Consider the following 144,179-nt stretch of genomic DNA (forward strand, 5'->3'; position numbering starts at 1 on the left):
GACTTCCTGCAGGGCTAATTATGGATACACATTTGTCTGGTTTGCATCAGCCCGCTCTGTGATCTCTGATTATTCAGCCGATTGTTAACGGAAAGGCTCACTGGGATACGCACGGCTGTTTATGGATGCTGCTCAGCTTCTAAATTATGGATTTCCTTTGCCCTGCATTTTCCTTTGCCCCTATTCACTTTGTTATTTTTGCTTTGCTTATTTTATTTTTAACCAACAGGAAGATGAAAAGAAGATGGTGGAGGGCAGCATTTGGCGTTCACCTATAATGCACTCACGTACATGAGAAATATAATGTCACTTTCTTTAGCAAAATTGATTAATAATACTGTAACGAGGAAGGCGGGATGAGAGCCGTGAGGGAACGGTGCGAGGCCGGTGACGCGAGTGATAATGAGTGTCAGCTGCGCTGCACCGGTCTCGCATCTCTCACGGAGGAGCGGAAGCATAAAAGGACGAGCGACAGTAGTGAAGGACGAGAGAGGACCAGGCCTGGACATTGTGTTAAGTTTTATGTATGTTTGTGTGGCCGGCAGTTGACCGTGAAGTAGCTGTCGGCCCTTTACTTTCGTTTGTTGTTTGTTTATTTTATTAAAAGTTTGTTTAATCTTCACCGGTTCCCGCCTCCTTCCTTCCTATTCTTGGAATGTATTACAAATACTATTCTGAGACAATCCACATGGATGCTATAGGACACATTGCCATGGCAACAGTTCACCTCCATTTGACCGTTTTTGGGCGGGGCTTATAATAAAGGTCACTCGTGTTAGACAATCATCATACCTGCTGGAGTTTAAGGAATACTGTTTTCTGGACACAGATTTGATACAGTTGTTGACTAATGCACATTTTCACAGTAGAATAATTATTGGCTGTGGAATTTAATCCATGACTGGGTTTGGAGACTGCGTCCAGGAAATCGGCCATATGGTTTGACAAAACGAGGATTCCCCTAAGTGATTGTGTGGGGACGTTCTGCAGAAACGTCTCTGATAGGTTGTGACAATACATGTCTCCAGATACTGCTGCAAAATACAAATGGAGCGATAACTCCAGACGCATGGGAAAGAGTGCATAAGGTTGGCCTTATCCAGTCACTCAGTCACTAATGGACAAGTTGTGTCAGTATGACTAAAAAGATATGAGTCTGAACTCTGAGTTAGCTATGTGTTGTGTCAGGAGAAATTGACGAAATGCTAAGTCTGCTTGAAGGAAAAGTAGTTTGTAGTGAATGCAGGATCCTTTGTTGATGAGGGCGTCCCAAATCCATATATTATCCACACTGTAGAAAACTTTACTGTAGTAAGTTCTTCAATTTTCTGTTTTTCCACTTTTTTATGTACAGTAATTACTGACTCTTTATACCAAGGAAAGTGTGATAATTTAATGGTGTTGACTTGACCCAAGATGCCGTATGCTAATTCTGACGTTAGCCTAGCTTTTGATTGAAGTCCTCATGGTTCGCAAATCCTCACACATAAATGTTTATACATATGGTTGTTATTCTATAAATGCTATGATTGTACTGTATATCATTAGGATTGGCACTAAATTACAACAGGTATTTTTACTGCAAAAAAGCTATTATCATTTGTCTTTCAATAAAACGACATTACACAAACAAATTGTACACTGTGTTCTTATCCTTTTAAATCAGGACATTGGTCAGGAGACAGTGTTTCAACGTTTGAAGGATATCCAAAAATAACTATTATGATTTGCAGTAGCCTACTAACTGAGGTAACTATTTTATGTTGGTGAAAAGTGCGGTCACTATGGTAATATTTGGAAAGGGAATTAACTGAGATTTTCAACCCATGCTTTCATCCACCCCGCAAAGCCATCAAAATAACGTTATGATAATAAATATGCCAGATGAAATCATTTGTAATGCAAGGTGATTGAAAACTCACAGTGCGCATCAAAAACCCAGAGAAGAGCAGTGTCCTTGTAAAGTGAGACAAACCTTTGCTTATTTTATATGTGTCATCCCTGTTGAAAAAAACAGCATGTGCTGGGTTAGGTATGTTTTGATGCTGGTTTGACCAGCTTAAACCAGCTAAGGACCAGCACATGACCATCTTAAACCAGCACAAACCAGCATCAAAACATACCAAACCAGCATATGCTGTTTTTTTCAACATGGATTGCTATACTTTTTAATATAGGTCTATTTATATAAATAGTAAATGTCTGGAATTGGATCGTGATCAAATGCATAGTTTATTGAAAAAAATTTGCTTAGGTTCAAATTCAGGGGTGTCATGGACCTGCTTGTTTTTTTAGGGGTTGTTTTTTTGTAGTCGTAGTCCTGGCTAACTATAGACCAATTTGCAAGACGTAAAAACACAGAAGCACTTCCTGTGTTTGTTTAATTTTCTAAAATTCCACATAATAAAGTCTTGCAAATGTTGGTTTAGGTTCAGTTATGAATGTTCTGTTGGTTGTATTTTGTTCTAACATTTTTTGTACTGTATTGTCAAAAAAACTGAAAATGAAATGCTTCTGGATAAGTTTTGTTTACATTTTGTAAAATGGTCTAAAAGGTGCCTTATGTGTAGTGATCGGTGTATTAGTCCCATGCAACAGTTTTTGTTTAGCATGAGAGAGGGTTTAAATCCTATATTATGTCTTAATGTGTGATTTTACTTTAATGAAGCAAATAAAGCTGCAGCAGAACTTGCTAGCCGGTGATTAGCGTGCATTTTTATTGTATGGAAAACAGCAGCTTTGAATAATAAGCCTAATCCTTTTGTGTTTCAGGGGAAATAAGTCATGCAAGTTTTCAGGCGATATGAGAGCAGAAGATCATCGCAGGATTTTCAGTTTAAAGGAATCGTTTATTCATCCCTCATAATTTACTCACCCTCATGCCATCTAAGATATGACTTCATTTCTTCAGCCTTAAAGTAATCCAAATGACTCCAGTGGGTTAATATAAACGTCTTCTGATGTGAAAAGATGGGTGTGTGTGACAAAAATATTCTTTTGGGCTTATTTTGCTAAATAAAAATATCCGCTTGTTCAGTTGTGACAAAAGGAATCCCGTTTCCGGGTCCAAGCATCGTTTTAAGTAGTCACTATCCATTCAAATCACATATTTAAAAGGATCCCTGGGTATAGAGCGATGTATGGCTTAATATATGAACAATGGCATTGACTTTATAATTGTGAAATAAAAAAACAGTGTAACTGTCACAGTATTCATAAACTTTGAAAAAATATTTTTACTTGGAGGCCGCCATTTTTTTACGTCAGAATCCATGATGTCAAATGGTTGCGACCTAAACCTGTTCTCTTTAGCAACAGCGAAGCACACACGTTTTCCATATATAACAGTAAAATATGACACGTAAAACATAAGATCAGATATACAAACACACAGGGACAGTAGGTGGCGGTATGTCCTCTTGACACAAGCCAGCCTGCCAGCCATAAAAGAAGAACACGTTCAGTATTAGACGTCTGTTCAAGGTTAAATCATAGCTTTGAACTACCGCCTTTGAGACATTTAAGACTATTTAAGACATCAGCATCCACCATAATCATATACTTTATACATTATGAGAATATACTGATAAACACAATAATAATGCTTGCGGTTTGGTTATTTATTCTGTATTAGAGCACACGTGAATATTAGCCCCTGTCAGCTAATGACCGAGGGAGAGAAGACAATAACGTTAGGCTGATAAATCAACATCAAAAAGTCAAAATCTGGATAAAATGCATTGTATAATGGCTAAAACATCGTGTATATGATACATTCGAAATGATTTTGGTTATTAATATGCATGTTTGTGTTATTTCTGACAAACAATATTAAAATGTAGGAAAACACACCAAATAGCGTCTTTATTTTCTTTCTTTCTTCTTTTAGCATTATATAAAAGGAGTGACAAAAGTAAAGGACGAGAGAGAACCAGTACGTTATGTTTTATTATGTGTATGCATTTTACTTTCGTTTTGTTGTTTGTTAATTTTATTTAAGTTTTGTTGTTCAACGTTCGCCGGTTCCCTCCTCCTTCTTCCTTGCTGTGAATATTGTTACACACACACACACACACACACACACACACACACACACACACACACACACACACACACACACACACACACACACACACACACACACACACACACACACACACACACACACACACATATATATATATTATCCTACAGAACCTTATATTTACTAAATTTGCCTAGCTGTGCGTGCAACCAGTTTACGTCATCGAAAAAGAACATGGCGGCCTCCTTAGGTTAAAATGAGTATTACATTTAGGGTTTTTTTAAGAGCTGAAAATATTTGATGTGTTTCTAACGACAAATGCTAGTAGTGTAAGGCTATTACAACGCATTAAGCCATACATCTCTCTACACACCGGGTTCCCTTTAAGATAAACTTTCATAAACCCATGGTGTCCAGGTTCACAGAATCTCAGACATCAATATTTTAATAATTCATAAATATGAATCGCTGGTTATTTAAAATTTCGTAATGAAGGTTTTTTGGTAGTTTTCCATCACACCATGAGTGCATATTAGCATTTTTTGTTGTTTTCCTATGGCATCTGATAGAGCGCTAAATTCAAATATGGTAACACATAGATTACTAAAAATCTCATTGCGTTCCTGCAGTTATGCAAGTAATGCAAATTGGATTAGACTAGATCATGTGACTATGTGATTTCTGCATTTTAGCATTTTTTTACTACTATAATTAATCATTTAATAGTAAATTATTTTGAAACTTGCACTGCTATTGTGGCCTGTGCTCTAATGTATCACACAAAAGCATGGCGGTCAACCCGAGTCTTGGTTTGAGGTAATTTCCTGGTCCTGTTTCATCTTCTTCTCCTGTTGTTTCCTATCCCTATTACTGTCCATTAAAGATAAACTGCCCACCTCAGGTATATGTCATACTTAATTCTACAAGAGGAAAGCTGAGGAGGTGAGGCACAGATGTTCAGTCTGTATAATGTGTTACACTGTTTATGGAGTCATAAATGAAGAGAAAAATACCTGCTAGGAGTATAAATTAAAGATGCAACGAAACTAAATTTCTCCCCAATATTGGCAGATTCAGAGTGAAATCTGCCAATACCGATTCTGAAGATTATATTAATATTTCTTAACTTTCTGAATGTTATTAATTCATATAATGATTACTAATAGCCTATTGAACATTAAACTGGTGATGTTTCTTAACATTTTCTATATACAGTGCACAAATTCATTGCATTTTCCTGTCCTCTTTTGATTGACAGGATATATCGGCCCTGTTCGACCGATATATCGACCGATAGTGTAAAAAAGGCCGATATATAGGTGCATCTCTAGTATAAATGCTTAATTGTTAAAGACCCTTGGAAGCCCCCAGTATTACATACAAAATATAAACTCGTGCTGGGATAAAACACAAAGATTTGAGCCGGTTAGAATTCATCCTTTTATTTTATAAAAAAATCACACACCATAAAAATTACATGTACAAAACTATAAGATTTTAAATTGATTTATGTACAGTTACAAAAGAAAATGGCAAAATAAAAAGTGACCAATAAACTTAACGTAACAGCTATAATTGTGCTCGCAGGCTGTTCGCCACCATTGTTCTGTTGGTTCGAGTCCAGTTTCAGTGCAGTTCTCACTGGGTGGATGAGTTGCGACTGATGCTCTAAAGCCGGAGGAGGAGGGCGTGTTGATGACAGTGCAGTAGAACAGATATGCCGTTTAGACCCATCTGAATTCTCTCTCACTGGTGCGGTTTGCATGATTGAATGGGTGGAGGGTAATGCATATCTAGAGGAAGCAGAGAAACGTGATCAGAGCCTTTGGCAAAAGGTGTAGAGCTTGTGAAAAGACAAGGAGAAATGGCAGTTCAGTTAATCCACAATGCAAAGGCTGAAGCCTTAAAAAACCAGAGACATTTGAAATGGTCTTTCACGCATTTTGATTGTGACATTCAATTGTTCTAATAATATGAATAAAAAGGAATCAACAGCAATGGCGTTCACTCATATCCAGGATGGTGGTCTCTTCTTTTGGTGTAAATGGTAATTTATCGGCACGGGCAGTGGATCACTCCACCAAAGCTGGATTGGCGACAGCTGGAATCCCTACGACTTGACTTTTTTCAAACAGTAGACATTTTCAAAATTGCTAAATAAATAATTGACAGAAAGTTTAAGAAACGTTACTTTAACAGCAAGCCGAATCAAATACAGATTAGTTTAATTCCACATGATTCCCATTCCTAACATCTAACAGTATATCAAAACCAATCCGTCAAATATGTTTCTTTTTGTTGTATTCTGACAAAAGAAAATTCACGGCCGTAAATTTGGCCTCTAGAGCGGCCATATGTTCCATCAAATCATGCTCGTTTCAGACCGCATGTGGGCTTGAAAACGGATCTGTCTGAAGCCCTGCGGCGCTCAACGACACAGTAGACACGACGGAAGACACACAACCAAGATCATACAAAAGCCGCTAAGATCAACAGCTTCAGGCGTTTGCATATTAAGTGATGTTTACATTCTTGTTTGTTTTTAATCTCAGCCGTTTTTCCTTATCACAGACCAAAACGCAGAGGGGTTCCGGTATTTAATCTTGTTAGGTGAAAAATTGATGTTTTCCGTTTCGACTGTGAAGGCGTAAACAGACTTTTAAGATATATGAGAATTCACACAAAGACAGAAGATACGCTTGTTGTTCCGGTGAAGGGGCTATTCCGGTTAAAGAAACAAGACAAATAAACTTCAAATTACAATCCCATTGTGTCATGAAAGCCTGATCCCTCAGCTATATAAACTCTTGCCCAAAATCTATTTATAATTCACAACAATTAAGCATGTGTTTGCGGAGATAACTCCTTCATCCGCTCCAGTCGACTCTGAAGCCTCTCCTACTTTTTAGTTTTTTTCTTAACCAAAGTTAAAAAAAAATTCGCTCATAATTTATCAACCCTCGTGTCATTCAAAACACGAAAGAAGACATTTTCAAAGTAATGATTTATCTTTGACATGCAATTACAGTGAATAGGATTGTAGCCTCTAAAAATATACCAAAGCGCTTTTGAAATGTAAAAGTAGTCCATGTGATTTCAGTGCCTAGAATCTTCAGAAGCCTCTGATCTGGTTTTAAAGGGACAGTTCACCCAAAAATTCTGTCATCATTTACCCTCAAGTTTTTTCAGACCTATTTAATTGTTCCACTGAACATAAAAGAAGATATTTGAAAGAATGTCTGTAATCGAACAGATCTGGGGCACCATTGACCATTGATAGTAGGAAATGAAACTACCATGGTAGTCAATGGTGCCCTAGAACGGATTGGTTTCCTACGTTATTCTAAATATCTTCTTTTGGGTTCAACAGAACAAAGAAATGTTTAAAGATCTGAAACAACATGAGGGTGAGTAAATAAAGACTGAATTTAAATTTTTGGGTGAACTATCTCTTTAATGGTTAACAGCTCAATGGAAGATGATGATGACCAGTGAATACATTTAATTGAATACATTTCATTTCAGTGCCATCATGTAACCTCAGAAGAGAGCATTTAGAATGTGGAACCACTTTCATTTTACTTTTTGAGCTTCAAAAGCTTCAGTCCCCTTTTGGAATTGGAATTGCATTGGAGGAGCTACCAGTAATCTCTCATGGGACCATTAGACGGGCCATGCAGTAAAGGATGTCATTATTCACTACGTCATGTCAATTCATATTATTTCCGAGTCTTCATAGTTAAAAAAAGCTTTGGTCTAAATATATCCAATGCTAATCTCTTATACAGTATATGAATCCAAGTATGGCATCGAGGACCCTGAGAATCTTATTAGTCGGTTTGGCTGCCCTTATATCTTTCATTATGAGTTATATCACCACACCCTGTTTCTCGTCAGAACTATTGATTATGCAATTAAATCCAGCCTGGCTGTTAGATATCAAATGAAAGAGTCGTTCAATGGATTTTGTGGAAGCCCATGGGGTAAACAGTGAATGACAGTCGGGCATACATCACAGAAGCTCTTTAATAAAACAGCAGTTTGTCATGCAAATGGTGCACTGGGATTGCACGCCCAACCAAGAGAGAGAGGTAAACCATTTTATGACCTCTTATCTCTTTCTTATATCTTCTTATAAGAAGACATTATATCTTCTTATATCTCTAATTTTAATAAGTAGTTATTTACTTCAAAGGTTTTCTAGCTAGGTTGTCTGTTCTCAGTCCCTTCCATTTATGTGCATGTGAATTCATAAAATGTTCTACTAATGCTAAAATTAAAAATGCTAAAATGTAATGAACTCTGACCCGCAAATTTGTATTGCAAAAACACGCTTCATCGGTACAGATTTAAATGTCACAGATTGACATGTTGACGCGCCTGGAAATAAACTATGGTGGAGCTTTTTTATGTGTTTTTGAATCTGCCTCAAATCTTCAAAATCTGTTGGGGCAGTTCCCCCAAAAATGAAAATTCTTTCATCATTTTTACTCACCCTGTCATTCCAAATGTGCATGACTTTCTTTCTTCTGCAGAACACAAAAGAAGATATTTTGAAGAATGTGGGTAGCCAAACAACACTGGCCCCCATTGACTTCCACTGCAAGAACACAAAACCACTGAAACATTTCTAAAAATCTTGAAACACAAATAACATAAAATCTTCTTTTGTGTTCCACAAAAGAAAAATGTATTAATCATGTTTGAACAACACGAGTGTGAATAAATGATGACCACATATATATATATATATTTCACTTTAAGAACAAAAACAGCAGTGTTGCAGGAAACTTAGTTATATTTTAATATATTGAATTGTAAATTATTAATTGTTAATTCGACCACTCATTGATCAGAAAGGCCAGAAAGCAGCATTCCTTAATCTAATGTGGCCACCCCCTTCCCCCCAACATCAATGTTGCTGTCTCAGCATGCGTCACGGCAAGAATAAATCATGCAAATTACTTCTGCATCTCATTGTTTATCACTTCGTTTGCTGCAGTATTTGCACTGGCGTTGTTGTTTTTGTTACAATTCTTCTCTTGATAATGTGGAGAATTTTCTCTCTAATGCACAGTTTAATGTGTGAAATGTGTGGAAAATCAAAAACATCGGATGCATGACACAATGGATATCTAGTTTACTTGGGCTACACTTTACAGCCAGTAGGTCGCACATTTATCAGGCCTTTATCCTTATCTTGCATTCTCTCACACATTCTTTTACTCTATGAAGGCGTTTTGTCTTATAAAAAAGCACAACACAAACACAACAAACAAAACCTGCACTGAGCCAGTAATACATTTCGAGGAGCGTGGCTGTACTATGCGATTAACAATGTTCTGGTAATTAGTAATTAGGGAGTTCTTATCTCAAAGAGGTGAAGGTGGAACAAAGAATTAAAGTATCAACAAACATCCCCTCTGGGTTAGAAGACAGAGGCCAGATAACGTTGCCATCGACCCCTTTAACTCATTATTTACAGACAAAACAACAAAACTACATGACGCTCTAATTAAACGTGCAGCAGAAGATTTTCGTGTGTGTTGAAACAGTTGTGCAGTGGGCTGTGTACAGCTGTTTTCTCACACGGACTGAGGTATGTGACCGTAAAATGTGTTTTCCCAAAGTGCATTGCCCATTACATCTATAGTTCGTATGAAGAATATTGCAGGGCTTTCTTCATCTACAACAGCATGAATAAAGGACATTATAAAGTCCTTTCCTTCTTTCCTTGCCTTATATTGTGTATAAAATGATAACGTATATACTGTAGTTCAATTCCGTCTTGTTGGTTCTATTTCTGTATGAAATGACAAATACGCAATCCAAACGGACAACCTGCATGAGCATGTGGCAGCAGAATGCACTCACGGAGCTTATCGCTGTGTCATCAGCATGAAGAAGTGATTAGTCATGTAATGACTTTTTTTAATTGGTTAAGAAATGAGGCTTGACAAGTCCAAACGTGTGGTAAAGGGCTGCCAGCATCTAAAATGCTGGGTAATGGGAGTTCTGTTGGACTGACGACCAACGTTTGAGCACCACGGGGAAAGTGGGGAGGAGTGTTGAAAGGTCAAAGCTCAGTCATTTTTGACAGAATATGGCCTGTTGATGACGGAAAATAGAAGTATTGATATACTTTCTGGTCTTGTGAGACGTCTGGCATTATATGCATTACTGTATATCCAATAATACTTCCATTTTGAGAAAGTGATTTCTGTAAACTTATTCCATCAAACAGTGAATGTTTGAAGGTTAATAGATTTATAGCTACAACAGCTGGGGTAAGATTAACTGATCATTAGTTCTTTAGAGTCAAAAATATGTTTTTTTATAGAAATAGTTGAGAAAAATTTGACAAAAACTGATCAAATAGAAAAGAAATGTGAATGTAAAATGAAAGAAAACCTTTGCTCTTCAAAATGCAAGTAATGTAACTTTCTTCATTATGTAATGTAAAACATAGTTACATAATGTTACATTAATTAAAACTCACTGACAATTTATTTAGCTATAATTAAAATTCATGTTTAATATAACACAAGAAACGTGTGATTTTTTTGTTTGGCTGTTTATTTTTTATATAAATTCTTTAAATATACATTTAATATCTACACTGTAAAAAACAACTATAGGATTTACTTTTGTGTAAATTGTGTACATTTGTGCAAGTTTTGCACACAGTTTTTTTCAAGTAAAATTTACTTTTGAAAAACTGGGTGCAAATTTACACAAAAATGTAAGTAAATCTTTCTAGTAGTTTTTTACCGTCTACACTGACTTACTTGAGTAACAAATTACTTAAGGGAATAGTTCACCCCAAAATTTAAATTCTTTCACCCTCATTCCATTCCAAACCTGTTTGACTTTCTTTCTTTTGCAGAACACAAAAGAAGATATTCTGAAGAATGTTGGTAACCAAACAACATTGGCCCCCATTGACTCCCGTTATATGGACACAAAACCACTAAGACATTTCACAAAATATCTTATATTGTGTTTGGCAGGAAAAAAGAATCATATACATGTTGTGAATGATGGGATGGTAAATAAAACATGACTTGGGCCCAAATCACATTTCGCGTCTTTTCCGCGCGCATATTTGTTATTTTAAATGTAGACGCGCGGCAGCCACGCGGAAATAGGGGGCGACGCGGTCACGACGCGCTCTTTTTGTCAGGAGCGTCGGCGCCACATCGAGATGAAAAATCTCAACTTTTCAGAAAGGCGCAAGCGCACCGCGGGTCATGTGACAAGAACCAACCAGCCAATATAGACAAGATCAATGAAAATGGAGACACAGATGATCACAGCATAACTAAATCTAGTAGCAGAGTTATTGCAAGGTATTTTCAGTGCATATAATACATATATCCTTTGTATATACCTCCTCGTCTCAAAGGCTATCGTGGCTCATGGTTGATTAGCGACGACAGACGCCAGGAGAGCGCAAAGTCAAGGCGCTTTGGAAAAAAAGGAGAACGCAGTGCAGCTCGCGCTTTCCGCACGGTTTTAGACGCGAAATGTGAATCGGGCCTTGGAATGCTTACCATTAATGTTGAATTTAATGTATATAAAAGTTTAGTTCACCCATGTTATTCCAAAATGACATTCATTCCAATGTATGACATTCTTTCCTCAAAAGGAAAAATATCTCTTTTTGCATTTCACAGGAGGAGTCATGTACAGGTTTTGAAAGACACAAGGGTGAATAAACAATGACAGAATTGTTATTTTTGGTGAACTCTCCCTTTAAGCTTGCAAAACAGCCAACAGCAGATTTATCATGGACACAAATGATATTGCATTTACAAAACAACTCATTTGTGTCACAGTTAGAAACTAGTCACCACTGATTCATATGTGTTGAGAGATGGCTGAAGATTTATATGCTGATATGCTGTAGTTTGTGTCCTGCTCGTAGAATGTGATTACAGAGGCGAGGCTCACGGGACATCACATGATGTGTGATTCTCAGCTTCATGCTCTAAAAAGATGAAATAAACAACTCAATACATCTTAATTTTGTCTTTCGAGTTGCCCTGTCAGACTTTTAACTGCTCTCATTTCTCAAAGTCATGGACGACAGAGCCTTTGATTTTCTGATCGATAGACAGGTGAAACCCCAATCGTTGGCTTGTCGATTTTCCTCGTTTGCTCCTTTAACTGAACAGAGCTTCGATGACTGCATATGACATCAGCAAACATCTTTATTGAGGTCAGACGCACCCCTGCCACACACGTCTTTAACCTCAATCAATATTTCATCTGGCGACTCACAACCTAATTGACCGATGAAGTTTCTGAGTGCTGTGTGTTCACTAGTGTTGGGCACATTACTTTTAAAAAGTAATTAGTTATAGTTACTAGTTACTTCTCACAAATAGTCATTGAGGTAGTGACTGAGTTACATCACCATAAAAGTAACTAATTACCAGGGAATGTAAATATTGCGTTACCTTCTTCAGTCCCACTCCCGCAAGATTCTGTCCCGCGACCGCCAAAAATAGATATAATCTTGTCCCGCTCCCGCCCGCAACGTTTACCATTAATCCCGCTCCCGCCTGCAAAATCCCGCTGGTAAAGTATATGCCGGATTTTGTCGCAACTCACAAAAGGAACGTGCTTTCCTTCGCTGTCGCATACAACCGAAAAAGATTTCCAAATGTCAGATTTTCCTTTACTTGGCTTTGTAGTTTTGTATGTCCCTTTTTTAATAAAGAATTAACATCTGTAGAATTTTGAGATTCACCTGCTGCGTTGTGCTCAGCCATTGTGTACCTCAGCTTACCTCTAGTGAGAATAACTTAATCACCGACTGACGGCAGAAATAAATTTACCAATGCACCTCAGAAACATCTGTATCGTTGAGTGTTATTCTTGCGCGCTGTACCCTGTTTATGTGTGTGACGTTCCCTGGTGGATTCCATTTGCGTGCAGCGTTCTCTTCATTTCCTCTGACATGCTCTGGTAACCCTCAGTTCTGACAGCATTATGCTTGTGGGGGAATTTTTAGTAACATTTACGACTCTAGTGATAAATACCATAAGGTCAATCGCGCTGTTTCGGAGCGTATATACGATCCACACGTGTATGCTTTAGTCCCCTCGTAGAGTAATTGGGAATTTTCTTCATTATAACCTGATAATAATGATATCTAGCCGTGATTGGGTAAACTTTTACAAACCTGACATTTACTATGGCCTTATGTTGGCATTTGTTTGCAATCTGAGCCAATACCTGGGGATGAAAAGCAGGTGGTGATTTTGGATCACGGTAATTATTTTTCCACATGAATGAGCATGAATTTGGATAGGAGGTCTGATACATATGGTTGATGTGCAGTCAGATATTAGCCTGTAACCTCAGGACAGATATGCCAATGTCAACAAAAGAGCTAATGCGCTTCCTAATGACACATTCTGTTGTCATTTACAAGGTGTGCAAATGCTGTGTTACTCAAAAAAGAAGGGCATTCGATCAATATTTCATATGAAACATCAAAGAAAACCACCTAACATGCTTTTGTATCTGTTTGGATGAGGTTTACATTAGAAGTTCTGTTGAAATGGTTTAATCACATAAAGCTAATGGCCTTGTAAATGAAATGGCCTTGTAATGGCCAGCTTGTAAAATTGACAACATTGACACACGTGTAGCTGGGAATCCTAGCGTTTTTATATATATAACAATATCCATAGTGGACTAAAGGTAGTGGACTAAAAGTATGCTGTAGATCACAAAAGTATGGCACACAAAACTCAAACATGACAACTCATTATTTGCCTTTTGGATGAATGTCATTGTTTGCCATGTACACTACCATTAACAAGTTTAGGATCACTTATTTATTCCTTATTAATATTAGTTCTAGATTATATAATAATAAAAAACTAAATAATGTGATGATGAGAATTATTTTAGTGTAGATTGTTTTAGATAAAAAGCATCTTTCAAATGGTGAATATCATAATGTTTTTAAACTATATCAACGGAGAATATTAAATTATATAATGTTTAAACAGGCCATTAGCTAAGGCCCATTAAAATAAATTGAAATGTCATAAAACCTTGATTCATAGTTTCATAGTAATGAATTACTGATGTGTTAAGCATATGATTGTTGTATAACAAAAAAGTTCTATTAAGTTTCCAAATAAAATTGCATTTGAAAGAAACTAAAATGTGTGTACATGAGATAAGGCCTTATTTAAAGGCGCAGTTTGTAAAACACATTCAAAACAGATATGTTCAAAATGACAACAACGGCGTAGCTTGATGACGCTGTGAAGGAGCGTGGAATAAAGGGAACTGTCGTCTTCAACTGAAATAAGTCAGTAAATTTGAGTCAATCAGAGGCTTCACTTATCCCGTGCGAATGAGTCACATGAATACAGATGTGGGGAGGTAATTTATAAATCACAGGAGGTCTCCAGATAATACTACTACCGTGCGAAAACGGCGAATGGTGCTAATGTGTAATCTAAGGTTACATCTCTAACCAAATTCACAGAAGGCCTCAACTAAGTTTACTACACAAACTGCTATCCAATCATAGCAGTGGGCGTTTACTTCCAAGTCTTCATGGCGGAACGCCCATTCAAACCGATCGTTTGTCGAGCTGGCCTCAAAACCCGGGTAGAAAATAGCCTATTACTTATTGATTTTGATGTTTTTGAATATAAAAACCACGCGAACGTCATAAGTAGACCTCATACAACAGTATAAAACAATAAACAAGCCCAGTTCTTTAAATGAACCAGTGTGACCAGAATGACTTTATTCTGTGTTCTGAAACCTCAAATCTGAACTTTTCTCTTTCTCTGATAAGTATGCACGGAGACACCAAGGTACATGTGAAGTTTCAAGCATACTCACCTTTCTATAGTAGCGTCTTTCCTGAACGCAGATCGTCCAGTAAACAACGCATACTGTAGTCAGCAGCAATCACACAGACAGTCTCGGCCACAGGGATGTAAAAGGCAATACGTCCCAAAAGCCAGCAATGAAGAACAAATATGTGCTCCGTTCCCTTTGTTGCAGAAGTGGATTGAGTCCTTAAATATGTCCCGGTAGGAAACGGTTGGACAGTCCTTGGAATACGCTGAGAGGAGTGAATACTCAGGAGAGAGAGTCCAGCGGGGGTTCGGACACATTATTCCATATTCCTCCCTATTATAAGATGACCTGGTGTGCTCTGGAGGGGTTTAAAAAAGAGAAATAGAGACCAAGGGTAAATAAAACGCTCCCAAAACCCAAATGAAGTGCAGATGTCCCAGCTGGTGCTACAGATTTTTGGAAACATAAAGCAGAATGGTGAGAAAGTGCATCTGTCACATTACACAGCACTGAGATGAAATAGACCGGCAATATGTACCAGGCAAGACTGTAGCATGTACGCCTGTGACCTCATAAAAAAATTATTTTCTATGCACCGGATAACATACGATTTCATTTCAACCTGCACCTGCGCTTTTTAAGTCTCGTGCACTCTCGTTTTTCACATTACACATAGTAGAACAGAAGAGAAATAGGGAAGGAAATGTGCCATTACTTTTCATGGTTGATGGCTGCCTCTTGCGGGACAGCAGGAGGAGTCATCAAATTTTAAAGTCGCTCCAATCTCGATTGACCTTCTTCTCGTCGCTGACCTGAGGGCTCGCCATGTCTGTGGTGGAAAGAGAAATGGCCGTGAGGGATGGGATAGGCTGTGTTAGTGACAGGAGAGAGCTGTCCCCCGGCTCTCTCGTATAACCGCTCAAGGACGAAGGACTGCTGCTAGGGTGAAAGATGACATGCAAAACCTAGTTGCAGAAATGAAATCAACATTGTTTTCAGTATTGTAGGAAACTAGAATGCAAGCATCTTTTAATGCTCTGTGCATAGATATAAATTACTAGATGCCTCATTTTAAGCGATCCAGACACGTAAGCGTGTCCGCCATCATGTAACTGTTCACTGATGGCACTCGCAGTTTACTAGAATGCCACAATACTGCGCAGCCATGGCTGTGAAAACCACGTGGATTTAAATTTCTGAAAAATGGGATACCCTTTAGTCGTTGTCATGTGTTAGGTTACCAAATATAATGTTTGCGTTAACATATCCGTAAATAAGTTTTCATAATCATGCACGTGTATGGTTGCAAACGCACAGTCAGCTTTCTCTTGAGTGTTTCCAAATCTAGGAAACAAAATCATTTATCATGAGCCTAATGTCCCTAGGCCAAATAATATTTTAAGATTGACAGCTAAATAACATAATCCCTCCACTCCTAACCTGTGGAAAAAACAACCCACAGCAAAAGTTAAAAAGTAACCCAATTCCACCCAAAACCGCAGACTTTGCAACACAGCCCGGCTTGAACCTTTCCAATATGGCGGACTACATAGGCCTATAGAAACAGCTGCTAATGCGGCATCTAGTTATTTATATCTATGCTACTGTGTGTACAGTTTGAGAGGCACAAAAATGTCTCTGAATACTTCAATGTTCACATAATATTCAACTTAAAGGTTGAATAATAAAAAATATACATTTTTACATTTTCTGTAAATCTTTAATCTTTCCTGATTTTGCCAAGAAATGTTCTTGTGTCAACATCATTGTCAATGGCGATATTTCATTCATTCATTTACACTTCATAGTTTAATCTTACAACCAAGGTTACATGTTTCCTCATCATTATATTCACACATAATTTTCCTCAGATTTTAGCGATAAATTATAGCTAGGGTTTGGGGTAAGTACAGGCTTTTTCTCCAAAAATGTTGCCCCAGGGTCAAGAAAGTCTGTTACGCCAAGAACATATTTCACATGGCAAAATCAGTTTAAGCATCTTTAATCTTTCCTCATTTTTCCAAGTAAGAGATGTTCTTGTGTCAACATCATTGTCAATGGCAACATTTCATGCATTTACATACTGTAATTTGACATTATTTTAATCATTTTTATAACACTTTACAAAATTTACAAATGACTTCATCAGGAGTTTATTTATATTTAAAAAGGTCTCATTGACAATGTTTTTTTTGTAATTACTCGCATATAACCCTTAGTGACACCCTTACAAATGGTTCATCAACTCCTGTTCTGATTTGTATGTCTCCAAAGTTGTACATGGTTGTACATTTGCATATGGTTTGTTTTAGCATCTATCCAAACATATACTGTAAAGTATGTGTACACTGAATGCATGATAGTAATGAGATTAGACCCTTGCAAATAAATAAATAGATGAACATGAATTATAAAAAAAGTGACTGGAAATTATTGCCGAATGCCGCTGATTGACCAATGAGAATCAAGTATGGCAGAATGCAAAGCAAGCTTTGAAAGCATGAGACATACAGATGGCATCCTGACACATATGTACTACCAGGGGAAAACAAACTGTCTGCCGGTACAAAGTCTTTAGATTTACAATGAGCTAGTGCTTTTCTGATGTGAGGATCTGATGCTAGCTGTTCACAACTAATAAGACTGTTTGTTGTGCATGTTGAAAGAAAACACAACACTTCTATTTATTTTTCTTTCATGCCAAAAATCATTGGGATATTTAGTAAAGATCATGTTCCAAGAAGATATTTTGTACATTTCTGACCGTAAATATATCAAAACTTTATTTTTCTGAGTGGACGCAGCAAAATCGCTAACAAAAATGGCCGGAAACACAGCTATTTCACTCGCTGCTGCACGCTCTTTGGGATTTACCCACCCAACACAAGTTTGGTATCTATGTAAAGCTTAGAATTGTTTGCTTTCGGGTTCATCTACTCTGCACAACGTCATCACAGCGGTAAACTACTAGAGAGCGTTAAAACAAACCTGTTTATTCTTAGCAACAGTCTGCTACAGCGCCTCTCATGGACAACTTTAAATGCGATTTTCTCAATATTTAGATTTTTTTTTCGCACCCTCAGATTCTAGATATTCAAATAGTTGTATCTCGGTCAAATCTTGTCCTATTCTAACCCTTATCAATGGAAAGCTTATTTATTCAGCTTTCAGATGATGTATGAATTAGGACTGTGAAGCGATTACAATTTTAACCTAATTAATTACACGATGTTGCAATTAATTAATCTAACGAATCGCAATTTAATCACAAATCACATTTGGGGCCAAAATATCATTTAATGCCATAAAAAGACAATACAAAGAGTAGCTTCAGATGTTCAGAAGCAAGTTTGAAAACGTTAAGTAAATAAGCAGATTTATTTTGGGGCAAAGTATCACCAATTTATTAGTATTGTTATTATTTAACTTGTCAACATGACATGTGCACTCATAGTTTTCTGGACAAAAATAGCACTGCTATGGTATTGTGCTTGTGTGATTGCATAATTAAAATAAATATGAGACAAAAGCTCATTCAGGGAAATTTTTGCACAGATATCTTTGATTTTAGGTTCTTTCTGACAGTATTCTGTATGTTATATATCACGCAGAACGTTGTTGCCAGCATCATATTTGTCACCAGTCAACTGTATGAAATGTAAGATGACCTATTTATGTCTGGGGCGGGTGCGTTGAATGCGTTTAAAAAAGATGTATTGCGTTAATTTTCCATAACACATTAATTATAATTAGCACGTTAAATGCACAGCCCTAGTATAAATCTCAATTTACAAAAAATTTACCATTGTGACTGGCTTTGTTGTCCAGGGTCACAAATAACACAAATACTTCGTAGTTTATGATTCCAGTCATAAAATAATTTTGTGGTACTGGTAGGAAACAGTCAAATTTCAAGCCTTTAGTTATAAACTTTTTCATACGATGCTGCTGTAGTTCTGTGTCAATTAGAGCGACCTTAAATTTAGCCGTTGCCATGACAACTAGCAGACAGTGTACAAGAATCAACATGCAACAGATAGATAGAGCTGATACTGTACATCATGCATTCCTACGCAAAAACACATCCAGTTATTTTCTGCAAAGGTCCTGCTTATTTTAGATATAAATCGATATGCAAGTAATTTTCAAGTAATGAAATTATGTATAATTAACTAAGTTCGGGAGGAGCGCGGGCAGAAAACTAACACGGTTGGTTCGCCATGACCAATCTCACTAATCAGATAATCAACTCGGCTGGCTTTCCATGACTAATCACACAATCAGACACCTAACCCGATTGGTTTCCCATAACCAATCTTACCAATTACCCTATCAGCCCGTGAGCGAACCTTTACAAATAGACAAGCCGCCTTATCTTCACCATCTCTAGTGTTTTCAGCACCCCACCTCCACCCCGTCTCTTCACCCAGAGCTCAGCACCTTACAGCCCAAAGTGGGAACTACCCGAGTCCGGGCACACTCTGGGCCGGGGGCCCTCTCCCCGGACAAGGGGCAGGAGCTCCGAGTTCGGAGGAACCACCGAGCTCGGAGCCCTCTCCCCGGGACAGCACGCCAAGTACGCATTATATCCGTCCCCTATCACTAGTAACTCGTGAAACTGTTCATGTCGAAACCCCTGCTGCCATGTCAGTAAAAACAACCTATAATGTAAAGTAAATTTGGAGATGCAGACCTATAATAACCTTGTTTAAATTCCTGTTTAGCTTAGTTGGACTGATGGCTGCTTTTAATTCCTGCCCATTAGCTGCTTGATGACTGACAGGATCAGGAGAAATACTGGAAGTTCAACCTTTTGCATCACTGGCTCTTGACTGAATGGACTTGATCGATTTAACGATTTAAGGTTTAGGTCCTCTCGAATCCCATGACCATTCATCTAGAAACTGCAATTACCTGATTGGACCCATAAATCTAAATTCCACAAAGGAAAAGCTCTTTAAGAAATACTTGGATGTGGCTCATTGAATCAGGTGAATGGCTCTATTCCTAGCAATTACACGAGTCTATATAGATGCTCTCCGAACAGCAATAAAGTGCCCGGCCATTGTTAAGAGCCCGCTGTCAAGGGGTTATGTGAATGCTCAATTGCCTGCAAGCAACTTTAAGCATTTAAAATCACAAAAGTAATTTGCATTCGGTTTAAATCACACATTTTTTCTTGTGCTTCCTTAACGTTTCCTTCTGATCTCTATTAGTAATCTTTTACCCACCTCCCGATGCTTCAAAGCTCGTTCCTTCTTTGGAGGACAACGAAGGCCGTCTTCTTAACTCTATAGAAGTCCTGCGTTGATGGCTTTGCGTGGGAGAAACCACCTCCTCTGAGGTCATTTCCGATATCTGCACGGTCATATCGGGCTCCTTTAAACTGGCAGCGGCCCCGGCCGAACCCGCTCCCGTGCCATCCTGGCCCTCCACGATTTTTGAACTGGAGCATGGGACCTGCCCCGATGCTTGCCCCCCGTTCGTCTGTGATCGCACATTGGTCATAGTGGTTCCCTTCCCGGGATCACCTCCGTGATGGCTGTAGACTTTATATCGGATCATGAGTATGATGATGAACACGAGGACGGAGGCCACGATGATACCTCCGATGATGATGATCATGGTTCCTCCCAGGAAGTGACTTCGGAGCGACTGGCACTGGCTGTATTCCGTCTCTGTGACAAACGTGACACAGCCCACCTGCCGAGTGGTTGTAAGCGAGGTCACGCCGTCGTCGTAGACCGCTAACACGCACAGGTCATACTCCCGCCCTGAAACCAGATCTCGCACCATGAAGTCGTAACTCGTGGAGGGAATCATTCTGCAAGACAAGCAGAATTAACGTTATCGTGTATTCCTCAGATACCTGAATTCCTGAATATAATTAAGATAAAACCCGTCCACTGTGTGCATGCATTATCTACGACCAGCGGAAACTGTACTTATATAATTATACCATAATTATTTTACGCTAATTCTGCGGTGTAATCTTTCTTGTAAGGGTGACGGAGAAGTATTTCCCATCATGAGATATGCACAACAGGCAAATCTGTGCTGTTTATTAAAAGGTTCCATCAACATAACCGATGTCAAAATCGATACCCAAGACATTACATTGATTTATGTTGAAATGTACAACATGGAATAAGTGCACAGCAGTGGAATGAGAGTCGGTAGGTGGAGTACTAATAGAAAAAGTATAAAATATAAATATGTCAGAGAAACACTAATTTGTTCAGCTGACGTCACCTCATCAGTCACTTCACTTTAACTCAAGCATTCTGGGTATGAAGGGCGAGTCTGTATTTGGAACAAGTCTTTCGTCTTTTGCATACATAAATGTAGTACCTATCTCAAACATTACTTAGATGACCACGTGTGTGGACACCCCGTTGTAAAATACTGGTTTTCTATTTCAGCTACAGCTGTTACTAACAGGCCGGGCTGTAGTTAGAGAGGTGGAAGGTGGGAATGATTCTAGGGGGGTGCACGGCAATTTCATTTTATTTTAACAGCTGATGTACCCACAGTAATATACAGACACATGGTCCAGAATTCCCAGCTATGGCCCTGCTAACAGGTGCATAAAATCAAGCATACATCCATGCAATCTCCCCAGACAAATGTTTTAATAGAACGAGACTCATGACAATGGCCCTTTGCAAACACATCAAGGTCTATAAAGAAAGGCTTTAGAGTCCAGGCCGTGTTGCACAACATCACCTCACTAATGGGAGCAAATCTTCTCAGAAAGTTTTTGTAGCAGTCAATATAGGATGAACTATCTATGCATTTCTATTTTCGAATGCCTTCAAATTCACATAGAAGTTGGCCAAAGATGCAGTGTATAGTGAAAATACACACACACTAAAAAATGCTGGGGTTTTTTCAACCCGTTGTTGGGAAAATATGGACAGAACCAATGGTTATTAATTAGCTTATGAAGGGCTGTTGTTACCAAACCGTGGTTTAAAACAGCACAGTAATGTGGGCTGAAACAACTCAGCATGGGTTTATTTTAACCCAGTGGATGGTTCTGTCCATATTTTACCCAACCCGTAAATCATTTTAGACATTTGGTCCGTTCGCGATTGGTCTGTTACCGGTGCATCCACAAAGGTCACCTTCCCCTTCTTATGGCACCCCTGATCATTAGTATATTAAGCCTTTCTAAAATGTTTGCTTTCTTTTATAACTTCACTATATGTTGTAAATATAGGCGTATATTTGGCGTTCTTTCTTTAAATACAAATATAAGACTTTCTCCGTTAAGAACAACCAAAAGATTACAATTGGTATGGTCTGGTGCTCTATCCTGGGGGCAAAATGGTGTCAATGAGAAATAAATGCTTTTCCTTTAGATGTGTAGTTTAATATAATGTGTAGTTGAAAACAGTCCATTTGTCAAAACAAGTACTTTTGTGACAATTTACTGTTGTGACAAAACAAGTATTCTCTCAACTACAACATTCAGAGAGATTTTCAAAAAGGATTAGATCCATTATACAGACCTTAACAGTCACATGAGCTTCAGTTCAGAAAGACTAAATTAATGTAATCTACACCTTTTCAAAGCATTTGCTGATTATAATACGATACACATCATAAAGTGCAGAGTATCAATCACTTAAAGAGGTTAACAGTGTTAATGTAAATGTATTGATATTAGCAGCAAACATCTAAAACATTAGGCATAATAGCAAGACTCAAAGGAACAGTTCACCCAAAAAGGAAAATTCTGTCATCATTTACTCACCCTCAGTTGTTCCAAATCGTTGTTTTGATGAACACAGAGAAAGATAGTTGGAAGAATGCTTGTTCTCAAACAGTTCTTGGCCACCATTGACTACCACAGTAGTGAAAAAATAATGGAAGTCAAATGTGCCCCAGAACTCTTTGCTGTCCTACATTCTTCAAAATACCTTCTTTTGTGTTCAGCAGAACAAGTAAATTTGTACAGCATTTTTTCTACTATGGTAGTCAATGGTGGCCAAGAACCAAGAACTTTCTCTTTAAGATATATTTTCGTGGCACTTTATTTTGCAGTACGTGTACGTATAGTGTACTTACAGTCTACTTGCCTAAGAAAGTACTTGGTAGTATAAGGTAACTACATGGTACAAGTTTAGGTTTTGGCGTAGGTTCAGGGTTAGTACGTAGTTATTACTGCAGTTAATTATATTTACTATAATAAATACACAGTATGTACATAGGAGACAGGACTGTACCGATATTTTACAAAAAAATATTTCAAACTAAGATGATATATAAAATCACAAAAAAGTATATAGAATGTGAGTCTTGTACACAACATGGGGGTGTTGATTATGTAACATTACCAGTGGGAATCATAAACATTATTAGTGATGTCCCACACATTGCGCCTGTTGTGTTGTGATGAACCAAACCCACTGTTCTGAACTCGCCTGACACAGAGCACAGATCTGACACACGTGGTTGAGAAAGAAAAACAATATAAAACGGCAATTTCGTTTCAAATCTGGCCCAATCTTAATTCAGCACTTACAAATTGTTTCACAAGAAAGCGAATATAAATAATTATAAAGTGCAACACGTATAAATCAACAGCTAATAACAAAAACGAACACACACAATACAAGTGTGTAGGCAAAAATTGTAGAAGTGAATGTCACCTGCTTTCTTTTAAAGTGATTTGAAATCTGTTTGGTGAGGAACAGAAGGAAAGTAATTATTCGGGGAATGGGCTGATGCATCTGTGCACCAGAGGGCAATACTGAAAAATCTGCAGGTAAAAAGAAAATCTTGCATCAGGGATGTGCTGATTGAGTAAGCCTACAAGATCACAACACTATGAACTGTTGAACCAGACAGCAGAAAAAATATCCCTCTCTTAATTCCACAGAGGTCACTGGAAAGTCAGATCGGAAGATGTTGTTTCCTTTTCTTTTTTCAAGTCAAGTCGAGTTTTTAAAACCACATCTCACAGCGTCTACTCTCAGAAGAGAGAAGGAAATTGAGAAATCTCTGCAACATGTTACAATGTGTTAGGAAAAGGGTTGCAACGTCTAGCTATTAATTTTAAAGCCATCTTTGAAGAGTTTCTTTTGAAGAGGTCTTTGCTTCTGTTCCATTGACAATGAATCTACGTGTGTCTTTGTTTTTGCCATTGAAGATGGCACGCGTCAGATCCCTCTACACCTTAATTCATTACTCGTAGGCATGCACTTCACACACGCTGACTTCATTTGTATGCGGTCAAGGGCTTGTCTTTCTGTCTTTTCTTCCTGTATGATATTAGATCCACTGCTAAGAATATTACTGGTACTCCACCAAAGATGCTGAAGAAATTAATTCAAAAGCACAAAACAGCTACTGAAGAAACACAAGGACAATACAATGGAGGACTTTGTGCAGCTGGGGCACAATACAAATTTCACAATAAAGAAAGTTAAAGCAGATGAGTCTCATCACAACATGTTTGCATGTCCCCTGACGGAAGTATGCCACACTCTTAAAAATAAAGGTGCTTCATGATGCCAAGAACCGTTTGGTTCCATAAAGAACCTTGAACATCTGAATAAAAAGGTAAGAAAGAGAAGGTTCTTTAAAGAACATTTGACTGAATGGAACGCTGTGAAGAACCTTTAAAGCCACTTCATTTTAAAGAGTCCATTAGACAGTTATTCTACCTTTTAAAGACTAAATTAAATAAATAAACACATGTACACCAAACCCGCATGCCTCCCTATGTCGTAGTCTATAATCCCATCTGTGCTCTAGGACTGTGTACTACAACATCAGCACCCGTTGGTTGAGGGAGTGACCTAAAAACTCTGTAACACTGCACACAATGCAGATTTTCTGTACACGGGGAGCGTTTTTTCCATACGTTAGCATCTACTAAGCTTATTTATTGGTAAAAATGTCAGGCTTGTACTCTCCTGCGAACCTGATCCGTTTGTTAACTAGACAGAAAACATTGGTGAGCTAAAGCTCTCTGCAGAGAGATGTGATCACCAGCAGCTTACGACAGTCAGCTCTGCTTGGTTTCCTTGACCAAATAATTACCAATTTATCTCTCATCAGGCTTGCGCTGAAAGCACGCCTGCTAACTAACCGTGAAAAAGCTATTTATTAAAGTATATTGCATCTGTAATAGTCTGAATGATCCATACCAGCCAGCTGCTTGGTTAGAATGTGGATTAAGGAATTGTTGGGGAAGTTACTTAGAAGCTGTAGTTACTGTAACTCAAGCTACTCCTTACAGCTGGCACTATGAACTGTATTAAACACTGAAAAGTATTTCCAGACATGACTGAGGATGGCAAAATAGGAAGCCTGTATCACGTCAACGGGTTTGCTAAAGCTCCAAGGAGATGGTCAAACATCAGAGGTGTCTAAACACTTTCTAATTCAATTTATTTTTAACTTATTCAAGCAAAACAAGAACATAATAGCAGGGTATTTCTCACTGTAACATGCATTGTGTGAAAATATGCAGAAAAGATAGAGGCAGTGCATAAAGGCATGCATCTGTGTGAATGGTGGATTGATTAAAGTGTCTGCTTGTCTTTAAAGCCAGACTTCTTTTTCATTCTGACTTGAATGTCACAGGTCGTATTGAATCTGTCTGCCAGATGGTATCTGATTTGAAGAAATCCAGACGCACAGAACATAATCGTCTGCCGAGCCTATATACTGTACTTTGAATTTAATTTCTGAAAGGACTGAAATATATTTCACTTAAAGTCAGCATGAAACTGCTTCTGCAAACAATGTTAATTCTTTTTTGGGGGGGGTTACAAAAGTTCATTTTATTTCGATTTTATTCAGTCTTTGTAATGGAACGACCACGGAAACACAGACGGAGGTGAGTACTAAACAAAAACAGTTTATGATCGTAGTAACCAAAAACAGGAGGGTATAACATTCACCTATACTTTACATTTAAGACACAATGATGAACAAAGGAACAGGCAGAGTATATACAGTGTCGGGGTGATGAGGGGATAGCTGGCAGAGGTTGTGATGAGTGATGACAGATGAGGGACAGGTGATGGAGCGTGGAGGATCGTGGGAGGTGTAGTCCAAGGGGGAAAACAGGCATGGGGACAGACGAGACTGTGACAAGCGTAATTAAATAGATTTATAAAAATCTGCCATGTCATACTTAAATGTAATAGACGGCAAATATAGTATGTATATGGGTAGTTGAAAAATAAATCGTACATGTGTCCTATGGTGTGACATAGCAAAATTTAGAAAACAAACTGTTTAGATTACATTGTTTTGTATTATTAATTTATGTTTATCATATAAAATAGCATAAGAGAGCTTTTCTTTATTGTCCCACTATAAGACACATTTGCATATTAGTCTGTCAACTACTCACATACAGTACATTTATAATATTTAATTTCCAAATATTGCCATATTATCATAAAAATTAATCAGGATTAGATTACTGTCTAATCTATAATGTAAAAAAAGTGTAATCTAATACGAAAAACCACCAAAACTTGAATATCTTTGATAATTTATCAACTTGAATTAAAAGCTGCCAACCTAAATGGAGTTTAATTTCAGAAGCGTCATTTGAACGGTATATGAAGATAATTTTTTCTTTGGACTAACAAGCACCAAAGAATCGCACAAGAATCACAAATTTAAATCTCACTGAAAAACAAAAAAACAGAACAAATAGTAAAAGTTGGTCGTGTGAAAGTTGTGGGAGGAAAAAAGTTCAACCAAACCACAATTTGAAACTTTGTCATATGGAGCTGCACTTCATCAGAGAAATGTATACAGAGATGGTGTTGGGTTGTCAAACAGCTGGCAGGCTGCAGAGTTTGGGGACAAAAGGAAGAGGGTCTGGCCCATTCCTGACTCCCAGAAGAGACTGATGGAGAGCAAGAGCCTCAGGCAACTGGAGGTGTTCTGGTTTTCTCAATTTCTATCTCTGCTCCTCCTTCCATACAACACAGCTCTGTTTCCAGTCTGCATGCTAAAGTCACAACGCATTTGCAGGTCTTGCATGTTTTCAGAAAATCCCTTTAAATGAGTTGAATTTGAAGATGAAGACATTAGACACAGCCACTGGGTAATGAAATCTCCAGGCTTTACTGTTTCATAACACTTCATTACCATTGGTTCCTTCCTTATTTAAATTCTGTGCTATTAATTTGATGTTTCTGCATAACAACTGCCTCATTACAAACACGTTAGGGTAAATCCAGAGCCCTTCGTCCCAAATGTGTAGTTCACAGCAGCAGGACTCAGCATCTATCTTACCTTGTGCATTGCGCCGGGGCTTTCATTATTGATGTGCGGTGAGTTTCTAAAGATCTTTGCCGAGGTTAGCTGGTGGGCGGTAAACACAACCTTTTTCCTCAAGTCTCCAATGATGATCTTCAAGTAACTACTAGAACAACAGGCATGACCGGATGCTGAAAGGTGCACTAAAATATTCATTTATCATTTATTTATAATCTCTCCTCAGTGATCTTCACCACACACATATTCGCGATAATTGAGATTATTATCTTTGGATTGAAAGACTGGGTGATCTAAGTCCTAGAACCATAAGCCGTAAGGATCTCATATAATACAGGACAGTCTGTGATACGGATTGATGTTAACTTAAACGCATAGACTGTTGGCCCACAATATTTGGGCTGCAAACATTTACTTTAAGAGAAAATGGAGGCTGTTGGTGGAAATGTAAATCCTAGTTAATAATTGATGCAATGCATTTCCACTTGGCTCGGACACGCCGCTGCTTGTAAATGGACACCACGGCTAATTCACAGTCTTGTTCCTGTGCACAGCTGAATGGACCGAATTGGCTTCAGCAGGAAATTTAAATGACCACAGGTTGAACCGTGCTGTGTCTGCAGCATGTATGCATGGGTCCACATATAAATACAACGTTACTCATAAATGTGAAGAGTACGGATTTACTGTACAGTAATGTACGAGCTCATTACAGAATCTCTATAATCTCTCAACTCAACCTTACAATTAGCCATACATTTCCTATACCCTGTATATAACGTTGAGCGTTCTTCAATTAGAGTGTTGATGGTTTGCATTTATTGCTTATAAAACATGCATTTATACATGCATATCATCCCACACAGCATTCCCACGCTTTTAATGTCTGCCTGCTTCTACAGTAGTCCACTGTACTTGCTGCATATCAATAAGCCTAATGTTAGCCATGTATTGCAATGCATATGCATTGGTTTGCATTAGGTTTATTTCAGCTTTTGTCATGTTCATTAAGATATTGCTTAAACATAGCTATACAGATCTGGAATAAAATTAAGAGACCACTTGAATATTGCCTTTAATCAGCATTTATTGTGCATGTAATCTGCATGTATTCTGGCCTTTTCAATCCAGTTTTTATTCCAACCTTAGGAGTGATATAAAGTTAAGCAACAATGTGAAAGACTAAATGCGTGCCAAGCTGGGAGTAAACTGTTGAAAAACGCTGTAATTTTAAGGAATTTTACGGTTTTCCTTTTACGACATCTTTTAAAAATGTCAAATTACAGAAATCGATTGCAAACAGTCGGGTGAAACACATGGAGGCCAAATCCACACCAATATTTTTTCCTTTTAATTTCGTAAACACGGTGTCGTCTCAAGAAATAACTGTGTACACATGAAACCCCTGATACCAAATCAGTATGTGGCGCTGTAATTCTGCTACAAAAAGACACTCAAAATGGAGAAGGAGACTTGGAGAATGCACATAAAACCTTGCGCGCTGGGGTGATGACTTCATCAATTAAAAAATATACAGATTGGCTGTAATATTGTTGCACTATTTACGATCCGAAGACATATGCAATACAAAAAACAATATTTACACTCTGAAAAGGGTTGTGTTAAAAACAACACAATTACCAAAAAAACGAAGGTATTTCTGGGATAACACACAAAATGTGTTAAACGCAACCTGTGTTGTCCCTTTTATTTATTTAACACAAAATCAACACAAAATGACACATAATGCGTTAAATAGCATAACGCAAACAATGTGTTAATAATTAACGAATCCTCTTTGAGAGTGTATATTTGGAATGTAAAAAATATAATACATTCAGAAAACTGAAAAACATTTCGGAGTGTCTCTCATTTTATCTGCAGCTGTATGATTGCACATTTGAGAACCGAAAGGTAGACCTGACTTGCAGACAATTCACAAGCTCATATTATGATCAACTGTTACATTTTTCTTCATAAAAACATTTTCAGAGCCACGATTATGCATAAGTCCCTCAGAATTACAGTGAATGCCAACATTATCCTCAACGGCTAAGACTTCAAAGCACTTTGTGTCACTATAAATTGCAATTCTGGCAAGCGGTGCCACCACAGCACCACTCATTACAGTAACTTCCTGTAGAGTTAATTGGAAAAAACAGTCAGATCCAGCCATCCCTCCCGTTAGACATCCTATTTTATTTGCTGCTACCTTTGAAAGTCAAAAGTAAAACAGGCGCTTTATTTGCATAGCAACCAAAGTGATGCACATTGCGCCACAGTAGTTCACCTCACACGTTCCTTTGTTTAGCAGTGAGAGTAATAAACATCCCTATGAGCGCTTGTTTCCTGCAGGCAAACACTGGCTTGTGCGACATCAATCTGACAGTCGCTCAAAGCATTCAAATAATCACAGTAAATGAAGGTGTAACACCAGCCCATACGTGAAAAGATCCTGGTTTGGGTGTGATTGCGTTCAGTCAGAGAGAATATCTTTGACATTGACATGGAGGCGGAGACGGGTTGATGCTGTCCTCTGAAGAATGTTGATTCTGTCCTCACATGGCCGGCGGACCTCAGAGCACCACCCGCGCTGGTGTGAGTTAGTGCCGTCTCTGAGCTAATGTGGTGTAAAGTGAGCTGGACCTAATGAAGCGTGGCTGAACGGGAGCCGACAGACTCAGGATGGCATCAAGGAGTGGGCAGAGAAAATGAGATACAGCTGAATTGTGTTATATTAATCTAGAAGGGCAACGTCTCTGACCTGAACCGTCTCATTTGCATATAAAGGAACAGGTCATCCAAAAATGAAAATGCAGTAGACGGTAAAACACAAAAGGAGATGTTAGGCAGAATGCTTAGGGACTATAGTTGCCATTTACTTTCAGTGTATGGTTAAAATACAAAAACATAAACATTTAATAGTTCAACATTTTTCCATTTGGTGTCCCTAGAAAATGCGTTTTTGTCTACAAAAAGCTGAATAAAGGAGGATGAGCTCACGGTGGCATAATTTTAATTTTGGGTCTTTGCTTGTTTAATAGTCTCTATTAGGGGCGTCACAATTTACCGGTAATGTCAATAACCGTGATATCAAAAACCAGGATTATTAATATCATGTAAATTCTACTGGTATGACAATGTTGTAAATAATTGACTCAAAATAGAATAGCATTATTTGTTCATTCATCAGACGTGTGTGCCTGGACTGCAGGTAACTTCCGTACTGTGTTTGTTTGTCGGTGTTATAATATAACTACTCATACCTTATTTAATTTATGTTATTATTAATTTATTTTCTTATTTTATTGTATAATAATTGTATTAAATAAAGAATTTGTTGAATGCGTCGTGTAACTTTGTCGCATTTAAAGAAACCGTATGGTACATTGACATCTAGCGGTTGAGCTTGGTATCAGAGTCTAAATTCAAAATATTGGAGAGACAAGTTTAGCCATGTAACGGTTCTTCTCGGTTTCTTTTGCTTGTTATCAGAAATAATCTACAGGCACTCTATTGTTTGTGAATGTGTACCGGAAGTTAAGGGCAGTCCACAAATGTGTGCATGCGCAGTAACGTTTGTTTATGTTGTTGCTTTGAAACCGTCAATAATAACAGTATGTTTATCCCTGTATGCAAACCATTCACATAAAATGTGATCAGTCGCGTGATATTTTCAGCTAAAGGGGTTTGCCCAAACAATGCAGAGTGAAGGTTATGCCAAACGGTATTGCTAGCCAAGCAACTGCCATTGAGATGAATGGGAACCAAGTTTTTTTTTTTTTGACTTAAAAAGAGCTTTCAAACCAAGAGTAAATACAGCACTTTATCATCATAGATGCCTTCCTTAACCATATGTGTCCTTACAAACATTTGTCTGTTGGCTGTATCTTCACATTTGTGTTCAGTGTAATATTTATCGCTATTCATGCACAAAAGCAAACAACCACACCACACCGGTGGCCCAAACAACCTGAGGTTTGTTCCTTATTGTGTCATTAAGCATATTTATATCTCACCTCACTCCCTTAATTGAACATTAAACATGCGTATTTACAGGATTCTCCCTCTCGAAGTAAGAATCGAATGGGTTCTTTTTCCTATCAGCCATGGATATTTGAGCTAGTTATAATTGGAAGAAATATACAATTGGAAAAGACACCGAACAGGGGGGTAGAGAACAGAGGCAGTCACACCGCTGTGTCTCATCTTTCTGTGTAAACGCCGTGGGCGATCAGGCAGCTCTGGGAAGAATCCCCACAATTAAATCGGTACATGCTTAAAAAGTCCTGCTGAGTGCTTGCTGCATTTCTGAATGCTATCTCCTTCTCAGGGAGCTCAGGGGATGAAACGGTTTCGCTGTAACTGCCTGACAGACCAGAGCAGGGGAGTGTTGAACGGTGCTTCGCAACAGCATCTAAAATCGCTTTCTCTCAATGCCAGTGTTATGTATAGATAGAGGTTTTGTAGCAAAGCCGGATTCTGACAATCGCAGACCTTGAGAGGCGACGCTATACCATTTTTATAAATCTGTCATGGCGATAGCTATAATTTCATAGAGATAGTGAAAATGGCCTATCGGATCTGGGTCAAGATCAAACGTTTGACAAACCGGCCTCTTTCACAAGACACTCTGATAATCCATCAGTTCAGGAGGGAGAGAAGATTCAGAGTCACCTTGAACGTTTCCATCTCCAAGTTGTCCAAAAAATGCTTTGTCCACTTCAAAACATCCACTGGCTATACTTTTACTGCAGCTTCAGAAATGAAGTGTGAATGAGAGAGAGAGAGAGAGAGAGAGAGAGAGAGAGAGAGAGAGAGAGAGAGAGAGCAAAAGGCTTAGAACAGATAGCATAGCACAGTCTCATAAATCTCTCCTTCGAAGGATCGACTGATTTGATAAACGGGGAAAAATATGGTAGCGCTAGTCACTTCTTCAAATCTGCCTGGTTTCACTGTAAGCGCAGGGTCTTTAAGTAGCTCTAGATGGAGATGGTCTGGCTTAGAAAATGCTTTTTATTGCATTAAAGTGAAACCTCAGTCACATAGCAAAAGGGTTTGCTGGGTGGCTTAAGGGAATGTGTGTATACATTACAACGGATACATTTTTGGCCTGCATGGCCTGTTCTTTTGATCACTGAACTGTGGTATGGATTTGCGCATTGGTATCAAAACCTCTGTGAGGCAGAGAAGAGTGATTCTAAAATGGACCACACTGTCGAAAATCCATTAAAGTTGTAGCTGTGTTTTGGAACATGATAACCGAGTTGGTCAAACTGATCATTAATGCAAGATGGTCAGTAGAAGTTGACCGTGTTCTGAAAACCATATTTTTCTGATCTAATCTATACAAGTTTGAACCAGCTAAGACCAGCAGGAAACCAGCTACTATGTTCTAAAACCCAACCATCTTCAAGGGATAGTTCACCCCAAAATGAAAATTCTGTCATCATTTAGTTACTTGTCATTTCAAACCTGTATGACTTTATTTCTTCTGCAAAACACAGAAGAAGATATTTTGAAGGATGTTGGTAATCGAACAATGGCTGTACCTATTCACTTCTATTGTATGGACACAAAACCAATGCAAGTCAATGGGTCCCGCTGCTGTTCGTTATCAACATTCTTCAAAATATGTTCTTTTGTGCTCTCCAAAAGAAAGAAAGCCATACAGGTTTGAAATGACAAGAGGATGAGTTAGTAAATAATGACAAAAAATTCATTTTTGAACTATCCATTTAAGGTGGATTTTCATGCATGACGTGAATTAGTTCAAAATACATCCTCTAGTAAGACCCAATATCCTGATAGAAATCCCCAGTGTCGCACCCAACTAATCCATGCTAATTACACCCCCACAAGGAAAATTAATTTTATGCTTCATTTAGAACAACTGTGCTAAGAAGGATGAGAAAAAAAGCAAAAACAGAGCTAAGAAAACTTTCTCCAACAGAAATCAATCTCCAATAGAAGGACGTTGCAGCAAAAATGGAAAATAGAAAGCAATTTACCGTTAGAACATTTTACACGCAAAGATTATCAGACGGCTGAGTATTCAAGAAAACAACATGGTTTCAGGCAAGGAGTCTTGTTTTCTCATATCCCTGATTCTGAGTTTTTTTGTTTTGCTAGATTGGCATCTACCTGTTGTCAGCTGTCATTAAAATCACTATCAATGCCGATGTTTTATCTGTTGGGCTGTGGCATGTCATTTTAATAAAAGCGTGCAGTCTCGCTCTGATACGGGGAGGGGGGCATGGTGACGTCCATAATTAAAAATTGATCCGGGACGCTGCAGGAATGATGAAATTGAAGAAGTAGAAAGGTTCAAAATGCAAACTCAACATTTTGACAGCCTTCATTATTAGTTGACACATAAGGGCGTATGCATTACCCCTTTGTGCTAATTCACAGTTACTGAATATTCACATTTTCTAACAACACTGCTTTGTGAGGAAAGTATGAGTAGTTGCCCATGAAAACTCGCCACCACTATGCTTGGCGAGGGTACTGGCGAAAGTCAAAAGAGGCCACCCCCTAAACCTCTATTATATTCTAAGCTTTAGATATTTCCAGCATTGTATTGTCCACCAGGCATAGATCTGAAATTGTATTACGGAAAAGCAAAAGAACACCTTTCTTTAACAATCCACATGATTTAAATCATTAAAGTAATTATTTGTGTTTGTAAATTAGATAACACTTTGGGTTGAGGTTTCTTCAAGTCCTTTACCCTAAATCTGAGCAAAATGTATGCGATTTTGACTAACATTAACGTCTGATATGCCACTGACTAGATCCTAGATAACATCCCATAAAGTGTGCTTGGACTGTAAAGTAGCAACACAAACTGACAATTGTATTATCACCTTACTAGATCACTGTCAAGTTGCCAATACACCAACCCAAAATGGATTGTGATTTGTAAAGCAGACCGTAATCTAGACTGCCTTTAATCTACACGGATAATGAATAGCCTTTCGTACCAAGCCGTACATCATTAAGCATGAAATGGTACCACACCTCCATAGCAACGGCAGCATCTGAACCTGAAGAAAGTTGCTTATTACGGCCAACGCGTGGGCTGCATGCTCTCCTCCACTGTAGTCTGGAGTTGCCCTTGCTGCTAGACATTTTAATCAGCTCATCAGTCATTCATGATGGAGGATGCATTAGCCCTTCACTGCCTCCCAGTTCACACATTAACCATCTGCTAATCAGGACTGATTGAGCAGAGCTACTCTTACACCTACCCAGGGAAAAGTGCGTGTGACACATAAGTACCCCCTTCAATCTCAGTCATCAGCAGTACGTGGGCTGTTTGTTTACATGTACGACAAGCAAGTTACAACAAGTATTGACCACGGCCAAATGCATCATGGGAAGATTACGTGGTCACTGGTCCTCTGCTAGCAGCTTTACATGACTCAACATTCTTTTCTTGGTCTTTTCCGTCACATCCATCTTTCAAAACTGCTTAGAAATGGAAAGAAGGTACGGTATTGGTTCTCATGTTTCATTAAAGGGAAAGTTCCCCCCAAAATTACAATTCTTTCATCGTTCATTCACCCTCGTGTCATTCCAAACCTGTTTGACTTTGACAACACTAGGCACCGTTGATTTCCACTGTATGAACACAACACCACTGAAACTTTCCTAAAAATATCTTCTTTTGTGTTCCATCTATCCCTTTAAAACAATGGATTTGAATGTGTATAATGTGTTTTGAGAACCTTTAAGTTAGCATTATGGTACCCTAGGAGACTGCACCCAAAACTGTGAGAACCACTGCCTTAGGCTTTAATATGGCTTACTGTAAAAGCACAATATATAGTCTGCTAGTGTGGTATAATGCCTGGCTGATTTAACAGACAAATTAAAGGAGCCATGTTAATCTTCTTTGGTAATCCCTGTTCTTAGCCAACAGTACGCTACAAATCTGATCTGGACACAGTACTGACATGCATTAGCCAACTAAGAACAGTATCAGAATTGGTCTGCTCTTTTGCAGTTGAGTTAACATCCATGTGTTTAAGTACCAGAATCATTCACTTATTCTAGAAAACAAATCTTAGGTAATGATTTCTTTATTTTTTAAATGATTGTTTTTGTCCCAAGTTACCTGTATCAGCTAGAATGTATCTGATTCCATTAACCATGTACTGAAAGGGATAACTAAAAAATAATTCTGTCATTATTTATTCACCCTCATTTCATTCCAAACCTGTATGTTGACCCTCATTGACTTTCAATGTATGGACAAAAAACCGCTGACACATTTCTTAAAATATCTTATTTTGTGTTCCACAGAAAAAAGAAGGGTGAATAAATGATAACAACACTTACATAAAAAATTAACTATAAGTAAACTATTCAAAACTTTCCATTACCAGTCCAGTCGCATCCCAACCCATCCCCAATATCAGTAATATTGGCTTAACCAGTGGCATGAGTTTGGGCTGGGACGATCTGTATGCCCAACAGATGATATATAATTGTGTTCAGAAAACTTTGAAAATAGTCATTATTTTGTTTACATTTCACAAGGCAAAACTTCAACTTCATCTTCACATTCCCTGTTGAAAAAAACAGGATATGCTGGGTTAGGTATATTTTGATGCTGGTTTGACCAGCTTAAACCAGCTATGGACCAGCACATGACCAGCTAAGGACCAGCACATGACCAGCTTAAACCAGCACATTACCAGTTTAAACCAACACAAACCAGCATCAAAACATACCAAACCAGCATACATGCTGTTTTTTTCAACACGGTTATGAAAGACAATGATCTTTACTTGTAGCTTTCCTGTAGTTCAGTGGTAAGAGCATGGCACTAGCAATGCCAAGGTCATGGGTTTGATCCCAGGGATTGCACATACTCCGAAACAAATGTACAGTATAATGTAATGTATGTCGCTTTGGATAAAAGCGTCTGCCAAATGCATAAATGTATGTACTTGATCATCAGACCTTGATGAACCCTTCTATACAGCCTTCATACAGCCAGATGCATAAATGTTGCACACTAATACAACTGAGCCTATACACATGTGATCGCTGCAGGTGTTCATAATTAATATTGATGTAGCAAATAGGACATCTGGGTTCAGTCAAATACCAGCATTACTTTTAAATAGACAGGCTGGTAAAATGTTAACATTAACTTGTTATTGGTAGTCTCAAGAAAATTGAAGCACGATATACTGTACATACATCTAGGTGGAAAAGAATGTGCATAGTTGGGGTATTTTTTAGCGCAAAAAAGTGATCATGCCGCTGTGGAACACAGGGGGGTATGAGGCAGGCAGGTTCAGCAACCATCTGTCCTGCTGTTTGAATAACAAGCATATCCACCGTTTCATCCAAAGGCGCAATTTACATTGCCAGCTTTTAAAGCACACGCTAACACGGATCTAATTAAGATTTCAGAGAAGCTCTGGACTTTGCTTTTGCCTGCCTGTGAAGTGGATAATTGCTGGTTTTCTTTAAAAGCATCTGCTGGGGGCCTGGAGAAAATATAAATCCTTAATTTCGCTGCGCTGTTTTAATATTCATTAAGAAAGCGATTAGCGGAATGCTAAGAGTAAAACCTTTATGACGTTTACAGCACTAATTGAAAGTAACATCGCCGCTAACTTTGCTACGTTTCTCTGTAGCTGTGTAGCATGACAGTACAGTAAAAGGTTATTTTTGGAAGGTGCAGTGAAGTACTTTCAGGCTACCCATTTGTTCGGAAAACAATGCCATTGATAGTTTACAAACTACTGCTTAACTAAAGCGGGATGAAGTAACAGGAGTTTGGAGCGACATGAGGGTTGGTAGGCCTAAGTGAAGATGTCAGTCAGTTGGACTAAATTTGGATGAAGTATTTAATTTTAGCTATAAATATGAGTACACAGAGTACATTTCAAAAGGTTATTAATATCACAAAACGGAAATCATACATCATACATTCATTCTGCAGTTTTGCCGTAAAAACGCCAAAGTGCACAGTCGCATATTTATGAAGGGCTGCTTTTTAGCACCAAGATGAGCTTATTTTCAGCAGTGTCTAACACAACGCTTTATTTAAAGATCTTTACTAAAGGAACACAGCTGTGCTCTCTTCCTCTTCAAACTAAAACACTAGGCGAATAAAAGTATTACCCTCACAAGATTTACTTTGAAGACAAAGGCAGACACATGCTTCTGCTGCTCTGAGCATTCTCGTGCCACAATGAAAAATTAAACCTGATCCTAATTTGTACTTGCTGATAGATGTGCATAGTATCTCTCTAGCAGACATATCTATGAGGCAAGCAACTTAATCAATGCTTTGACGGTTTTCAATGACAATTAAAGCACGTTTTCATTATTCTTCCATCAAGTTTAATTAGTCACGCTTACAATGACTGTACCATCGTACAAAATACGTCAAAGCTACAATGAATGACGCAAACAATGAGTACGTATGAGGGGCCGTACAAGCCGAAATTCATTCTAGCACTCTCACACACTCACATTCTCCTCTCACACACTCACATTCTCCTTTCACACACGTACATNATAAATGTGTGCGTAAAAATATATGAATATAAGAGAAAAACGTTAGAATGTGCGCGTTAAAATATGTGAGCACAAGAGGAAAAATGTATTGTGTGAAGAGAATGTGAGTGTGAAAGGAGAAAAAGTATGTGTGTGAGAGGAAAAATGTACGTGTGTGAAGGGAAAATGTATGTGGAGAGGAAAATGTAGTGTGTGAGAGGAAAATGTACGTGTGTGAGAGGGAAAATGTACGTGTGTGAGAGGGAAAATGTAGTGTGTGAAAGGGAAGAATGTGAGTGTGTGAGAGGAAATGTAGTGTGTGAGAGGAAAATGTACGTGTGTGAGAGGGAAAAATGTACGTGTGTGAGAGGGAAAATGTACGTGTGTGAAAGGAGAATGTGAGTGTGAAAGGAGAAAAATGTATGTGTGTGAGAGGAAAAATTACGTGTGCGAAAGGAGAATGTGAGTGTGTGTGAAAGGAGAATGTAGTGTGTGAGAGGAAAAATGTATGTGTGTGAGAGGAAAAATGTACGTGTGTGAGAGGAAAAATGTACGTGTGTGAGAGGAAAAATGTACGTGTGTGAGAGGAAAATGTACGTGTGTGAGATGGAAAAATGTACGTGTGTGAGAGGAAAAATGTATATGTGTGAAAGGAGAATGTGAGTGTGTGAGAGGAGAATGTGAGTGTGTGAGAGGGAAAATGTATGTGTGTGAGAGGGAAAATGTGAGTGTGTGAAAGGAGAATGTGAGTGTGTGAGAGGGAAAATGTATGGACCAGCACATGACCAGCTTAAACCAGCACATTACCAGTTTAAACCAACACAAACCAGCATCAAAACATACCAAACCAGCATACATGCTGTTTTTTTCAACACGGTTATGAAAGACAATGATCTTTACTTGTAGCTTTCCTGTAGTTCAGTGGTAAGAGCATGGCACTAGCAATGCCAAGGTCATGGGTTTGATCCCAGGGATTGCACATACTCCGAAACAAATGTACAGTATAATGTAATGTATGTCGCTTTGGATAAAAGCGTCTGCCAAATGCATAAATGTATGTACTTGATCATCAGACCTTGATGAACCCTTCTATACAGCCTTCATACAGCCAGATGCATAAATGTTGCACACTAATACAACTGAGCCTATACACATGTGATCGCTGCAGGTGTTCATAATTAATATTGATGTAGCAAATAGGACATCTGGGTTCAGTCAAATACCAGCATTACTTTTAAATAGACAGGCTGGTAAAATGTTAACATTAACTTGTTATTGGTAGTCTCAAGAAAATTGAAGCACGATATACTGTACATACATCTAGGTGGAAAAGAATGTGCATAGTTGGGGTATTTTTTAGCGCAAAAAAGTGATCATGCCGCTGTGGAACACAGGGGGGTATGAGGCAGGCAGGTTCAGCAACCATCTGTCCTGCTGTTTGAATAACAAGCATATCCACCGTTTCATCCAAAGGCGCAATTTACATTGCCAGCTTTTAAAGCACACGCTAACACGGATCTAATTAAGATTTCAGAGAAGCTCTGGACTTTGCTTTTGCCTGCCTGTGAAGTGGATAATTGCTGGTTTTCTTTAAAAGCATCTGCTGGGGGCCTGGAGAAAATATAAATCCTTAATTTCGCTGCGCTGTTTTAATATTCATTAAGAAAGCGATTAGCGGAATGCTAAGAGTAAAACCTTTATGACGTTTACAGCACTAATTGAAAGTAACATCGCCGCTAACTTTGCTACGTTTCTCTGTAGCTGTGTAGCATGACAGTACAGTAAAAGGTTATTTTTGGAAGGTGCAGTGAAGTACTTTCAGGCTACCCATTTGTTCGGAAAACAATGCCATTGATAGTTTACAAACTACTGCTTAACTAAAGCGGGATGAAGTAACAGGAGTTTGGAGCGACATGAGGGTTGGTAGGCCTAAGTGAAGATGTCAGTCAGTTGGACTAAATTTGGATGAAGTATTTAATTTTAGCTATAAATATGAGTACACAGAGTACATTTCAAAAGGTTATTAATATCACAAAACGGAAATCATACATCATACATTCATTCTGCAGTTTTGCCGTAAAAACGCCAAAGTGCACAGTCGCATATTTATGAAGGGCTGCTTTTTAGCACCAAGATGAGCTTATTTTCAGCAGTGTCTAACACAACGCTTTATTTAAAGATCTTTACTAAAGGAACACAGCTGTGCTCTCTTCCTCTTCAAACTAAAACACTCGGCGAATAAAAGTATTACCCTCACAAGATTTACTTTGAAGACAAAGGCAGACACATGCTTCTGCTGCTCTGAGCATTCTCGTGCCACAATGAAAAATTAAACCTGATCCTAATTTGTACTTGCTGATAGATGTGCATAGTATCTCTCTAGCAGACATATCTATGAGGCAAGCAACTTAATCAATGCTTTGACGGTTTTCAATGACAATTAAAGCACGTTTTCATTATTCTTCCATCAAGTTTAATTAGTCACGCTTACAATGACTGTACCATCGTACAAAATACGTCAAAGCTACAATGAATGACGCAAACAATGAGTACGACTTGAATTTCCTCACTGACTGTTTTCAGAAACAGGGGTATTTAAAGGAACAGTAGACCCCAAATGTGTTTTTTTGTCAGTGTGAGTAGAGTTTAAAAGTCTTAAAAAGCTGAAATCCTTAACTTCTGCCTCACTAGCGCCATCTCTGTTCAAAACATAAAATTGGAGGTTACTTTAGTACTTATCTTAAATGACTTTGACACTTTCTATGGATTCCAACCAAACAGCTTAAATTATAACTATCATGAGCCTACTGTTGTGAATAGGGGTGATTTTTATGTACTTGCTCAATACATGATTTTTGTTTATTTATAACAAAAAAATCGATTGAAATTTTTAAGGTCCAGTGTGTAATTTTTTGGAGGATCTATTGACAGAATGCAATATAATATATATAACTATGTCTTCAGAGGTGTATAAAGACCTTACACAATGAAGCGTTATGTTCTTATGACTTTAGAATGAGCTATTTCTATCTGCACCGCGGGTCCACTTACATGGAATTCACAATGTTGTTTCTACAGTAGCCCTAAACAGACAAACTGCTCTTGTGTCTATAACACAATTGTTATGCAGGAGCAGGGTAAACTGGGTTTGAAATGATATGATGGTGAATAAATAAGGCAGCGGCTATTTACACTAAGTGAAAATTCCGACAGATGCTACAGTATTTACATTAAGTTTAGATAGCAATAGGTTATGTTAACACTAAGTGAAAATAGCAGCATTTCTTAGCGATATGCTATTTACACTAACTGAAAATAGCTGTATTTTCTTTGGATTAAGTAGAAATAATAGTTAGATGCTATTGGTACTTATACATAGTGGCAGATAACGTTTTATAACTATTAAATACTATAACTATTAGATAACTATTTGCACCTCAGTATTGTTGTGCATTATACCACGGGGCTGTTGAATGCTTCAATCTGATTGGTTGACAAACGTTCTATGGGTATGCATTAACTTTCAGTAAATGCACACCTATGAAGGTGTTCCAGGTCTGCCGACCGCATTACAGTTCCATATCACTTTCTGTTTAAACAACAGAAAGGTTATAGTGTAGCCTACAGGCCATCACCGCAGCACCCTGCTCTTGATCTGACGTTTATAATGTCAAACTTTACTGTTAATGGAAACGTGTGAACTTTCGTTTTAATAAACAAAGCATTTCAAAAACAATATAGAAATACTTAAATACTGAAATCGAATAAATAAAATAACTAAATAGAAAAACAAAATTCATTAATAAACCCTGATAGCCTACTGGTTCGTTATCCTCTTCGTGCTGCTTACAACTGATATATATATTTTAATATTCAAATATATTTTGATAGACCTACTCTTTCAAAAGTTTGCGTGATATTTTTACTGCTGATGGTAGAAACAATACGAGGAATATCACTTTTGCTTTTTTGTCACATTACTGCAAACACGCAGCAGGTGTGCACATGCGGTCTCTAGCTCGCTCTCTCACACACACACACACCACGTAGCAGTGGCTCAAGCTTCCGAGTCCGTTCGCACTAACGGACGCTTGAAATGAGATGCGCAAGAAAGTAGTCCTACCATCAAGAGCATTTTAAAGACGATAACATGACAAACGTTGAAATTAAACATTTGAACAATGTCCTGTAGTGTGGTAACCATGGTATAAGAGGAATAATTGACTCCGATCATTCAATTATTTGAAAGTTAATGCACACGCTTTGCATCTTGCCTGCATTACCAGCTCAGGGTGTGTATTAACTTTCGAATAATTGAACGGCCTGTCATCAATTATTCCCGACTTATCCAATAATAACAGAGTGTAAATCATTATATTTATAAAAATTATTAAAATAATGGCAACTTATATAGATATTAAAGCCCTACACCTACATCTAACCTTTAAGAATAAAAAATGAATTTTAAATCTTAAATCAATTTTATTGAAAACAAATGCCTTTATGATCTGTAATGTGATAGAAAAAGGTAGAGGTGTTTTTTCAGAGAGAGGTGGATTAGAACCCGGTCTCTAGTGCATAAGCTATACAGACCTCACACCTTACGCCACTGGAGTCTCTGTTTGAAATGGCGTCGTTCTTACACTTTCTATATTCCAATCACATATTGGTGGGCGGAGCTAGTGCAAATAGTTTCTGCCAACAAGGCTGGCTATTTGTACTCAGTGTAAACAGACACTCCGAATAAATAATGACAGATTTCCCATGTTTGGGTGTACTGTCCCTTTGAATGTATAAGCAGACATGCAGTGTTATACTGACAATCTCATAAGCAGTCTTTCATTTTGGGACGAAATGCATACGAAAGTGTTCTGGTTAAGAGTGTGCTTTTCTTTCACGACTCTCTATCCTCAGGTACATCCCCTGGTGAAAGGAAAGTAAAAACCTATTTTGATATGTCTGTCTCCATTGGTCTGTTCTCTTGGATAGGCTGTCTGAGGTGTTAGAATGAGCTGACAGTGGTACATTGACTTCCCGTGACATCCAGTCAGAGGGAAGTGTGGCCAATATCACTGAAAATACACCACAAGTGCCTGTCCAGATCCTGCAAAGACCTGGAGCTCACCAACTGTGCAAAACGCCCTTTATACAGTTGCATGAGTACATTGGCTTTTGTGTTACAACATGGTACAATCTACATGGTCCTAGGCTGGAAAAGCCTATTGATAGATATTTGGTTTGAAGGTCAAAGAAGATGAGAAGAAAAAGCAACGGAATGCCAGTTTTAGAATAATTCGTAATGCTTTAATGCGCATTAGGTTTAGCAAGTTGGAAGGCTTCTTGCGTTGACCCAGTTTCACAGAGTTTTACATTCACTCTTAATCATTCTGAAGCCGTGTGCAGTGTGTGTGTGTGCAATGTTTGCAATGTCATTTGAACCTAGGGCTCAGGGTCTGGTTCATTAACATGTGCCAGTAACCCTGCTGATAGATTCGCAACTGCACCATTCTGCAGCAAAAAAGCATCTCTCTTCATCGCCAGCCATTCACAAGTGTATTCTGACAAAACTACATTTTTTTTTGAGCAAAACATACAGAACGCTTTTGTCAGAGGTCTAGTGTCTTTGCTTAATTCAGAGGGCGCTCGAATGTTGATTGGCAGGCTCGAAAATCACATGTTGAATGAAATCTTTTTTTAAATGTTTTATTATTGTGTTTGATAAAAATAAGTTTTTAAAAATTCTGGAAAAAAAAGTTCTCTGGACAATTAACTGTAACTGCATTGGGGACTGGGTTAATAAAACAAACGAGCCATTTACAGGTATTTACAAAAACATTTAATATACAATTTTTGGTTTTGTAATATTGTGTAATTATCTTTTATTGTTCATTCTTTTGCAATGGTTTCGCTTTCTAGAATGTAGACCTTCTGTATATTTACTACAGGCTTAACGTCATATTTCTTTTCACAAGAGGACTTATGATTTAGGATTAATAACGTGATGGCGATTTATTTATCTAAGCATTTGGTCGCTGCTTCATGTTAGCAAATTTAAGATTACTGGATTGTGCTACAGAAAGCATAGTTTAAACATGGTACACGTAGTTAAACTGTGTATAAATGGCAATCAGTCTTGCCAAAAACAGGGTTAATGCTCTTTTACAATAATAAAACCAGGGTTCATTTCCTTAAGGGAGAAACTTAATTTATTATTTCCTTCAAGAAGATTTGCATCACTCGCTGTGTTGATCTGATTAATTTGCTGAACTCCTGCACTTGTGCAGACTGACATACACTTTACTAACACGGATTGATATAGCTTTGTCTGGTTCTGCCCATATGGCTGTCTATCAGAACAGGCTGCACTTCCATTTCTCGCCACAGATGTACATTGGAAAACATGGGGCGCTGTTGTGCTCGGGACGGCCAAGGGTGTTTCTGCCCTGCCTACAGTTCATTACATTGCTAACCCATCTACGGAGGCCAAGCGATATATTCGTCTCATTTTACCACTTAAAATAACAAAGAAGCCCTGAAAATATTTGTAGAATAATTCAGAACACATTTATGAGTTAACAGTCTTGCTAGATTCAGTTTATATAGAGCTCTATATTTCTGAGGATCTATATTTTGGAGAGGCGCTGACCCACATGCCCATACAGACGAGCCGCAGCTGGTCACGGCTCAGGTGATTGGCTCAAATACATCCATGTCCAAAACTGAGGGCATGTGAACAGGGGGAAGCAGACTGCATGCTACCAGGGGGTGCTGAGCTAGCTGAACAGCTGTCATTGGGATTGATGTGAATGCTAACAAATCGCTTTCTACAGTTAAACCTGTGTCATTTTAAAGCATGAGTAGATTTTAAAGAAAATAGACATGTTGAAAGTATGAAGAAAATGTTGAAGTATGTCTACCCACCTTTGATACAAGTCAGTGTAATGGACAGTAGCCCTTTTCACACAGTCTTTACTGGTAAATTACTGTTAAAGGGATAGGCTACTCCACCCAAAAATGAAAATTCTGTCATGAATTACTTACCCTCAAGTAGTTTCAAACCTGTATAAATGTCTTTGTTCTGTTGAACCCAAAGAAAGATATTAAGAAGAATGTTAGCAAATGAGATTTCTGAGGTAGTTAAAAAATGGTAGTCAAAGGTGCCCCGAAACTGTTTGTTTTCCTAAATTCTTCTAAATATCTTCTTTTGTGTTTAACAGAACTCAAAAATATATACAATATTTTTTTCTACAATGGTAGTGAATGGTGCCCCAGAAATCGCAATTGCTAACATTCATCCAACAACATTCATCCTTCAACAGAACAAAGAAATCTATACAGATTTGGAACAACTTGAGGATAAGTAATTCATGACAGAATTTTCATTTTTGGGTGGACTATCCTTTTAAGAAGTCATGTGTGAACACAAGCTTTCAAAAATACTGGCAAATCAGTGATATGATGTTATGTGTGAATTGCCGGTATGAACATATACAACAGGGGTCTTTAACTACTCTTCCAAAAGTATAATTAGGATGCGGGACAGTTTTTTTTTTACCACGGCATCATTTATTTTATTTCATTTATTGTATTTTGTTCCTTTTATACTTTTTATGTTGCTGTTACTTATAGGTCATATATTAAAACATACACACAAATATTGCATCCAGTATTTGTGCCTTTTCGTGATATTTAATTAAAATGGATATTGTCTTTTTAATTGTATTTTATATTCCTTAGTTTACACAAACATGAAATTGCTGTTAATTTACTCATTCCCAGTCCCTCAGTCCTTCCAAGATGTGGGTGGCATTGTTTTTTCAAGAAGTTATTTATGAAGATATTTGATTGAATTAATGAAAGTCAAATTAATAAAAGTAAAAAACTAATGCATTCCGCACAAAATTAATCCTTGCCGCTTGATGTTAAACTGGCGTCTTATAAAGCGAATCAATTGATCAGTGCAAGAAACTGAACGCTATTATCATATAGGCTATTATCCCATCTTTGGGTGAAATTCGAGTCGGATTCATGTGCCCCACACACGTGGCTGTGGATTGCCAATTACGTTGTATATAACATTAAGTTTCTTGGACAGACCGATCAAATCGCTTCATAAGACGTCAATCATTATGAGCCTCGGGAATTACCGTTTTGGACTTTCAAAGATGTGGCGTCTCAGGACGAGCATTTGCACACCATTCTTAAAGTCTCTCCACTTATTTGATATGACAAGGTGCGCCAGGTAAAGATGATTTGTAGGCTGCATTTGGCCCGCGGGCCGCCAGATGAAATAGATGAAAAGCCATTGCTTGTGTGAATAGCACATGTGTTCACAAAAAAAGTTGCTCTGGTAATTTTATAGTATTACACAAAAAAAACTTAACTTAAAATTTAAGACTTAAGATTTAAGTTAAATCAAATTGCCTTCATATGTCATTTGAACTTAAATTATATAATAAGACTTAAAAATAGTCTAGATACATTTAGTGTAACTTCTATTTATAAGTTATATTACTTATGCGAAATACAACTTTTGATTGTTTCAAGTTTGATATCATTAAAGTTCAGATGACTTGTAAAGCCAGTCTAATTTAATGTCAAAAGGCCCCCAACTTTTGAACTGCAGGTTTTAAGTTGATTTTTACAGTGTACTGTGTGAAAATGCATAAAAAAACGTAACTTTCAGTCATTTAATATTTTTTTCCACACAAATTTGTTCGATTTTATTGCCATTGATGTAACCATTACTACCCAAGGTTTGTGAGGTGGATGCTAATTCTCCATTGTCCCCAACGTCCAGACTAATTAAACACACCAGACGGCTGAGAATGAGAAGATACTGTATCACAATGGCTCTGGATTCTAAATATTAGCAAAGACAAATTAGCCTGGTTTGTGTCCACCTCTCCCAGCACATATTTTGCCTCAGTCTTTCATGTGAAGAAAATCATCTGTTAGCCTGACTATAGAGTCATCTTTGATATGTCTGTCTTCTATCATGAATGGGATTTCAAAACTCCAAAGAACATTGTGCACCAACACTTTGAATTTTGGATATCCCACAGCTTTAGAAAAGTGCTCAGGGAAAATCTGGCCCATAAACAGTGCAACTTCTGACAGATGAAGCAAAGATTTCCTCTTTTATCATGACAGAGGCATCCAGCAGTGCTAAACAGCTAAAGTTTCGGCTGTCAGTGTTTTAATTCTGAAAGCTGAGCTGAAGCATAAGGGAATGTGAAAAAATGTATTGTTACATTTAACAGTAAATTGAATGGCAATAAATAAGAGCAATGCTCAGACCTGGTCCAAACGTGATGTGTGTTGGCAGAACCAAATACTATAGCTGTTAGATTTTCAATTCATAAAATATTTTCTAATCTTACCTGTATACCAAGGTGTCATCAGATGAACTGTTGTACTGAATCTGATACATCCTGATTCCAGGAACATGTTGTTGTGAAGGCCACCTGATGAGTGCAGAATTTGCTGTGAGCTCAGCAAGTACCACCTTCCTCTCTTGAGTCCTGGTCTCATTGTTAGCGGATGAAGTCGACTTAGCAGAGGTTAGAATATCAGATGGCCCTGGATCAGGTTCTCGGATACGGTTAGTGCTGTTAGCTAAGTGAGGAAGTGGATTGACCACCAGTTCCACCGTTCCCGTGGACTCCCCTGCGGCATTAGACGCAATGCAGGTGAAGACTCCCGTGTCCTTGAGGGAGGTGATATTGATCTCTAAGCTCCCATTGCTAAAGCTCAAAGTACGAGAGGTGTTCGAGATTAGACGACCCTCCGGAGAGATCCAGTGTACATCGGGGTCTGGGTCCCCATTGGCTTTGCATTTCAGGCTGGTGGGCTGGCCCTCCATGGCAAAGGTTTTGGGAGATTTCCTTGTAATCACAGGAGGGTCGCAGATAAACTCCTCCTCTGGGATGGTCCAGAAATACTTGGCTGTGAGATCGGGAGGAGACGCGCAGGTCTCCAAATCATCCTCTCGCGTCAGCCTCCTCAACCAAAGCAGTTCGCAGTTACAATGAAGGGGGTTCCCTCCGAAACTCAAGACAAGGGAAGAAAGGGGCGATCCTTTTGACTTGGCATAAACTGGTATCCTTAGAAACAAAGGGTCAGGGGGGATTTTCTTTAGCTTATTGGATGTCATATCCAGACGGGCTAGTTTGTGCAAGTTGGAGAAGACTCCTAGTGGGACGTGCTCTATGAGATTATGGTCCATGTTGAGAGTGTTCACATTGGTGAGGCGTCCTATAGTTTCCCAAGGTATTTCCACCAGGTTATTGTACGAGAGATCCAAGTCCTCCAGAGTCCCCAAAAAGTCATTGAAAGCATGCAGCGAGATGTTGTGCAGTTGATTGTTGGCTAGGATGAGGTGTCTCAGATTGTTGAGACCCCGGAAGTGGTCGTCGGTAACGACGCTCAGGCGGTTGCTGTCCAGGTGCAGCGCCCGCAGCTTCTTCAGGTCGGCGAAAGTGTAAGGCATGATCTGGCTGATGGTATTGCGGGAGAGCGTCAGGTGCAGGAGGCTGGTCATGTTTGCGAAGTCCCGCCTCCTCACCGCCGTGATGAAGTTCTCCGTGAGGCGCAGCTCCACCGTACGCCGATCAATGACCATTGGCACAAAAAGCAGCCCTGTCTTGGCGCAGAGGATGGCCAGAGATGGCGACAGGTTCTGGCACATGCAACGTTTGGGGCACAGCTGCCCCGATGCAGACACAGCCAGCACCAGCAGGGAGAAGATCAGCCGCTCCATCTCTCTGGGTAACTGCAAGACAAGCAAAAAAGTCACTCTTAACTTGTATGACCTTGACCTTTGTAGTGAAAAATAGTGCTAAGCATTATTAATATGAATGATTAGCAGACACATATATGAAGACACTTACAGTGCATTTAAGCTATACATTTGTTCAGTATGATATTTGTGGTGCTAATGCAATGCTCTACCTAGGGAGCGCTACAGAAACTTTTTTTTAAAGTTGAGGTTATTTATCTTAGCTGGGTAAATACACTGATGTCAAAATGGTAATTACTGTACCATGGTAAAAGACAAATATGGCTGCATACTAATCCACCAAGTACTGTATGTTTGGGGATGATGTAAGGTAACAGAAATATGCAAGCGCCTCAATCTTTGCTTGAAGGAATAGTTCACACAATGACATGAAAAGTTTGCCATTATTTTCAAACCTGTATACTTTCCTTATGCATTTATATTTGTTGAAATAAAACTGTCTTTTGATCATTTTATACAGACAATGTTCATTCTGTCAAGCAACACCATAAAACTAGTCCTTATGATTCATGTTCCACGTCTTCTGAAGTCAGTCTATAGTTGTGGGTGTGGAACAGAACAGATCTCGTCTATGGTGTCATTTAAAAGTATGACGCAAACCAGGATCAGTAAAAATGAGGTTTTGTATTTTTGGGTGAATAACATTAAATCCCCATCTACACTGCAAGAACACAGTGTCTTTAAATATACAGCATGTGTTTTTGACGCATGCTGTTCTCTGGGGCAAAAATAGAAATATCAGAGACGGTACAAAACAATTCTCACAAATTCAATTACCGTACCATGCCCTCCTCTACATCACAATATAACCAATTTAAAAGTCACAGATAAAGCTCTCAGTGAAATATGCGTCCTTTCATGAAATCAGTGCATCTCAGCAGGTCTTAAAGTAATCTTAAAAGACAAATGAATCTCTAAGCTGCAATGCTACGTGACTGAAACAGCCATGTTACGGAAGGAAATCTGTCCTGCTGAAACACAGCTTTGAAATTCTTCTGGTTTTGATGGGAATGTTTATTAGATATATAATTGTTATTGCACGCAGCTGTGATATCATAAAGCTGCCCCTCTGGAAATGTATGACATGATTTTGATCAGCCACTGACATTGACTTCACAACATAATGACCTGAGTGAAATTCGTTACAGGTCATTAAATGTTTGTTCTGTGTACTGTAGGTAAAAGTGCAGGATTACAGCTGCATGTAATACAATTTTAAGGAATGTGATATTTCTTCAGAGACTGGGATTACAAAAGGCGTTAAAGCAACACATAGTATACAGAATAGGGCTGAAACGATTCCTCGAGTAATTTGAGTAATTCGAATACAAAAAATCATCGAGGCAAATTTTGTTGCCTCGAAGCTTTGTTTAATCCATTTAACTGCAGTACACACGGAGCACTGCGTTTCCCCACGGACCGTAATTACTGATGCACAAGCCCGCTAAACAGCAATGTTGTGTGACAAAATGCCACAGCGCATTGCACACTCTGCCTGAGCAAAGAAAACACTCAAATGTGTTCAAACATTTCTTTGTTATTTTTACAGTCATATCTGACCCTGCATGTAAAACCATTTTTTGAAATGTACTGTTTTCTACATAAAATCTAGTGCTTTAGCGTACCCTCACTTTCTCTTGCGTACCAGCACTTCTCATGTTGCTGGTACTTTGCCACTCCAAGTCAAAGCGTCATTGTATGTTTGTTTACTAGTAATAACATCAAACTACATTGGAGGGAGAAATTATGCTGCATTCCAGACAATTGGGATTTCGGAAATACCCACGTCAATCCCAGAAATAAATGTCTGGAACGACAATTGAAGTCGGACAAGGGACCTCTGAACTCGGATCGGATCTATCAACCCCGACCTCAGGGAGAAGTAAATAATAAATTGAAATAATAAATGTTGTATATCGTCGCTGTCAGGCGGAATCCTCGTATCTCCAAAACCATTATTTTTCAGGAAGTTGAAAAAGCTGCATATTTTTTGAGTTATTAAACATTGTATCGTTAAAGTTGGTATTATACCTTATATTGCAATCACATACTGTTGTGTACCAACATTAACACAACATTTCCCCAAAACCATGTTTAATCGGAGATACAAGGTTTATGAATTGGGAGCAGGGAGATACGAGATTACGCTGTCATTGATAAGAATGGTACGGACACAGACGTCGCTGCTGCCAGCAGTGTTCATCAAAGTCTGCGGTCACGTTGAGCCTTTTGACAAGAGACGAGGCTTTAAGAGCTAATGAAAGCTAATGATTGTGGTTACATACATCTTCCTAAACTTTATTTTAAACGTTAGAGCTATGAGTGATGCAATACCAAAATAAAACGTTAAACAGGCTGTCTAATATAGGCGGAAATTAATCTGCACGCAAATAAAGTCGGCAGTCGCGTTGAGCCTCTTGACGAGAAAAGGCTTCAATTGTTAACCAAAGCTAACGACTGTGGTTACATACATCTTCCTAACCTCTATTTTAAAGGTTTAAGAACTATAAGTGATGTAATACAAAAAACGATGAGCTGACTAGGCTGTCTAATAGGCGGAAATTAGCCGAATCTGCACGCAAACTTACCTTCGTGGCTCACGGACTTCCTTCTGCACAGAAGCATTACAGCTATAGATTTTTAACAAAACAGACCTACTCAAATGTATCTAACAACACTATTTTCACTCGTTGTTGTCTAAAAAACTTTCAATCAGGAGACGTAATGCCGAGAAGCTCCCGCGGAGTGAAGAAGAGATGGAGTTACGAGACTTCTCAGACAGATGAAGTGTCCAATGGAGTTAAGAGATTTGCTCTCAAGCTATATTCAACACTTTAGATTGGTTAATAATTTGTAAAAATAACAGACCCACATGGGGACTGACCAATAGCATCGATTTGTGAAAAAATATGAAATTGACCAAATTTGGACATAGGAGGTTTCCGCCCGACAGCGACGATTGTTCTGTAATCCTACACAGCAAAAATCGCCAGTGTTAAAAAAGGACAAATTAACTCTCACTCTCTTCGATAGTGTGGATATATATATATATATATATATATATATATATATATAATGCATTTGACATTAATATATCGATATACAGTAAAGGTACTGCCTCTTTAAGTAGACTCAATGTAGTTAGCTGTTTTTTGTAAGATGCTTGTGCTGTAGCTAAATACAACTTTAAAGTATATTTACTGTGGTGTAACTACCTTAATTTGCTGGTAACTCATAGTTTGCCAAACTACAGCATAAAAATAGCTTCTCTAGCAATGGCAGCCATGTTAAACCGCACTTGAAACTTCAACTGAATCAGGGTCAAACTACATCACATACAGAATACAGGAATTTCCACTGGGAATCGCTCCAAGATTATTTCACAACAATACCCTCAAACCAAAAACTAGTCCTTCTTCAAAAACAGCCTCATCTGCCCAACCGTTGGAGGAAACTACCCGGGGTAGCACTGGAAAATGACAGGTTTTCTCTTTTCTCTGCTGTTTTCTCTGCAAAAACCAGTGAGTGACTTTTCCTCGTCTCTTCTACTAACAGAATCTCTAGCCCCGAGAGATGTGAGGCAGTGGAGATGGATTAGCACATCTATGTTGGCTTTTCACATGAGTGCCCATGGGCACTGTAAGGCAAAGGTGTGGTGAATCAATGTGAACTTTTCTTTCCTGCAAGGAACAGAGAGAAAGTTCCCTTTCCGTCACAGGCCGTGAAGACCGTTTCAAATGTACTATTAGCTGTTACCAGCTGTGGCATGCTTCTACGTAGTGTGAAGACATTATTTGCCTTGTTGTGTTCTCTCCCCATCGTGAAAAGTTGTTGCACGCGACTTGCAACATCTTTGTTGGGGCCCATTATTGTTCATGAACAACCTGACTTGAGATTCTTTATGCTTCAATCAATGTCATTCAGTAGAGAACTCTAGAATCAAGCAATCACCGTAATCACATGCTGCCTCGGGGTCTGAGACGTGACCCGCAGGGCAGATGTCACTTTTTCTGTGGCTCCCACCATGCACTAAATTAAGAACTGCGCTGTAGGCGACTGTATAGCGCATTTCAAACACAAATTTGCAATAGGTTTAATTTGGCACAAAGGAGACCCGGTTGGGTGTCCCAGCATCAACCAAACCGAAACAAATGTAAAAAGCCCCCCCCCAAAAAGAGAGACGTAGATCTTCCAAGCGTATTACAGAAGATATCAGCTGTCTCCAGTTTTAATTCATCCTGGATACATTTATTCCCATTAGCTCATGTTGCTTGACAATGCAAAACAGTGAGTGCATCAATCATATCCTATTATCAGGCATTTTATCTTACCAGTGGGCCTGTGGTTTGCTCCTCAGTATCGAAAACGGGACTGAATTAGATTATCATGACGATGATCTACATAAACAGACATTTTTAAGCATCTCTCTCTCAAGCTAAAACAGATGCTTTGAGTACATTATTCAAATAAAAGCAGTTAGGCCTTTCCCACTGTTTCAAAGGCCTCTGTACCCATTACAATCCACCTAGAAAGGCCTCATTTGCCTGCAGATGTTCTTCGGCCCATTTAACATAGCTCGAGTTTTCAGACGAAACACTTGCATGGCACATTCATATCTAACCCAATTTGCTACCTCTCAGTATGAAAGCTGAACGGTATAGAGACGTCGTCTCGGTAATCACAGACATGCAGGATGAGCTCTTATTTGTTTGTGCTGTGTTAAATCTCACAGGGAGATGATGCCCGGAATATCCTTACTGCTTGAGATTTAGAGGCTTGCATGCTTGTTTAGAATGCAGAGACATTTGTTTTACTATTAAATCTCATTCAGTGAAAGTATTGAAAGGTCAGTTATCATCAACTCACTGGTTTGATTCCATAGCCCATAAAACAGCACTTTTGTTTAGTGACAACTGGACCTAAAGTGAAAGTCATTGTTTGCTCACCATTGTGCCGTGAACACGATTTTGGTCCTATTTACTTTTCTAAATTAAAAACATCAACATTCTTTAAAATGTCTGTCTTTATTATTTAAAAACATTCTTTAAACTCCCCCTGTGGTAGTTTTAAAGTCGTTTATTACACGGCTTGTTGGAATGCTTGATTCTGGCCAGTCGCGACATTTGTAGGTTCGTTATTCCCAGATAACAACCGCTCAAAACTAATAAAACACGGTAACCCAGATGCAGCAAATAATTTTGACAGGTTTTTTTTGACAAATTAAAGTCTTAAAGTCTTCTAATAACATATATGACATTATATTGACAAATAATTCAAAACAATTGCCTGTTTTTGAACGTCATTTCTTACCTTAAATCTGAAAGCAAACGGCTTTTCCTAGCGGAAGGTCTGCATTCGGTAAAAATGAGCTAATAAAATATTTCAAATTCACATTTCATGTCCAGTTTTTTCTTATGTGGAAAGTAGCCGCCTGCTTTGCATCGGGTCCTGATCATACTGTCTGGGCTTACTTCAGTGAAAACAAATGGCTGCCTATGTGGTGTTTTTAAAATGCTTTAAGATAAGCCATGCATTTTCATCATTTTAAGCCATCGCAGAGTATTTTCTCAATAAAACTGCAGTTTGACATCATACAGTATTTGACATCATAACCCTGTAATCAATCACGTTAACAGATTTGAGCCATAAATATGTAACACAGTGTCCTAACCACGCGCAATGCGATGCCGCGACACGCGATAAAAGGTATCTTTTCCATGTTGATCAGAGGTTTTGTCCTAACCAGCCACGGCAGCGCTGCGCGACGAGCAATGGCCGTTTCTAATTCTGCGACGTCGCAGCTGACAGCTCCGCCCACACAACGATCTCATTTGATGTAAATTCTGCACCTTCTAAAAATTAATCGCCAAACATGGACAAGGACAGCCTATATACATGTTTGTTTACATACATTTAGATTCTGAATTACAGCATAGCGTCCGGTGAGGCATCACTGAAGTCATGAGAACAGGACGCATCTCTCTATGTGCACTCTTCAGCTGCAGCGTGACAGGGTGCGTGGATGGAGAAAAAAGGTTCTTATTGGCTGTGTTTTGTGATTGATTGTCGCATCCCGCCCCTTTTTCGCATCAAATTGCACGGACACGGTGTAAGGATGGATGATGTTTCAGCTCCTCACACATGGAATGAAGCATCTATGTACCTACAATCTATGATCCAAGCTCACGCGATTGAATGGAGGTGGGGACAAATTTGCATATTCATAAATTTGCGCATACTAAATGAACCATGGGTGTAATGTTACATTCAAGTAAGTTTAAGGCATCAAGAAATAATCACAGGAAAAAAACGTTTACATATGCTATTTTAAAGCTTAAAGATGAGTTGTGATAAGTGATACAGGTAAGCACATTGTTCTGTGCTGTGACAAATTAAGTTTTAAAAATATAAATACTTCATGTTGTCTCTCAGTTGACATGAGTCATAGCACTGCATGCACACTAATTATAGAAAAACACATAATCGTTTTAATCAACATAGCACATGTCACTGTAGGACACTGATGTCACTTTGCACTAGAAAGTTATTTTGACAGATTGTTGCCAACAGTTAGACACTCATATGTTAGTGTCCACACAAATAAGTGAAGCTTTAACACGCTTTACCCTTCTAAATGCTAAAAAAGTCGTATTATTGAGTCATTGGACAACAGGAGCGAATAAATGACCATGAAATCAGTTACACATAAACAGACAAATGCAGGAGGGGGGGACTGTGGCGTAGGGTGCTTGAGCACCTGCCTCTTTGGCCCGTAATGCCGAAAGTGCCCTTTTGTCAAGGCAAAAATATATATATATATATTTTTTGTAAAGGCCTGCTCAATCTAACTATTAGTAAAATGAATGAATAATAATTTAACCCTAAATAAATGACTCACGTGATGACCTTTCACCTGACGATCTCATCTGGGAGGACTCCTTACGTTCAGACGCCTTCAATAGATCAGCGCATTTCCAGGATAGCCTACATACCGTTCGCGGCTGCCGGGTAAGGCCCGATTCACATTTCGCGTCTTTTCCGCTCGCATATTCGTTATTTTAAATGTAGACGCACGGCAGCCACGCGGAAATAGGGGGCGACGCGCATGCGGTGTGACACGCTCTTTTTTCAGGAGCGTCGGCGCCGCATCGAGATGAAAAAATCTCAACTTTTCAGAAAGGCGCAAGCACACCGCGGGTCATGTGACAAGAACCAACCAGCCAATATAGACAAGATCAATGAAAATGGAGACACAGATGATCACAGCATAACTAAATCTAGTAGCAGAGTTATTGCAAGTTATTTTCAGTGCATATAATCCATATATTCTTGTTTATACCTCCTCGTCTCAACGGCTATCGTGGCTCATGGTTGTTTAGCGACGACAGACGCCAGGAGAGCGCAAAGTTCAGGCGCTTTGGGAAAAAGGAGAACACAGTGCAGCTCGCGTTTTCCGCGCGGTTTTAGACGCGAAATATGAATCTAGCCTAAGGCCTTAAGAATCGAGCTAAAGGTTTATGGACAACTTTATTACTTTCTAATCCCAGCATCATGGCATTTGCTGCTTTATCAATTACAGAAGCATCCGTATTGATACACGTATCAGCAAGGAATGCATCGCGATATACCTGTACAGTGATGCTGTATTGACGTTTTGAGCACAGCCATATTTAAAGCCTTGTTCCATGTGACCCTTTTATACTTTGAGCACCTGCCCCTTTAAAGGTCACTGCACGGCCCTGCACATAAACATTACAGATGTAAATTATACTAATGGAAAAATGTTAAAACATGCATTTAACTCCTGTTGGGATCTTGTTGTCAAATGTCAAACATTTCTTTACATTAGCCTCTTTCATAAAGGCAGCCCAGTAAAAATGGTTCTGGCAAATGTAGCTATTCCTCACAGTAAAAAGTCAAAGGCCATATATAAAAATGGTGGCCCTGCCAACAAATGAAAAGCAAAACATTTCAGTAATTTATTTTCACAAATACTCTAAATGAATTCTGAAATGTCAAATTAGAGACAACCACGAAGATACAAGCTGGGTCAACAACTCATTTTGCCGTTTCTCTTAGGGAAACACAGTAATTCTGTTTGTTTTCTTGTTTGATGACCCAATGTGAATTGCAGTGGGCCATTCTTAAAGACCTCTTTAAGTGCCGGAGGAAATCAAAACACACAAACAGCGACACATTCACAAACCCATAATTGGCCGTGACCTTTGCGCAGGGCTCCCGCAAAACCGGGCAGCTCTTCAAAAGAACGTTTTGACGGAGACAGGAAAGCAATGGCATATTTTGTGAAACAGACTTCTATTCACGGTTCCTGCATGCAGCTGGCCCTCTAGGCCAAATTCTTTGATGTGACGAGAAAAAATCTTTGAAGATAAATGCTCTCTTTCGAAGATGAGTTTTCACACGCATTTAGAAATATTCATTTTGCTCGACTCATTGACTTCGATTCTGGTTATATAAGGTTATTATTGGGTTTAGGAATGGTTTTACAGTATATTAGGTCGTCCAAGTAGGAGTACGCAGTTCTTGTTTATTTTGTTTAATCATGGATTTGCCAATATTTTATGTTTTCATGTCAATAGATTATTTGGAATGCATTATATCTGCCGTGTTTTTTATTGACATGTTCTGATCGATACTTTAATCCTGTGTGATCAATTCTGTAGAATTTCCAGGTGATGTTAGAGATTGTAGAACATTCATTATCCAGTGTTCTGATCGGCAAACTTGATACCACAGGCCTGAAACGTATATCCCGGGTGCATTGACTTGGCAAATATTTGTAACTTTTAAATATGTAAGATTATAGCAAATTACTTCCCCATGGCCATGCAAATTCCAAAGCATTCTTTTGAAGACAGACTTTGCGAATAAATCTAGCTAATACAAATGGATTCTGCCTGACTGAATTATGGTTATTTTTGGCTATATTTTGGAGTGATATTTAACATCCCCTTTGTGTTTTGTGTCCTCATTTTTTTGTCATTGATATCTAACTTGTTCCCTCAGCTTACCATTTTGAATGGCTAAAAGAGAGACCTATTTAAACGATATTGAACACAATGGTTCCCAATTTGACAATATGAGCTTCTTGCAAAATTTAGCAAAATCATGTTTTCAAATAGGGTTGTAAATATAGCATTAGTTGCATCATTTCAGTTTGCTACAGAATAATAATCTTGAGGTATACGCTAATACAAAACATTGTGAAATAAAGCAAGTTTGCGTTTTAGTTCAGACTTAGACATACAGTATACAGTATATTGGATATATTACAATATCCACCAACTTGCATTGAACAGCCTATATTTAGTAAGTAATTGCTAGGACAACGAAATTACACGCTGTTATGTATTGTAATAAACTATATTAATGTAATGTTAAAAATTGACATTATGATGTATAGTGTTATCATTAAACTAAATTGTTAGAGTCAAGAGTGTGTTCAACCATTAAACATGGAGGTCGAACTTCACTGCACACACAAACACATAAATAAGATCATATCTGCTCTTGAGACATTAATTCAAAACTTCACAGCCCACACTGATTTAAACCCTAAACAATATTTCTTACAACACATTAATCTTTCCATGAATGTTGTTTGCCATTGATTTAAAGTCAGGCATGTGAGCAGTGCATTACATCATCAGAAAGGACAAATGGCAATGTGTTTAATGCGGACGCTTAAAAATGAAGAATTTTATAAGATTTAACATTTCAAGATCAACAGTCCATTACAGGACATACTGTATGAACTTGCAGGGGATGTAATTGACATATTTCCTATTCTATTTGCAACAGGAAGTGATAATATCAAATTCTAGAGAGTATTTGATTGGACAAAAACTAAATTAGTGCAAGATAAGTCAACAGCATTTGTGGTGTTTTTGGTTAATATTCCTGGAAGACAAAATTCTTGTACACTAGGATATCGCTGCTGTCTTTCTGAAATCTCCATATTTTGTGATTTTTATCTTTTGCCATAAATCAGTATTATTAGTCACCCTGTATGTTTGTCACTGGGTTGTGCAAATATCTGAACAATAAAACTGATCAGAAAGTGCTTGTAAACTTTGACAACAGAGTATTTATTATTTTAGAAAGTACAGTGTTTTTTTGCATTTCATGAAAAACAGTGAATTTGGACATCTGTATAAGGCTCCACGAGCTGACGGAAGGACGATGCCACACTGGGAACTGAAGGAGACTTGTGAGAGTTTATTGTAGGGAGGAACAGGAGACAGGTAAACAAATCCAAAACAACGGGTAAACAACCACGAGTAAGTAACAGAAGGTCAGCGCTAGCACAAACCATAATACATCTATTTTATATTGTGACCTGACCATGAACAGAACAAAACACAAGGAATATAAAGGGTCCAGGGAATGCAGATCAGGTGTGGGTGCAATCATGAGTCTCAGGTGCGGGTGTAATCAAAGATGGTGACCAACTGGTGAAAAGGATTATGGGGAGTGTAGTCCGTGACTGTTAAAGGGTGGTGAATAAGAGTCCATGGAGTGAAAACACGGGGAAAGCTGGCAGGGGAACACAAGGGGACAGACAGGACCGTTACAATCTGAGGTTTCAGAAGGACAGCGATGATTTGTTCAAGCTGACAGCTAACATTCATGGACTTGACTTACATTATGTTAGGTAGGTAACCAAATATTTTATGATTGGGGGACCAAATAAATATAAATAAATACATTTAATTTAATCACTAAAATGTATATTTGATTTATTGTCTTAAATATTAAGTACCGAAAACTGTGTTTCCCTCAATATCTAACGTGGTTGCGTTCCTGTTTTAAAATCATACTGTAGGTCAATTAATATCTCTCAAAATGAACTAAAAGAAAATAACTGCAGTTTTGCATATGCAACTGATTCAAAATGTGTACACCTGAAAGAGTTAGCTGGAGTAAACTAGCTGGAGTGTATTAAACTAATGCGTCCCATTCAAAACCTATTTTCTATTCAAATTCCATTTGAAATTACTGTCAAATGAGTTCAAGGGCTTTGCACAGCGAGAAAATCACTGCAAGAAGCACACCATTGTTATGATTGATTACTTATATAAGTGTGCTCAAACATGAAGCCTCTATACCGAATGATAATTATATCAACTGTTTCATCAAGAAGGCTGAGATAATTTAATCTGGACCCAGTTTGTGTGATTCGGTTTTCTAGTCTTGAACTCAAACTGCATCCGCAAGTAAATAATCCATTTTCAAGAATGCTTAGTGATTCTGCCATACCAATGTACTCGGTTCTGTTCATGAGCGTTACAATAGTTTCCTTTACGTTAAATCTCACTATTAGGTGTGGGTTTTTGCACAATTTAGCAACTGCTATTATTTAAAGGCGCAGTTCTTAATTAACAGCGGCCACTAGCGTTGTATTATAGATTTGCCATGAATCGCTCAGTCCAAACACGACGGTGGCCACCACAGTACAAAAAGATGTCGTTCTCATGTTGACGCAGGGAAGAGATTTTGCGGGCATTAGGAAAGACTGTAGAAAGAGCTATGACTTATGTATTACATAAAATAAAAGGTTTGTGGATTTTAAGTTTAAAAAGAAGGATAAAAGTCAGGCAGGAGCTAGGACCTGGCTTAATATTATAAAGACTTTTCGAGAGACGCGTTAGACCCTGCGGTACTAAGGCTTTTAGCAGATATGTACTCACAGATATCTATGGAGATACTTTCCAGCAGAGAGACGTTGGAGAGAAAGATCGTCTAAAAATCACCCCCGAGGAGGTTGCTTTGATTCGGATCAGTATGTGAGTAACATACTAACATACCAAGATATGTTGTTGTTGTAATATTAGCTGTGTGACGGAGCAGTTTTGAGCGTCATTGTTTATCTGGAACCGCTTTAATATTGTACTCGTCCAGATACTTGAGAGAGAGAGAGCGCGCGTTGGAGCTGAAACTGGAGAGCGAGCGAGAGCGCGTTTTACTCTTTTACTCAATGATGAATAAACTTCAGTTAATCCGCGGGTCACATGCGTTCCGCACCGGAGAGCACGACCGTACGAATCACGGATCATCCCGGATCCGTTTCACCACGATACCGCAGCGGAGAGGAAGAGAAAACCGCGTTGTAGAGTTGTTTGTCCGTTTAGGGCTGCTGTACAAAACATGGCGGCGAATTCAATGTATGTAGGGCCGCTCTGTATGTAGATATAAACAGTTATTCTAAGGTATTACAAACTAATGGTTCATTACGTAAGGTCTTTATACACCTCTGAAGAAATAGTTCCTATCGATACTTCACTCGTACTGCGTAGCAGGACGCTATGGGGAAAACTCCTTTTTCTCCGATGACTGAAGCTTTACAATAACGCAGTGAATACTGCACGGCCATTGGTGCTTGCAAAGTAAAACTTTGAGCCAATGGCAGCGAAGCTGCACGGACCTATGGCGATGGTGCCCGCCAAAATGGGCGGGGCTTATGGCTATATAAGCAGACACATCACCGTATGGTTCTCAGATTTCTTCTCCTTCAGCGACGACTTCTACCTCGCTACTCGGACTGATAGCTTCGCCGTCGGAAAAAGCACTGCAGCGGACTGGACCTCTCTGCTCAGCGATTCGCTGGTCTCAGCAGCGCCGGTTCCTGTTCTCTGCCGCCATCCGGCGAACTCTAAAAGAGCAATTTTTCTATGAGCAAATTTCCTGCGGCGTTGTTGCAAATGCCGCGCCATCACTGTCATTCGTGTGGGATATCCCTGCACGCCGCTGATGGTCACGGCGAGTGCGTCTCATGTTTGGGAGATTCCCATGCTCAAGACGCACTCAGAGAGACGGAATGCCCTCATTGCGAGAACATGAGTCTCTCCTCTCTGCGCTCGCGGATAGCTTTCTTCTCAGAGAGCGAATCCGCTTCTCGATCCCTCCCGCTTCACTCTAAGGAGACGAAGCAGCGGGGTAGAGGAACTAAGCGCTCGGGGAAGCACGAGATCACGTACCCTCGGCGTGCCTCGCCTTCTCCACAGAGAGAAAATTCGCCGGTTCGTTTCTCCCAAGCCGACCAGCGTCCGCCGGCGTCTGCCAGCGGCATGGTCTCGTTTGGCGGAAGCAGATTCGAAGAAGACGACAGAATGTCGTTAGCGGCTTCAGACGGGGAGGAGCTGTCGGGCACGGCTTTCGACCCCGCCCCCCTGCCGTCTATAGAGCACAGCGAACCCGCGCCGGGTCTGGATTCCGAGCTTTTTCGGGTCCTTACTAAGGCTGTGGAGGAGCTGGACTTAGAGTGGTCCTATCCGGAGGAACCCGCTCGCAGCCGCCTGGACGAATGGTTCCTACCGGGGCGCCACCAAGCCCCTCGTCAACGAACTTCACCGTTCTTCCCGGAGGTTCATGATGAACTCACCAGGTCATGGCGCGTTCCCTACTCAGCCCAACTACGACCCTCTTCTTCCTCCGCTCTCACCTCGGTCGACGGCGCGGAAGAAAAAGGATATCAGAAGCTACCTCCCCTGGATGAGTCGGTGGCCGCACATCTGTGTCCGCCCTCGGCCATCGATTGGACAGCAAAAGCGACCCATCCCTCCAAGCCATGCAAAACCACCTCGGCCCTCGCTGGATGCGCATTCTCGTCCGCCGGCCAGGCGGCTTCAGCACTACATTCCATGGCAGTGCTTCAAGTGTACCAGGCCAAACTCCTCCAGGGCATGGACGGGTCCGGTACAGATATCGCGCCCTTCAAAGAGCTGCGGAGCGCGACGGATCTCGCCCTACGCGCCACCAAGGCCACGGCCCAGGCGATAGGCAGATCGATGGCCAGTCTCGTGGTGCTCGAGCGCCATCTGTGGCTGACGCTTACAGAGATCAAGGAAGCAGACAAGGTCCCCTTCCTCGATGCTCCAATATCCGCTACCGGCCTCTTCGGACCAGCAGTGGAGGGTTTTGCGGAACGCTTCACCGCAGCGCAGAAATCTTCGCAGGCCATGAAGCACTTCCTGCCCAAGAGACCCGGGTCCAGACCTGCGTCGGCTCGCCCCAAGCCAGCACCAACTCAGCAGCCGGTGAAGGCCACGCCCCCCGCTGCCCAGAAGGTAACAGGAGCTGAGACGCGTCAACGATCTCGCTCCGGGAGACGTTTCCCCCACCCTCAGCGTCAGGGACCCCGGCCAAAGATCACGCTGGACCCTGCGCCTCAGGCACCATCCTGAGACCGAGGAAAGGAAGAGGAAGGGACCGTGTCTCGCTGCGGCTGGACCTCCTTCAAAGAAGGCTCTTTTGTTCGCCCAAACACCCCGTTCTGTTCCAGGTGCCGGCGAAAATGTGTTTTTGTTTCAAAATGTGAATACCGGGTCTGTTCTAACGCCCGCACAACCCACCGCTGTTATAGCGGGCACTTATATAAAACACAAACATTGTCAGAAAAAGAGCAACCTTCCTCTTCCACTCTCCACAGGAGTCAAGCCCCCGAAAGGCGGCATACCTCCCCAATGCATTCAACCCCTTGCCATACGGGCCGAGGCCTGGCGGGCCATCCCCGGGATATCGGATTGGGTAATGGGAATAATATCTCAAGGATATTCACTCCAGTTCGCTCGCAGACCCCCGCGTTTCCGCGGGATGATCACCACCCGAGTCCAGAGCGCGAGTTCACACGTTCTGCGCACGGAGTTGGTGAACTTACTGGACAAAGGAGCCATAGAACCGGTTCCTCCAGACCAAACCGAGTCGGGCTTTTACAGCCGCTACTTCCTCGTACCCAAAAAGGATGGCGGTCTCCGCCCCATCCTCGATCTCAGACATCTGAACCGCGCCCTTATGAAACGGCGTTTCAGAATGATTACACTGAAACAGATCCTCTCGCAGATATACCCAGGGGACTGGTTCTTCTCCCTGGATCTGAAAGACGCATACTTCCACATCCAGATAGCCCCCCATCACAGACGATTCTTGAGATTCGCCTACGAAGGGGTTGCATATCAATACATGGTCCTTCCATTTGGACTGTCTCTAGCTCCCCGCACTTTCACGAAGTGCATGGACGCGGCTCTATCCCCTCTCAGGCAGACGGGAATCCGCATTCTGAACTACCTCGACGACTGGCTTGTTCTAGCACAGTCAGAGGAAGAGCTAAGGTCCCACAGGTCCCTCCTCCTCAGTCACCTGGAATGCCTGGGGCTCAGAATCAACCTTGCCAAAAGCGCTCTGTCCCCCAGCCAACGGATTTCGTTCCTGGGGGCGGTTTTCGATTCGAACCGTCTGACGGCCAGAATCACGCCAGACCGTGCCCTAGCCATTCAGCAGCTCGCGGCCTCTTTTACGCCCGGAGCGTCACGCCCCCTCAAGGCGTTTCAGAAGATGCTGGGTCTCATGGCCTCCGCATCTCAAGTACTGCAGTTGGGTGTTCTTCGGATGCGTCCTCTGCAGTACTGGCTGAAACCGAGAGTTCCGCCTCACGCTTGGCGTCTCGGACGCCTACGCATCTGGGTGGATCAGGTCTGCGTAACAGCTCTAGCCCCATGGAGGGATCCTCTTTGGTTGGAGCAGGGTGTGCCCCTGGGCACCACATGCAGACGAAAGGTGGTCACTACAGACGCCTCCAAAACGGGTTGGGGGGCTCTGTGCGATGGCACACCGGCCTTCGGCCACTGGTCGATTCAGGAAAGGGGCCTGCACATCAACTGCCTAGAAATGCAGGCAGTATGGCTGGCTCTTCGCCACTTCCTGCCGGTCTTACGGGACCGCCACGTCTTAGTCCGATCAGACAGCATGACAGTGGTGTCCTACATAAATCACCAGGGAGGCCTCTCCTCAAGACGCCTTTTCTCCCTGGTACTTTGCCTCTTGGAATGGGCTCAGTGCAATCTGCGCTCACTAAGGGCAACTCATGTGCCAGGCAGACTGAACCAGGGAGCAGATATGCTATCTCGGAACAACGTCCCTTCAGAGGAATGGACGCTCCACCCCAAGTCGGTTCAGAAAATTTGGGAAGTCTTCGGCAAGGCAGAAATCGACCTTTTTGCCTCCAAAGACAACACTCATTGCCCAACCTATTTTTCGAAGGACAGGGATGCCTTGGCCCACAACTGGCCCAACCGGCTCCTCTATGCCTTCCCCCCGATCGCTCTCATACCACAGACGATCAGGAGGATCAGAGAACAGGCGCACAAGGTGCTGTTCGTAGCCCCACTCTGGAAGAACCAGCCCTGGGTTGCGCAACTGTCTCAGCTGCTCGTAGCAGCCCCGTGGCCTATTCCCCTGAGACGGGACCTCCTCTCTCAGGCAGGCAACACGATTTGGCACCCCCAGCCAGAGCTGTGGGCTCTGCACCTTTGGCCTCTCGACGGGAGCCTACGGTCCTCCCCGAGAGTGTCATGAACACAATATCACAGGCTAGAGCTCCGTCTACTAGACGACTCTATAACCTCAAGTGGTCTGTCTTCTCCACCTGGTGTACAACCCGCGGCGCAGACCCAGAATCCTGTGACATATCACTAATTCTGTCCTTCCTGCAAGAGCTGTTGGATAAGGGCCGCTCCCCTTCCACGCTCAAGGTCTATGTGGCAGCAATTGCAGCCTCTCATGCCCCCATAGCGGGCCAAGGAGTGGGAAAGAATGACTTGGTCATTCGTTTCTTGAAGGGTTCCAGGCGGCTACGCCCCCCTCGCCCCCTCACCGTTCCCATATGGGATCTGCCCACGGTGTTGAGAGCTCTGAAGGGCCCTTCCTTCGAGCCTCTACAGTCTGCGGACCTCCGTCCCTTAACACTTAAAACCGCTCTGCTGCTAGCATTAGCATCGGTAAAACGTGTGGGCGATCTACAGGCGCTCTCTGTGAGCCCCTCCTGTCTTGAGTTTGGGCCTGACAACTCTAAGGTAGTCCTCAAACCTAGACATGGTTACGTACCTAAGGTGCTCTCTACTCCATTTAGAGCACAGGTAGTGACACTTTCCGCGCTCCCCTCCTCCGAGCAGGACCCGGAGCTGAATCTGCTCTGTCCAGTCAGAGCGCTTAAGATCTACATTGAGCGTTCCGCCCCATTCAGGCAGTCGGAACAGCTTTTTGTCTGCTTTGGCAACCGCACCAGAGGGTCTCCGGTCACGAAGCATAGACTATCTAAATGGATAATTGAGGCTATCGCGCTGGCATACTCTTCCTTGGGCCTTCTATGCCCCACGGGAGTTAGAGCCCATTCTACTAGAGGTGTCGCCTCTTCCTGGGCATGGTCTAGCGGAGTCTCCATAGCGGATATTTGTGCGGCGGCCTGCTGGGCTTCGCCTTCCACATTTACCAGATTCTACAGTCTGGACGTTCCGGCCTTACAGGCCCGGGTCCTTTCTGCTTAAGACTACTGCTGGGCTGGGGTTGCCCTCAACCACACCAGCACCTAGCACACTACTGGGACGATTAACCGGATTAGGCCACCTATTAGCTTGGCTTTTCCGCCTTCCACAGGATTCCCTGCCCCATACCTATCCTCGAGCCACGGCTTCGGGATTATATGATGTTTTCGTTCCACTTGTAGCACGGCGGGATTATACTGGTTCCCCATAGCGTCCTGCTACGCAGTACGAGTGAAGTATCGATAGGGAACGTACTCGGTTACTAACGTAACCTCGGTTCCCTGAGATACGGGAACGAGTACTGCGTTCCTGGCCGTGCTTACAAGCTGCATATGGTCGTCGCTTCAGTCGAAGTAACCTGAGGACCCTACGGTGATGTGTCTGCTTATATAGCCATAAGCCCCGCCCATTTTGGCGGGCACCATCGCCATAGGTCCGTGCAGCTTCGCTGCCATTGGCTCAAAGTTTTACTTTGCAAGCACCAATGGCCGTGCAGTGTTCACTGCGTTATTGTAAAGCTTCAGTCATCGGAGAAAAAGGAGTTTTCCCATAGCGTCCTGCTACGCAGTACTCGTTCCCGTATCTCAGGGAACCGAGGTTACATTAGTAACCGAGTACGTTTTGTATATTATATTGCATTTCCGTCAATAGATCCTCCTAAAAACTCTGTATTGTTCCTTTAAGAAAATGAGTTGAGACTTAACATTTCAAATGATTTGAACAGGACAGCTTCTTGGAGATCCATCAACCAAGGATGTCCATCTCGGGCATGTTGACATATTTAGATTAACAATTACACAAAAGTACAGACAGAATGCAAGAAAATTGTAAGTGTGACTCTGAAAGGCAAAGAAAATTCTTGTCAAACATGAAAAATGGATCGCTGTATACTGTAGGCCAGCAACAAATAAAACAAAAAAAACATATTATTGTCTAATACCACTTTGTCTATTAAAAGTTTTCTCATACACCACAATAATGAAATGTCTTCAACTGTCTTCATACGTTTCCTTTCTCATTGTTTATTGATTTATACGATTTACTTTTCTCAAACCCTTAATTTAAACTGCACATCTCAAGTAAATAATCCATTTTAGGACGCTTAATAATCCTGTCATAGCACCATACTGTGTTCTCTGGTTTGGTTAACTCTTCCTAGCGTACTGTTTCGATAGTGAGATTCACCATAAGGAATACCTAACTAGCGGATGAAAATCCTATGCCCTTGAATGCTTAAATTCTGCTGGGCGTTCTGCTGATATTTGCTTTAATTAGTGCAGTAGCACATGGATACCCTCAGGAAAATAAACTCGGCTGTGGAACGATTAGGTTTGATTTCCGAGCTGCTCTTTTCTGAGATAACCTCTCTCACGTGGTGAACATATAAAATCAGTCGGCTTCAAGCCCTATAGCCCCAATGACCCTGAAATGGTCTACCACCCACCCTCTCCAGATCAGTCATTATTTAGCGACTGGGGGAGCGTATGAAACTCGACATGCTGAATAAGGTCAGCCTGACAGATACGGTCTTGACACATTACTACTGGTTAACATAGATCGCTCTTTACACCCCCACTGCTATTCATTTGCTGCATTGTAATGGCCCTGATGGTGCTGGTTGGTTTTTTACCTAACACCTACTGTCGGTGCTCTCTCATTTGGATAAAAGCGCTGCTAAATGAATTAATAAAATGTACATCAGCACAGCAGAATCTAAACAAACTACATTATGACACTTCATAATAATAATAATATAATGTTTGCTGAGAAAAAAAGACGAGAGAATAGAGAAAATTCAAAGACAGCACATTATTTTGGCAGACAAGAAATGCTGAATAGACATTAATAACGTTGTTTGTTTATTTGCATATCATTAAATATGAATATGTCACTGACATCTTTTTTTGCATAGTTGTACTTTGAGTGTAAACTAAAGTTCAGCTTTGGGAAGAATTTAGGAGGCTTAGCAAAAAATGACACACAACAGATAATGGACTGTAATGGCCACAATACATCTAGAAATGCCGATTAAATGAAAATGTGTAATGGTCTCTTCATTTTTTCCGTGGTTGTATATCCTTATCATTTAGTGTTTTGTCTATTTTGTACCATACACCCCATAATTTGATAGTTGAATCTTACTTGAGGAGGCTGTAAAAGTAAAAACTGTACAAATCGGACATCACTTTTGGCCACTACTGTATGTTTGATGCAGGGCGTTGTACCAAAATGTATAGCACCATTACTCGCATCATAAAGTTACATCTCGATTTCGCTCCTATAAAGACATGCAATCTCAGGACAATGACTTTAATGTCGTCTCCCCTCCAGAAAACCACCTCTGAAATCTTAATCAATCTCTCCACCGAGGGACATTAACGGAGCGGCATTCAGGTAAAATCATTTCCTCATTCTTCACCCTTTCAGAGCGGCGACATTCTCTTCATGTGCTTCTGTGGCATTCGGGTCATAACAGTCCAAAGAGAAATGCTGTTATGGGCTATTGATGCAACATTTACAGTCTGCTGCTATTGAAATGCTGTGGACTGAGGCTATTAGCTACAGGGCCTCACCAACTAGCTATGAAAAACTCTTTGCTTTATTGCTGCTCTTAAGGACTTTAAATTAGATTGAGCGATATAGCGAGGCAGGACATACTACTCGGTTCCAGCATCCATTTTTCCCCTTTAGATGACCTCTGACCATAGCCATGACCTTGTCGTGCCAGGTGTAGCATCTTGATTTGCGCTAGTAAGCGAATAGCAGGCCTGCGCTGTTTTTTTTTTTCTTTTAAAAGTATAACAGCAAAAACATGAATCTCAGGGCCTAAGTATAAGCTGTGACTAATGACTGTGGCAAAGTAACAGTCGGAAACAGCTGCGAAATGATATGTAATAACAAAAATACGAAAATTTGCCAACAGTTTGAGCTGAATATTATACACGCCTGCTTTGCAACACGCAGATAAAAAGGATGGGAAGCATTAAGTATGAAAATATATGAGCCGGTGAGTATATTTTTTATTAGCTTATAGATTCCTATTCTAATGGCAAAGTAAACTCTGAAGTCTTTGTCTTTTTGTCCATTACATTGCAACTCACAAACAACATTATGCACCGAGTCAAATGTAAATTGAATCATGTGTGGAGAGCTGGTTTGCCTGACAACTTGATTACGTAAACGCTCCATTTCTAGATGATTAGACGCCAAGAAAACAATGCTTGACATTGATGGGTTCTGAACCGCAGAATCATTCTTGCATATTCTGAGTAATTTTTCAATTATAAACAAGAAATTGTGACACGTCCTCATGTCGTTTCAAACCTGTATGACTTTCTTTCCTCTGCAAAACTCAAAAAGATAGTTTGAAACCAAACAACATTGTCCAGCATTGACTTCCATTATATGGACACAAAAATTGGACATTTCTCAAAATATCTTATTTTGTGTTTCACTCAAAAAAGAGTCACATACAGGTTTTGAACAACATGAGGATGAAGAAATAAATATGTTTTTATGTTGGGGTGAACTATCCCTTTAAGAACTCATTTGTTCAGATTGATTTCAGTTTCTATAGTAATAATTGCTGTGCTTTGTGTATGATGTTTCTCTGGCATGACGTTTGTGTATAACAGGCATACAGAACAACAAATAATCTTCTTTAAATTCGACTGTTCAGATTAAATTTGAATCAAATTCCATTTTATCCAGACTATAAAACAAGTGTGCAGTTCATTTTATTCATATACAGTAGCCGCCTCGCACTATAATCAATCAGACAGAAGGTGACTGCAGTGATATTCGAACCGTACCTCTATCTGAGAAGCGTAGAATGGCTGGAGATGCTCATGAAGGCTCCACCGGCGGCGTCTGAGCTGAAGATAGATGTAGGCTCGGGCTGCTACATGTGGACAGGTTGACGTGGAGCGAAGATGCGAGGCATCGGTCCAGGAACATGAGAGTATCTGGCGCTCAGAGCCAAGACTGACAGCTCTGCTGATTTTGGATCTCCATCCACCTGTGAAAGGAGAAGCAGGGAGGGACATTTACAAGAGACACAAAGCATGTCTGTCTCCATTCTATGCCTCTCGGGACAAGAAGGCCAATGCCTTTCCAGAAAGAAAACAAGAGCCAGACAGCGGATTTGCAACATTTTTTATCTGGAAAAAAAAGAAAAATTGAGTGCGGCAAGAGGAAGGACATTAATAACGACCCAGAAGTGTCACGCTGTTTCGATGTTCCTACATCAGTCTTGATAATAGCTATTGTGCACAATATATTTAGCTCCATTCTCTTTGGAAACAAATCCTCGGTATTATTTCAAGTATTATTTTACAGTTGTCTCCCGCACGCGGTGCTGGTGGTTATGTTTTTCCCACTGGACTGAAGCACAATTTCACTTGTTCTGTTTTATTCTCTAAATCCGTGCCACAAACTAACAAAAGCAGCACTTTTCTTTTGATTGTACCATTTTAATGACTTTTTGGGGTGGTCTTGTGGTGGGCTTTCTGTGGAGATTTCAGTTGCACTGTGAACTTTGTCTGAGTGAATCGAACAAAACCTCAGGGTCATGTCACAGAAAATAAAGAAAAATGTTAAGTCTTGCTTAATAAAGAAAAAACTATTTTGCTTCATGCATTCCCTCTAAAATAGCAGAGTGTGGTCAAAAAGGAACACCCCACCACTAGGTTATGAAATAACCTATGGGTTGTTTAAGCCCCAAACACTTATGGTTGGGTTAAATGTGGACATTTTTTAGATTAATGTAACCCAGCAGTTGGATTTGTCTCTTTTTGACTTTGTGACATGCTGTATTATATATTAAAAATACAGTGAAAAAAAGTATATTGACAATAACTACTGAAAAAATAATAGTTACTTTAAAATGTAACCTGAAACATAGGGGGGGTCACAATACAAAAAAATATAACAATGTTACAATAATGATAATAGTATTAATGTAGATAAAAAATAGTTGTTATTATTATTATTACCAATTTTTATTATTAAAATTATTATTATTAATAATTATTTAAAGCCATTTGTCACTGTGCCTCATGGACTTTCTAAACATGCAACATTTGCTCTCTCTCTCTCTCTCTCTCTCTCTCTCTCTCTCTCTCTCTCATGGTCTCTGAACTCCATGAACCCAATTAGAACTTCTTAATGAGACATTTATGTCTTTTACTGGGATGGAAGCCAAACCCACAAAATCCTCTTCTTCAGATATCTTGAGAATGTATGCATATGCAGTCTTCAGTATTGTTCCTCCATAAACATTTCTATTATGCTATTTCTTGACCATTGGGGAAAATGCCATCATGTTGCATTTATACAAGCTAAAATGTGTTCCATCATTGATCTTATCTCTAAAACTGATGTCTCTTGCAGCAAGAATATGTGCTGACTCTAAAGCTGATGTGGTAGCAGCTTGGCTTAACAATGCAATATCCTTTCATCATAGCAGCTTTAGATCACAAAGCTCTCTCTTTCTCCTTTCTTTTTCCCCTCCGTGGTATGACACAGGGCTCAGATTAGTGTCTATGTACATGGCCGTTCTCTCCCCAGCGCGTCGTCAGAATGAGCCCAGCTGCCTGGGGAGAACAGACATCGCTTTGTCAAACCTCTGACTCACTTTTGGCCTGGCTTGAGTGACTCTGTGTTATCCACCCATTTTGTTGCGGCTCAGCGTGAGTTTAACAGACAGAGGAGCAGGAAGTGAGTGCAGTATTCCACCGAGGTGTCACGCCGCTGTTTGATCATTGCATTACCCACCGAGCACTTATCTGCTTAACTGCTGTACACGGCTGTTTTGAAGGGTCATTATTTCTTGTTAGTTTCTCTCTTTGCGATGAAGTGAAGAATGTTTGGTTACTTTTGGAATTACAGTAGCGTTTCCTCGAAACTCAACTCAATTATGTTACGTTGATATTTTTGATGGGAAGTATTGTGGTACTTTTTACACACCATTAACAGACTAAAACTTTGCCTTTTGCAGGTTTTTCTTATTTTTTTTCCTAATTCTAATGGCTATATTTGGCAAACAAAGTGTTTATACCCAATCACCAACAAACGCATGATTGTTATTATGACATCCACTAAGCTTAACACACAAGGAATTAGCCAACAGCCATTTTATTTCATTTTATTATATAATTTATTGTTGTTTATTGTCGCTATAAATTAATCAATGATGCAATAAATAACCATTATAAATAAATTCCACCAAAGCAAGTTTTGTCCGCTTTTATTTATTTTAGATTAGTTTATTATTTATTTTATTATTAAAAATATATGATTTATTATTTTGTTATTTTGTTTATTTTGTTAATTTTATTTCGCTATAAACAATCATTACACCTAGATTCCACCAAAGCAATTTTTGTCAGCTTTTATTTATTATTGTATTTTATTTTAATTTACTTTATATAATTTTATTTTGCTATAAATAACCATTACACCTAGATTCCACCACAGCAACTTTTGCCTGCTTTAATTTCAACTTCTTAATGCCTTTGGTTGAGATAAAAGAAAACACATGTCATATGTCACTGCTGTGATACCCACAACCTGTGGAACTACAACACCCATCATTGTCACATGGTACAACAACTCAACTACAACAAACACATTTAACAAAGACATTTTAGTGAAAATTTAACAACAAATGTGTTGTTTTTAAAGTAACAAGAAAAGTCTAAATAATGCATACTGTATTTCTTATAACACACTAAAAGATAAAGTTCAAAAGAAAAAGTGTTGCAGTCTAAGCTCAGCCCACTCGACAATGCTAAATCTAACACGCGCTCGCGTCCAACCGGCATACAGTCTGTAAATCACACGGACGCACTCAGTGGGTAGTTGCTTGACGTGGGCTCGGTTTGTGATGCCAAACTGCTTTGATTCGTGGAGACTGCTTTACAATCTGCATCCAGGCGCACAACATTTACATTTTCCCTTTATGAAATGTGAGAAAATCTATAATTGAGAGGATTCGTCCTCTAACGATGGAAAGGAGCGGTAATTGGTGAGTAAACACGGCACTCAGGTCTCTCAAAGGAAATAAAAGTAGGAGAGCACCAAGCCAAACAGAGAGTGCATTAAGCCGGGATAATGATCCCAGCTTGACTTAGATATTTGGGGTTTTATCGAGCCCACCCACACTTCAAGCCTCGGCTGGGCCGCTCCACTGTGACTTGCGTGTGGAGTTCGGTCTTCTCTAAGTAATCCGTGGAGACGTGGTCCTCCTTTCAAACTAGTCCATTAGACGCTGGGTCAATACCACAGTGGGTGGGGAAGAGAGCGTGTGAGCGCACGTCTCATTGTGTCTTCTACTTTTATTGTGTGTGTTTGCTGCCGTGCATGCTCTGATCTTTGCGCTCTTTTAAAGCAATTGTAGGCCTGGCTGTAGAGAGCAATGACATATTGTATACTTAAAATGGGGTTTTTATGCAAAACAATAGTCTTTGGATATAACAAATTTGTCAACTGGGAAATATGGCACTAAGAGTTTTCTAGGTCTCTTTTACATGCTGTTACAAACTTTTGAAATGTTGATATAATCATAGTGATTTTTGTAACTTAGGTTAGGTCTCTAAAAATGACGTCACTTCCTTGACGATGATGTTAGCAATCAACTTAATGACCATTTTTTTTAACTGACAATTGTGTCAGTAGGAATATTACAAAAGTTTAACAAGCCAACATGGTGGAAAGGGAAATTCAATAGAAAGTTCACCTAAATATAAAAGTTCCGTCATCATTTACTTACCATCTTTTCCTTTCAGACCTGTATGACTTTCTTTCTTTTGCATAACACAAAAGAAGATATTTTGAAAAATGTTGGTAACCAAAAAACGTTGGTCCCATTTTACTTTTATTGTATGGACACAAAAGCAATGCAAGTGAATGGGTAATGTCGCTGTTTGGTTACCAACATTTTTCAAAATATTTTCTTTTGTGTTCTGCAGAAGGAAGAAAGTCATACAGGTTTGAAATGACAAGAGAGTGAGTAAATGATGACATCATTTTAATTTTTGAGTGAACTATCCCTTTAAGAAAACACTGGAAAACCTACAGACCAATTAGAAATAATCCCAACAAAGCATGCTTTGTTTTAAACAATTTGATCTGAGAAAATAAATACATTAAGAAATTATTTCTTGATAATTTTAAAACACAGCAATTTTGCACAAAGCAATAAAAATTGCAGCATACATTAAAACCTAATGAAATAAATGATTTCAAACTTCATCTTGATAAAAGATATTCATTAAAATGAACAAATAGGATTTTCACGATCTTGAAAAACGGTTTAATATTAATATCCAATATATTAAGACATAAATCTAAAAATAATTGGCACACACAGGCATTAACTGAAACGACCCGAGTAGCATTTCTGAATATATTTGTAATGTAAATCTTTTTAAAAATGCACCGCTGCCTTGTAATCGTCCAATGGTGTTTCTCTCGGAGGAGTTTTCTTTATAAACTGCAGTAATAAATGTAGTACTCTTGGCATAGTTCATGATTATGTTCTCAGCTCCAAAGTTCTGCACTAACTTACAGCAGCACTTTCAAATAGGTCATGCTAAAAGCACTCATAATATACAACTCAGCTTTTGAAAAGTCCATGGTTATTGCTCGATTCTTTTTCATTTATACGGGTTCCAGGCAGCAGACGGGTTGCAGTTGATAACCAGTGGATGTAATAGGCATAAAGTTGGTCTGATAAGAAAGCTCGGTTCATATCAGAGAGGTTTTAATGGGATATAAGTGGAGGAGGAAAGAGGCTTCCGGTACAGTATATGAGGCTGTTTTACTAACCTGGGCAAGATAGTGCTGTTCAAGCATGATAATAGTTTGTACGCCATCCTAAAACAATAATTAATGATGTCTTTTTAAAGAATTGCTAAAATAGTGGTTAGGAGAGTTTGATATAATAAGGTATGTGGTTCACTTGTTTCAACCTATGGTTGGTTCAAATGTGAATATTTTCTTGGGTTAATTTCACCAAAACGTTGGGTTTTGTTTATTTTGTTTATGAGTTTGTAACCGTTGTGGCTGTCAAGGCTAAACTTTAAACTGAATAGTTGACGATGTGTAGAGTTAAGATGGTAGTCATGGTTTTTATACCATGGTTATTGACAATACAATTCTAAAGTAACACCACATTTTAAAAGTTCTAAGCTGCTAATTTTTTAATATCCACTTATTAGCAACTTAGCATATATTCCTGTGTCTCAATCAACTCCCTTGTTCAGTAGTCAGGGCACTGACCAGGGAGTCGGCCATTTTAAGGGCTGTCTCATTTGCAAAATCCTTCAAGTGCACTGAAACGTTCGTTCCCTAAAAATTCCCACAATGCACTGCAAAAAACAGGGAGCATCGATACTCCCTATGTTCCCTTACCGGAAATCACGTGACAAGTTTTGAAGACGTTTAACCGAAATCGCACGAATCAACTCAATGAACTTCATGAAACACGATAAAACTTTTGAAAAGACAAACGCTTATTTTATATTAGGTATAAACCAACGTTGCTAGACAGGCAGGCAACACAATCTACAGTTCAATTTTAGAATCGACCAAATTAGTGCACCGATATGTAACAAAATAATGAAAGTGTTTCTCACATGTACTATATCCAGTATTTAAATAAATAAAGTCAGAGAGATGTTGGTTTTGCCGGTCGTTGATTAATACCAGCTGTGAATTATTGCGCTCACGCAGTCACGTCACAGGAAAATATAAGTGAACGGTGTCCCAATGTGAAGTATTCCAGGGTCCTTATTTGAGACACAGGCGTTTTCAAAGCAGCTCAAATATTACATGAACGACTGTGTTTAATTGATGTTGTACAAGAAAATGTAGTTATATAGACATTGTTTTACATACATTCAAAAAGACTATTCTAAAAACTCCATTGGAGATTTCTGTAGGATTTTTAGAGCAAAGACAAATGCTAATTCTCTTCGAGGTCTATATTGTAAACATCTTCAGCATTTACCCTCGAAATTTTCTGACCGCTAATATTTTCAAATGTAGAACGACTTCTAAGCATCTGTAATGTTTTTATGTGTTTGGTGTAAGTTTTCTTCTTATTTTCTTAACCTCAAAGGAGACCCTTTCTTCTCTTAATTGAACAGCTGCTTTCCTCCAAGTCTACCCGAGCTCAGGCTCCATCTTCGCACAGCTAATCATTTGCACTATATTTAGCTGGAGTTGTGTCTGCCTGTCCATGTTTTTTTGTTCAGCCTTATCCCTCGACACGCAGTAATTGTAAAACGTGTTTCTTAAAAACAGTTCCACCAAAGGAAAAATAAATAAGTCCTTCTGCAGTGTGGGGATTTTGGCTGAAGGCAAAACGCCAGCAGGTGATCATGTTACGTAATGGCCGGGGAGAATCAGAGCCAGATCACCTCACAGTCGACCGTCAGGGGTGACTCAGTGTATGTTTTCAAAAATGGAAAACAGAACGCCACCAGCATTTCTTTCCCAATTCACTGAGCACACAATGCTGAAGGCTCTGTTTCTCTATACCACTAAATGTTTCTAAAAATGTGTTCAAAACAAATACAAACACCATGTGGGGGAAATATTAATATTAACTTTTTTTCCACCAGTAAACAAACATTCTATTTTTTATGTTTTTTCCATTATTTATTCTTTACATTCCTTACTGTTTATTAAAATAGATCATTTTTCATTAACATTAAAAAAATGTAATCCTTATAAAACAAATTAATCATTCATACAATAAATCATTTACATTTGCATGTTGTTCCGTGTGATGTTCTTGCGTAGGCTATGTGAAACAAGAAGAGGTGTTAGACAGAATGTAGAGACTGACTGTGATGAATGAGAATAGTGACTGAAGCTGTCATTCCCTAGCATTTCACAGAAGAAGTAACGTCATATGGAATTGGAACAACATGAGAGTGAGTGAATGAAGAGAAAATGTTCATTCTTGTTAGAAAAACAAGCGCAACATATTCAAAGTGTAAGATCTGTGTGTGTGTTCATTCTGTAAACAATATGTTGTTGATGCCGCTCATTGCCAGAGAGGAACGACATTTACAGTAACATGTAAAAACGTCATTGCTTGGAACTCATTGTGGACATACTGTTAAGACAGGCTGTGAGCCGTCATGCTAATGGAGGCTAAGCTAGACTGTTAGACGGACCACCCCGGCAAGCCCCTCAACATTGCTGTGAGGAGACCACAGCCCACTTCTAATGGGCTCTCCTATTAGAAGCCATCATTGACAAATCCCTTTATCACATACCACTGCAGAACTGCGCAGTTGTACAAAGATCCAACACGAGAGCTTAAAAGGGCCGAAACCAATGTGTAAATGCTAATGAGACAGCGTGTGGCCACGCAGAGACGTTTGTGTGATAATGGCTGAAGAGTCACTCGGGAAGTGTACAGTATAACGGTGTAATACAACAGTGACGGGGTTGAAAAATCCACAAAATTAGCCTGTACTGTTTTTTAACAATATGCTTTACCAAAACGCAAAATGCTGTAATATTGAAGGTCTATGAAAATTAGCGGCAACTAGAGGTGAGGTTACGAATTGCAACCAACGACTCCACCCCTCCCTTTTGAAGCACTACCGTGGCTGACACAGAACTAAGATGTCGTCATGTTTTCGCTTCTTTGTCGAAGGAGAACGTATTTACGAAACGTGCTCTGTAGAGCAGTTTGGCTTTGCCTGACAAACTTTATGTTTCAACAGCCTTTATTTTTGACTATTGACTTGATTAAATCATTATAAAGAACTTACACAAGAGACAGCACTCTATTTAACAATAACAACATATATTAGAACATCCATCATGTCTTCTGAAGCACATGGTCAGGCACTAGTTTAAAACAAAACCGGATTGTATGCTGGACTCTGTCTCTCTCTTTGCTGATAAATTTGGTTCTCTGTTTCCTCTGCAATGACATTGTTTCTGACAGTTTGACAGGACTGCTGTCCACCTGTACATGTACAGCAAAGGTTTGAGTATGATCTTGAGTCATGAGGCTGTCATTCATTCAGTCTTTTTATTGTATCCACTCTCAGTCTGGGATAAAATCATGGTGCATGGTTTTGCAAGCAGAGAGGTTCATGCTTTTAATGAAAGTGGATGTTATTACGGAATGCTTTAAAGGATCAATATGTAAAATTCTGTCAAAGGTATCTATTGACAGTAATGCAATATAACTATGTCTTCAGAGGTGCATAAAGACCTTACATAATGAAGCGTTGTGTATTTATTACCTTAGAATGAGCTAATTTTATCTACATACGCCACGGGTCCCCTTACATGGAATCCCCCATGTTGTTTCTACAGTGGCCCTAAAAGGACAAACTGCTCTACAGAGAACGTTTCGTAAATAAATTATCTCATCCGGCTAAGAAGTGAAAACGTGATGAAATGTTCTGTGATCCTTTCTTTTAGAATAATAAATAATAACTTTTATAGTCCATTAAGGTGAAAATTCATGTGCATTCAGATGTCAATCTTTGGTAAGAAGCCGTGTAATAAACAGGATTCTCAGTTGTGGTTTATTTTGTTAATTCTTTTATATCTAACCACATTAAGCAAGTTTAAACTGACAGACATCTTTTGGAGTGTGGATTTCAAGAAAGCTTAAATGTTCCCAGCATCCTCGTAACGTCTCATTTTATATGACACAAGTGAAAATTGAAACCATCTGATGTTAGAGAAAAAAGCATGTCAGAGACCACATAAAATGTCTGATAGCCAGAGAAGAGCACAGACATTATGGACTCTGATGGCAGAAGGTTTTGCTTTTGTCACTCAAAGGATATGAGATATTAAGGGTCACCGCACAGAGACCCTCAAGACAGAGGAAGAGAAAATATACCTCTGTGCACCACATAAACCTCTCATCATTCTTTCAACAGACAGCTGTGTGGGAAAAGTGAGGGTCTGAATATTTAACCCACTCTGGTTTGAACGTCTTGGCAGCTGTTATGCTTCAAGAAACATGCATTTGTGATACTGATGTATTGAGCTTCATATATGATTTGTTAAACCATTTAACTTGACAATATGAGGTAGCAAAATTGTTTTCAACATTATTTAATCAGCCTGATGTCATTTCAAACCCGTTTGCTTATTTTTTCCATACAATGACAGTTATGACAGCAACTGCACTTGACAGTTACATCAGTGAAAAGTGTTAAAATCGTAATGTTCCTTTGAAAATATGTAAAAAGAATGCACACCTCGTCAAATTTTTACCCAAAGGTTTTATTTCTACCTGTTCTCCCTTTCGAAGCACTACGGTAGCTGACACAGAACTAAGATGTCAGCACGATTTTGCTTCTTTGCCGAAGGAGATAAATTATTTATGAAACACTTTCTTCAGAGCAGTTTGTCTGTTTAGGGCTACTGTAGAAACAACATGGTGAATTCCATGTAAGGGGACCCGCGGTGTATGTAGATAAAAATAACTCATTCTAAGGTCATAAAAACATAGCCTAACGCTTCTTTATGTAAGGTCTTTACACACCTGTAAAGACATAGTTATGTATATTATATTTCATTTCTTTCAATAGATCTTCCAAAAAATGACACACTGGACCTTTAACTGGAAACACTTCAGCAGATTCGAAGTCATCTTAATATTTAGTCGCCCTAAGTATTACTTAAATTCATGTATATTATTGAAACTGAGCAGACTGCAAAATACGTGCTCAACAGAAATAACAGCATACAGATAGATTGTGAAAGCTATTCCTTTAACAAACAAAGGAGGAGGATATGTACAGACGAATCACTCTACTATAGTTTTTACTTGTATAACAACAGCATACTTGAACGTCTGCTACACCAGCTCAGCGCTCCAGAAGAAAACTAAAGCGGCAGTTTCAACTTGTTATGCCGACTGGAAAGTCAGTGCAGAGTGAATTATGAATTCATCCCCTTAGCAACTTCTCACAGAAATAATAGCACTTTTTCATTTGTTGGGGGGTTGAAGGAGTAAAGTCAGATATAGAAGGGAGTAAAACACATCTCCAAGGGCATACGTGGTTCTACAATAAACCAGCCTAACCTCATTCTCAGTTTAGCAATGCTCCTGCAGGAGCAGATGAAGAATTGCAGGGAGAGGCAGGAAACACATTTTCCACGCACCTATTCCTGAAGCTTTGCCCTCTGGGATCGTGTTACTAATTTATTTCATTATTTCGACATCGTCGCAACAGAGAGAAATAGCGGGAAAGCATCTTGAAGAGCATCTGAAAACAATCTCAGCTTCAGGCCAGAATGGAGCGCTTTCAGAAAAATGAAAAATTTCATTTTAAATTAAGCTCTTTTATTTGCTTTTTACAGTTATTATTGAGGAAAGAGAGTGAAAAATGTACGATTATGAATTGCTTATTGTCATAACGTACAGTGGATGAATGATAAAACATTTCTATTGTGCGAAGTGACATGTTTAATTGTTTTTCGTCACAATTAGACTAATAGTTCAGCCGGGTGGGATCCAGGCGCATTGCCAGACATTCTGATTGTGTTCGAAAAGCTTTTTAAATGGTCCCGGAACACTTGGGAGGGTAAGAGAAACAAAGCAATACTCTGCATAGTGGGCTTGACCCTGTTTTACATCTGACAGTGACACAAAAGCTTTTAGCAGTTGCTCTTAGTTGACAAATGTTACCTTCAGTGACACAAGCTGTGTTGTCTTGTTTTTTTGTTTTTTTTGCAGTTTCTTTTTATTTCAGCTGAAAACAAAAAAAGATATTTTGAAGAATCTGGGTAACCGAACAACGACAGTTCCCATTGACTTGCATTGATTTTGTGTACATACATTACAAATGAATGGGAACCACCGTTGTTCGGTTAGCCAAATTAGAACATAATACGTATAATATACTTAGTACAGCATCTCATGTCATTCCAAACCAGACTTTTTTTCCTGCAGAACACAAGAGAAGATATTTTGAAGAATGTTGGTAACCAGACATCACTGGGCCCCATTGACTTCCATTGTACAGACACAAAACCACAGAGATATTTCTCAAAATAAAGAGTCATATACAGGTTTTGAACAACATGAGGGTGAATAAATCATGACAGGATTTTTATTTTTGGGCGAACTCTTCAACGCATTTCCCCTCATCATCTGGTTTGACTCTTCTTCAGGGGCGGTTTTGGGGGGGGCAGAGGGAGCCAGTGCCCCTGTGTCAGCACACTTGGCGACCCCACTGGCCCCCCCTAAATCTGGAATCATTAACCGAGCAATTTCGGGTGCAATGCACAGTTTGTCCTGCGAGTGGCAGTAATGATGCTTGTGTGCCAAAAGGAAGATTACGGAAGCAAGACGCAAACAATGTCGAGTATGTGCGCCTTCAGCGAGATTGCATCTACATCATACAGGTAATGGAAATATTTTGTAAAAATATAATGAAAATGCATGTCATTACACATATTAAAATACTGACTTATATTTTCCGGTGTTGCGCATGTTAAATCTACATATAAAGCAGTCGTGACTCGTGCCTATACAAAGAATCAGCTGCTGCCAGAGAACGTGTAACACACTAAAGAAATTTTATTTGTTAATGAAATGAGATCAAATGTAACTTGGGGTGAATGTTTGATAAAATGCACTTTTGTCTTTCATTTGTCATTCCCAAGGAATTGGCAGAGTTCAAGTAATCAATACAGCTTATTCTATACTGTCCTGTATATTACTTGTGGTGTATTTGAGAGTCCTCTTTTACATTTACACATTTTCATAATTTTCCCATTTGCAGTTAAAATGAAGAGAAAAAATCCTAAGGACATAATGTCCTTTTTTAATAAGACAACTAAAGATAATAGTCAGTCAAGGCTGGAGAAAGAAGATGCTTCTGAAAAAGAGTCAGAAATGCACAAAAGCTTAGAGAATGAACTGAAGAAAGTCCAGAAGAGCACAGGACCCATCAGCAAGGTGATTTAGTTGTGCAGAGAGACTACTTTTGTAACCCTGAAATTCATATTCATATTCACATATATCACATGTGAAAATTTTGAAATTCATGTTTTTTTTCTTTGTGTAAAGGAAATACCTGATAATATGACTCATGTTTAGATGACTGCTTAAGTTGATTTTTGGATATCTTGTTTGTGGGTAGTTTTTCATTCATGTATGTACATTTAAGATGCAGAAAAGTGCCTAAATGTTATTATTGTTGTCATTTGTTATTTTGACTATATACAATGTGTTGTGAAATAAATGACCATGGAACATTAATTTGAGCTGAACTTGTTTTATTAACTTATTAGTTTACTTCTAGTGAAAACAGTAATACATGAGAGTGAAAAATGACTGAAAATTAAACATGACACACGTTAGTGTGCCCCCTAAAAGCATAAGTGGCCCCTGCTTGGCCCCCCAGTTACAGTAGTCTAGAACCGCCACTACTCATCTTCCTCTGAATCTTTCAACACACATTAAATCTTCAACTATTGTGACCAAACAGGAAGATTAGGGCCCCTCTCAATAGGCTCCTTTTGAACTAAAATCTACAAAGAAACGTAGCATCAATACCATGCCAATAGCTCGGTATTAAAGATGAAGGTGGCAGCGCAAAGTGTTTTAATTCAGCTGAGGCTTATTCCCAACAGTCGAAATTTACTTTTAACTTAATGGATTTTGCTTTTGCTTGTACTGAAGCATCTTCATGTTTCCTGTGTTTTGTTAAAACCCTTTGCCCTAACCTAATACTGTACTTTATAGCCGGAATACCCAAGACACCGCTTAACCACGACAGTCTTAACAACCTCCTACATTTTCTACAGTAGGAACCCTTTACTTAAGGACTGACTATCTGATATTATAAAGGAAACCCTATTACCCGTGTATTTGGTCGGCTCAGCTCTGTCTTAAAATACCCAAGTGATATCCTAAAAATGTCTAAACCGGTTAGATAACACCAAATAACAGTGCTTCAAAAAGATGGTATTTCCTGCTTTGAAGGAATTGTATAGAGTTTTTCAAATTATAGTCTTGAATGCATTATCGCTGCACAATCCGTGGGGAATGAGTAAAATAGGCAGTTGGCTAAACGTGATAATCTTCCCTGATGACGTCAAACGTCAATGGGAATACAATTTATACCACATTCCTCTTCACCCAGCAATTGCCTTTTCTCTGTTTGCCCTTTATAACAGCTTCTGCAGCGTTCGGATGCTATTCTTAGTCTGGTGCAGTCAGTCTGTGCCGTCTTGTGTCTGATTTAAGCACAGACATGCCCAGAACTGTGAACATGTGTCAATGACTCTACTGAATCTTACTGGCAGTACGGTATAATAATATCTGTATTATGCTGTATAACAATGTATGAAGAACGCTCATTATTGAACTGAATGGCAGATAATATATATTCATAATATGTTAAAGTTAAACATAAACCTAATGAAATGGTTGCAAACAGCACAAGAGGAAATCGTTAATTGCAATAAATTGATAATTTACCCAGAGGCTTAAAGTCTGTAACTAAGTAAGCATAAAATGAATTAGTAACAGATACTTGACTGCTGAAAAAGCTAAATTTGTAAATCTTAAAGTTTAACAGAAAAATGAAAAAAAAAATGGAATAAATTTTTCCCAAAAATGGAATAATGGATTACACTATGGCATTCTCCATATATCTGTACTGTAAGTATCGATATAAAATTAACCGGACAAGCTTACACAAGATCTAAGGCTGCATCCAAGCCATGTCACAGTATTATGTTACAATAAATGCAAATAAAGGATAAATCTCAGTATTACAACCAATAAATTGATGTGGTGTCTGCATCGTTTAGCATGCTTTAAATGGTGTCTGCATCGTTTAGCATGCTTTAAATGAATAATCCGTTCTAAACTCAGAGTACAGATTACACCGTGTCAACAACGGCCGCATCCATAGTGGACAAAATGTAAAATAATAATGGGTTCTAATACATTCTATTGTCTTTTGTCATGTCGCATCACACTGCGTCGTGTCCGCTGTAGACACGGTGTTAGTGGTTTACCAAAACACTTCTTCTGACTTTCCAGCCTGATCTGATGGGATATGTAATTATTTTATGAGGTAGCTAATTTCTATAAATTCGTACATACAATTATTAGGAAAAAGCAATACTGAAGCCCCACCCCTAACCCCGCCACTAAACCTAACCATCACTGGTGCGAAAGCAGATCATACTAAATCGTACAAAGGAGATCGTACGAATTCATACAAATTAGACACCTCGTAAAACAGTTACCGTGAGATTTGAGTTGGACTTCCGGTTTACTTTAAACAGTGAGAGTTGCCAGTCCATGTGGTCACAGAATTATCAAATTCCTGCCTGTCAGTTTAAAGATGAAGTCTATTATTTCGTTTTTAACAGAAATGACAGAGTTGACTGGGACACAGGCTTATTTAGAGCGGCTCTTCTCGGGGCCTGTGATTTACCTGTCGTATCTTATGAAAAATTCAGAGAAACGTCTGAAGTGGAGTAAACAGCTGCCTCGGGATGTTTATTCAACTGAAGTGCATTAAAAATGTATCTACATATCACAAACACCTGAACCTTGCTTTAATTTCGATATTGTATTCAACAGACACGCTCACCTAGTCGCGGGGAAGTCTATAATGATAATGCAGGTTAATTAACTGAACTTACTCTTTGGACTGCATGAATAAACATTCCGCCATATGTTTGGAATATATAAATATCTTGTTCTTCAACAAATAAATCCAGCTCACTTATAAATGAACTGAATAATATAGGTGATCAGATTCTTTTCTATATTAAATAACCTGTTTACAGCGTACTTGCAGCTCAGACAATGTGGTGCTAATGTCTTAGAAATGGCGAGAACTTATCAAATGTACGCGTTCAAAAAGTTGATTTGGATAAAAGCGCCGTCCAAAATGATGTGCACTTTCCCTCCAGAATGTTCTGGTGCGCGTGTTGCAGACCATTACGCAAATCTGACTTGACACGTTTGTTAAACCTTTGGGGTATTTTTACCTCCCGTATAATTTAATTTATCAGGACATTAAGAGACTGTTTTTAAATAAACGAAGCCTTACTTTAAGCCTAAAATCAGCACGAAGGCGATACTTCAGCTCTTAAACTCCTCCGAAAGACATTTAATCAAGCGATGTGTGCCACAGCTGACCACTTATTTGTTTAACTTGCAGTTAATGCTTCTAAGTGATGGCCCATGGGTGTTTTTACCTGGGCTTTATGCAGAAGTTGAATGAAATGAGAACCACTGTGCAATGTGGATTGTATTGCACTATAGTACCTTAGATTTCAACATGCAGCCTACTTTCCCCCGTGACCTCTAACATCTGTCTCTGAACACCGCATGAGCTGTGCATTCAACCGCACTAACCCTTTAGATGCTGCACACTTTCCTCTAAAGGAGAATATGCATGGGTTTTAATGCTGATTGTGAATAATGATGTGATTTTTGCCAGAATGGATATATGGTAAGGGTGTGCTATAGCAGTGTGTGCTATTTAAACGCAGAAATATGCATAAAATAGTATTCATGCATGTCATGTACATTTTCCAGTCACAATAACCTCAGTTATTTATCTAAAAATGGTCAAAATACAACTGAAAACTTTTTTACAGCAATGCAGTGTAGTCTATATAGAACAATCATATCATATGCTTTAAAAGCAGAGATGTAACGCATTTATTTTTGGTAGAGTCCTCCCATGAAATATTCAGTACAAAAGTAATGGTTTAGTCAGGGCCATAAGCATGGATAGCTTTATGCTTACTCTTACAACAGGGCTGATGTGTATATGGATCAATCTTTGCATATACCCTCCTTTGTTGCGTCATGCCAAAGTTATTTTATTCTTGGATGAAATAGTCATGACATGAGATATAGACATGAACTGCAATTCTATTGCACCAAGCTGCTAACAAGTACTGTATAATGTTTATGAACTGTGTCAACAATTTTATGATATTTATTCTATTAGGCTACTGTACAGATTGTATTAATTCTAAATGCTGTTTTTTCAAACTGGGGAGAGAGTTGGAATTGTTTTTGTATTTAGTCCACAACTAACTGCAGACAACATTTGCAAAGAACTTAAACTGATAAACTAAACTAAATATGAAGGAACAAGACAGTCAACGATTTTCCGTACTAGAAATCAGCATATCATTGTTCACTGCTATATTGTAACATAAGCCAGTCAGTTATTTTTAAGAAGGCCCAAGATATGTCCTGTCCCAAACATCATGCTTCAACAGGAAATACGTCAACACAAAAATAAAACTGTGTTCATCAAGTGTTTTCATGGGATCTTAAAGTGCTGCTTTTCTGTAAGTGCTTATAATATGTCATTTTCTTCTCAATAATATGTATTTTTTTTCTCAGTTGAAAGACATTAATATTCAGACAGCTAATTTTTCCTGTCAAATGTTGACGCTTCAGGATTAACTGTTTGTCAAAGAACTGCACAATGCGTTTCTACATTTACATAACTAAACATCTATTATTATTATTGATGTAATTGTCAGTATTTTTTAAACTATAAATTTGTCAATAGATTCTTGAAATCCTGTCTAAAACATTTCGTTGGCGGCCTAAAAAGCCCATCTACACAGTAATGCCGTGGCCTCACTAAAAGATTTTTTTTAATCTTGTAAGAATTTCAAACTGTGACAGACCACAAACATGAGGACAAAAAAATCCTAGATTTGTCATCTTGCTCCTATAATGTGTGGTGCGCTGTGATGTGACGAAGAAAGCACACCACACAAGAACAGATTTTCAAACAGAGTCCTGACTGTGAACACAGGAAATCTTGCAAATTCTCTCGAGATTTCAGAAATCGGCCCGATTATCTTGTGGTGAGGCCCCGGCATAAGTCTCAAGATGTCTTACCAACCCGAGCCTTTACTGCACATATTTTGATGAGTAATAGAGTCCAACTATAGACCTCCGGCAGTCATGTGATCTATTCTGTTTACACTGCTATCCTGGCAGGCAAGGACAGCCGGGAGCGAATATGAAATGAATGGCGCCAGCATGAGTTTCAAGGCATAGAGTTCACTGCACACTTTAATTCAAAAGGCATAGACCTGTTTCATGATCCTGTCCTTCTTGTCGGGATTATTTTAGTTCTGTGCACAGGGTCGTGACAGTATCATGTTTTTGTGCTTGTTGTGTTCTGTGTGCAAACACATGGCCTTTATTGTGACTTGGCGCCACATGTTCTCCTGTCGCGTGTCTTTGCCCCGCCCCCTTGTTTCCCCGTATTCTCGCCCTTAGTGTTTAATTCCCCTCACCTGCCCTGTTTAATTATTCCTTCGTTAGTTTCCCCACTTAAGGCCCCCGTGTTCTCTGTCCCGTGCCAGTTCATTTGCTATGTTTGCAGAGTTTGTACTAAGTTCGTGTGAAGTAATTCCCCAGCGTCTTGTTCGCTGTTCTAGTCTGTCTTGTCGTGTTTTCGTGGACTTTATTCTTAGCGTTTTGCCCCCTCGTGGGAAGTATTTGTTTTGAGTTCCTGTTTTATTTACCATTTTCCCCAATCATGGGTTTTTGTGTTTATTAAAATCTTTTGATGCTACCTGCGGTCTGCATCTGGGTTCTTGCCTCCTGTCAGATTCATGACAGACCTGTGCATAGCAAAACTAGATTAAACATAACAGATCCTTATAATGCCCCCCAGGATGCTTTTAACGTGTATCAATAAAGAAACGGATACATTTCCTGACCTGCAGGATCCTAATATCTACAACTACATCATCAACTTTTCATCGTCCTACTCCGGAGACTCTTTAAAAGCCTGAGTGATAAAAATTGACGTGAATTTTGTAATGGATATTCAACTTTGGAGTCTTGGCTTTAACCTGCTCTGTCGTCATTGGAAGGGTAAGTCAACTGTTTGTTAGCAGCTAACGTAATCAACCCTAGCTGTAGGTAGCCAGCTTATAGGTAGCTGCAAGTAGCTATATCACTGATCTTGCAGGTTAAACATTCCCAAAAAACTAAATGACCCTCCATTGAAGCCATTAGTGGTAGTCAGACACGATGGGGTTGTGTTAGGAGCCCACTGCGATTGCACAGCTGAACTAGACGAGTGCTGCTCTCATGTGTCTTGTTTAGGATTTGCCATCATAACGACAGAGAGTAAGAGATACGTAGCGGTGACATGTTGGTTAGCATGTTTTTTTGCAGTTAACCATTTAATCCACTATCGGGGATTCGGGATCCTTAGGAATATGATAAAATGATTTGCCCTTTGCTTTCCCCCGCCTGTTCTGGCATCCTGGTGCACAGCAGCTGTACACCATGTAAAAATAGTACGATTTGTGAAGTCTATACAGTCTGGTTTTAAATTATTGTTTGACCACTGTCAATATCAATGCTACAGCCGCTCTAGCGCTCTCCTGAATGCCTGCCAAAATGGCAGAGTTCAGATTGCGTGACGTCAACCTCCAGAGCTCTATTCCCTTATATACACTGGTTTCAAAACATACCCAAATCACACAACGCTTATGCAATAAAAACCAAGCCATTCTAAATATTTTATGAACGTTCAGGCATTTCAATCACACATACAACTTGATTCTTTATTTCATTGCATGCAGGCACACATACAAGCTGTTGCCCCAAATGTCTTGTTTCAATAATTGTTGACATACTGATCGCATTCTTACAATGAACTAAATACAAAGAGACATTCTTTGAATAGACCCCTTCTAACAAAGGCTTACATGAAGTACTGAATGAAAGAGAGAGAAGTAATTGGTTCTGGACTGAATAGATACTGCAACGGGTATGGCCACTTTTAGTCCCGGTTGCTGATATTATCCCTTTTAATGGCCTTTCTGGTGAGTAACTGACATATTATTCCATATTACAGATATGATCTCTGCATCTGCGTTTTCATAAATCCAATACATCTACATTAATGCATTAGGCAGACACTTTTATCCAAAGCAACTTACAGTGCATTCAGGCTTTACATCCTAGAAAATCCATGACCTTGACGTTTTCTATGTACCAGTAGCTGACACAAACAAATGACTGACACTACAACATCTCTAGCACATAACAACAGAGAAACACTGATGCTAGAGCTTTCTAATGATAAAAAGATCAAGATTCAAACTGAAGAACAATGTCATGATACAATGTACAGTGAAAGTAACCAATAAAAACCAAGCCGGTGTCCATCTTTGTGCAGAGATTGTCTTATGGGAAGCCATAGCCGTTAGCATTAGCCGTTAGCTTTTTTGACTAAATGTTGCAGGCTTCCTATCAAGTGGCTTTGCTAAACAAGTTACATGGTGCAATCAGAAAACACCAAGCTCAGTTTATGTATTAAAAATGTCTGTAACTCTTATGTGGTTTTCATATTTCCATTGCTTAAATCCTACTTGTAAACATGGCTTGGTAAACTACATCTGTTTCTTAACTCTTTGACAAAATGTTGAATGCTTTCTCATTTGCAAGCCGATAAAGAGTCTGCTATATTAATAAATGTAAATGTAAATGTAATGTTGACTTGCAATAAAAGCACTGATGTTTTTTTAATTGTCTGTAGTTTTAGCATGTGAAATGTAATTAAAATGATTTTTATTTTCCAAGGGAGATAACGTATTTTTAAGAAATGTGTTCGGTAGAGCAGTTTGTCCGTTTAGGGCTACTGTAGAAACATCATGGTGAATTCCATGCAAGCAGACCCGCGCTGTATGTAGATAGAAAAAGCTCATTCTAAGATAATAAAAACATAACACATCATTATGTAAGGTCTTTATAGACCTCTGAAGACATAGATATGTATATTATATTGCATTTCTATCAATAGATCCTCCAAAAATGATGCTGTCTTCAAGTGTTCAAGCGACATCAGAGGGCGTTCATGTGCAATTTTTACCTCGGAAAGTCATATTTCCGATAATTCCGGGAGCACGTGAAGGCAGAATTACACACAGCACCTTTAACAGTGCCAAGAAGGAAAATCATAAAACATGCAGTGATGAATGTCCAAACATTTAATCAATTCATGTTCAGCCTATCAAACCAATAACCATAATGTTGCACCATGTTGAACCAGAAACACATACTGCATTGTGGTAAAGGGATTGCAAAATCATAAACCTCATATAAAATGAAAAGAAAACAGGGTTTACGATGAATATTTTCTGAAGGTTAAGCACCAGCTTTCATTGAATTTGTTAAAAACAACATCCCATACAATTATTATGTAAGTATAAAAATAAAAACATACTGCAATATTAACTGTAATATTTTTCAAGATAGTAATACCCACAGAGATTATTTGAAGCGTTAAGCTAAAAGAAAGTAAAAGCAGCTTTCTGTCAATTTCAGGACTTCGACCGGCAGCATTAATCATCAGTGTTATCTGAGAGGTCCTCTGAGGAGGCTAACTGGTTAGCATTTAGTACTAACTGACCCTGCGTGTCCTTGTAATACAAAACCGCGTTACCCACAGGACCTTAAAGCGCTAAATTGACATGTGCTTTTGAATTAACTCTGACAGAAGGAAACTAACAAGCGCTGTAAGTCTGACAGTGAGGGTGAAATATTTGGCCTTATGGATGCAGTAAAAGCAGCTTCTCGACTGTAAACACATTCTGAAGAGGAACGTCACGAAAAGTGGAGAGAATTCCAAGGAGGACTCCACAAGTGATGGACAGAATCGCCTGTGGACATAATCATGTCACTTTGAACTGTGTGGGACGACGGTCGGATGAGAATCCCCAAAGAGAAGCCATGAAAAGCGAGCGTTTGCACAGATGCAGGCCGGTTCCCCCGAGAGCGTTCCTAAATGGAGATTTTGTCATCGTTGCGCCCTTGAAAGAGCGATTAGGTCCTCGTACGGTCCATAAAAACCTTTTAACAAAACCCACTGATGGTGCTTGAAAGCAAGTCAATTAGGCTTTTAAACAAATCTCTCTAATTAGCACCTTATTGCTTCAACAAAGTGATTGTGCACAACAACTGAAAAACAAACAGAAATGACTCAATCTCGATTTGTGGACTCGATGAGAGGGTGTTTTTTATTCATGGGGTAGCAGGTCTCGGGGGGTTCCGCCCACTTCTTGCCCTTGCTGCCATCAAAAGGGCTTTAACTGCTTAGGAGTCTTGTCCTGTTGTTGGCCTTGCAGGTGGTCCACAGGGACGAGGTTCTGTACATTTACTGGACCATTTATAACCCCGATGGAAACCACTCTATGGTCAGAAAACTCCAGTTTACTGCTTGTGTATGCTGGAAGAAACCGTGCCAATCTTAATCTTCTAATTGGGGAACCGATCTCATCATTAGAATATTGAAACAAGCATGCCAGGGGTATGTTTCCTATACAACGATTGCTTGCTGCTTAACCACTATAGTACACTGCATTGTTGGGTAAATAAACATGTTACGGCTGTCAGGTATCCATCATTTGACTCATGTTGGATATGATGTAAAGCTTCCGTGATGATGTTACTCAGGGGGTGCAGTAATAACTTCTGTTTAGATTCAAAAATAAAATTTGCATTGACACTGGAAAGACGTTTATTTCAAGAAATATGCTAAATGACCTTCACGTTTAGATGCTAGTGTATTTATTTGAGATATTTTTTCACTGTGCATAACTACACGTGAATCGCTTGAATCATGCTGGTTTCATATTGTAATTGTTCTTTTTGAATGTTGTTTCTTATTCATTCCATTTACAGTATGGTCTCTTTCTGTTTTGTGTATTTTTGTTATTGTGTATTGTTTATTTTATTATTTGTCTTTTATTTAGTTTTTCAAATTATGATCAATATTATTACATTTGTGGACAAATTACTGAATTTCACTCAAACCACTGCAGAAATGTTGCATATACAGTACAGCTGCTATACATAATTTGCTTTTTTTAATTGTTTACATGTTTGGTACATGTTTAAGTAAAATTGTCATTTTTCTCAACATTTCTCTCAAATTCCAAATGACAGAGAGAATAGAAACGAGACAAAGTGGTCAAAATAACAAATCTTGAATACTGCAAAGAAAAATACAGTGCCAACTAGCAAGGAGATAAGCTTCTATCCTCAGGCTGCGAGCTGTGGTTCCAACCACACAAGATTGCGAGTGTTGATTGGAACAATGGTTTCTGGAAACATCTGAATCCCGATCTTTGCTTGTAATGACGGAATTTGCAATGCTTCTGGAAAACACCAAATATTGTGTTTACTCCCAACCGTAATTAACTATATTTAGTCCATGTTGAGTCAATGTCTCGTGTTTTACAGAAGCCATCTTTTTATCTAGTAAGCCTAACATCACACACCACCTATCCAATCTCTGGATCAAAACACCCCCCGCTGTCAATACATCCACAGTTGTCTCCTGCATCTTCTACTTCATTATGCATGATGATGGCCAGCAGATCTCAAGGTGATCCATTCTCAGTATGAGACACCATTCTTACTCATCTGTTTGACCTCGGTACACTTGGAATATTTGTACTTTTTAAACATTTTAACTGTTTTGTATCTGTATCGTGTGTTTTTTCTTATTTAACAAAGAAATGTATTACGTTACTTGCTCAAAATGCCTGAATATGTGTGTATGTGTAATGTAAATACAGTTATCATGACATTTTGAAAGAAAAGTATTATTGCAAAATAATATTACCCCAAAATGTACATTTTATAATGATGGCAGGCGATAGTTTTGCGTGCAACCAGGAGATGGGCTAATTTAGTAAGCGCTCATGTTTGTCGTATTTGAGGAAGGGACAAAGGACATATGTATGTCGTATGGGTTGGAGGATATGTTGCAATAAAAGGCGGATCTTCTCGAGCATCACACAAGAGAGATCGCATTCTGTTTGTTTTCACTTTTTTAGACAAAGTCTGTGACGGGGAAAGCTTCAAAAGCTACTATGGGCCGTACTCTGCTTCCACTGAGGAAAGTTGAGATGACGAACACTAGATAGCAAGAGGAAACATGTTACTCTAGACGTGACACTTTCTCATCCGTAAGCAGACAGACATCAGATGATGTCAGTCATTCAGGTACCAGTGGCAACAGCCCACAGTGGTTCATGTGATTGCTGTGGTACTGAGGGAATACAGGTCTTGAGGGTTTGTGATCCAAAAGCTGTCGTACTCAGACACTCTTGTCACAACATCCCCGGTCCTTTGATCAGCCAATGGAAACAGTCAAACCCACGTTTCTTCAAGGCTCAGAGCCCTGGAGAACCTTTGAAATCCAACCGTGACAACAATAACAGCGCGCGGCGTAAAGGTAAAACAGTTTGCAACTTTTCGCGAGTTGGTAACGGGAAAGCTTTTGTGACGTTCTGCCTCCCACATTAGCAGAGATGCACAGAGCAATAACAGACCATGAGAAAGAAGAATATAGTGTTAGGGACTAACTAACTAAAAGTATTGATGCTACTGGCATACAAGAGCACTTTTAGTGCCGTGACAGTAGCTCATATGTTTTCTAAATAGCTTTTCCTTTAATGAGCTGTGGTATCTATTGAGCCTCATTGTTGCTTACAAAACGGTATATAGGGCTGTTTTTTGTTTTATTGTATTGTTTCCAGAGCTGATGCAATAGCCAAACATTCTAATTTTCTCTAACTCTCTGGTAGTGTTTGATAGGAAAAATCTATTTTTTTACGGTGAATATGAACTAGTTTTCTTTGCCATATTTGAGGTCTCAAAAAAATACACAGCATCTTTTTTGTTATTTTGACCTGTTTCTCCAGTTTTCATTTTCTGCAAATAAATGCAAATAGAAATAATATTTTCATTTGAAATTTGGTATAAATATTGCTAGTAGTTCACAGAATGAAACCAAATTGATCATTTTACCTAAACAATACCTATAAATAGTAAATTCAGAAAAACTGAGAATAATTTTGAAATAGTCTCTAATAGATTTTTTTCTGTGACTGTATATGGTAACAGGTTTAGTAGATAGAAACCTTAAAGAAAATGCCAAAGACATTATCTGTTGTTGCTCATTGTGTTGTTGTGTTAGACTGATGAACAAATAATTTCAATCTCTGAACAGAATCATTTTCTTAAATACAGAATTGTGCTTTTAGAGGCATTATGGATATTTGTCAGGAGAATTATGCTCCAGGGTGCCCTGCTTTACTGTTCTCATCAAAAGGACTTACGGCAGATTGCCGCCATAATCTAGGCAAAATAACAACAAGTTAAATGAGGTCCAGTGTCAGGGGAAGAAGATTTGAGGAGAGATAGGGGAAGGTGCATGTAGTGATGTGACGTGAGAGAAAGATGGAGATATGAGAGAGCTGCCAGATGTTCTTCAATCATATTCCGTTTGGCCTGGTTGCTTAATGCTGATCACATGTTTAATGCAAGATTAAGCACATGCTTGACAGCTAAAATGGCCCCTCTCTTAACCAAGAGCTTGCCAATATTACTCAGGGCTAAATTTAGCAAGAATTCAGGGAGGTTCAGAAACCGTGGTCACTGTTGGTGCCAATAGTCTTGAGCTGCATGTTGACACTTGTTAGTAGTGCAGTGGTGCTTCTGGGTGTCCTGCATGAGTTTGTATCCTGGCTCATTGTCCAATTCCAGCATTATGGATGTGACATCCATTGAGAAATCTAAACTCACAGAGAATGTATTTATGACCAATTTATTAAACCAGCTATTTATGTTTTCTTAAACCTCTGTTGGTAGAGTTCAGACATCCGAAACTGATCAGTCTACAAGATGAGGGAAATATACATGGGTATGGCCATGTTTTTCAGAGACAACATACTGTGTAGAGAGAAGGACTGGCTCTTCATAAAACAAAATAGTTTTATTATACAGTATTTTCAATTTAAGGTACCCATTTATGAGGAATTTGGACCGTTACGAATTTGTCATTTCTGAAATAAGCACTTGACCTGCATACCTGACTATGGAAATTAAAATTAATTTTTAATTCATTTAAAATGATTTAATAGAGCTTTAAAAACCTTAAGAGAGACCTTACATCAATATTTAAGCTATCAAAACCTTTAAAGATATTTTTTTCATGGTGGGGTTTGCATTTGCATGGCATTTCAATCACTATCCTATTGAATAAAGCTATAAAAATCAAAAGCCAATTCCAAAGTAGTATTCACTAATGGAATGATACCAAATTACACAAACACTTAAAAATGTGATTCTGGCATATTTGTATTCTAAAGCTTTTCTTCACTAGTGTGATTCAAGCACGTAATTTGGCTCCTTAATTTGCAGAAACCCATGCCCGGTTATCAAACTCTTTTTCATCATTTGATGAATTACTGCAGCCATTATAAATACAGAAAATACACACAAACATCTCTTTTTAATAAAATCCCGTTTACCGTCTGCTTTCTGTGGGTGGTAACAGCACTTGGTTAATTGCAGCAGGCAAACAGTGCTCACTTTTGTGCATTAGGAACAATGTTTAATAAGCCTTATTTACACAGACAGGTGTGTGTGTGCTAAAAAGAATGACAGTAACCTCATTTAAATACTCGTGGATGTTTGCATCAGCACATTTAGTCACTGGTTATACTGGATTGGAGCTGGTTCAAGGCTTTTGCGGTCATACTGTTCAGATTTGACCCTGAGACCTTAACAATGTTCCTTCTGTTTCCAATGTCATTTTTTGCTAAAGTGTTTTAACAACTTTTAACTTTGGTAGTCAGAATGCTATGTGATTCTAGGAAAGACTGAAAAACTGGGTTCTGGGCTAGATTGCAAATGCCTTTTAGAGCGTAGTAAAAGTAAATGCACCTTCTCCCCTTATGTAGTGGTTATTTGACTGATACTATGCAGAGAACATGATGTGTAATCGACCACGGCTACAGTAGGCTAACACTGTGTAGTCAACAAACATTGTTATGCAATGGGAGTCATAAGTTTCTATTTTGCATTTACCATCTATCTTAATCTATAGCCTAAAGTTTCTCGGAGCCAAACAACAAATCTCACATTATTTGTAGCAATAAATCATCGTCAGTTGTTATTCAATATGCCACTTTAAAGCTTTGACAGCATCTTCACTGCAGTTCAAAAGTTTAGGGTCACTTTACTGAGGGTATGGTGGAATTATATATTTTTTGCATTTTTTAAAAGTTTCACACAATAACAATGTCAAAAAGGAAAACAATTCATCTGCTCACATGTACGGATGCCCAGTGCTTTTTGTCAACGTATATCACAGTCCTGTGTTTCGCCTTTGTTGTTATGGTTATACTAACACAAGCCTGTAGACCATTTAATACATCACCGCAAAACATCACCATTTTCAGAATTTAGCATTTTGTTTAAAAAATATACACATTAGTTCAAATTTTCAGGCTCCTAAAACACCACTGTCATGTAAACAAACAACTAAAACCACAAAATTTTATTTTTGTAAATGTCTTAAATATCATTCAATGCTCTTTTTTTTGTCATAACATAATCCCCAAAGTAACGTTTGCGTTTCAGTGAGTTTACTACTCTTCTATTATTAGGAAAAAATGACCAGAGAATGAGTTAGTGACCCTAAACTTTTGAACGGTATAGTGTTTACATTAAATAAACTTAAATTTTGACCAAATAAAGTGACGTACATATAATTTGTATTTGATGTTTGAAATGAGGTGAAATTTAACAGTAGCTCACTTCTCAACAACTTTGCTTGCCTTAGTTTCTAACCCATTGTTTTGCTGCCAGGTCAATAGTTGATATAAAACTACGGCTGGATGAAAATAATTTGTACTTTGAGATTCAGAGTCAAACAATATGGATCATTGTTGAATATCTGCCACTAGTCAGGCATGACATTCACAATGCAGGGGAAATAAACCAGACAAAGACACAGAGGTGAGAAGTGACTTCACTAGATGGATCGTGCTTATTGGTGAAAGACTCTCTTAGTCACTCTGTAAAGACATCAGAGTAAATGCACTTCCCAAGTCTGCACAGATCCGTGTTTGTGTCTACTGGTGCGGATGTAAGGTTTTATTTCTGAGTTGGCAAACAACTGACACAAGGTATAATTTTCTCACTGTGGGCGCTTTGTTTTTAGTTAACATTCAGTTCTGTAGGGTCGCATCTGCTATAGAAAAACACTGCGCTGGCTCATTTGGAATTTCTTAACCGAGTCATTGCATGCAACCACTGGATGTTTATATAGAGGAGGAGTAATTTGAAGTAATGAATAAAATATGTTAATGTAAGCTTGCAAATATACTAGTTTTTATTCAAATGATTTTTTAAAACAGCAATCTAATTCGTAGCCAAATCATTATATTATATCCCTATTGCCTTTTCATAAGGAACCAATTGGATTTCCATATAAACCTGTCGTAGGTAAATTCGCCATTCTATCCGATGGAAGCTATACACAAAGCAGTTTGGCGCACTTCTGCATAAATTAAGTGCGTACTTAGATCTCGGCGTTGCTTAAACCTCATTGCTAAAATTGCGATATCAATGAAGTAACAAATTGTTCTCACTTCTGCACGTTTGACAGCTCACTAGGTACGCGTCTCCAATGCTTCTCATTCGCAGACTCTGCAATTGGATGGATGATAATGGGTGGGTTGCTTGATAATGACAATTTGTGCGGCATTTCCCAAAGAACACCTTGCAGTCATTAAGTCATTTATTCTGAGCAAAACAGTTTGGATTCCCTGTTCTCGCTTTTGCACATATAGCTGCCAAATGTGCCAGTAGAGTGGGAGAGGCTGGTCATGTGACTGGTTTTAACACACGCTGTGATACACGTATGCGTACAGTGTCACATCTGTGTGATGAAATATGATAAAATGGTGAGATCTATGTATACAATAGTATGAAGGTATGGAGATGCATTGTGGCCTTGTTTATGTCTGGTCGATTGTTTATGTACTTATCCAGTAATCATGTTATGCATTAACAATGTACAGTATATATTGCAGTATTAAATCAATTCTCAGTGTCTTATTTCATAATCTAACACATTTTTTAAACGTAACACATTTAACAATTAATTTAGCATGATGCATTGCAATTCACAGCAAGTTTTTTACACAAACTGTGTTTATTTAATTAGTCACAATAAGGACACTGGGCAGCAAAGGTCTACCACTGTTCAGGAGCGAGGAATAAAAATGTCCTGAGAAAGAACATGGTCTACTGCAGCTAGAACCAAAAAAACAAGGCTGTGTTATAAAACAGTTGCTCACACAGTTCACCTTTCCCGTGTGTTACAACACGCAGTGAGAAAAGGTTTTGTGTGAAAGTGCAAAATGTGTTTCCTACCCACAGCGAGTACTCCTTCAGAATTTCCTTTCAAGATTGAAAGTTGGCATTAGTGCTTATACTGTATGTAGGAGGTGTTGAGTTTTCCATCATCATTTTGCTACTACAAACCCTGTGCTATTGCCTGTACCACACACGAAGAGCTGGTAGCTTGTCAGTATTTAAGCTTTATTTCCAAAGTATTTAAACTAACGACAGATTTTCTTGTGAAAAACAGTCTTACAGTAACTATATTGAAGCCATTCACAAGAGCATTTTTTAATTTAATTACAAGATTTCATTTAATAACTCAAGTATAAACAAAAAGGGGCCTGGTCAGGATTACAGTGTTAAATTTGACTACATGCATTTACACACACTGCAACTAAAAACTGAAATATAGTACATAACTTAGAATCAGCTTGGAGTTTTGCTAGAGCAACACTAGGTGCCGAAAGTCTGCGCCAGTCTGCAGATATCAGTCGACAGATTTCACAGAAAATTGCAAAGTGTATTTTATCAAATAAAAGATTCATTCATCATCGATATTTTGTCAAATATATTGAATTAATAAAAAATTATAATCAAAACAATAATGCAATGATGATGATTTATGTTGTGGCTAAAGAAAACTAAAATAAATAAGTTATAAGGGCGGTTTCCCGCATAGGGATTAAGACAGGAATAGGCCTTAGTTAAATTAGGATATTTAAGTCATTTTAAAAACATACTTTTAAAAAAAAACATTCCTGTGTGTATCTTGAGACAAAACAATCACACTGATATATTTTAAGATATGTCCGTGTATGTTTTTTTTTTCAATCAAGACACCTCTAACATTTAAGTCAGTCTGCAACTATTAAGCCCTGTCTGAGAAACCGGCCCATTATGTTTCAACAAGTAGATTTGTGTCTACAAAAATCATTTCAAATATATAAGCAAATGCCTTTAGTTCAAGAAATGCATTTCAGTCAAGTGATCCTAAACTTTTGAACGGTATGAGTCAAGAAAAATTTGATCTAAGTAGATGCAGAAACCTCTCCAAAAGGACTAATTGTTTGATGAGTCATTTATTTTCATGAACCATAAATGAACCGATTAAGCAAAACAACAGTCATATTTGTCCTTTTGTTCTGTGATAACCTAGATTTTGATCACAGTTTTCATGTGTCTTGTCATGCTGTCAGTCTTTCACATTGCGGTTGGATGACTTCATGTCACTCCTGAGGTTTGATTTTGTTAAAATTCAACAGACACTGGACTGGAATGGCCACAATACATCAAGAAATGCTCATCTTTTCCCCACGGCTATATAATATCTCTAACATCTGCTTCTTTAACTTCCAATTTAGATTCCAATTCTATGTTGTGTTTGCTACCTCAAGTCAAATTTACCAACCGAATAGGAAAAAAATCATTCTCAATCTACAGTGCTCCACTATCTTTAGCTGTGTCGCCCTCCGTATTTCCACTCTGAGGATGCAATCCCCATGACACATCCGTATGCACATGGGCCGAGGTGAGCCTGAAAGAAGACCCAGAGCCCCCCCCCACCAGGTGTGTGTATGGATACAATAATCTGACCTGCTGCACTTGTGACTGAGCACGGGCAGATGGCCACCGAGAGCATTCTATGTATACCATATAGAGCAGAGAGAGAGAGAGAGAGAGAGAGAGAGAGAGAGAGAGACGGTGTAGTAGAGGGTCATGGATGATTGAGTCCATCACTGTTGAAGGTGCATCCAGAGAGTGTGTCAAGAGACACCGCTGATAAACACAGTTCTCTCTGCAGTTACACGCGACTGGTAAGACACAGCGGATGAAAAACATGTTAAAGTCTATTTTAGAGCAATATGTTTTTTGGGTTTGCAATGTTTCACTCTGTATGACAGGCACCAAACACAAGCTCTCGCTTCTTTGTGAGCAATACCAAAGAAGGCACGAAGACTATAATCGAGAGAAAACTGAGCCAAATGCATTTTGGGGGAATTCATTGAGGATAAATCACACACGGTGATATCTGCATTTATTCGGGTTCCCTGTGTTGTGTTGATTCTTGCCCGATTCTCTAAAGGAATGCAATTTCAGATAATGCAGTTTCCCAGCTTGCAAGCTGGTTCTGTTCGCTACTGAAGGTTTGCAGAGAACCACTGCGATCCAGGTGCTTGAACTGGGGCTGCCAAAAATGGGAAGCCCAGCCCCTAAAGGCAAACATATCTATGCTTTTAACGCACCACATTGACAGTTTTTTTTACCATCTTCACACAATGTCAACATTACTCATGACTCATTATTGTAATTAAATAGGGATGGAAGGAAGTATTTTAACACTTCTTATAAAAAATATATATTCAGCCTTCACTTCACAAGGTATATGTGATATTTATGACAACATGAGCTTGTGGCCTGAAGAAAGGGATACCTCTGGGATAAGAATGTCATAATGTTAAAAATCCCACCCTATAGATTCAAATCCTATTATCTCAAAGCACTAAAGCATTTAAACCCTCTCTACTGCAGGGACACATTATGGATCATATTCTAATGAAACGCCAATGAAAAAGAAGTTAAAGAATTCCTCTTTTACTCTGAATTTCATAGGGAAATGACTAGTTCAAACTAGTCTAACTTTTCTGAATGTTTCTACATTTTCAAGGCTGACATTGGCACAAAAGCCTTGGACTAACAAACGTTCTCTTCTTTGGCATGTGATCGAACGGCTCACATTTTCCAAGCCAATGCACATGTGTCATGCTCTTCACAATCGTTCCTAATCTGATTTTTGAGAATGGATTGTAAATGCAATTTACAAAACAAATATTTTTGATTAATAAGTTGCATTATTGTGTCACACATAATTTGATTACTGTAGGGTGTAATGTAGTATTAATTGCACATCACCCTAATGTTACTTGAAACTAATGAAACAATTTGTTCTTATAAATGTGTAAAAGAATAATTATAAAAATGCCAACAATTGCATTAGATGCTGATTACTGGCTGAGATCTAGAGGCGAATGGCAACCAGCACAAGCAGAACAGGGGCCCGTTTCAATAAGGAGGTTCAACCAACTCTAGGTTAAACCTTAACTCAGAGTTGGTTTACTTAGAAATGAGAAACTTTGAGTTTATGGTTTCAGAACAGCTGATTTGAGTTAGTTTAATTTACTCTGGGTAGGCTTACCCTGGGTTAAGCGCGTGCACCACGACTATAAAAAGCAATCATCAATGGAGCTCCGATATTATGAATCACCATGGCAACGGCATCAAAAAAAGCAACATGGAGGCAGAAAGCACTTGAGAGTGAGGCACACTTTCCGCTCTGCATACAGTCGATTTACTGATGTCCTGAAAATTACTTAAGTTTAAATTAATAAATTGATAAATGTACCAATAAACAAATAAATTCATCATTAAATGAATGAAACAACAGAAATACGTTCTCACTCGCCATGAGTGCTCTAGTTACGCGAGCGAGACATCATGGTACATAGAACACTTGTAGGGCGTCAGACTCTCGTGCAAAGTTAGACTGATCGCCGGTTCGAACCCTGCTCTGAGCAGATTTGAGTTCGAATGGCTGTACGTCAAAATTACTTGTTTATTACCTTTATCGCTTCTGTATTTATTCATTTCTTTATTCATGCACTTTATTTATACACTTTATTAAGTAATTTCTCATCGTCCATAGAAACTTACGCTCTGATGTAATACATGTACGGTGGCTGATGTTATTGATGCAAGGATGGATGAGATATATTTTGATATATCTAATTCACTGTAAAGAAAAACGGTAGTTTTAATAAAAATGCACAGTGAAATGACAAAATTGCTCTCCTGAAATCAAAGTACATTCCAGTGAATGAATGCAGCCTCTTCATGAATCCTCTATAAAAGCACATATGACATATAAGTCACTGAGATGCTCTCTGTGTGATCAAAATGTGTGCCATGAATGACTGTATTAATGAATGAATGAATGAGGTACACCACATGTGCTTTAAAAGGGGGAGGAGATGGAAATAAACTCTGGGTTTACCAAAGAAAACCTGCTCCCGACCAGGTTAGGTTCACAAAGTAAGTTACTATGGTTACTGACTCCGAGTATAAGTTACCTCTCCTTTAGAAACAGGCTTGAGTTACCCCGCTTTCTCTGGTTTGACATACCTCACATTCTGAAACGGAAAACCAAGAGTTTCCCTCATTTCAGGGTCAATATACTCAGAGTTTTCACTAAACCACCTTTCTGAAACGGGCCCCTGGTCTGTCAATTTTCCATCACTAACATTTATATCTCTTGGAAAAGCAAAACAAATTTAATACTCTTTGGGTTTGAAAAGATTTTACGATATTTGAAAAGACGTGTGTATTTTGAGGTTGCTGCTTTTTACAAGGACGGAAGAACAAATCTACAATTTCTTATCAAGTCACATAGAAATTATACATTTTTGGGGAGTTTGAGTCATCAACATTACATATTGTGAAATGCACTATAGAAATAAAATTGAATTAAAAAGCAAAGGCCACTGTAAAAGAAAATGGTTGGTTTCCCTTGTTGCCTTAAAATCTTGAGTTAATTCAACTTAAAGATATTTGTCATCTCAACGATAAAATAATTGAGTTAACTAATATTTTTAAGTTGAATTAACTTAATCTTAAAATTCAGCATGTGCAGGCGTGATGGATGTAAAGCAAAACACTTGACCTCAAAAGCTATATTGATTGGCTGATTTAATTGCGGCAGTTTTTTACATTGACAGTAGCATTGTGTTGTTTGTACAATAGGCTGCACACGTCTGTGAATGTTATTTCACAAAGTTTATTTCACAAACCCTAAAAACGTAAATGAAGCATGTTTTTTCTTTTTGCTATAGTCATATCTTTTCTCATCAAAAGCGTCTGCTAAATGACTAAATGTAGAGCACCAAGCGAGTCAATGGCGACACCTCAAAATTAGCAAATAAATACTGCTTAACGCATGACACTCACGTGCAAACACCGGTGTCTTTATTCATGGGCACTTAATTGCCTATCAAGCCCACATGAAGAAGGTACAGCATTTACTCAGACTTAACCAGACCCGATGTCAGTCAGACTGCAGAGTATCTGTCATAAAGGTCTCAGCTTCACTGATTTTCACTCAGGCGGGGGAAGAAGTCAGGCAGTGGGCTTCGGTCATCCTTGAAAGGCCAAATAGGAAGTGATGGTGTCCCACAGTGCTGGATCTGTTTCTCTGCAGGAACCCAAGAATGGATTAGTAAAGGCTTTGGCTGTGGTTTGACTGGACTATAACCATAGATCAATGGACGGACTTTGAGTGCAGGACAAATATATTAAGTGCACTTAAGCACACCTTTTTATACAAACAGACACAGTGAAGCCCAATGCTGAATGCTTTCTGGGTCATATTTCACATAATTATGTATAATAAATATCATATAATATTATATAAATATAATTATCATATTTCACTTGAATATTTGGAATTGTTCTAAATAGTTTCTGCATATGCGAAGAAAACGGTTCAAATCCTCCAACGTGTATATACATAAACATGTACTTACATATATTTACATATGTTACAAAAAAACATTATATTAGTACAATTTGGGCTTTATGTTTAGTCAAATGTGTATAATTGTACATTTTATAATAATAATATAATTTACAACCAGTGTAAGATTGTGTAAGAATTAACTTTTTTTTGGGAGTTTTTGTGTCTGGTAAAATTATTCATGGCTGGCAGATTTTCTAAAATTATGAAATGTATTACTTTGGACTACAAGGTAAATGACAAATCTCTGCTAGCGGTAAATGCACACTCGAAATGGTCGAAAATGGTCTTATTTTCTGGTAAAAAAAATGACTCTTACATATTCCATTTGGTTGTGATAGTTCACCCAAAATTTACTAACCGTCTTGTCGTTTCCAACCTGTCTGACTTACTTTCTTAAAGTCATTGAGAGGACAAGAGGGTGAATAAATAATGACAGAATTTAATGTAATGTTTATTTCAAAGTGTTACAGATACAATCTCAGAATACAAGAGCCACATTGCTTTTTATTTCTCACTGTTTCTATAGCTTAGCATTGCATAAAAAGGGTCAAGGGTTTGATCCCAGGGAACACACATAATGATAAAGTGCATATCTTGAATGCACTTTAAATCCATTTGGATAAAAGCACCTGCCAAATGCATACATGGGAATGTAAATTTCTCTTGCATTTGAAATAGCCATCCTATATTTTACGACTCCCCCTTGAGGTACACCTTCAAGACTTTTTGTAGACTGCTTAATTGCTTTTTATTTGGTGTGGGAGAAAGTTTTGACTTCTTTCAAGGGGCTACATTTTTGAAATGATAAGTTTGGGGATAAAAAGGGGACCCTTCTTTGTTACAGAGCCCTGGACAATTTCCCCACACTTTGAGGATATTTTCCTGAACCGATTAAGAACATCATTTTTGTGTTTTGTTATAACACCATGAATACACATATTAGCCTTTAAGGTCCGCAAGCACCTACAACCTCCTTGTATCCATCTGAGTGCCATTGATTTTACTGAGGTGTGAAATGTTTAAGCAGAATATTGATGTGCGGCAGAAGAGGCCAAACCCCTTCACTCAGCTTCTCTCCCCACCCATATTCAAGCCTTTCCCTCCGTCTTGCTTGTTTGTGTTGCGTTTTCCAAAGCATATCAACTGGAAAATTACATGTCTGCCGGTTTAGGCTCCATTGGCGAAAGTCTGTTGTCGTGCAAGTGGCGGGAGTTCATTTAGAGCAGCGGCCAGCCGCCATTGGTGCCTGAGAGCGGGTGGAGGAAGAGTAATAGGTAATAGAAGAGAGCGACACTCTGGCTAATACATCGGTGCAATTAGCCGCAAGCCGTGGCAGCTGTGGCGTGACGGAGGCCTGAGGGTAATTGCAGACCCCACTCATCACTGCCTCTCATTAATACACAACTCTGCACCCCGGAGAGAGAGAGAGGAACTTCCTGTCTCGCTCGCTCTTCTATCTACTTCCATTCCAAACATTTCTGAGCACCTCTCTCAGTTTGAGCCCACTCTCTCTCTTTTTCTCTCTGGAAATTGAAGCATGCACCCCGGTCGTACCGCATGCTGAAAAATATGACAGTGTGCTTGAAAGGCCTGGGATGGAGTGTTAAATCTTGGACGACACGCACTTGGAATAAGGCCTCGTATGCATATTTGGCATGCCGAACGGCACGTGATGGATGCAGGAGGCGGTCGAGGGGAAAAATCTGAAATATTTCACTCAAAATTACTGGCTTTTATGGAATTATGCAACAACTGATGGTTAAATTACACATTTTTCCCTAAACCAGCAAATGTGGCTAACGTATAACTCTTCCATTTAATGATTAAATCAGCTATAAATGTAATGTAGCTGGTGAACGGTATGAGTTGCAATATCATATAGCTGAGCGGAAATAAGTATGTATAATGTAAGGAGAGAAGCAGAGTAATTTGATAAAATACGAAAACCAATATTAAAGGAACAGTTCACCCAAAAGTTCATAATTTACGCGTGTGCTGTTTTAAATCTATATGACTTTCATCCAACCAAAATGCTGCCTGTTTCTCACAACAACAAAAAAACTTAAATTGACTATACCTAAATGATTTTTTTCCATTCAGTTACATTACATAAAACATGTGTGGCCCGAAAAAGAGTGGCCAGTGTGTTTCCTTTTGTGTTGCTTAGAAGAAATAAAGTTAAATGGCTTTGAAACATCATGCGGGTAAACAAATAATGTCATAATTCTTAACAACATTTACTATTCCTGTTACATTAAGTAAAATACCATTTACCAGGCTTTTATCAATCTCTAAATACAATTCTCTTACTAAGACGTTGGTCTAAAAACACAGAAAAAAGTCAATCAAATGAATGAGGCTATTGTTTTTGTTTTGAAGATTTTTGGACCGTTTGGACGCGTTATGGTATAAGCTCATAGAGATATCCAGTATTGTAAAGTCAACCGGTTTTGTAAAATCTAGTCAGAGCTTACTGTTGCGCCTACTGTGTGTTAATGCAGTTCATTTGACAGCACTACAGACTATGAAATGTTAAAATAAACACTGTAAGAACATGTAAATCAATCAAACCCAAAGGCGGTTCTTCATTTCACACAACAGTGAAATGCAGCATGATGCATCAGATGAGAGAAAATAGTCCTGCTGTGGTTAACCTAGCAGATGCAGCAAGACCAGACTGTTCTGCCAGCCCAGTTCTCACAGTTAAATGGTGACTTCTTTAACAGATGGTCATGCCATGTGCCTATGATCGGGACGTGCTGCTACCAAATGTTATTGTACAGAATGCCACATGACATGGATAGTATACTACTGTCATCTATTTGATCCCCATTTACTGTTATTTTTGTGTCACATGTGATACCTATCATCTTATGTTATGACCACACGAAAGGGTGGTTCATCCAAAAATAAAAATCTGTCATCATTTATTCATTCTCGGGTCATTTCAATCCTGTATGCTTTTCTTTCTTCTGCAGAACACAAAAGAAGATATTTTGAAGAATGTTGGTAACCAAACGACATTGGCCCCTGTTGACTTCCATTGTATGGACACAAAACCACATTTGAGACATTTCTCAAAATATCTTCTTTTGGGCTAATGATGATCATATACAGGTTTTGATTGACTTGAGGGTGAACGAATGTTTAAGTAAGTTTTATTTTTCTATTTATGTATACAAAAATACTCTAAAAGGCTATGGCCCACTTTCACAGACACGGCTTGTTTTAAGACAGGACTAAGCCTTATTTGAATAAAGATATTTATGTCACTTTTATATCTTACTTGAATACATTACTGGTGTGCATCTCGAGACAAAACAATAGCACTGATATATTTTAAGCTATTTCTGGGCAAGTTACAATATATTCAAGACAGGTCACACATTCATTTTAGTCTGGGACTAGAATTAAGCCTTGTCTATGAAACCGGGCCTATATCTGATTGTTTTAGTTAAAATACATAGCTGAATAATATCTTTTTCCTGATCTGGTTGCAGATATTAAATAACTCACCACAGCCACCAAGTTAACCTCACAAGGTTGAAATCATATCTTGGATGTTGGGAGTTAGCCAGCAAGTATGATATAATTATGATCACGTTAAGGGGGATTAAGGAAAAGGAAACATCTGTTGCTCACACCAACATAAGGATTAAATTATGATCGGTAATTAAATAGGCACCTGCACCTGACATACAGCACCAGCACATATCTACAGGCCCACCGTGGCCCCCTGCCTGTGGCCAGGAATAAGACATAATGAGCTTTGCAATTTGACATTCAAAAATCTTCCTCCAATGTTTGACATTAATCGATTGCAGACACGTATGCGATCTGCGATAAAAAAAAAAACATAGACCTAATACGATTTTTTCAAAGCAATTTCCTTGTTTATGGCTGGAATGCATCAATTTATTGCAACATAATAATTGATGTTCATTTGAAAGCACAACTACAATGTCAATGTCTGAATAACTGGATGTTTTTTGTTAATACATCAAACAAACATCTCGTGTCACTTTGCATACACGGATTATAATGATGCGCACGCGACTTTGATTTGACACTTTCGGTCATTTTTGCATTTGATTGAAACGTAAAGTTGCATAAACATTTACAAGCGTAATAAGATATGTATGTTAAGACAAATAACATAGTGATGATGACCCGACTAATGTCCAGGTAGTGGAACAATTTCTACTGTCCATCACCGGAGGACCTGAACAAATTCTTCCCCCAATGATTTCTTACATAATTCGAAATCCCACTTTAAACATCCCGATACATAAGAGGAAGTCTTGCCCCGCTGCGAGATGTGAGGATAAAGTAAATGCTTTTTCAAACAGAGATCTTTATGAGAAAGTGAGCTATCAAATTCATGATGGCTTTGGGAGAATCGTCGCTCTGGTGCATTGCTGACCATTACTCAGCAACCTCGAGACGAACCTTATCATTGCATCTATGTAACCAAATTAAAACAATCTACAATGAAAGTCTAACAATCATCCGAGTGCTCTTTAAATAAACCTGAAACTAAACGACCCACGTGGAGTGACATTTTACAGACCTAAAGAAATCTAAAACGTAAAGAAATAGTTTTGTCATATCTGCTACATCTTCAATTAAGGAGTTCTTTAAGAAAAGCTCACCTTTTTCCTGAACGATGTTCCTTTTTCTCTGGTTTCAAGTCAATTTGATGAAGATAGGATGGGATACCTATAAATAAGCAATATTACACCCGGGGAATAAGAACCTCAACGCGCAATGGGTTCAAACTCCACCAGCGGACTGCCGCGATGGCTCACTCGCATATCAGACGATACGGTTAGGGTCCGTAATGTTCTTTTCCTCACAGGTGCGCCGATGAACACGATGTTTTCATTTCCTTTACGCAGCAATCTGGTTACCTATGCCTTTACTTTTGCTTGGGCGTTCTTTGCAGAAATAGTTCCCATTCTTGTGCTCGACCCTTCCCAGGTGCGATGAATCAGATGCCTAGTTCCCTTGGCTTTTCAGTTTCACCTAGTAATAAAGAATACATATCCATGTGCTGTTGAAATAGAGGGTGGAAATCCAATCCGTCAGAGGTGTAGATCCTCGAATAGCAAGACTTTCGCAGTATCATCCTGATAGATTGGTGAGTTTGAAGACGAATACGCACGAAGCGTCTGCTCGTCTTGGACCATGGTGAAGAGTGGGCGTTATAGGGGTAGATCTTAACTGCTCACTGCCAATAAGTATGCATGCCTCCGCCTGAATCGTTGTTCCTCTACACGCATACAAGCAGGGTTTCGGTCAGTACATATAGCGTTTGGTTGCAAAATTGTGACTTTGTGATTGGTGTGAGAATAAAAAGACGCATTAGACAGAGTAAATGTGAGACTGTGGGGAGAACCGAAGTTACTCTCCGTTTGAATAAACTGCAAAAAAAAAACCATAAACACGTTTCCCCTTAAAGGAAAATCAAGAAACAAGCCATGCCCAACGTAAAGCGGGCAGATGACATACACTTACCATGTGCAGCTGCTCACCATTTTAACGTTTGTGCGTGCGTGTCCGTGAGCGTAAGGAAAATGTGTGATAGGGTGTGAGTGTATATGGGAGGAGTGGGTACTTATATTTGAACGAAAATACAACAAAATAACATTCTGACCAAAAGTAAAGGCGTGTGGATACACGCTGTGATTGTTTTTTGTGCGGTTGTCGTTTCAGCACCAAGGACAGCGACATCCCTCACCGTCTTTCAAAGAGAATCCCGGTTTCCAAAGAAACTGTTTGCATGTCCTTCTCTCAAAGACAACGCACTCGTTTTCAACCATTCTCTATCAGCAGCTTAAGCCGTCTGGATTTTGTTTTAAATGTGATTGTACTGGTTAGCCTTGCTTTTAAATAGGATAAATGGGCTTTTGGCTATTTGAGAGCTAGTAGGTAAAGTTATGACGGACTGCACATTCTCGTGGGATGTTGAAAAAAAAGAGTCTCGTGGGATGTTGAAAAAAATGCCTGTGCATTTGATTAGGAGTGCTACTATGCATTCCAAGCATTAGTTTATTTTTTATTGAAGTAAAACTTCATTGAAGTAAAAAGAAAATTCACTGATAACATTCCACCCTCAATGCACACATTACAGTTATTACATTGCATTTTATTTTACACTTACTGTAAACTATCTTTTATCTTGCAGTGCACTTACAGTGTACTGTTCTTTCCCCACAAAATACTGGTGAGTACATGTTTTTAATATAGGTTTGATTCAGAGTTGTGTTAAGGGTCGGCACCTACTAAATACACAGTAAATGCATATGTGGGCTACATGGATAACAAGACTGTAAAACAAGAAGCTGTTTAAAGGTGATTTCTGTTGAAAATTAAAATCAACACCCAAACAAAAATGGAATATCTGCTAGATGTCTCTTCTGTGTTTGCACATAGTCTTGCCTGTGTAAATAGAAGAAAAACAATGTGAATTGGACAGATTCAGACAACAATAGAGGGTGTATATGATCATGATGGGGGAGAGAAAGAGTAAGCAAGCATTTGTTATTTTGAAGGTGGGGTAATGAATACCAAAGTTCATTTCTTTTGGCTGGGGGCGATATTTATTTGGGTATCAATTTCAAATATCATCAGCATGTTTGTCAGAAATCATTTATTGCACCTTTATTATTTAAATTTTGCATTAAAAAATCTGATGAAAATTTTACCATCGCTACAACTACTACGAATAATAATATTAACAACAACAATAGTAATATAATAATAACAAATAATAATAATAATAATTATTATTATTATATTTCTTCTCTTTAAAAAAAATAGCTCCCTCTTTTGGCAAAATATGTTACGTGTGCCTAGTATGACCTACTGTACATTCTTTGAGAAATGTTGTTTAACCTCAAGACACTGTAAAAGAATAAAGAAAGAGAGATGTAAAGTCACACAAAATGGAAGTCCAGTGGAGGAATGAAGAGACTGCCTGCAGCAGCGCTCCTTAGAGACATTAAAAGCGATTGGCAGCTGACAAAGTAGGAAAGTCGATAGTAATGTGAGTGAGAAGAAGGCTGAAGGGTAGGTCTGAAAATACACAGACACTCCAGAAACAAAGCAGGTGTCTAGAAGACCGATCACTGAATCAGAAAGAAAGCAAGACAGATACACAAGAAACAGATACTGTGCGTTATAAAAATATTAATAACAGTCAGGAAAGTAAAACAATCAAAGCAAAGGGATGACTGATAATAATGAATATCACTAGATGTCATGATGATGTCATATTACAGTACAGTAGTACATGCTTGCTTAAGATATAACTTCTTGAAACAGTGGTAACATAAACCTAATGTCTAGAGTATAAAGATGCAGAGTATGAGTTTAAGCCATATGTAAAACTCAAAAATGTTTGAATGTATAAAAATAGTTCATTTTATTAGTGGCTTATATCAAAGGCTCTTTTATTCTACAAACACGATTCCAAAAAAATTGGGACACTGTACAAATTGTGAATAAAAACAGAATGAAATGATGTGGAAGTTTCAAATTTCAATATTTTATTCAGAATACAACATAGATGACATATCAAATGTTTAAACTGAGAGAATGTATCATTTTAAGGGAAAAATAAGTTGATTTTAAATTTCATGGCATCAACACATCTCAAAAAAGTTGGGACAAGGCCATGTTTACCACTGTGTGGCATCCCCTCTTCTTTTTATAACAGTCTGCAAACGTCTGGGGACTGAGGAGACAAGTTGCTCAAGTTTAGGAATAGGAATGTTGTCCCATTCTTGTCTAATACAGGCTTCTAGTTGCTCGACTGTCTTAGGTCTTCTTTGTCACATCTTCCTCTTTATGATGCGCCAAATGTATTCTATGGGTAAAAGATCTGGACTGCAGGCTGGCCATTTCAGTACCCGGATCCTTCTTCTACGCAGCCATGATGTTGTAATTGATGCAGTATGTGGTCTGGCATTGTCATGTTGGAAAATGCAAGGTCTTCCCTGAAAGAGACGACGTCTGGATGGGAGCATATGTTGTTCTAGAACTTGGATATACCTTTCAGCATTGATGGTGCCTTTCCAGATGTGTAAGCTGCCCATGCCACACACACTCATGCAACCCCATACCATCAGAGATGCAGGCTTCTGAACTGAGCGCTGATAACAACTTGGGTTGTCCTTGTCCTCTTTAGTCCGGATGACATGACGTCCCAGTTTTCCAAAAAGAACTTCAAATTTTGATTCGTCTGACCACAGAACAGTTTTCCACTTTGCCACAGTCCATTTTAAATGAGCCTTGGCCCAGAGAAAACGCCTGCGCTTCTGGATCATGTTTAGATATGGCTTCTTTTTTGACCTATAGAGTTTTAGCCGGCAACGGCGAATGGCACGGTGGATTGTGATCACCGACAATGTTTTCTGGAAGTATTCCTGAGCCCATGTTGTGATTTCCATTACAGTAGCATTCCTGTATGTGATGCAGTGCCGTCTAAGGGCCCGAAGATCACGGGCATCCAGTATGGTTTTCCGGCCTTGACCCTTACGCACAGAGATTGTTCCAGATTCTCTGAATCTTTGGATGATATTATGCACTGTAGATGATGATAACTTCAAACTCTTTGCAATTTTTCTCTGAGAAACTCCTTTCTGATATTGCTCCACTATTTTTCGCCGCAGCATTGGGGGAATTGGTGATCCTCTGCCCATCTTGACTTCTGAGAGACACTGCCACTCTGAGAGGCTCTTTTTATACCCAATCATGTTGCCAATTGACCTAATAAGTTGCAAATTGGTCCTCCAGCTGTTCCTTATATGTACATTTAACTTTTCCGGCCTCTTATTGCTACCTGTCCCAACTTTTTTGGAATGTGTAGCTCTCATGAAATCCAAAATGAGCCAATATTTGGCATGACATTTCAAAATGTCTCACTTTCAACATTTGATATGTTATCTATATTCTATTGTGAATAAAATATAAGTTTATGAGATTCGTAAATTATTGCATTCCTTTTTTATTCACAATTTGTACAGTGTCCCAACTTTTTTGGAATCGTACATAGAGGTATTCCTCAATTAATGGTGCCATTAACTTATGCACATTTTATCACACATATATTAAACACTGTAGTTTTTACTTAGAGACTTATAGTTTTCTATAGTTTAACTATCTGTTGGCTCTTTCGCTTTTTTTTCAGTTGCACCAACTTTCCTGTTGCATAATGTGTATAACTTTGGTTATCTCAGTTTAGAAAAGTTTCAGTGATATCATGCAGTTCACAGTGTGGGGCAGCCATTACAAATCACTCTGACCAAATCCGACATTGCAACATTGCCTCGGGGTGTCATAAATATCAATCATACGAACACACAGGATCAGCGAGAGAGGACAGGTGTGTGTGAGGTGCTCTGTGCTGTATTAGTAATGCGTCTGAACAGTCTGAATCCTAAGAGGGAACATCTTGTCAGAACATCTTTTGTTTAACATATAAGATTCACTCTGCACCAGTCTTCAAATTTGCAGTCGGGTGCAAACAAGTTTGGTTGCTAGCCATATCCCTCCCTGCTTCGGTTCAGTGTATACTCATAACGATTTCAAAAGCATTCTCTTTTTTCTCTGTGTTTTCAATATAACATCAAGCTTATTAAAACCATTGTGGCAAACGAGAACCATAATGGCTCACGTCCAAATACTGTTTAATCAAATTATTATGTTTACGCTTGCAATAACGCTTTGCAATAAACACCTCTCAAGTTTAAATGGGGTCATTTTTCCCTTTATAGTGGTCATTGTAGGTTTTAGGGATGCTAAGTTGCTCTAAATACTGAAGCAACGGTCACCTGCTATGTACACCTGTTGTTGTCAGCATGAACTTAACTGCCACTATTGGATGCTGTCCAGCTGAAATAGTGTCAGCATACTGATGGCCACACTCAATCTGTGGTGCTGAATAACAAGAACCTTCTTAAAATCCAACTGATTGTACAGGGAGGCGTATCTAGGCGATACAATGCACAGTTGTTTACTGTGTATAATGAATGCAATGCATCTTAAAAACACACCCAGAGTACACAGGTAAATACAGAGTAGACTTTAAACTTATTTATTTGGACGAGCAGAAAAACATTTAATGACAAGGTAGCTAATGTAGTGCCAACAAATATTTTGATACTGATTCAATAGCACTTCTCGGCACACTGTAAGATGCAACTTACATTGGCTTGCCCTAGACTTCTAGATAATCCACAATTCACACAAAAGAGTAAAACACTTATTGTAAAACAATATTTACAAGATGCCGCAGGACTATTACTACATGGGGGGAAATGCAATGATGAATATGGCCAATTTGGCAAAGAAAGTCCCACCTTTAAGTACAAGAAACCATACATCTACCAATTCTCTGAAGAATAGCCCCTATACAAAGTGTTGTGAGGCATTCTGAGCCTAATAAACAAATTGTATAGTACAGTTGAGGTCCAAATGAATTGCAAATATACTGTAGCCATTAAAGGAGTAGTTCACCTTCAAAATGAAAATTCCGTCATCATTTACTCACGCTCTTGTCATTTCAAACCTGTATGACTTTATTTCTTCTGCAGAACACAAACGAAGATATTTTGAAAAAGACATTTCGCCCCTTCTATTGTAACCAATGCAACGGAATGGGGGGCTGTTAACAACATTCTTCAAAATATCTTCTTTTGTGTTCTGCAGAAGAAAGAAAGTCATACAGGTTTGAAATGACAAGAGGGTGAGTATGACATCATTTTCATTTTGAAGGTGAACAACTTGAAGTGGGATGACTTTGACAGTGTTTTATATACACAAGTACTATTTATATATTTCAATATGGCGAACAGGAATTATGGTTGAATATGACAAGTTTGATATCAAAGTACTCAGCTTGAGCCAACAAATATACTAATGTAAATCACAAAATACATTATGACTTTTTTACGTTATAAGCATTTTAATACATTTCGTTATATCTCTTGACCACTAGGAGGCCTATAACTTTACAGGTCCTCTCAGAACTTGACCTTAATGAACCATACCAAATTTCGTAGCAATTTGCCATTGCATTTCGTGACGCCCACAATGGCAGACCGAAGAACATTGGGCATCGACTCAGCATGACTCAAGAAATCCACTCTCATTTTGACCAATGTTTTTAAAAGTTATAAGCAAAAATAGCCATTTTTATATCTCTAGACCACTAGGTGGCACTATGCCGAAACTGTGTATGTTACCTCAGACCAGACTGCGATGACATGTGCCAATTTTCGTGTAATTAAACAAAAGGTTGGGCAAGATACAGCCTCAAATCTCAAATACTCACCGTCAAATTCGTTTGGAATTCATGTATGTTCATGACAAAATTCAGAATTCCTGCCTAACCATGAAATCACAAATTTTGTATTGCTGACATGTTGTGATTCATGAACAGACTTTCAGAAGCCACAAGACATTCAAATATAGCACTTTGTTGTCAGAGCTCACATTAAAAGTTATTTTTCCAAACACTGTTCGACACCTTGTCTTTTTTCCTCAACTGTGCCCAGTTTGATGCCCTCAAAGCATCTTTATTTATATGAAAAGCCATTGTCTTATACATGGGTTTATTATTGTCCTTTCGTATGTAAAATCCTCTCATGTAACCATTCAAAAGATTGTTTCTACTAATGTGCCATTTATGCTGCTTATATGGCTTAAACATTAACAGATAATGGGTAAAGTTGCACAAATTGTAAATGTGACTCACATAATAACCATGAAAAATCAGATCAAATAAAGGTTAGCACCAGCAAAAATGCATTAGAATACTGTCAAGTTCGCTTAGTGCTTGCATCATTCAGACTATAACTTTGATCTTTTTATAGTAATAATCCAAATATCTGAATAGCATTACTGTTTTGAGGCTGCCGCCCTACTGCCAGATGGCTTAGTTGGCCCCCCAGTGATGCAATTGTGCCGTCTAAACATAAATGTTGACCTCTAAACACTGATAGATGAACCGATAAATACAAGTTGAGAAGAAGGAGAAAAGGTAAATAATGGGGATTGTGTGAAACTGTCTAATAATAGTCCCCTGTATTTAGTTGCTTTTTCAATTCAGTTGCCATTTTTTTAAATAATAAAGCTGTTTTCTTTGTAAAAAGCACCACTGATTGAACATTTATGTAACTTAGAACATTTAAACTTCGCATTGGTATAGCGTTGTTCATGTTGTGAGGCAAAGCAACACCAGATGTGCAGGCCAGGGTGCAACCAAACACAAGTGTGGTGAAATACATCTACAACTTTGAAGTACTTTCTTGCTTGAACAAGTGTGATATTTCTTCACAAGCCCCGTTTGCTGTAATGTGGAAGAATTGAAAGCATAAACATGTCTATATTTCAAAACTTATACCATAGAGTGGCCAACTCACATCTGGAGTGTATGTAATACGAGGCCATTTCCTAGATTCAGGAATTGAGATGATAACATGAAAAGGAAACCTCGTTTTAGTGATGTGATTCAACGGTTGAAAATAACATTATTGCATTTTTCCAGAAGGGGTGAGAGAAATCCCAGTATGAAGGATGCAGAGTAATTTAATGGTATATGATGATGTATTTTTTTGCTGGGAAATTCAACCCCAAAATATTTTATATAATGTACAATCAAAGTACTGAGTAATCCAGTGAATAAAATACTTAATACATTATTATTTGATTATGCCCATTTTTGTATCTTCATGGGTGCATACCAAAATTTATGATTATTCATAACAACTGAATAGTAAGAATTTGAGAGACTGCACTACAACCTTATCCATGGTCCTTCACCCCTATGTGCTCAAAAAAATCATATCTGGAGATTCAGTAACCTCACACCTTTGTCCGTCTCTAAACGGATAAAATAGGGCATCAGACCTGGTGTAACCGGCAAAGTAAAACCCAGCAGGCATAGTCTTGTACAGATAAAAGGTGGTACTTTATCAGTGCTGGTAGGAACCTAGGAGCAGTAAAAAGACTCATAGTCTCTTATAACTTGGAAAGAACCATTAGAAGCAAAGGGATGAAAGAGTCTGTCTTAAAGATAAATAGGCCTTTTCTCCAATAAGGATGAAGCTCGATTGGAAAACTTTGTGCTAACAATGCCAAGATAGTGGTTTAGATTCCCAGGAAAAAACACACGGTGAGAGAATGTGCATGTATGCCTTTGAATGCACTGGATAAATGTGTCTGCCAAATGCATCAATGTAACAGTTGGACTTTACATGTTTTTAAAAAAAAATACTGATTTTTTCTGTCATTTTTACAGATTTTCCACATAATGTCAAAGAACTGTAATTTTACAAAATGTTACTCTTTTTTTAACATATATTTCATGAATTTTTTAAATACCGTATTAAAATATGGTATTATTACAGAAAAATACAGCAAATTTAGCGTATGCTAAATTTGCATGTCATTTTACAGGGAAAAACTGTTATTTTAAAGTTTATTTCTGGCGCTGAAACACACAGGGAATAAAAAGGAGTGCAATCAGAAGATGAGATGAGAAACCAGTTGGGGAGAATGAGAGTTAACGAGAGAACCAAATGAATCAAACAAAGAGTAGGTGATCGGGAAACAAGGGGGCGGGGCCACACACGCGGTCCTGGGGCACATAGCAACTGTCAAGTGCTCGACAGAAACAAACAAAGGACCAGACAGACAAAAACCCAGTAGTGCTAGACCCGAGCCCTGACAGTTTCATTCATTTGCCTAGCCAAATCACTCATATGAAACATAAACAACCCTCATTATCTTGCATAACCACATCTCTCTCTCATCACATACGGTCAAGCATGCATCAGGTGTATTGCTGAATATTGATTCGGTAAGTACCTTGAAAGCATTTTAATTTATTTTAGGAGTATGATAACCATCTTGTTTCACAGCTCAGTTTAGCCTGCTATAGATCTCAGGTCTTGCAGGTATCTAGAAATGATTTTAAGGTGCGATTCTCCTCCCAAGGACTAACAGCACAAGGGATTAAGATGCAGAAGTGTATTAATAACCATGTGTGTCATTTTAGATCTTTGTTGAGTTGTTTGGAGGGTTTTCTGTGTCTGCTCAAATCACAAAAAAATTCCTAAAAAGAAAAATTCATTTTAGAAAAGTCTTAAAAATATAATATATTCTGTAGATCAGTATATGACTTGTATATGCCAACTTCAGTAATGTAAAATTATATGGAGGGGAAACAACATAATGAAGGGTACATTGATTGTATGTAAAATGTCCCTCTCCCTTACTCTCTCTAGCGTTCTCTCCTATGACCTGGTGTCATAAATCGTACCTTACATCTCTCTAATCCAAAGGGAAACGCAAATGAATAATGTGAAGTGTAGGACTGAGTGATCTGTGGTGTTCATGCTCTCTGTATCATTAATTAGGCATTGCCGGGATCTCGTATCCCTCTTTACCCATGTTTAATTCACAAGAGGGAAAACTCTGAATATCAAACTGTTAATAAACTGTATTATAGTTTTAGCTCTCTGGGGAACTCTCAGCTGCTGTGTGTATTGTGATGGAGTTCCCAACCTGATCTCATGGGGATACATAAATACCTGTACAATGTGAATCATATAAAAACAATAATTAGAAAGACAGACAAGAATGAACTTTACCATTAAACTTAACCATCAGTGGGACAAATCAGATCATACTACAACGTACCAATAAGAATGTATGAATTCACAAAATCTCACGGGAATTCGTAACTATTTTCGAGGTGGATAATTCGTATGACTACGTACAGTCTTTTACGCCAGTGACGGTGGGGTTAGATCATACGTTTTTGTACAATTCACACCGTACAAAGTCATACGAATTAGCCACCTTGTAAAGTAGTTACGAATTCGTAACTACTTTGTAGATGAGGTTGAAATACAAATTTACCTCGTGAAACATTATGAATTTCGACATTTCAAAAACTGTAGTGGTAAATATAACATATCTCTGTGTCTATGAAGCACAAAACATTTTGTGATACTTTTTACTAAACTTTATGATATCCCTTTATTATTTATTTAACACAATCAACACAAAATGACACATATAAAAACGAAACATTGTTAAATTCACTAACACACAAAAAGTTTATTTTTTATTATTTTTGAGAGTGAAAGAGATTGTGTTTCTTCCCATATTAAAAACTAAAAAATAACCATGATGCTTGAGTTGCATAGCTAGCTAATGCATGTTTATTTTTCCCATGATAAAATGACATCATTAAAATGAAAAATGAAAGGCATGGCATAACCAAAAATGAGACGACTGTTGTTTTGTGTGTTTCTCTTTCTTAATTTGTTTGTTTGCTTGCTGTTATTTGTGCCTAATGCAGAAGTTTGATACGTAGCTCAATTTCCCTGTGGATTCCTATATGTCCGGGGAAATATCCAGAGAGTTATGAAACAGAATATAAGAACACAGTAGTGCCATATGGTGTGGTGATGTAAATAACCCTGTACCACATTTTAAAGACTGCTTGCTTTCTATTTGTGTACTTTGATTATGGTTGGACGGACATTGACACAGTTGTGTTGCGGAAACGTACTGGATATGGGTTTTTGAATAGTTATACCTGTAGTTCTAAGTCACGCTCAGAAAATTCAAAGTCATAGCGCTTTTTTATCATATAAATGTATTTGATAGGTTGAATGTTTTATCATTTTAGTATATAGTGGGTAAATTAGTCTGAATAAATTATGAATAAACTATCCTGCTCATTACAATGTTTGTATATGATATTCTTGGCTCCCTTATCAGACAGCATACAGTACATATGAAGGGATGCCGGAATTCATGGTTTCAAACATCGAATCTACTGTAATGCCTTCATTTGGTTGAATTTTAAAGGCAGCATTGATATTTGGTTGTTTATAAGTACTGTATATCAGTGGTTCTCAAAATAGATCCGGGAGGCACAATTTTTGTGGAATATTATGAAAAAGAAATGTATTATCAAATTTGTGCAATCAAACATCAGAAAAATAAGACCACCAACCAAAAGAATTCATGTTCCAGCATCATATTTGAATATGTTTTTGGTTTAATAGAATTCTAAGTTTAAGTCTTTATTTGGGGGGAACAAAGCAATGCACCCTACACAAAGGGGGCCTTACAATGAAAAAGTTTGACAACCACTGCTGTATATGACTACTGCAGCTTGTGTTTCATTGTAACCACACCACCTTTTTGGTTGGTTAAGCGCCATTTCTCTGCTTCCTTTGTGACTTACTCTGCAGACTGTAATAAAGCTCAATAAAATGGTAGGAAGGAGGCACCACTCATCCCCTTCCCGAATGCGGACGAGGTGGTAAGCGTTGCGGAGGTCTAGCTTAGTGAAGACCCGGGCTCCCGGTAAAAGTACAAAGGCCGAAGACATGAGAGGTAGGGGGTATCTATTCTTGACAGTAATGTCGTTCAAACCTCGATAATCAATACAGGGCCGAAGGGAGCCGTTCTTCTTCTCGACGAAGAAGAATCCTGCGCCCGCCGGGGAAGACGAGTGTCGGATGAGCCCTGCCAAGAGTGAGTCTTGAATATACTTGTCCATGGCCTCTCTTTCAGGAGCAGACAGGGAATAAAGTCGACCCTTGGGCGGAGAAGAGCCTGGGAGGAGGTCAATGGCGCAGTCGTAGGGGCGATGCGGAGGAAGAGAGGTGGCCTGGGACTTGCTGAACACAGTGCAGAGATCTTGGTACTCCACCGGGACGCCGGAGAGATCAGCGGGCTGCACCTGAGGATTACAAGACACAGAGACAGGAGACGAGGCAAGACCAAGACAAGACACATAACATGATTGGCTCCAGGCTAATAGAGAACTGGTCTTCCAATTCACATGAGGATTGTGCTGGACGAGTCAAGGATGCCCCAGAACTAACTGGTTCCCCGGGGCATCCAGGACGTACAGCACAATATTCTCGTGGTGGTTGCCAGAAAGAAGAAGACTCACACAAGGGGTAACGTGGGTGATACTGGAGAGGCGACTACCCGTCAAGGACCAGGCCTCCACCGGTTGGTCCAGGGGAATGGTTGGAATCTCCCATTCTCTGGCTGCAGCGGTGCTAATAAAGTTGCCCTCTGCTCCAGAGTCAAGGAGAGCAGACCCAGAATGAATGGCCCCCTGAAACTGGAGATGGCACGGTAGAAGGGTCCGACTCAAGGGAGAGGTTGAAGGGGAGATGGCGCCCACCAGGACTCTCCAGTCTACTGGTGGGCTCCGGCTTTTACCAGACATTGCACAGCGAAGTGGCCAGGCTTGCCACAATATAGACACAGACCCATGGGCCAGGCGCTGCTGTTTCTGCACTGGGGTGATGCGTAGGTGGCCCAGCTGCATGGGTTCCACATCGGGAGGTGGACTCCTGGGGAGGGCAGGACCAGATGGTGCTTGGGCCTGTCTAGCGAGCGATGGGTGCCAGGGTTGGGGGTTCTTGGCATGGGGTTCGGAAGAGGTGGCACGAGCGGTGGGATCACGCTGGAGCTCAACCATGCGGCTAAACAGCTCGAACATCTGGGAACTGAGTGCCCCTATTTCCTGGACGGTGGCGTTTAAACGCGTGGACTGTTGCCCAAGCAAGGCGCCCTGTTGGGCGAGGGCGGCGTGTAGGGGGTCCGATCCTGCTGGCTCCATCACTGGTCAGTCCGTTCTGTGATGCAAGACACGGGAGCCAAACGCAGGATCAAGAATTCTTTTAATGAGAATCCCCACACTTCAGCACTCAAAACAGAACAAAGTCTAAATGACAAAAATAACCCAAAAAAAGCAAAGGCTCGAGGCTCGGCCAACCGACCGTTAAGGGGGAAGAGGGAAAAGAACCAAAAAATAATCCATAGAGAGCCCGCGGCAAGCGGGGGTTGAGAGGTTTGTACAGTCCACGACCGTCCAGCCAGATAAAAATAGCTGCCTGGTGATACGTCGGCTTAGAGTCACACAGGGGAGAACAGAGGTAAGCGTCCATAAACTCTCGGCGCTAATCCGTACGATGCGGCCACGATCCCAGGCCGAAATCCGAAAGCTAGAGGCAACATCCACAATCCCAGGGACGATGTCCACACAGCCTGGTTGCAAGAATCCTTAGGGGATGCTCAACGGGAGCTTTCCCCGGTGAAGAGGTGTTCGACTCGCCTGTGGGATCTTCCTCGACAGATCTCCGCCTCTTGAAGTCTGTAGTGAAGTTTAGCTATGCAGGAACAGTGAGAACAGGACAGGGTGAAAGCAGCACTGGAGCCTGGACAAGACACGATAATCAGAAGACTGGAAACAAGACGACAAGACTAGACCGATCTACTGGATAAGATGGCCAGCGATCACCGCAAGACAACTATAACGGACTGACAAAGAACGCTGAAACACACAGGGGAATAAAAAGGAGTGCAATCAAAGAGAGATGAGAAACCAGTTGGGGAGAATGAGAGTTAACGAGAGAACCAATTTGATTCAAACAAAAGAGTAGGGTGATCGGGTAACAAGGGGGGGCGGGGGACCAACACACGCGGTCCTGGGGCACATTGCAACCTGTCAAGTGCTCGACAGAAACAAAACAAAGGACCAAGACAGACAAAAACCCAGTAGGTGCTAGACCCGAGCCCTGACAGTTTCATTCATTTGCCTAGCCAAATCACTCATATGAAACATAAACAACCCTCATTATCTTGCATAACCACATCTCTCTCTCCCTGGGGCACATGGCAACTGTCAAGTGCTCGACAGAAACAAACAAAGGACCAGACAGACAAAAACCCAGTAGTGCTAGACCCGAGCCCTGACAGTACCCCCCTCCCCAGTGACGCCACCGGGCGTCCGAGGAGGGGGCTCACCTCGACGTCGGTAGAATTCCACGATCAGCGACTGGTCCAGGATATCCCGGGATGGAACCCAACTTCGCTCCTCTGCGCTATAACCTTCCCAGTCCACTAAGTACTGGACGCCCCTGCCACGGTGACGAACATCTAGTAATCTCCTGACTGTGTAAGCTGGAGAGCCATCCACTAGACGAGGGGGGGGGTTGGACGATTGCTGGCAGGATGGAGTGGAGAGGAAACGACAGGCTTGACCCTGGAAACATGAAAAACCAGGTGAACCCGACCAAGGGAGGGGGGAAGTCTGAGCCGAACAGCCACCGGATTAACCATCTTGGTGATGCGGTATGGACCAATGAACCTGGGCACCAGCTTGCGAGAGGGCACCCGGAGAGGCAGGTCCTTGGTGGAGAGCCATACCCGCTGACCACACACATATACTGGAGGAGAGGACTCGTGACGGTCGGCCGCTGCCTTGGTCCGCCTCATGGTCCGGGCCAGGACCCCCCTGGCCTTCTTCCATGTGTGACGGCAACGCTGGATGAAGGCCAGGGTGGACGGAACTGCAGCATCGGGTTCCTGTGATGGAAACAGAGGGGGGTTATATCCCAAGGAGCATTCAAATGGGGACATACCTGATGCAGAGGACTGGAGGGAGTTGTGGGCGTACTCTACCCACGAGAGCTGAGAGCACCAGGAGCTGGGGTTAGATGATGTCAACAGCGGAGCATTCTACCAAGATCCTGGTTGGCCCGCTCGCATTGCCCGTTGGTCTGGGGGTGAAAGCCAGAAGACACACTCGCAGAGGCCCCGATCTGTCTCCAGAACTCTTTCCAGAACCGGGATGAAAACTGAGGCCCCCTATCAGAAACCACGTCAACCGGCAAGCCGTGGAGACGGAAGACGTGGTCTATCAGTTGAGCGGTCTCCCGGGCAGAGGGTAGCTTGGGTAAAGGGACAAAATGGACCGCCTTGGAGAAGCGATCCACCACAGTGAGAACCACTGTGTTACCTTCGAATGGAGGAAGCCCAGTGACAAAATCAAGAGCAATGTGCGACCAGGGGCGGGTGGGGATGGGCAAGGGACGGAGTAGACCAGCGGGAGGGTGGTTGAGCGGTTTGCATTGAGCACACGTGGGGCAGGCCGACACGAACTGTCTGACATCAGCGGCCAGGGAAGGCCACCAGAAACGTTGACGGATGGCAGTAGACATTCCCCGGACTCCTGGATGGCAGACTAACCTGGATGAATGGCCCCATCGAAGGACCTCAGGACGCAGCGCAGCTGGCACCGGCAACCTGCCCCCTGGGCACTCTGCCGGCACTTGCACCCCTCGACCGCCCTCTGCCCTCTGCCCTACCCCAAGAGAGGGCCCCAACCACCACCCTCCTTGGAAGGATGGTTTCGGCCGCAAGTTCCCTCCCGGGGGTCTCGAACAGACGCGAGAGGGCATCAGGTTTAAGGTCCTTGGACCCAGGCCGGTACGAGAGGGTGAAGTTAAAGCGGCCAAAGAAGAGTGCCCAGCGGGCCTGGCACGAGCTCAACCTCTTGGCCGAACGGATATACTCAAGGTTCTTGTGGTCCATCCAGACCAAGAAGGGCTGCACTGCTCCCTCCAACCAATGACGCCACTCACCCAAAGCCAGTCTAACTGCTAACAGCTCTCGATTACCGATGTCATAATTGCGTTCTGCAGGGCTGAGACAGTGTGAGTAGAAGGCGCAGGGGTGCACCTTCCCATCAACCGGGGACCGTTGAGACAGAACTGCACCGACCCCGATATCTGATGCATCGACCTCGACAATAAATTGGTGGGCAGGATCTGGAACAAACCAAACAGGGGCAGAGACAAACCGGGACTTTAAGTAATCAAAGGCAACCTGAGCGTCATGATTCCACCTGAAAGGCACCTTGGTGGAGGTCAAAGCCGTAAGGGGTGCTGCAGTGAGGCCAAAGTTCCTGATGAACCGCCGGTAAAAATTGGCGAAACCCAGGAACCGTTGGAGGTCCTTACGAGAGTCAGGGGTAGGCCATTTGGTGACAGCTCTTATCTTGTCAGGATCCGCCTTGATGCCATTGGAGGAAATAATGTGACCAAGGAACGTGACGGACTCGGCATGGAATTCGCACTTCTCCGCCTTAACAAATAGTTGATTCTCCAGTAGGCGTTGGAGGACCCGTCTAACTTGCTGGGTGTGTGCCTGGAGAGAAGGGGGAAATATTAAAATGTCGTCCAGGTACACAAAGACAAATTTGTTATTCATGTCACCCAGAACGCTATTGACGAGGTCCTGGAAGACGGCAGGAGCATTGGTTAGACCAAAAGGAAGAACCAAATACTCGTAATGTCCCGAGGGTGTATTGAAGGCCGTCTTCCACTCATCCCCTTCCCGAATGCGGACGAGGTGGTAAGCGTTGCGGAGGTCTAGCTTAGTGAAGACCCGGGCTCCCGGTAAAAGTACAAAGGCCGAAGACATGAGAGGTAGGGGGTATCTATTCTTGACAGTAATGTCGTTCAAACCTCGATAATCAATACAGGGCCGAAGGGAGCCGTTCTTCTTCTCGACGAAGAAGAATCCTGCGCCCGCCGGGGAAGACGAGTGTCGGATGAGCCCTGCCAAGAGTGAGTCTTGAATATACTTGTCCATGGCCTCTCTTTCAGGAGCAGACAGGGAATAAAGTCGACCCTTGGGCGGAGAAGAGCCTGGGAGGAGGTCAATGGCGCAGTCGTAGGGGCGATGCGGAGGAAGAGAGGTGGCCTGGGACTTGCTGAACACAGTGCAGAGATCATGGTACTCCACCGGGACGCCGGAGAGATCAGCGGGCAGCACCTGAGGATTACAAGACACAGAGACAGGAGACGAGGCAAGACCAAGACAAGACACATAACATGATTGGCTCCAGGCTAATAGAGAACTGGTCTTCCAATTCACATGAGGATTGTGCTGGACGAGTCAAGGATGCCCCAGAACTAACTGGTTCCCCGGGGCATCCAGGACGTACAGCACAATATTCTCGTGGTGGTTGCCAGAAAGAAGAAGACTCACACAAGGGGTAACGTGGGTGATACTGGAGAGGCGACTACCCGTCAAGGACCAGGCCTCCACCGGTTGGTCCAGGGGAATGGTTGGAATCTCCCATTCTCTGGCTGCAGCGGTGCTAATAAAGTTGCCCTCTGCTCCAGAGTCAAGGAGAGCAGACCCAGAATGAATGGCCCCCTGAAACTGGAGATGGCACGGTAGAAGGGTCCGACTCAAGGGAGAGGTTGAAGGGGAGATGGCGCCCACCAGGACTCTCCAGTCTACTGGTGGGCTCCGGCTTTTACCAGACATTGCACAGCGAAGTGGCCAGGCTTGCCACAATATAGACACAGACCCATGGGCCAGGCGCTGCTGTTTCTGCACTGGGGTGATGCGTAGGTGGCCCAGCTGCATGGGTTCCACATCGGGAGGTGGACTCCTGGGGAGGGCAGGACCAGATGGTGCTTGGGCCTGTCTAGCGAGCGATGGGTGCCAGGGTTGGGGGTTCTTGGCATGGGGTTCGGAAGAGGTGGCACGAGCGGTGGGATCACGCTGGAGCTCAACCATGCGGCTAAACAGCTCGAACATCTGGGAACTGAGTGCCCCTATTTCCTGGACGGTGGCGTTTAAACGCGTGGACTGTTGCCCAAGCAAGGCGCCCTGTTGGGCGAGGGCGGCGTGTAGGGGGTCCGATCCTGCTGGCTCCATCACTGGTCAGTCCGTTCTGTGATGCAAGACACGGGAGCCAAACGCAGGATCAAGAATTCTTTTAATGAGAATCCCCCACACTTCAGCACTCAAAACAGAACAAAGTTAAATGACAAAAAATAACCCAAAAAAAGCAAAGGCTCGAGCGCTCGGCCAACCGACCGTTAAGGGGGAAGAGGGAAAAGAACCAAAAAATAATCCATAGAGAGCCCGCGGCAAGCGGGGGTTGAAGGGGTTTGTACAGTCCACGACCGTCCAGCCAGATAAAAATAGCTGCCTGGTGATATCGTCGGCTTAGAGTCACACATGGGGAGAACAGAGGTAAGCGTCCATAAACTCTCGGCGCTAATCCGTACGATGCGGCCACGATCCCAGGCCGAAATCCGAAAGCTAGAGGCAACGCCACAATCCCAGGACGATGTCCACACAGCCTGGTTGCAAGAATCCTTAGGGGATGCTCAACGGGAGCTTTCCCCGGTGAAGAGGTGTTCGACTCGCCTGTGGGATCTTCCTCGACAGATCTCCGCCTCTTGAAGTCTGTAGTGAAGTTTAGCTATGCAGGAACAGTGAGAACAGGACAGGGTGAAAGCAGCACTGGAGCCTGGACAAGACAGGATAATCAGAAGACTGGAAACAAGACGACAAGACTAGACCGATCTACTGGATAAGATGGCCAGCGATCACCGCAAGACAACTATAATGGACTGACAAAGAACGCTGAAACACACAGGGAATAAAAAGGAGTGCAATCAGAAGATGAGATGAGAAACCAGTTGGGGAGAATGAGAGTTAACGAGAGAACCATGTGACTCAAACAAAGAGTAGGTGATCGGGTAACAAGGGGGCGGGGCCACACACGCGGTCCTGGGGCACATTGCAACTGTCAAGTGCTCGACAGAAACAAACAAAGGACCAGACAGACAAAAACCCAGTAGTGCTAGACCCGAGCCCTGACAGTTTCATTCATTTGCCTAGCCAAATCACTCATATGAAACATAAACAACCCTCATTATCTTGCATAACCACATCTCTCTCTCATCACATACGGTCAAGCATGCATCAGGTGTATTGCTGAATATTGATTCGGTAAGTACCTTGAAAGCATTTTAATTTATTTTAGGAGTATGATAACCATCTTGTTTCACAGCTCAGTTTAGCCTGCTATAGATCTCAGGTCTTGCAGGTATCTAGAAATGATTTTAAGGTGCGATTCTCCTCCCAAGGACTAACAGCACAAGGGTTTAAGATGCAGAAGTGTATTAATAACCATGTGTGTCCCTTTAGATCTTGATAGTGAGTAACCATGAGTTGTTTGGAGGGTTTTCTGTGTCTGCTCAAATCACAAAAAAAATCCTAAAAAGAAAAATTCATTTTAGAAAAGTCTTAAAAATATAATATATTCTGTAGATCAGTATATGACTTGTATATGCCAACTTCAGTAATGTAAAATTATATGGAGGGGAAACAACATAATGAAGGGTACATTGATTGTATGTAAATTGTCCCTCTCCCTTACTCTCTCTAGCGTTCTCTCCTATGACCTGGTGTCATAAATCGTACCTTACATCTCTCTAATCCAGAGGGAAACGCAAATGAATAATGTGAAGTGTAGGACTGAGTGATCTGTGGTGTTCATGCTCTCTGTATCATTAATTAGGCATTGCCGGGATCTCGTATCCCTCTTTACCCATGTTTAATTCACAAGAGGGAAAACTCTGAATATCAAACTGTTAATAAACTGTATTATAGTTTTAGCTCTCTGGGGAACTCTCAGCTGCTGTGTGTATTGTGATGGAGTTCCCAACCTGATCTCATGGGGATACATAAATACCTGTACAATGTGAATCATATAAAAACAATAATTAGAAAGACAGACAAGAATGAACTTTACCATTAAACTTAACCGTCAGTGGGACAAATCAGATCATACTACAACGTACCAATAAGACTGTATGAATTCACAAAATCTCACGGGAATTCGTAACTATTTTCGAGGTGGATAATTCGTATGACTACGTACAGTCTTTTACGCCAGTGACGGTGGGGTTAGATCATACGTTTTTGTACAATTCACACCGTACAAAGTCATACGAATTAGCCACCTTGTAAAGTAGTTACGAATTCGTAACTACTTTGTAGATGAGGTTGAAATACAAATTTACCTCGTGAAACATTATGAATTTCGACATTTCAAAAACTGTAGTGGTAAATATAACATATCTCTGTGTCTATGAAGCACAACACATTTTGTGATACTTTTTACTAAACTTTATGATATCCCTTTATTATTTATTTAACACAATCAACACAAAATGACACATATAAAAACGAAACATTGTTAAATTCACTAACACACAAAAAGTTTATTTTTTATTATTTTTGAGAGTGAAAGAGATTGTGTTTCTTCCCATATTAAAAACTAAAAAATAACCATGATGCTTGAGTTGCATAGCTAGCTAATGCATGTTTATTTTTCCCATGATAAAATGACATCATTAAAATGAAAAATGAAAGGCATGGCATAACCAAAAATGAGACGACTGTTGTTTTGTGTGTTTCTCTTTCTTCATTTGTTTGTTTGCTTGCTGTTATTTGTGCCTAATGCAGAAGTTTGATACGTAGCTCAATTTCCCTGTGGATTCCTGTATGTCCGGGGAAATATCCAGAGAGTTATGAAACAGAATATAAGAACACAGTAGTGCCATATGGTGTGGTGATGTAAATAACCCTGTACCACATTTTAAAGACTGCTTGCTTTCTATTTGTGTACTTTGTTTATGGTTGGACGGACATTGACACAGTTGTGTTGCGGAAACGTACTGGATATGGGTTTTTGAATAGTTATACCTGTAGTTCTAAGTCACGCTCAGAAAATTCAAAGTCATAGCGCTTTTTTATCATATAAATGTATTTGATAGGTTGAATGTTTTATCATTTTAGTATATAGTGGGTAAATTAGTCTGAATAAATTATGAATAAACTATCCTGCTCATTACATTGTTTGTATATGATATTCTTGGCTCCCTTATCAGACAGCATACAGTACATATGAAGGGATGCCGGAATTCATGGTTTCAAACATCGAATCTACTGTAATGCCTTCATTTGGTTGAATTTTAAAGGCAGCATTGATATTTGGTTGTTTATAAGTACTGTATATCAGTGGTTCTCAAAATAGATCCGGGAGGCACAATTTTTGTGGAATATTATGAAAAAGAAATGTATTATCAACTTTGTGCAATCAAACATCAGAAAAATAAGACCACCAACCAAAAGAATTCATGTTCCAGCATCATATTTGAATATGTTTTTGGTTTAATAGAATTCTAAGTTTAAGTCTTTATTTGGGGGGAACAAAGCAATGCACCCTACACAAAGGGGGCCTTACAATGAAAAAGTTTGACAACCACTGCTGTATATGACTGCTGCAGCTTGTGTTTCATTGTAACCACACCTCCTTTTTGGTTGGTTAAGCGCCATTTCTCTGCTTCCTTTGTGACTTACTCTGCAGACTGTAATAAAGCTCAATAAAATGGTAGGAAGGAGGCGGGAACCGGCGAACATTCAAACATTTTTAATCAAAATAAATAAACAATAAACCAGCAGCAAAACAGGCCGGCAGCCCCTCACGGACAACTGCAGGCCACACGAACATAAACAAAACTTAAATGTCCGGGCCCGGTCCTCTCTCGCCGTATTCTCCTGCCGTTCGTCCTTTTATGCTTCCGATCTCCTCCGTGAGAGATACGAGGCAGGTGTGACACCCAGCTGACACTCGCTTCCTCCTCCCACGGCTTTCGTCACGCCTCCCTCGTCACATACCCCCATCACCCCTCACAGGCCGGGGGGTACCCACGAGCCTGTGCTTACTCTTCCCCGGGGGCTAGTCTCTCCGGCCCCAGCGCCTGGGGGTATGGACAAACGAGACGAGAGAACGGAGACGGAAGCACCAGGAGCGACAGGGGCGAGAGAGGGGAGAGAGGAAACAGAAAAAAAAAATTGGTCCAGTTCCTCGACGCGCTGTCGCTCGGTCCTCAGCCAGCCGAGAGGCTCTTCCTCGCGGTGCCATGCGGTGGTACTGGAAGCTCCCTCCCTCCCTCGCTCCTCCTCTTCCCCCTGGCGGCCGGCGATGGCTCCTCCGGCTGAGGGCAGCCGGTAGGAAGTCCCCCGTTTCCTGCTCCACCCCTGTGCGGCAGACGGCAGCAGGCTCCGGCCCACGGCAAGCGGGGCTGACTCCTCCGCTCCCTCCCGGATGGCAGCCACCCCACCTCAGACCCAGGGGCACGGCAGCGAGGTCGTCGTGTCCTGGCGGCCGGCGGTGACTTCTCCGACTGAGGGCAGCTGGCAGCAGGTCCCCCGCTTCCTGCTCCTCCCCTATCTGGCGGACGGTAGCAGGCTCCGGCCCACGGCAAGCGGGGCTGACCTCTCCGCTCCCTCGCGTACGGCAGCCACCCCACCTCATACCCAGGACACGGCGCGAGGTCTTTTCCCCATCCGGGCGCACGCGCCAGCACCACCGCCTCGGGCAGCAGCTCGAGGACATCTCTCGTCCGCGCTGCCCGACCTCTTCGGCACCGCGATCCCCCCTAAGCGGCAAGGACTCTTCGACAGCATGTCCCGCCTTCCTCATGGGTTTCGGCACCACTGTAATAAAGCTCAATAAAATGGAAGGAAGGAGGCGGGAACCGGCAAACATTCAAACATTTTTAATCAAAATAAATAAACAATAAACCAGCAGCAAAACAGGCCGGCAGCCCCTCACGGACGACTGCCGGCCACACAAACATAAACAAAACTTAAATGTCCGGGCCCGGTCCTCTCTCGCCTTATTCTCCTGCAGTTTGTCCTTTTATGCTTCCGATCTCCTCCGTGAGAGATACGAGGCCGGTGTGACGCCCAGCTGACACTCATTATCAATCGCATCCCCTCGCTTCCTCCACCCACAGCTCTCGTCACGCCTCCCTCGTCACACAGACTTTTTATTTGTTGACTTGCACACCCGGCCAAATATTCATGAGCAGTTCTCCTAACCTATCCTGAGATTAACAAATTATGACAGCTATAGTCTCTGCATAACAAATAGTAAACACTACCAAAAACAACAAATCTGCACGAGAACAGTGGCTGAACTGTTTTCACGGTATCCCTTCATCACATTTTATTGGTCTAAGAGACCATTATTGTGATGAAATGTGCACAGTTTCTATAATCCATTTAGTTTTATTGTAACATAAAAGATGTGAATGTTCATATTCAGGCCCTTGGAGTTTGCGACCCAACATTGCACATCCGCCACTGCAAATGTCATTCTGTTCCTCATTAGAAGCAGACAGGCACGTTGTGACGCTATGAATTATCAAAGGCTCATCTGTTGAAATATAACACAGCCACACACCTTTCGCTAACATTGTTGTGACTCTTAATTTCACGGCCCACTGCCCCCCAAGCCAAGACCTGATCTCGGATCAGGTCAAGGCATCATAGGGCCCATCAGGACAGGGTCAGAAAATGGAACGATATAAAAACAAAGAGACACTTACACAAACACCTCGGTGAAAGATAAATAAAATCAACTCATATGCGAGCCGAGATTGAGAGGCAATTCAAAAGGGACGATCAAAGGTTAGACATCTATGGAAATGGAATGACTTTTGTCTGCCAGGGCAGCTTTGCCTCATTACGGCACTTTAGGTGAGTAGAGCTCTGTCAAGCGGTTCTTAATCTGTCCTAGGGCCGTTGTGTTTTAATACACATTGGAGGGTAAGTGAATGAAGAGCTGATCATCAATGCAGAATGGCGTGGGGCTCAGACATGTGCAAATCCAATGAGTGGAGATCAGAAAGTCAGAAAAAGGCATTCGTTTAGTAGAGGTGAATCCAATTATTTGCAGATGGCAATTAAACAGGCGTATGAATGAGGGCTATAGAGCAATCATAAATTATAAATGCTTTGCTTTCTTCAGAGGCGCTTATTTCACACTTGCTGGATTGCTTCAGAGCACCAAGCTGTTAAACCTTGGGGTACAAATGTAAGGCTTATTTGGATATGTGCAGGGACTGTCATTCTAGCACACACAAAAAAATACCTATTTGATATTATTTTAGTCTGCGAGAGCATTGGCAGTAGACATGGCCAACATTAAAGTCATGTGTTCGATTCTCTGGAATGACAAATAATAAAGCAATATATCTGTCACGTAGTGCAGGACTGAACCCAGACGCAGACAGCAGGTGAGGGGTTAAAAAAACTCTTTATTTATAAAAGCAAAACAAAAACCCACGATGGGGCCAAAAAACAAATTAAAACAAAACAAAACACCTCCCATGAAGGGCAAAACTAAGAAAGTCTAAAAAGTCTAAAATAAATAGTCCACAAAATATGGCAGGCAAGACTAGACACGGAAACTGGACACTGGGAAATACTCACAGGGACTCAAAGGCACACAACGAATCACACGGGACAGAGAGAACTGGGACTAAAAATAGAGGAACACTAACGAGGGAAAATTACATAGGGCAGGTGACAGGAATTAAACACTAAGGGCGAGATTACGGTAAACAAGGGGGCGGGGCTAAGAGACGCGACCGGAGGACACGTGGCGCAAAGTCACAACAAAGGCCAGGGCTGCGTTCAGCCCTGACAAAACTTTGCAAAACGTTTTTTAAATGGAAACAGTGGTGCGGTTGAACACCCTGTTGTGATGACGCAAGAATTGAACTATGGCAGCTGAGAAGACCATTCTTTGTGTTCTTTTTGAAGAATTTTCGCAGCCTGATGAAATCAATATAAATACGTGTTGAATACCGCAAAATACATCTCTTCTAATATCTTCAATTGTTGCGTGTACCGAGCTGAAGCGGACACATTTAAACGACTCATTGTGCGAGCTGTCTCTTTAATACCGCATGGGTTATATACAGTACATGTTGCTGCTCATTGGGCTGACATTCTTGACACACCCACCAAACAAGAGAAAACGTATCTCAAACCCTGTTGCACACCGTATCCAGGAAACGTGTCGTTCAACCCGGAAACCGTAGCAAAACGTTGCGCACCGGTTTGAGCTTGAACATGCCCCAGGTGTCCCCACACATAACACAACAAGCACAAAAGACATGGTTCTGTCACGACTCTGTCCACAGAGCTAGAAAACTCATGACAAGAAGGACAGAATCATGACAATATTTTGAATGCACTGTAAATTCTCTTGGATAAAAACGAAAATACTAAATAAGCAAAAATGCAAAATGATTTTAGCAAAGTCATTAACTTTATACTTTCTTCTTGATATATGTATAATATTCTTCAAATTACCTCTGTAATTTTTGGACATTAAAACAAGAATGTAATGTTAAAGAAATGCTCTCGTCCTTTGTTCGTTCTACTTCAAACAGGCAAGAAAAGCCAGACAGGTGGGGAATAAATTAAGGTACTTTAAATGTATATGGGGCATGTTGCCTGATTTAGTCTACCTGTTTGCACTGCAAATCAGCCTTCATCCTCAAAACCCAGATGATGGGAGGCTCAGCACCTGCGAGAAACTTGTATGTCATTTTAAATAAGGTCAAGTCTACCAAAAGACACATGCATGATGTCATTAATGAAAGTTCTTTGATAGAAGATGCGATCCAGGAACTGGTAAGATATGGGGAGCACGCCTATGGTGCATTAAAATGCTGTCTAGGTAGGCTGGGTTTTGGAACAGCTTCAATCATAGGACTGTCTTGGAGTCTCCGTGGCCAGAAAACTATAAGTAGGGAAGAGTGGAGCAATTGTAAGACAGTAAATTTCTTCACTCACATAAGTTCAAGCTAAAGTTATGAGACTTATTAAATTGATATAAAGCTTTGAGATTAAAAAAACTATGTTGGATGTCCATTATTTTTCTCTAAAGTTTTGATGCCTTTGAAACCAAACTCGTATCATTTTTATCGTTGTTTGAACATGGGTGACGCCTACATTACCGCCTCTAGCGACCAAACAAGATTTTATCATTGCTATGATGCTGGGAACAACTTTGTTATTGAATTGGAAATTTGAATCTTAAAAAGCATGAACATGAATCAAACCATGCACAGTAGATGAGTGCAGTGTATGCCGGTCAACAGCTGGTAATGTATTTAATAAAACGGTTTCAACCCGCTTTAATGTATAGGTTCTACTCAGACTTAAACATTGCTAAAATTATTACTACAATTCAAATGTAAAAACAATTAAGAAATCAGTAGTATTAAATCAGTAAAATTATTGTTTTAAAATGTGCTCTTCTGTGAAGTAAATCAAGCATTGTCGCCCCATGTAATGGGAGTGAATGGAACACTCTGACTTTAAATGTACAAGAATGTTTAAATATTCTATGCTGTAATAAAATAAATATTTTAGAAATAAACTGCAAATTTACAAGTTGGCCGTAAAATAACATGACAGATAATTTTTATTTGCCAAAACAATGTTATGTTACCTTTTTGCCGCCCTAGCTGCTGGAATATTACCATGTTTTACATTATTTTGTTACAGTGAATCTATAAATGGTACAGTTACATTTCAAAAATTTATAAAAGACATCATGTCGATTTGTTGCTGACTGTGATTTATGGCACTTAAAGGACAACAAAAATAGCTGCTGGTTTCCCATTTTTTCCAACAGTAAGATCACAATCCAACAAAAATCTTTTTTAAAATCATAGGATCATCAAAAATGCCAAGCAACTACAGCAGATTGCTTGATATACTTTAAAATGTTAGTGCTGTTATACCACACTCAGGTGAACTCATTTAACTGTCAAGTTTACACAAAGCCTCATTAAGGTAAAGCACACGATTTGGATGTATTTATTGTTGATTACCCTTCTGTGAGGCCAGCAGAAGTCTTTGAGCACGTTACATCAAGACAAACAATATCCCACTGTTTGGCAAGAGTGAAGAAACCTTTTGTGAGGTTCAGAGCAAGACATCTGAATTCATTTAAGATGTTTGAAGGACTCTTTGCTTAAACGCTAAGCATAAATGAGTTTTGATTTAATTCAATTCAATTCAATTCAATTCAATTTTATTTATATAGCGCTTTTCACAATGTGCATTGTTCCAAAGCAGCTTTACAGGAGCAAATAAGAAAAACACAGAAAGGTAAAACACAGCACAGTGCATGGTGTTTATAGACCAAGCAAGATCATTATAATAAATAATATCTAATAAATAAATGAATAAATAAATAAATAAATGCAGTCTCCCGGTGAGCAAGCCAACACTGCACTGCTCTGCTGTGGCGAGGAACCCAAACTCCAATGCTGAATAATGGAGAAAAAAAAACCTCGGGAGAAACCAGGCTCAGCCGGGAGGGCCAGATCTCCTCTGACGTGTCATAGCTGCACTCAGTGACCCCGACCAAAGCCACCGAGCAACGTCCACGAAGAACAGGGAGAGCCCACGAGCCGCGACCCAGGAAGCCCCACCCGCCGAAACCGTGCAGGTCCAACCCGGTCCCATTCCGCGATCAACAACAGACAACAGAGGAACAACCAGGGAAAAATAGTAATGGCATAATTAACTTTATTCCTCTGTTGTCCGACATCGACCACAAAACAAGACCAACCAGACCAGATCCACACAGTCCCAACAAATGAAACGCCCCGAACCACAACCAACAAGCCCCCCCACTCCCCACAACACCCACCCAGCTACCTCCAATCAAAGTCACTGAGTGCAGCCATAACTTCAAACTGCTGTCGTGTGATGTAAGTTTAGCATTAAATACCAAGTATTGTAAATTTAGCATTTATGTGACAGGTAGTCCGTCTTTGCTCTCGGTTGGGGATGGAATTGTCTGAGCTGGGCCGGCCAGATGGTCGCCTTTTTCTTGGGTGGTGATGGAATTGCCTTGGATGGAGCTGGATGGTCAGTCAGTCCGCAGGCTCTCGCAGGAGGATGGCACGGGATTTTCCGATGTAGCTGGCGTAATCTCTAGTTGTGGATGGGCATATGACGTTCATCTGGGCCTGGCGGAATCTCTCCCTACCTCGGGATGGGCATCCCGAGGCGAGGGCAGAAACAGAAAGAGAATAATTAGCGTAGCTGCTGTTCATTAGCTATGTATTAGTGAATGCTTGGCTGAAAAGATGTGTCTTTAATCTAGATTTAAATTGGGAGAGTGTGTCTGACCCTCGAATAGTATCGGGGAGGCTATTCCAGAGTTTAGGTGCTACGTATGAGAAAGCTCTACCCCCTTTGGTGGATTTAGTTATTCTAGGTGTTATCAAAAGTCTGGAGTTTTGAGATCTTAGAGAGCGTGATGGGTTGTAGTGTGGTAGAAGCTCTGTTATGTAGGTAGGGGCTAAACCGTTTAAGGCTTTATAAGTAATTAAAAGAACTTTAAAGTCAATACGATACTTAATGGGTAACCAGTGAAGGGTTGATAACATTGGGGTTATGTGATCGTATTTTCTGGACCTGGTTAGAACTCTGGCAGCTGCATTCTGAACTAACTGTAGTTTGTTTATTGATGCTGCAGGACAACCACTAAGCAGTGCATTACAGTAGTCAAGTCTTGAGGTCACAAATGCATGAATAAGCTTCTCTGCGTCAGCCACACATAAAATATTTCGCAATTTGGCAACATTTCTAAGGTGGAAGAAGGCTGTTTTTGTGACATTTGAGATGTGATTTTTAAATGACAGGTTGCTGTCTAATATAACGCCAAGGTCTTTAACTGTATTTGTTGGAGTAACAGTGCAGCCTTCAATTTGCAGGTCATAATCCGAAATATTCTGCTCACGTGTCTTTGGTCCGATAAGTAATATTTCTGTTTTATTAGAATTTAAAAGAAGGAAATTACAAGTCATCCAATGCTTTATATCGTCGATGCACTCTGCCAATTTGGATAGTTGGAAGGAATCATCTGGTCTTGATGAGATATATAGCTGAGTATCATCTGCATAACAGTGGAAGCTAATTCCATGTTTTCTAATAATGTTTCCAAGGGGCAGCATGTATATGGAGAATAGCAAGGGTCCTAAAACCGATCCCTGAGGTAATCCATAATTTACTTGCGTTAGATTTGATGATTCCCCATTTAAATGGACAAATTGATGTCTGTCTGATAAGTAAGATCTGAACCATTGTAGTGCCTGTCCCTGAATACCGGTATAATTGTGTAAGCGATCTAGAAGTATTTTATGGTCTACAGTATCGAACGCAGCACTAAGGTCGAGCAGGACTAGGAGTGAGATGTTACCTTTATCTGATGCTATAAGCAGGTCGTTTGTAATTTTAACGAGCGCAGTTTCAGTACTATGATGCGGTCTAAAGCCTGACTGGAATTTTTCGTGTATGTCATTATTTTGTAAGAAAGAGCACAACTGAGTGGACACTACTTTTTCTAGTATTTTAGACAGGTAAGGGAGATTTGAAATCGGTCTATAGTTTCCTAGTTCATTGGGGTCTAAGTTTGGTTTCTTGATAAGAGGCTTAATGACGGCCAGTTTAAAGGGTCCTGGGACATGGCCTAGATTAATTGACGAGTTGATAATGTTATAAATGGGCTCAATTGCAACGGGTAATAACTCTTTTAATAATTTAGTTGGTATGGGGTCTAATAAGCAAGTTGTAGGTTTAGATGTTGCAATAAGTTTAATTAAATCTTCCTGTTTTATAGGTGAAAAACACTGTAGCCTTTCTTTTGGGGCGATGGTTGGTACTAATTTATAGGACAGACTTGGAGGTTGAGTTTTTACTATTTTGTCTCGTATGTTTTCGATTTTCTCTGTAAAAAAATTCATGAAATCATTGCTACCAAGGTGCGGCGGAATACCCAGGTCAGGTGAAGTCTGTTTATTTGTTAGTTTAGCAACTGTACTAAATAAAAACCTTGGATTGTTTTTGTTAGTTTCTATGAGGTTACGGAGGTGCTCAGCCTTTGCTGCTTTTAGTGCCTTTTTATAACAGTTTGCACTCTCTTTCCACGCAATTTTAAAGACCTCTAATTGGGTTTGTTTCCATTTGCGCTCCAGTTTACGTGTTTCTCTTTTAAGGGCGCGAGTGGTGCTATTGTACCATGGTGCTGCGTTTTTCTCATTAATCTTTTTTGACTTCATAGGTGCGACAGCTTCTAATGTATTAGAGAAAATAGTGGCCAATTTGCTGGTCATGTCATCGAGCGATTCTGTATTTATTGGTATGGTTATTAAAGGAGTCAGATCTGGCAAGCTCTTTGCGAAACTATCTTTAGTAGTCGAGGTAATTGTTCTACCCTGTCGATAACGAGTTAAACGGCTGATTTCTGCAGTGCGCAGTGTACATGTTATAAGATAGTGATCAGTGACATCGTCGCTTTGAGGTATAATATCTATATTGGTTAGATCGGCTCCGTGAGATAAATCAAGTCTAGTGTATGATTAAATCGATGAGTGGGTCCATTGATGTGTTGTGTTACTCCAAAAGAGTGTAATAGCTCTGTAAACGCCACTGCTAATGCATCGTTAGCACTATCTACGTGGATATTAAAGTCTCCGACAATTAGTACTTTATATTTATATTTATTTATATTTTTATATTGAAGAAGCTTTTGCTCATGGTAGAAAAGATGCCTGTTATTGTTCTTCATACATCGTCTGAGGCTCAGCGGTTTGAGAGACACATTTCAACACAGAATTTTTGTGAACCTGTCACGATACATTGGAGCTCTTAAAAGGATTATATTAAAGGATGAAGCAGTGTTGACTATAATTGGAAAAAACACAAATAAGTTCTCTTAAAGGGACAATTCACCCCAAAATGAAATTTCTGTTCAAATCTGTCTAAATTTCTTTGTCGTGACGCACACAGTGAAAGATATTTGGAAGAATGCTTGTAACCAAACAGTTCTTGGCCACCATTGACTACCATATAAGGAAAAAATGTTTTATAAATTTCTTTGTTCTGTTGAACACAAAAGAAGATATTTTGAAATAAGTAGGAAACCAAAAATTTTGAATAACACTGTCATTTTTCCTACTATGGTAGTCAATGGGGTCCAAGAACTGTTTGGTTAGAAGCAATTCTTCCAAATATCTTTCTCTGTGTTCATCAGAACAAAAAAAATGTATACACACGTATTTTGAACAACTAGAGATTAAGTGAGTAATTCTTGACAGAATTTTTATTTTTGGGTAAACTGTCCCTTTAAATATCTCGATTATTATCCAATCTACAATATTCTAAATCTTAATGTATTTTAAAAGATGTCTCAATTGTTTCTGTTTTATTTCTCCTAAAGAACTAACTTAATATTTAAATGAAACATGTATATTGAAACAAATACGTAAAATACTTCTATATAGCTTACATTTGCAGTTCTGTGATCATTAAAGGGCCTCAATAGTTATAGATTTTAATATAACACTTAATGAACTCAGCAGCTGTTCAGTTTGCCTTGCGTTTTCACTCTTTTCTCATTAAGCTGAACCCCATCAAGACATACACACTTGCTCTTTGGATATGCAAAAATCTCCTCACGAACATAACAACTTTTTTTGTCAAGCTTTCTCGCTGCGCTCTGTGACATCTGCATGCCACGCATGCCCAAAAATATTCGAATTATCTGTCGAGCCCTCCAGTTTGATGGATATTACCCTAATGCAGAACTTGGAAACAATCAAGGTTGAGATCATAAACAGCAGAACCTAATCCATCTCTAATTTCAGCCAGCCAGACAATTTATTTTAGAGTGAGGAAATGATCGAATACTCTCTCTCTCGCTATCTCATCTCAGATGCCAGGCTGGTTTACAGCATCCGTTTCAATATATCGCTTCATCTCAAGTGATTCTGACAGCATTTAGCATATTCAAAAATATTAGATATGTCAGGGACTGGGACAGTGACGTGCAAGCGACAAATAAATTTGTGTTTTTGAAGATCCTTTGATCTCAGTTGAAAATAGACATGGCTGGAGTCACCCAAACATTGATGATGATTTACGGCGGCCGCTTCTAAATTTTAAATCTCCTGAGCTGATGTGGTCTCGAGACCAGAAGTAAATGAAGAAAGGGACCCTTTCCATTCGTTAATGAGATTTCTTGTATTTATCACTTGTACCGGCTTTAGACCATTTGGTACAGCACAGATCATATTTTTGCTAAATTTAGGCTCATGAGAGATGTACAAGTTGACCACCTGAATGTTTATTTCAATACAAATGGATGCGGAATGATTAAAAATGCACGCGCTTCTAATAGACATCTCAACCAAACAAACAAAAAACACATTATTTGTTGTTATTCCTGCCCTAAGTATTAAAAAAAATGCAAATATTTTTCCTCAACAGAAGATTATTCAAAAGCACAAGAAATGCATTCTTGACCGAACATGTAACAAAATGATCTTGCAGCGAAATTCTCCTCAGAAACAACGTCCAAATATGTGCCTCTAACAGTTTGTGGCTGTCTTTAAACCAGCACCTGTGGGATTGTTTTTTTTGCAAGCTCAACCCGTGGGCAATCATAGCTGTCATCAGAATCCAGAATATGAAGAGGAGGTTGTCAAATTTACCACATGGATGGGTGGCAGCAGGGGAAAATTATGCTGTTTTGAGATGGCGGCTACTGAAAGAAAGCGAGTGTAAATATCAAAGAATTTGAAAACCCTAAAAAGCTTATTTCCGGCTGTTCAAGCAGAAGTTTATAAGTAAAAGCCCTAATGGAAAGGTACATCTGTGAAGAGAGACAGGCTACTTTAAGTTCAGAGACGGGATATAATGCTACAGTGCATTTTACAAACTCATGCAGGATTTCTTAAGTCGCTCTTATATTTGCTCAGTAAAAATGAAGAACATAACCTATAGGGTTTGGTCAGCAAATCCTTTTGGCTCAATGTGAAAACAACAGCATTAAAATAGGTTGAGTGAAATTGAAATTTGTTCCATTAAAACCCTCACGCTGATCTAAACTTGAATCACTTTTACTTTTAAAATGGCAAAACTCTCTCTGTATACAAACTATTCATAATATAACTTTCGGATGCACGTGCCTGGGCCAAAGTTGAAGGGACAGTTCATACAAAAATTAAAATTCTGTCATTATTTACTTACCCTCAAGTTGTTCCAAATCTGTGTAGATTTCTTTGTTCTGATGAACACAAGAGAAAGATATTTGGAAGAATGCTTGTAACCAAACAGTTCGTGGCCATCATAGTAGGAAAAATTACAATGGTAGTCAAAAGTGCCCCAGAACTGTCTGTTTTCTTACATTCTTCAAAAATAGACATTTCTAAAGCAATTTTTTCTTTCAGGAATCAGGAAGCAATACTGTAAGAATATTTTCTATTGACCATTATTCAGTGGACATATCACACATACACATACTGTATATGACAGATATTGCAATTTTGGGGGCTTAAATTTTCAGTTGACCTGGGCTGCGTTTCCCGAAACCTTCTTAACGCTACGTCGTTCTTAAGTTATACCTTAAGCTGTACCTTATTGTTAATACGTGTTTCCCGAAACCTTCTTAGTTAAGTATACCTTCTGTAAGTCATACTTTCATAAGGTTGGTCTGGACCGCTCTTAGCTATACGTTATCGCCTTTGATGGTACATACCGCTATGCAAAACGCTTTTCTACATCGCAGTTTAATTTCACATATAAAATTTAATATAATAATTTAATATAAAATTCTATTTAGTATTAAATTTACATTTTTACTTTAAATTAGTTGAAATTTTACAAATAAAATACTCGGGTTAATACGCTCAGTGTAGGCTATTGAAGTGTATTCATGAATAAAATTGTCATACACTGATGGTTGTTAGCGTTTTTAATTAAAGCCTATTATCCCAAGGCACATCAGCCGGCAAACCATTTGACAGGAAAGGAGTAGTCTATACAGTATAAAGGGAATGAATGTTATGGGGAGTTTGGTTAAACTATGGCAGCGAGACAGCAAATAGTTGTCTTAAATCAAAGACGGCGTCGTCCGCGGAGCCAGTTAGTGTATTTGCACAATTTCATTAAGAACATTTTAGTCCCCTGTCAGAAGAGAAAATTCTACACAAATTTAGCCTGCTTCCATGCCATTGTGGGTGTCCCGCGAGTGATTGGCATTCTGGATGGAACACTTATCCCTATACACAAATGAGTGATTTACGCCAATAATGTGAATCAACACAGACGGTGGAGAACATTAACACACGATTATCAAACTATGAGAATATAAATGACCCTTTCAAAAACAAGCGAAGCCAAACAGCCAGTTAATGTAGCTGGTTAACGCAGAAAACGTATGGCCGTGAGGGTGCGAGATCGGACACTAGCAAAATTATAAATACATACATACACACACACACACATATTTATTTCTTTCATTATACTATTTCAGTGAGCCCTGATAAATGCAATTTCTACTATTTCTAAATTAAGCGTTTCTTTATAATAAACATTGTTTTCTCAATACTTTACCCACTCTATAACGCAAGGTAGAGCGAACAATCGATTCTCGAGGCATCGGTATCAACCTATTCAGCACCACCGCCATGGACAGCACCTGCTAACGTCGCACTTAAGAAGGTTTACCTTAAGTAACACACCTAGAAAAGGTATAACTTGAGTAATGGTGTACCTTTAGAGTCTTCATAGCGTGCTAAGAGACAACGTTATCGGGAAACGCAGCCCTGAACATCACAGCTCAGGATAGATGCCAATGTGTGGCTTGTGACTGTGCGCATTGTGGTGCCGTCAGTGTTGTCATGACGTCATTAACCTGCAGCTTCAAAGTGATCGATTTTCATGTAAGCATTTGGCAGATGCTTTTATCCAAAGCAACTTGCAGCACATTCAAACTGCAAATTTGATCCCAAAGTATTTTTCCTGGGAATCGCACCCATGACCTTTGTGGTGTTAACACACTGTAATGCTCTGCCAGCTGAGCTGCAGGAACACAATGGCATGTGATCAGTCATTACCTATAAGAAACGCAGTGGGAAAGAGAGAGAGAATGAGGGAAAACAGCATGTGATCTTGTGTGATTTAAAGGTAAAACATGCTCTTTATGTTGTTTAACGCGTCTAATTGGTACTGAAATGCACACACAGCCAAATCAATGTCAGAACATGTCTATACTAACTCTATTACAGCCATTTACCCTCAATTAGCATAATTACGTTAATTCATAAGATAATTGTGCCGCACATCATGTTTGATAAACTTTATTGTCACGCTGCTTGTCGAAACCGCTTTGCAGTAACAGGGCAAGCTTGTTAACCGTGCCGCACTTATGACAGTCGACACCATTATCATGAAAGAAGATTTGGCAAAGGCAAAAAAATCAATAGATGTGTGCTAACAAGTCTCAAAAAGACAGCTGGATAGAGGGAATTTGTTACCACACAAGCATAACTTGCTTGCACAGTGGATGAAAGAACACCTGAGAATCACTAATGGTCTTGTTTCATGTCAAACAATTACTTGTTGTGTGGCGGTTAATTTGTAGGAATGATTATGTGTACAATAACAATGCAAGCACACAGTAAATACCTATTTAAAGGCTTTATGACACTGCTACAAAAGCTGGCTTTGTTTTTAACTCTTTATTAAAAAGAAACGTGTCTTTGAGGATGAGAGTTGGGGAAACTACAGATAATCTATAGTCAAGACTCCTTATAAATACACTACTACAAAAGATAGGGTGGGATGAGGGTGCTTGAGCATCTGCCTTTTTGGCCCGTAATGCCGAAAGTGCCCTTTTGTCAAGGCAAAACATTTAGTTTTTTTGTAATTAAAGGCTATTTTGTGAAGGCCTGCTCAATCTAACTATTAGTAAAATGAATGAATAATAATTTAACCCTAAATAAATGACTCACGTGATGACCTTTCACCTGACGATCTCATCTGGGAGGACTCCTTACGTTCAGACGCCTTCAATAGATTAGCGCATTTCCAGGATAGCCTACATACCGTTCGCGGCTGCCGGGTAAGTGGTGTTTTCAGGAGAGCAGTGTATTTATTATTATTATAAGTAGTAGTATTTCACAAGAATGCTGTGA

At 39.7% G+C, this 144,179-nt stretch overlaps 1 protein-coding gene across 2 annotated transcripts; it reads right to left on the reverse strand.

Moving 5' to 3' along the window:
* Positions 1-5,475: 5,475 nt before the first annotated feature.
* zgc:172282 (leucine-rich repeat and fibronectin type III domain-containing protein 1-like protein) lies at positions 5,476-108,856 on the reverse strand. 2 transcript variants are annotated; one of them, XM_057351565.1, is made up of 8 exons: positions 108,255-108,856; positions 103,035-103,278; positions 69,601-69,806; positions 47,035-48,425; positions 20,098-20,690; positions 15,582-15,695; positions 14,906-15,224; positions 5,476-5,817 (listed from the first exon to the last, which is right to left on the reverse strand). In XM_057351565.1, the coding sequence occupies exons 4-6, from the start codon at positions 48,411-48,413 to the stop codon at positions 15,628-15,630; spliced, it is 2,040 nt and encodes a 679-aa protein (XP_057207548.1). In that variant the 5' UTR covers positions 48,414-48,425; positions 69,601-69,806; positions 103,035-103,278; positions 108,255-108,856; the 3' UTR covers positions 5,476-5,817; positions 14,906-15,224; positions 15,582-15,627. The 2 variants fall into 2 exon arrangements, with proteins under 2 accessions (XP_057207548.1, XP_057207547.1); XM_057351564.1 differs by lacking the exon at positions 103,035-103,278.
* Positions 108,857-144,179: the final 35,323 nt, after the last annotated feature.

Source organism: Triplophysa rosa, linkage group LG14 (assembly GCF_024868665.1).
Source record: "Triplophysa rosa linkage group LG14, Trosa_1v2, whole genome shotgun sequence".
NCBI lineage: Eukaryota > Metazoa > Chordata > Actinopteri > Cypriniformes > Nemacheilidae > Triplophysa > Triplophysa rosa.

Excerpts from the sequence above, each read along its gene's own strand:
- zgc:172282 (XM_057351564.1), bottom strand. The coding sequence starts at position 48,413 with ATGGAGCGGCTGATCTTCTCCCTGCTGGTGCTGGCTGTGTCTGCATCG. Across the intron at positions 20,691-47,034 it reads GATGACACCTTGGTATACAG|AATGATTCCCTCCACGAGTT; the intron begins GTAAGATTAGAA and ends CTTGTCTTGCAG. Across the intron at positions 15,696-20,097 it reads GAGCTTTGAAGCATCGGGAG|ACATGGCGAGCCCTCAGGTC; the intron begins GTGGGTAAAAGA and ends TTTCCACCACAG.